Here is a 144,179-nt window from a genome sequence, read left to right as displayed (position 1 = left end):
TCCCTGTTCAGTGGGGAGTCTGCTCCTTCCTCTCCCTGTCCTTCTGCCCCCCTGCCCTGCTTGTGCTCTTTTTCTCTCTCTTTCAAATAAATAAATAAAATTTTAAAAAAATAAAATAAAATGAGGTTATGAGGTGAACTCTAATCCAGTATGACCCATGTACTTATAAGAAAAGATTAGGACACAGGCATACAGAGGGAAGAGCATGTGAAGACACAGGGAGAAAATGGTCATCTACAACTGAAGGTTCTTCAGAAGGAACCAACCCTGCCAACACCTGGATGCTTGGACTTCTGGCCCCCAGAAGAACTATGCAACAATATGTTTCTGTTGTTTAAGCCACACAGTCTGTGGTACTTGGTTATGGAGGCCTGAGCAAACTCATGTAGTAATCTAATCCAGAGAGCTACTATCCCATCACATTCACAGGTTCCATCCATAGCCAAGAGGCGGACAGGATACAAGGCGAGTACACCAGGCAGTGGGACCCTGGGGGGGGCACCTTAGAATTTGGCCTACCACACACGGCAATTCCCACCAGACCCTTCTACCAAGTCAGTTGGAAAAATTGGTTTAACTCTCTTGTTTATCGTATTTTAATGGGCTTTCCATCTGTTTATTGTTCATCTTTCAATCCCAATTCTAGTTGATCTGAGATGGGTCAGGAGGGAGGACTGAGCAAAGAGTGGAAGCAGAGGACTGAATTTCTAAGTAGAAGCAGCAGATATACTAGGGGAGGGGCACCTGGGTAGCTCAGTTGGTTAAGCATCTGACTCTTGATCTCAGCTCAAGTCCTGATCTCAGAGTTGTGAGCTCAAGGTCCATGTTGGGCTCCACACCACTGCTTTAAAAAAGAAAAGAAATACTGGGGGCAGGCGAAAGCATGGTGCCCTCAGCCTGTTCTACATCCAATTTTTTAAGACTTTATTTATTTATTCATAAGAAACACAGAGAGAAAGAGAGGCAGAGACAGAGGCAGAGGGAGAAGCAGGCTTCACGCAGGGAGCCTGATGTGGGACTCGATCCCGGGTCTCCAGGATCACACCCTGGGCCGAAGGCTGCACTAAACCGCTGAGCCACCCGGGCTGCCTGATACATCCAATTTTTAAGAAAGAAATGGAATGAAGAAATGTAAGTAGACTCCACTTCTCACAGCTCTTAAACATTTTCATTTTCAATTGTGAATATTTTTAAAGCAATAACACATCAGGCCATGAAATATATGCTTTTCTTTAAAACATGTATTTCGGGCAGCCCGGATGGCTCAGTGGTTTAGCGCCGCCTTCAGCCCAGGGCCTTATCCTGGAGGCCCAGGATCGAGTCCCATGTCAGGCTCCCTACATCGAGCCTGCTTCTCTCTCTCTCTCTCTCTCCATGTCTCATGAATAAATAAATAAGATCTTTAAAAAAATAAAACATGTATTTCTTTTGTTTTTTGGGTTTTTTTAAAAGATCTTATTTATTTATTCATGAGAGACAGAGAGAGAGGCAGAGACATAGGCAGAGGGAGAAGCAGGCTCCCTGCGGGGAGCCCAATGTGGGACTCAATCTCAGGACCCCAGGATCACGCCCTGAGCCAAAGGCAGAAGTTCAACCACTGAGCCACCCAGGTGCCCCTAAAACATGTCTTTCTATAGCTACATATAGCTGAGAAAAATCAGATTATTTCTACTGAAACTTTTTTCTGTTTTTGTATATGTTAACGGGCCAGAGGTAAATTTGATGACATTGCTGAAAATCGCAGAATCACACAGCAGAGCACTGGCAAGTATTCGTAGACCCAGGTGCCAGGCTGCCTCTTTACCAGTATTGTCTATGGGACATGTGTTAAGTGGGACTCTAGCTGAATGACTGCAATCGCTATGTTCTATGAAAGCTGGTTAAACAGGAAAACCCCATGTGCCATAGCCACAAAGAGCGTATCCAGCTGCACTGCTGCTTTGCCTGTATGCAGGCATAAAGCATGCCACCCCTGTGTTCCCGTGTTTATAAAGAACCATAGATGCAGTGGGGAGGGGTGGCAGTGGGGAGGGGTAGAGAAGGGATGTGTTAGGGCTTCAGAGCAGAGTGCTCTTTCCTGGGAACAGAAAGCCACAGATAGAGATGGGAAAAAAGACTTTGATGACAATCCAACTGTTTTGGTTTTCTTCCTGAGGCAGAACTGACAAAATTTGGTACAGAGGGACCATGTTGGTATCTTGCCACTTACTAGGAGCCCAGCCCTCATGCAGCTGTAAGGTCCTTCGGAGCAAAGCCCTGCACCAGGTCCTGCCCTGTCCTGACACTGACATTGGTTCCACGCTCCAAAGTGCATGACTCCCCTCCCTCTATTCATATCTATGTCTATATCCCTGTCCACATCCATCTCCATCCATATCTACATATGTGAACATAGTGCATACTGCCATTTTCATTTACCAAATCTGTTGAGCCCTGCAGCGAACACGTTGGGAGCCTCACCAGCATCAAACCCCTTCCTCAGTGGTGGTCACTGAGTGGCCTAAGTTAACCAAGTGAATGATTCGGGACTGGGCACTTGTCCAGGCATAAACGGACCAATGCTTGGCATTGCCTGGCCAAAGTGATTATTTCACAGGTGGGAAAGTAACCTGAGTTAGTTCAGAGTGAAGCCCAGGGGGTATGATCAGTGACAGGAAGACTATGTGTGGTGTAGATGAAACCCCAGAATGGCTGCAGCCATTTAGTCATCACAAGGCCAGAAAGCCTGAGGTTGTTGCCAACACACTGAGAAGGATGTGGAGAGAGAATCACAGATCAATGGGGCGGGAAGTCTACACTGTGCAAATGGATTGACCCCATCTCTTGCCTCTCCCATTGTTTAAGTCAGTTGGAACTGTGGTTTCTTACTTCCAGTTGGCCAAGAGCATTCTTACTAGTAAGTGCTAGGCACTGGGGATTCAGCGGTGACAGTGCTGAGCATACGGCATAGTGGAGGGAGGTAAACAAACAGGACAATTTCATCCAGTATTATGTGTTGTGAGAGGCCTTTCTGGAGAGGCAATATGAGAGTTGATACCCAAAGGGTAAGAAAGAGCTGGCCCTGGGAGGATCTGGGGGGGAGGGTCCCAGGCAAAGAGAACAGCCAGTGTAAAGCTGTGAGGTGGGAATGAGCATGGGCAAAACAGCAAGGTGTACAAGAAATGTAGTGGGAAGCTCTAAGTAGTGACAGGTAAAATATTTGGGGGCTGGGGAGTCATACTATGCATAGAGCAGATATGCCTGGGAAACTATTTCCAGTCTTCTCCATTGATTCCCTTACTTTTGAAACCAGATTCTCATAAATGCCTGTGCTGTTTTTTCCCCTCTCTTCAAAGACAACAGTTAAGAATTCCAAATAAGAGGAAGGCATCAGAGATGCAGCAGTGGCCAATTCTTAATATGTCTAACTCTAAGAGGACTGTCCCCCATACCAGTTTTCATGGAATTCCTTAACAGGGAAGCACGTCAAGGTGATGGTCAGGGGCCCAAGAAAGCTCTCCTGATTTTAAGCTGAGTTTTCAATACATAGCATTTTGTAGGACTCTACCTTTGCTTATTAAAGTACCTATTTCGGGCCTGCTTTGTACAAACATCTTCAAGTCTAGCATTAAAAACATACACTGACAGTTCCCAATTTCCAGCAGCAATTCTCAAAACTGGCTTTGTCAGATATGGCCTGGTACAGACATGTATTTCCAGGCCCCACCCCCAGAGGTTCTGACTCAGTAGGTTTGGGCAGTAAATCATAGAAGGTGATTCCAGTGGTTTCTGCAATGCCATTACAGGTGTCCTGAGTTCCCTGGACATCTTATAGTCTGCACTTTTGTATATAAATATGACTGTATATAATCTGTATATTTTGATACTGAGATGACTCCCATCTTTTTTAGAAGTGGATGTTATTTACTGAGAACTAGCTAGAGCCCTTAGAAGCACAGAAAGGAACTGGGAGTATAATCAAAAGGTGGTTTGGAGGACCATGGACAAAGGCCAACTGGCACAAGGAAGGGGTGGCCTGCTGGACAGGGCTAGGAAGTAACTACCTCCATATTTAATTGGTCACAAGTATTACTCCGTTAGCAGTATTCGAAGCCCATTCACTCCCAAAATAATTTCCTTTAAAAAGCCACAGGCCAGGGATCCCCGGGTGGCTTAGCGGTGTGCCTGCCTTCGGCCCAGGATGTGATCATGGAGTCCTGGGATCGAATCCCACATCAGGCTCCCTGTGTGGAGCCTCCTTCTCCCTCTGCTTCTCTGTGTGTGCGTGTGTGTGCATGTGTGTGTGTGTGTCTCATGAATAAATAAATAAAATCTTAAAAAAAAAGCCACAGGGTAAGATGCTGCTTTCTTACCACCCCCTGCCCTCCTCCCTGTTTCCTGCCACACCACTTCTGATGGGCCTACCAGATGGGGTATAACCAGGCCTTCCTGTCTCAGTACCCCTCAGGGCCCCCCCCACCAGTTTGAGCATCTCTGGTCTACAATTACTGCATAAAAGCTTGTCCTTGACAACTCCATTTTATATGGTATAAACAGAGGTAAACAACGTATTAAAAAAACAAAGATATTAATAAATTTACTATTCATTGAAATGAGGACACACCGAAGTGGCATTATGAACACTTTTTTAATGACAACAGATGGTAAATTCATACAAATTACAGGCTAGAATATAACGGATACAAAATCCATCCGGGTAACAGTTAGAAAAGTATCACTTACAAAAGTAAATCTGATTCAAGTGGCTAAAGAACTCAAGCCCCCCTTTTTGATAATTACACACAGCTTTCAAAATAGCGCATCTAAACCCTGCCCCTAGTCAGGGCACTATTCAAAGACTACAGCATACTCAATGACTCTACTGAGTTGAAGATTCTAACATCTTCAGTAAGGATGTCTGGAGACATCTCGTAACAGGTTCACTATGCAAAACTCAAACAAGAATATGTGAACGTTCTTTGCAAACTGTAAGGTGCTGTGCAGATGTTGTTAGCTATTGCTATCATTACTGTTCAGTGAGATTTCACTGAACTTGAGAAAAAGGAAGACTAGTCCGTGTAACTGACAAATATGGCTGATAGAACACCTTAAAAGGAATGCAGATACTACTCTCAAGTACGGGTAGTCAAGAAACAGGAAAGAAAGTGTGGCCAGGAGCAATGGTAGTTGAGGAATCCCAGACTATTTTCATCAATAGATAAAGGATTCAACTATTCATAAATTACATGTAATAGTTATGGTTAGATTCCCGAAGTCCCTGAAAATAATTTATTTTCTCAGGTGACCCTTTCCTTCCCTTCTGCAAAAAGAAAAAGGAAATCTTGCCAAGTTATCATCGTGTTGCTTCAGCCCAGCTCTTGCAAAACTTATCTTACATGTAAGAGTTTAGTCTGAACTAATTAAAGTTGTACTACTCTGTTGGAGGACACAGATCACTTGACTGCAGAGAAAATCTGCTGCTGACCTCAGACAAGTGACAAATTCTGTGCCACTGCTGAACCATTTATAAAGTGGACCCAACAATGGTCTACAACTCGATCATAAATAAAACAATAAACACGAACTTGTCTAGAGATGAGAAATACACACTAGATATTTAAATCCTGCATTTCATGTACCTTTGGCCAGCATCTTTGCCTGGGTACACCTTATTTAACTGTTTTTACTGGTCTCCTTGGGTGCTCTAGCTGTATTTATAAAATTTATCTGAAAACGGCGGATAAATATCAAGGCAATCAGTTGCCTCTTTTGACAAAGGGGATGAGATTTTTCTGATGAAAATAGTCGAATTATTATAATGTATATGTTCGATTTCCATCCTGTTTTAAAGATATTTAGGCTCCTTCAGTAACAACTCAAAGTTGAATTCTGCTGTTAGACGTAAAACAGTATCTATACACTTGAAGAGATAATGATATCAGATGCATTCTATAACACATTTAACTTTCTAGCACAATGGGGAAGAAAAAATTATATTCTGGGGGGCAAAATAGGAGACAAGGTGAGGAAGGTAGTGTCTTTATCAGTAGCCTGTGCTGACACTTCAAGTCACGCTTCCTAAATGAGGTTATTCTTGCAATCCATTTTCAAACAACAGTGAACATATTCCTAGCTTAGAACACGTATAAGGGCTCAATTGTAAGTTCCTTTCTATACATCCTGAAGTATGTACATTGAGCACAAGGAAATCAGTGAGACATCTTGAAAAATAAATCTAAGTGCCAAATACCGTACATCATCTCAAGAGCAGCAGAATAGTGCGTTAACAGTTAAAATTCCAGGAAAAATGAACTGGTTTGAAGACAAGCCCTATATTATAACAATCCTAAATATCAACCTTAGCATCCAATTCTAACTTTCAAACACTTGGGACTTTTTCCAAGAGGAAATTACAACTGCTTTTGCATGAATCTCTGTTTACTTGCAGAAAAACACCCAACCCATAATATTTTCTATTCAGCAAACGTCTGAAATCAAACAAAATAATCTACCGTTGGACATTCATATTTTACAAACAGCATGAGATCCGAAAAGTACAAAACCTTGGCATTACAGAAAAGCAATTAGGTGGAGAACAATTCTAAGTATGACAAGGCATCTAAAGGGATGACCATTTAGAAATTCACCACATAGTATCCCAGACTCAAACAAGGGTCTTCTACAATTTTATATTAAATTTGTTCAATTTTATACTCAAACTGTAGTCTTTAAGAAAACACTTTACATTTAGAGTAACTGCTTAAAGACATTTAAACTGTAGACAATATTCAACCATAAGCAAAAATAAATAGTCCTACAATAATCATCTTTCACTTTTTCTCAAAAATTAAACATAAAAGCCTACTTAGCCTTTATGCCTAACCATCTCCCTCTTCCTTTAGTCCAGTTGCACAACAAAAAAAGGTGAACAAACAAATCAGTAATGGCTAAAATAGCCAGGGCCGCTGTATTAAGAATTACCAGTAACAGGAAATTGGAACAATGAGATATCTATCTAGTAAGAAGAGTAAAGGTGGAATGTGCTTTTTCAAGAAATTGGCCAAAAAGCACTCATCCGGGGAACAAAAATGCAAATAGCCGTGAGGTAACAAAGGCAGAATTTGAACTAAAACCAAACGTTTGGTGTATTGAACTAGCATTAGGAAATGCACATGGGATGTCAAACAAAATAGTGCTTAACTCCAGGTGGCAACAACACAGGGAATTTAAATTCTCTTCCTGTTTCAATACACATTTTTCCAACTGTGTTTTTAGACTACATACAAGTAGTATCAAGTAGCTGTAAAGAACAGACTAAGGATGCTGAAGTAAAACCATAGGGTCTTTTTCTATCAGACAGGACCTCAAGAGGATGTAACTATAGATATCTGGGATATAACAGCTTTGATTAAAAAAAGACTTGACTAGCAATCCCAAGAATACTTACTGGATGATCAAAATAATCTTTCAGGATTGTTTATGCTTCATACATATGTGAAAATGGACACATTCAATTGTAAATTCCTATCACAGACATTATTAAAAAGGCGGGAAAATAAATTGAAAGGGAGCTGACAAAAACCCTGTGATTAAAGCATAACTTCATTGCTGAATGATAGAGCACAGGAGATCATTAAAAAGCCTAAAAGCACAGGGTAGCCTGCAAAAGCTGAGTGCCCAGGTAGCTATCTCTTTGCTTTGCTACCTAAGATACTTCAATAAACCAGTCCTTCGACATGAATAGGTGTGATTTGGCCTAGTCTTCCCATGAAATAATGTAATGAAAGATTCCTATGGACTAGGGATTACACTTTACGCAAAATTTCTCAGTGACATTCAGATGAAGTCCAAAATCCACAATTCAAGCAATTTTGCACAGGAATTTACAACCTAAAATCCAACAAACCAGGACTTTTGTGATAGTAAGGAAGAGTGTTTCAGCAAAAAATAGTTTAGATTTCTTTCCTTCACTGTGTGCATCTTCACATATCCAGAGAAGTAAGCCTTAAAACCAACCAAAAGAGAAAAATACTGTAAAACATTTCTGGTGGTGAGATAATCAAATTCTTCCCAGAACATGTAACTAAATTAACATACTTGTTAGTGACCAACTTAACTTTTCCAAATTCTCATTGGCAAATGAGGCTCATACAGTTAAAACTGATGATACAAATCATTGGATTAGAAGGACCAAAATTTACACTAGTCAAATGTGACTCCTTCAGATTGATTTTAACATGTTCTCAACTTTATTGAAATCATCAATATCCGAGACACATTTACCATTTTTAAAAATCAATTTAATGCTATCAAAAGGTGATGTTCAACTTAATCCTGTTTGCCTTCACGCCACTGTCGTGAGCCTTCATTCCAGGCCACATAAACAAAGAGGGCCAACACCACGTGGACGGCGACCACCGCAACAATAGCAGCATAAAAATAGCTGTCCCTATTGGACATCCCAAAGGCGCCTATCAAGAGAAAAAAAGTTTCCATTTTATTCCAAAATTTATCAAAGTGCAAAAAACAAAGCATACTAGTTTTTCTTAGCTACATATTTATTTAACATCAGGCAATTAAAAAGTAATACTTCGGGTGGTGATAAATCAAGAATTCATTTAAAGATCTGAACACCTTCTATGCCCAAAGAACATTATTCTGAGTGAAAACTATAATTATCACTTAAGGACTTTGACATAAAAAGGAGGACTTTATTTTCTTTTTCTAGTAATGTCTGCCACCAAAGGTACATTCCCCCAAATTCCTCCTCCCACGTCAGCCAGTAAAAGAAAGGACCTGCAAGCTATTTCACAGAAAACCATCAACAAATACACTGTCACGCTAAAATAACTCAGTGATGAACAAGTTAATTTCATGAAGGAAGATTCATTTGAACAACATGACTTTTGAGAAGCAAAACAGAAACAGATGGAAGAAGCAAATTAAGAATATCCAGCTTACAGATTAAAAGAGATCATAAAAACACAGAATCTTAAATATACTAAGAAGAAAAATGTCTTGTTTTTTCATCTAAGATTACCTTCAAAAACATAAGACTTAGTCGTGAAATATAACCCAATAGGTACAGTGATCATTAAAGCTGTGAAGAACAGGAGCGTCTTCAGGGTAGATGCTAATGAACTTTCATTTCTGGAATAAAGTAAACAAAGAGAAAATCAGAACCTGTACAACCATATCCAATTGTTTTTGTGTCCATAAACACTATAAATATCCACAGAGAAGATGCTGGAGACCCTGCCTCTGCCTTGGAAGCAGTGGCCAGAGGAAGAAGAGTAGAGTCAGGGACTCAAAACTGGAAGATCCTAAAGACCCAAAGAACACCCAAGAGACTATGATTCAGATCCAGTGTGAGAGGAAGTATCAAAGTATGAAAGTGGTTTGTAGTCTCCAAAGTGCTACGCAAGTGTACCCTCATTACAGAATTTATAATGGAGGTAGCAAAGGAGATGGACAGAAAACAATTAATGCATGTTCCTTCACAAAGCATCCTCTCAAGTGCTAGCTGGATACAGTACACACAAGGTATGAAAATCTCCAAAAAAAGCAGCCTAGAACAATTTGGATGCAGCTGAAGGAAATTTACTTTAATTTCTTTGAATTAAATAGCTATAAGTGCAACTTAGATGGTCTTCACGTAACATGGATGCATTAAAAATTTATGTCAAAACACCTTCTATTCAGTGAATTCTATTTGTCCAGAGATTATTTTAAAATCAAGGAAATATTCCAATGGAGAAAAGTTTTGCTTCAGAATACAATAAAACTATTCTGAAGAATGCAATCACACTTTTCAAATTACATAAAGGAAAACAAGGCTTATACTCTGCTACTTAAAAACATGAATACGAAGATTAACATAAAAAAAGAAAAAAAGTCTTCATGTTCTGTCTCCTAACTCTCCGAAACGAACTAGGGGTAGTGGAAGGGGAGGAGGGCGGGGGGGTGGTGAATGGGTGACAGGCACTGAGGGGGGCACTTGACAGGATGAGCACTGGATGTTATTCTGTATGTTGGCAAATTGAACACCAATAAAAAATAAATTTATTATTAAAAGAAAAGAAAAGAAAGAAAAGAAAAGAAAAGAAAAGAAAAGAAAAGAAAAGAAAAGAAAAGAAAAGAAAAGAAAAGAAAAGAAAAAAAGACGGACGCCTGGGTGGCTCAGTGGTGGAACATCTGCCTTCGGCTCAGGTCATGATCCCAGAGTCCAGGGATGGAGTCCCGCATCAGGCTCCCCGCAGGAAGCCTGCTTCTCCCTCTGCCTGTGTCTCTGCCTCTCTCTCTGGGTCTCTCATGAATAAATAAATAAAATCTTTTTAAAAAGATTAACATAAAAGCACAAACAAAATTGGATACAATAAAATGTCCATAATTAAAAAAATTCACAATTAATGTATATCAATATATGGGCCCATTAAAAAGAATCCTGACCATTACTCACAAACTATTCATGTGACAAATGAACAAGACAAACTATATCATATTATGTTTATCAGGGGTCTGCAAAATAAGGCCTAAGGGCCCAATGCCTATTTCTATAAATAAAGTTTAAATGGAACACAGACATACCCATTTGTTTATGTATCATCTAAGACAGCTTTGGAGCTACAAAGGACAAGCTGAGTAACAGTGCCAAACTGTATGGCCCTCAAGACCTAAAATATTTACTCCCTGGCCCTTTACAGAAAAACTTCACCAACCACTGACATATACCATTTCAATCATGTTAAAAGTGTGTGCATATAAAAAAGGACTCCAGATCAATATACAAAAATAACTTCCCCATTTTCAAAATGTTCTTTAATGCTGTTTCACTGACTTTTCAAAAAGTAAATCTACTCCAGCACTTGTCCCTTACATTGTCACAGATGAGCAGCCCTATGGAAAGTGAAGCAGTAGTAGGTTTCCAGAAACCCTGGACACATCTGTACCTCATACATACCACCACCTACATTCTAAAAGCAGTAAACCCTATAGTTTTAATCATTTAGCTTAAGGTCCTTTTCATCTCTTATATCTAACCATCCTCAGACTATCTTAACACACTTCACACTTTATGCTTATAGTCAACATTGGAGTTAATTTTGTTTCTGGCAATCCTCAGAGGCTATAATTTTTATCTGTATCTCTGGGAAGGAGACAGCCCAGCCTTCAAGGTCCCCCTCAAAAGAGCCTGTCCTCCAGGCACCTTTCCTGATCACTCGAACTGAAATGATTCACTGCTCTGGGACACAATCACACTTAGCTCATACCTGTTATTGCAGCACTTAATGTGCCAGCTTGTTTCTTATATAGTCCTGCACATTTCTCTGGAACCTTAGAAAATCCAGGCAAAGGGTTCTTACAACTGTGTAAATGATGAGCTAGGAAGTTTCTGGAAGCCCAGAAGGGAAGGGAACAGCTCAAGTTTATGGTTTACAAACAATGGTCTACAAACTTTTTTGACTTTGACCATCTAAGTTTTGAGCACAAACCCCATATAAAGGCATATTGATTTTTTTAAACAGATCATCTACACACAAAATACCAATACATCCCTTAAAAAAAGAAAACATATGCAAAAATAGATACTGAAAAGGATAATGCGAAAATAAACTCATGTAGAAGTTCTAGTATTTTCTTTCCATACTTCAGTGGATCATTTTTTAACATCCCACTACAGTGATCGCTGAGCTACACAATCCTCATCTGACCATACTTATGCTTCTTTAAACATTTCCTAGCAGTAAACGTTTGAGGAAATTTATTGTGTAATCTTCATGAAGAATATGAGTAGTTCTACAGTAGGGCTATAAAGATTCAATGTCAGTTACCTGACCACTTCTTTCATGAATCCCAACAAAAAACATGACTTTGTGGAGGTTTCTATGGTTGAGTCCAAGTATGCATTTTAGGTATGCAAAGTTAAGATATCTAACCTGATAAAGAAACAAAGCTTGAGATTGTAGAGAAAGAGTGTTAAAACATTCTTTCGTTCTTCAGATCATCTCTCTTGAGTATCTAATATCTGCCCTGGTTTTCAGAAAACATTGTTATTGAAAAGATAATACCATATAAAAATGTGTTAAGGCAAACAAAAGCATTTATAGTTCCACCACTCAAACATAATTTTTTCTTTTCTACATGTTAATTTCTAGCCCCACATGCTCTACGTCAGGCTTGGGCACATCTTAACAATTCATAGTTTATTTTCAACTTTTTTACTACCTTTACCTTAAGCTCCAAAACTCGTTTATTCTGGATTATGACCTCACAAGTATGGGACTATATATAAAGTATATAAAGCCTAAAAACTTCTGAAAACTACGTCAGGCTTGGGCACATCTTAACAATTCATAGTTTATTTTCAACTTTTTTACTACCTTTACCTTAAGCTCCAAAACTCGTTTATTCTGGATTATGACCTCACAAGTATGGGACTATATATAAAGTATATAAAGCCTAAAAACTTCTGAAAACTACGTCAGGCTTGGGCAGATCTTAACAATTCATAGTTTATTTTCAACTTTTTTACTACCTTTACCTTAAGCTCCAAAACTCGTTTATTCTGGATTATGACCTCACAAGTATGGGACTATATATAAAGTAAAGCCTAAAAACTTCTGAAAACTAGCAAACTTCCTCTAGTGTTTGCAGGACATTTTCTCTTTGGCTTCCAGCCACACCCCCACCATAGTTGGCAGTTCTGCTGGCATAAGCAAGCTTGGGTATGACAGGTGAATTATTCTAAAACAAAGCAACTGAGTGCCTGGGTGGCTCAGTGGGTTAAGCATCTACCTTAGGGCAGCTCAAGTCATGATCCCAGCATCAGGCTCCCTGCTTGGCGGAGAGTCTGCTTTTCCTTTTCTCTCCCTCTGCCCCTCCTCTGCCCCTCTGCTTGTGCTTGCCTGTGTGCTCTAATAAATAAATAAATATTTTAAAAAGAAATAAATACATAAAACAAAGCAACTGATGTTATTCAGTTGATTTCTTATATGTATCTCTCATGGGTGTTACACAGACTTGTTAGAAATAAACAAATAACTCAGAATGAACCTTACTGTTTCCCCACTCTTGAAACCACCTAGAGTTGACCCACTTCATAGGAACTTCTGCAGCAAGTGCTAGGCAGATACAGCTTACCACGTTTCCTTCTGTAGCAAGCAAGACTTTCATGTAAGTAGACTTCACTGTAAATTCCACTAGGAAACACTAGAATCAGTCTAGGAGGGCTACACTGTATTCTAAGTATACTTGACCAAAAAGACCCCAACAACTAGTCAACAGTAATTATAAAAAACCGCTACAGTGATATCATGAGAGAGAAAAGGGTCACGGGGCTCCAAAGATCAGTCTTTGGAATCAATGAGATTGGTCACACGCCAGCTTCAACACTTACTGTGTGATCTTGGGCAAGTCACTCAACCAGAGTAACTTCATCTTCTTTAAAAAAGGGGAGAGAGGGGAACTAAACACTTTCTTAGTTTGCTAACCCATGTAATAAAGAACCTAAGTTGAGTCTGGCATATAGTAGGTCAACATCGAATGGCAGCTAAATCCCTTCCCACCCTTTTGTCTACCGAGGTATCATTGGCTAGGCTAGTGGGCCACAATACCATTCTACTCAGCCACCTGCCCCCAAGTGAAGCAGTCTCAAACCAGGGCCAGCCCCTAACTCTCGTCCCTTCATTCGTTCATACAGCAAACATTTTAGCCCCGACGATGCAGGCCCCGTGGGGGGGCACGGAGATGGAGAAGGCCGGGTCGGGTTCCTGTCCTCAGGGAGCTCACCCTGCAGTGGGGAGAGATTGCAGAGAGCAGGATCGCAAAACAGACGACAGCGAAAGGAAGTGCTAGGACAGAAGCAGGAGCTGAAGGCCCGCCGACCTCTCCCCTACGACCCCGGCTCCCGGGTCCCGTGCGTGCAGACGCTACAGGCCCCAACCGGCTTCCCTGCTCCCCACCCCCCGACCCCCCGCAACCCGGCCACCGCAGGCCCGAGGGTCCAGACGTCACGCCCACCGCAGGCCCGCCCGCTCGGCTCGGGCCCTCCCTCACACTCCACTCCAGGCCGGGGCCAGGTGGCCTTGCGGTCAGGGCCGCTGCCGGGCCGGGGCGCCGCTCGGGGCTACCTGAAGTCGGGCGGCTGCAGCGCATTCAGCGCCGCTTTATCGAGGCGTTCCATGGTGCAGCCGCGCCCACAGCAGGGGCTGGGAGGCGGGCTGGGGTCGGGGACCGCACTCCGTCCGCTCGGCAGGCGACCGGTGGAGGCGTGCCACGCCGGAAGTGCCGGCTAGCGCCGGGCGGCGGGACGCAATGCGCAAGTGCGGCGCGCCAGGGTGACGTAGAGCGCGGGGCGCGGGCGCGCGCGCAGGCGCGGGCGCGGGCGCGGGCGCTCACGTGACTTACCGGCCGGGGCTCCGCGGCGTGCGCCCTGCCAGGAGCTGCCTGCGCTCGAGGAGCAGGCCGGGCGAGTAGCCCAGCCACTCCACGTTGAGCCGGGACTTGCCTCGCAGCATGGTCTTCCGCGGAGGGCGGCGGGGTTAGCGGCCCCCGAGCGCGCGTGAGCAGCTCGGTGCCCCTCGGGACAGCCGTCGCCGAGCTGCGGTTTCCAGGCCACCGGAGCAGAGGGGCCGCCACGAGGGACGGCCGGGCAGAGGACTGTGGTCCTGGGCAACCGAGCAGTTTCCAGACACAGACACACACACACACACACAAAGCGGTGCACGTTATTCCCCAGCCCTTGAGAAACGCCTCATTATTACCAACAGTGAAAGTCCAGCCGTGGGAAAGTGGGAGGAGTTAGTTTAACACTCACCCGAGTCCGCAAGCTAGTCAATGTCAGGGCTGAAAGAGCCCTTGCTGAGCGTGACTGTTCAGGCCTGACGACGCCGGTGACCCCAACTTCCACTTCAAGTTAAAAACATTTTGCAGCTGCTCAGCTGCCAATGAGACAACAGGGACTCAAATAGTAAGGGACAGATGGGCCTCCCGGGCCCGCGCAACCCGAGAGAAGTATAAACGAAAACAGCGCCGTAAGCCTGGGGTCAGCTTGACAAAATAAGGTTGCCACTGGCAGCTAATAAGAGGACAAGCCTTACATGGTCAACGCCTGGAAAGGGCCGCTGACCACACATCTATTTTCTGCACCACATGGATACAAAGACCACATGTGAAATCATAACTAAACACGGCCGCTTAGGACAGTGTTGGGCGCTCGGGGCTGGGAAGCAGGAAGCCTCGGTTTGAGTTCAAACTTGATTCCTCTCTGGGCCTCACCTACACCTTAGGGGGACAAGAATCGCCTAATTCCAGAACTGGGGCAAAATCAGAATTTAACTGTGGGGTTGGCAAACTGTGGCCAGCCGGCTGAATCCAGACAGCCTGCCTGCCCCCCTGGTGTCCTATAGCTCAGTGAGGAAAGAATGGGTTTTCCATTTTTAATGACTGAAAAAAATCAAAAGAAGACTAATATCTTGCCATACGGGACAATTATGTGAAATTCAAGTTTCGCTGTCCATAAATAGGATTTTATTGGAACTCAGCCACACGTATTTGTTTGGATCATCTACAGCTGCTTTCACAGTGCAACGGCAATGTTGTGTTAGTGGTGACAGAGACCGTGTAACCCACAAAGCCTAAAATGTTTACTATCTGGCCTTTTACAGGAGAAGTTTGCCATCCCTGCTCTAGCTCATCACCCAATAATGAGGTTCTTGAATCCCTAGGGATCCATAATTGTAGTAAGGGGGTTTCTGAGAATTATTTTCAATAAAAAAAAAAAACTAACGAACGTACTTACTCTTCATAGGGGATTAACAGTTACTTAGAACACGACCTTTCATTTTAGGCACTAATTGTATCACATCGATGAAGTAATCTTGGTTATCTCATGAGAAAATAGAGAAATTATTACTAAACTAACATAAGCCATAATACACTTGGCCAACTAAATCTTTTAAAACGTACAGAATGAACACAAGAGGAGGGAACTTGGCTTTGTGAGTTTGTATAACTCCAATGCCTAGAATAAGGGCCTGGTATATAGTAGGTGCTCAAAAAATATTAGTTACATAAATGAATTGGGTCCACAGGAGGACAAAGAGCAAAAAGGTTCTTGGTCGTGAAAAGACTGAGAACCACAGATATAGTAGTATTGCCTTGCTGGAGCTACCTTAATAATAAATTGCAAATTGAATTGTTATTGATGGAAGAGAGTCTGTGTTGTGTGAACGGAGGTCTCTTCGATCCCCCATAAAAGATTGACAGGAGGATGCACGCTCTAATAAAGACAGCCAGAAGGAAAGTAGCTAGCACAGAGCAGTTTTTAAGGACAGTACCCTCTCAAGGTGGGAAAGCAAGCAGGCCCAGAGGTGGCAACTGCACTGGGGCTAGGGGTGTCTTTTCTTTTTATATTTGCATAGGTTATGGGTCATCCCTGGAAGGGGTGTCTCCGACTGAGGTTGTGTCCCATCATCTAAGGGACTCCTCCTACCAGTTCAGGGCCGGGGTGGGGTGGGGGTGGGGGTTTGGTCCTATAATGTACTTGCTAGAATTGTCATGGCCATCTTCCCCCATGGGGTGCGGGGTTTGAAGCCACAATGTAAATATATTATAATGAAGCTATAGGTTACCCTGGGGTCAACGTTGAAGAGGAAAGCACATGGTCTCCGCCTGTGGCTCCTGGTCTGTCAGCCCGGGGGTGTTGGAAGCTGTAAAGCTAGGATGTTACAAGCCACAAAGTCAGGATGTTCTACCTCAGGCTTCTAATGTGTCATCTATTTATTACTGCCTCTGCCTCCAGCTCATGTCTAACTACTCTATCAGGATGGTTAAACAACAGAAATTTTTTTTTTAAGATTTTGTATTTATTTATTCGTGAGAGACACAGAGAGAAAGAGAGGCAGAGACACAGGCAGAGGGAGAAGCAGGCTCCATGCAGGGAGCCCGACGTGGGACTCGATCCTGGGACTCCAGGATAGCGCCCTGGGCCAAAGGCAGGCACCAAACCGCTGAGCCACCCAGGGATCCCCATAAACAACAGAAATTTTTTGTCACACAGTTCTGGAGGCTAGAAGCCTGAAATTGAGGTGTCGGCAGAGTTGGTTTCTTCTGGGGATAGTGAAGGAGATTGTGTTATGTGCCTCTCACTTAATTTCTGGTAGTTTGCAGGCAATCTTTGGTGACCCTTGACTTATAGAAGCATCCCCCGGATCTCTGCGTTTCTTTTTACACGGAATTCTCCCTGAGTCTGTATCTGTGTCCAAATATCTTCTTTTTATGAAGATTCCAGTCATATTCCATTAGGGGCCTACCAAGCTCCAGCCTGACCTCGACTCAACTAATCATATCCACCACCCAATTCCTAAATAAAGTCCAATTCTGAGATACTGGGGCTCAGGAGTTCCACAAAGGAATTGGGCTAGGGGCAGAGGAGACACAATTCAGCCCATATCAGTAGTCTAAACTTCTTGTACAGATGAAGAAACTGTGTTCTGGAGAGGGAAGGGACTTCTCAGAAGTCATACATTTATCTAGTGGGGCCTAGCTCAACTCCTGCCTCCAGACCAGCACTTTCACACTCTCATGTTAGCAGCCTGTGTGGCAGTTATGTGATAACTCCAACAAGAACCATTCATAAATGAGATTTGATGTGGGACAAAATGCCTAGTTACTCTCATTTACATATTAGTGTTTGGGGTTTTTTAGTAAACTAAAGCTGTCGTACCTCTTTTTGCTGCTGACTTCACACTCCACCATGTACTGTGAACTCACTGAGGTGTAGGTAGAACTTTTAGAATAAATTCAATCTGTAAGAGGAAAAAAAAGAAGAAATTAGCACTCTGGCCCCCAAACAAAGTCCTGCAACCTCCTACCTGCAGCAGCTGCTAAAGAACTGGAGGTCAGTGGAGCCCAAACAGCCGTTGCCATGGGAATGAAATGGCATGTCGGGGGCGTGGTTACGATGGAGGGAACCCTAAGGGGTGCCTCCTTTATTCCCTAAGAATCAGAAAATGATTCTTAAACAGCAAAAGCCCTGGTCAGGCCCTGTCAGTTCAGTTAAGAAAGCAGAGCTAAATATGGGGAGTGGCTTGCCCCAAACTCACTGGATTAGTGATGGGATTCAAGAATATAAAGTTCCTAACTGTCCGTTCAGTGTTTTGTCCATTGCACATACTGTCTTACACCTCTGTACTGTAAACCCAGTGACACGGCAACTGTACACCCAAAGTCGAGTTTGGCAATGCCCCCCAATTTGCTTTAGTGCCTCACACAGCAACCTCCCCCTCCCCGCCCGACACACCATAGTCCTCCTTTGGGTAGGCAGTGGTGGGGTTGGATGGGAATGGCCATACTTGAAACACCAACTGATCTTTCTGAAGCCAATCCTTGCACAGGTGTGGCATTTTAACAACTAAACCATGAAGAAAATAGAAATAAGCTCTATGATACAATCAATAAAAGTTGCCCTGAGACAAAGGGGAGGAGGATAAAGAGAGAGAGCAGGAGGGAGAGAGAGAAACTGTGGCTTCTTCATAATGTGGAGTGCAATGGTTTGTTGTTGTTGTTGTTATTCTCTAACACAAATTGGTAAAATATGCCCCCTGGTGAAATAACTTAGTTCCACTTGTAGAAAAAATAAATAAGCGGTTTGAGTTGGGGGTTATTTTAGTAAAAACCTCTTTTGTCAGGAACCCCTGGGCAATGAAATGCAAGTTTTGTTGTTTGCTTGTTTGTTGATGTCTCTTGCAGCAGAAAATTAACTACTTCATTTACCGAACACTTATTAATGAAATGCAAGTTATACTGTAGGATGATGATTTCCCTTTGCATCTGGCCTCTTTCCATTGTCATCTGCATCCACCTCTGGCCATAACCACTGCCCAAAAGCACGTGCCCCGTGCTTCAGTTTACAGAGTATATTCACAATCTCTAAATGTATATACCATCTCCGTTTAATAGGTGAAAAGGTGAGGTTGAGGGCAATTTTGAAGCTGGGTGACGGCCCTACAGCACCCCTCGTCTAACCAACTCTCAGGCTACCTCTCCCAACTCTATCATCTGCTGGAGAGCTAAGCTAGGACCTTAAAGCTAGCGAAGGGACGTGCCAGCGGAGCCAGGGGATGCTTGGGGTCCATGGAGGACGATTCTCACCTAGCTGGCCCCACAGGATCTGAAGTCCAGGAGCTGACAACTGTAGCACAGTAAACGGAGCCCTGGGTATCTTCTGGCAAAGGGAAAGTTGGCACCGGGGAACAGCGATACAGGTCCCACCACTTGCTAAGGGTGGTACCAGGTCAGCCAGGGTCTTGCGGCCCCTGGTTTGTTTCTACGAAGGGAAGTGCGGCCCACGAGGAGCGGCAGGGCGCCAGTTGCCAGCGCCAAGGTGAAGGGTCCCGGTGACACACCTACCACCGCAAAGGCCCCATGAGGACTGATGTGACAGGGCCACACCGAAGACAGACACATACAGTGCTCAACAAGGGCCAAGTCTAGAGAAGGTACTCGTGATCCTTTGGTTGAACGAAGAAGTCGGTGCCCAGCGTACGGAAACTGAGGCCGCGGCTCACCCAGACCCTGAGACGCGGCAACACTGCGCACTGCGTTCTTGTGAAACAGGGACCCGAGCCCAGCCTGAGCTGCGGTCCTAATATCCGTTGAATACAATTAATACATAATAGTTGAGCGAGAGAGCGAGAGAAGTGCGGGGGGCAACCCCAAGTTCTAGCCGGCTCACAATGCGCAAGAGCAGTTAAATGATGTTTGGGGTTAGCTTCGTCCTTGTTTTCCCCTTGTCCGTATTTTGTTTTACTGAGGTGGGTTTGAAGTGTACAAGATCATGATTGGTGTGGTCCGTTTTTTCTTTTTCATTTTCTATGAACGAGTTGAGCGAAGAGACATTCGAGGAAGGCAAAACGCAGTAGGAGCAGATAAATGGGATGCAGAAGAAGCCAGACTCAGAGGAGCTGGAGGTTTGGGCACCAGGCGAGAAACATGAAAAGGCAATAAAAGACAAAGCATGCCGGCCTGGCCACGCATAGCCAAGGCCTTCCTGGCTGAGCCGTGCCAGGCTGCTCTCCCCAAGCCTGTCCTGGGAAGAACACACCAACCACCTGCCAGGACGGGAGCACTGAGGGGGTGCGGCCGGCGCAGCCTGTGACCGGGCAGGAGTGTGGGTGTGTCGCGCGTGTGAGTTTGTGTGTTTGCTGGGGAAATAGTTTCCTCCCAACCCAGGACACCTCTCCACAAAGGTGTAAGAGAAAGCAAACAACTCTGTCGACTACTAAGCGAGAAACCAGAATGTGCAGCACGTCACAAGCAACCCACGGAAGGGATGGGAAAAGACGGAAATCTCAAATAGCTAAATGGATACAAGCCATTACATCTGAGAGGTTGAATACTTTGCAGTCAAGTGACAGCCAAAGGTAGGCTCATCTCCTCCCAGGAAACTGAGACCGGACATTCTTTTCCTTGATGATTACACTACAGGAGTTTGGCTCCCAGGCCCTTGAGGGAACTTTCTTGAGAGGCTGAGCCCTTAAAAAATTTACATACACTTGAAAAGGACAAAGGAAGCCTGAAAGAAAAGGAGGGAATGTCCTCTGTTATTTTTCCACAAGGAGAATTTAACCTCGTTCTTAATTTGCATTTGCCCTTATTATATTGTATTGCTAAAGACCAGGAAGCATGTGTGTGTGTGTGTGTGTGTGTGTCTCTGTGTTACATGCATGTGCACCCATAAATACATGTCTGAGAACCTGCCACCAAAACAAAGCTCTTTGCTGGCTCCTTTGGCTCCCAGGTCAGGGTCTGCACCCCCTCCCCATGACTCCACCATCCCCCGCCTTCCAGAGTGCTCTCTCCTCTCCCTATTCCCCTCAGCATACCCTCCAAACTCTTCTCCCTTGCCCCAACCTCACACAAACACTGGATGACTTTGTAGAACATCTAATACATGCTGATTGTGAAGCAGCTCCTGTAGCATCCCCACCTGAGGAGCCATTCCCCCATTTCTGCCACCTCGCAAGTGCCATCTGTCCTCTCAATATTTCCTATGGCATTTTGGGCCTACATGATAGTTTGTGATCTCTTCTATATCCTATGAATCTCCTTGGGGCTTCCAGTCTTTCCCCCTAGACCATAGATGAGGAGAGGAGGACATGGCTGCTGGTTTTTTCATGTCTGTACTGTCATCGCACAGGGCCCTGGTCATGTACCCTCAGTCAGCTGCACTAAGAATCCTGCTAGGGCCACTTCTCTGGCTTTTCCCCTCCCACCCTCCTTCTGTTTCTTGGCCTCCTAAACTCTGCCATGGATTTACAAGATCTGTTCCCAGAGTGATTCCCCTAAGAGGAAGTATAGAGCTGACCAAGTTTACTTAAAATGCATAAGGGCCAAGCTTGGTGCTTTCCCACCTTGCCTCCCACCCGCTAGGCTCTGAGCACCCCATTGTGTAAAGCCCTAGGAAATCTAGGTCCCCCCTGTGGTGGACAGGCGGGTACTTCTGGCCTGAGGAAACCAGAGTGGGTGAAAGAGGAGCCAGCTTCATGGAGAGTACCATCCAGGCAAGCCTGTCTGTGCGCCTTTGTCAACCGAGAAGGCGAAAGTTGACACCAAAAAAACAGCTGTTCTTCTGGAAATCTTGATTTGGAGAAATTGCGCACCCAGTCCTCTGATTCCAGGTCAGGCTGCAATCTGACTGCGAGAGAATAGTAGTTAAAAGATTTCCCCTAGAAAGTTCTGCGTCAAGAACAGCTGCCCGTCACCCACTTTCCTTGGGAGCATCACCTTGACATGGGTGCCATGTGTCCAGATGAAGCACTAGCATCAGCCTTTCCACGTGTCCCAGGGCCCAGCCAGGAAAGCCACTGTTCTCTACCCCCTTTTTCAAAAAGGCCCTTTAGCCCCACTAGACAAGGGGAGCCAACGAGGCCCCTGGGAATTAGTGGGGCAATGAAGGCTCACAGCATCACAGACAGTTGCCAGAATCACAAACTGCCAAGCAATTATCCAGCCTTTATTTCTCAGCTCCAGAAATCGATACTCAGTGCCTCCCGAGACAGCTGACTTGCTTTTCCAACCTCTGTAGTGGCAGAGGTCAGCCTGACTATCCCCCCCGTTCTGTGGACTCTGGCCTCTATGAACCTTGCCAACACTTGTTGGTGACCACATTTTACTGCTGGAACACATCCATCTATCAACTAGCCCCTCAAATCTTCTCTATGCAGGTGCTGCTGGATCTTCTCGGTACTGTCCCGGGTGGATTTTTAAGAGTCAAATGTGTGTTCCCACATTGGTCACTGTGGCACCTCACCTATGTGGCCACAAGGCAGACACACAAGGCCAGTGGAGGAAACAGCTGGGTTACCACTGGAAAGAACTAGACCTGGAGCCAAAGCCTGGAGGTGAATCTGGGTTCCTCCTCCACTTCCTAGCTGTGGGACCACACATGGGTCAGTGCCCCTTTCTGGGCATTAGTTTACCTTAACTGGAAATGGTTTGTTAGGAGAAGCTGATGACCTGATAAACTGCAAGGTCATGACTTGGCACAGGAGAAAGAGAGCTAGACTGAGGGTGACTCTGTCTGGGGCTCCCACATGCCCTAGAGCGAGCCTCTTACTTCCTCATCTGGTGGTGTCAGAACTAGATGTGGCTGGGACTGAATGGACCTCTGTGGCCCTTCTGGGATAAGTGAAGGAAAGTGGCAGTCGGAGAACTGTCTGTTTTTTTGAGAGCACATATTCCTTTCCAAGAACCAAGTCATTTCTTTATTCATTTTACAATCTTAGCACAACTCTCGGGTCATCTCCGTTCCACTGGCAACTCTGTGATCTGCTGCAAGAGAAAGATTTCGAGGATGAAATACAGGAAGCTGCTTCAAAGGAATGAGAGCAGAGAGTCAGTTTGGTGGACCGTAAGCTTGAGGAATGGCTTCAGGAGCAGGGTAGGTAGCCTGAGGAAGGGAAGTACAGGGGCAGCCCTGCCTTCAGATGTTTGAAGGGCTTTCACAGGGAACAGACGTGAAACTAGTAGTGAGTACAAAGCAGGAGGGCGTGGGGAACCAGGAATCCACGGCAAAGGCCACGGGAAGTTTGCTTCTTTTCATTCTAAAGAATCGCTTTCTACCTGCTGGCCTATTAGAGCGGCTGTACAAAGGCATCTGCCCCCTTGATGGGCTCTCACCCTGGGGTGGAGGTGGAGCTGGAGGGTGGATTGCTCGTAGGTGACTACTGCCTTCTTCCCCAAATCGGATGATTTTGTGTTCTCTGAGCCCGTGGTGAGATCAGGCATATTTTTTATAGCACCTAGTACAGATTTGTGTACACAGTTGGGCTTAGCCAAATGAGTGAATGTATCTTTCTTTCTTCATATAACAGGGAAGGCCTGTAATGGGGTGTTATCCTTGGCCCCTGACACTTGGATAATGATGGTGTCCCACAGTAAAACATTTTTGCATGTAAATATCACTTAAATCTGCACAGTGGTTGTCAAACAGTGAGGCCCTGAGAGAAGCCAGTGCACCAACCTGGAAACATTTTTATGATAATCATTTTCCTACAGAACTTGGAGCTTCAAAAGGAGGGCATTCAAATACCCCCCCTAGAATGTTGCAGCTGGAAGGAACTTTCAAGATCACAGAATCCAACCCTTTCATTTCCCAGATGGCACAGCCAAGGCATCGGCTGTGGGGGTGAGGGGAGGAGGATGCCTTTCCTGGCCTAAGGCCTGGCACATGGAAAGAACCTACCAGAGCCTTGCCGCCTGCCTGCTTGACAGTGGGCCAACCAAGGCAATGGCAGAGTGGGGTGAGAAAGCAGCCTTCTCTCTCTCTCCCAGGCAAGACAGCAGGGCTTAAACTAGACTCAGGGGCAGCTGGAGGTGACCCAGCAATATAGACAGGAGCGAGAAAAAAGCACCAGCCCACATCTCCCTCGGAAGTGACATGGAAGCTCAAGGAAAGACCGTCTCTGTAGAGGTGGTGCCAGCAAACCCCAAGCAGGTCCCTCTGTTCTGCAACTTGGGGAAGACCCTAGGCGTCCATTCCAGCTGACAAGTAGGGCCCACAGAGCCCAGCCTAGTCTCCACTCTGCATGGGGAGCACCCCAGCTGGGGATGCCATGTCCCGAATTTATAAACCTAACAGCCTTCAGGGATCCCTGAGCTTCCCATCACTTGGAATGCACTTCTCACTGATACCTTTTGAAATCCTGCTCATCCTTAATAGTTCATCTAAAAGGCCACCTCTTCTGAGAAGCATTTTTAAATGTCCAAGTATTAGTTTTTATTCCCAAGACTCTAGTCGTCCTCCTTATTCAACTCACCTCAGTGTGCTATGTATCAATCTGCTTTGGACCAGCGTTGGTGTGCTGGATCTCTCTCCCTTGCCTAGACCACCCTTCCCAGTGTTCACTTACTGAGCTCAGAGAACTTGCTTCGTGCATACTTGCCGCTCCTCTAGTCTCAGGCATTGTAGGCGCTCAGAGAGCCAGCTGAATGCACAGAGGAAAGGATGGCTGAAGAAGAGGCTGCTGTCTTAGCTGCACCCCCTTCACAGAGGAGCACTCTGCCTCTCACAAGGTCCAGAAGAAGGATGGAGCGAGGAGGGGAGGGAGTGAGAAAGAATGGAGGGATGAAGGGAGGGAGGGAGGGAGGGGGAACAGAGGGAGGAAGGATTGCTAAAAACAGAAAAAACACAAACTTTTATTGTCCTGAGAGGCTCCTAGGAAGAGAGACACACACCCAGGATGATGGTGTGGTGCTGCTGGTGGTGGAATAGTAGACCAGATTCCCCATATGAACGGAATGCGTCACAGTTCTGTTCATTGATTCAACCATTTGTTCACTTATGGAAAGCCTACTGTGGGCAAGGCGATGTTTCACTTGGTTTCTTGGTGGTATGCCCTAGTGCTTCGGGACACGCATGGGCTCACATATGAACTCTGTCATTTACTAGCTCTATGACCTTGAACGGGTACTTAGCTTCTCTGTGCCTCAATTTCTTTATCTGCAAAATGGGATCATAACAGTACCTTCCTTATAAGTTCCTGTGAAAATCCAGTGATTAAATTGACACCAAGTGCTTTATTTCTTTTTAAGATTTTTATTTATTTATTCATGAGAGACACAGAGAGAGAGAGGCAGAGACATAGGCAGAGGAAGAAGCAGGCTCCATGCAGGGAGCCCAATGTGGGACTCGATCCCTGGACTCCAGGAGCACCCCCTGGGCCAAAGGCAGGCTCTAAACCACTGAGCCACCCAGGATCCCGACACCAAGTGCTTTAAGCAGAGCAACCGCTATGTAAGCCTTGGCGATTGTTCTAGGCACCGTGAATATATACATCAGTGAACAAGACTGACAGAAATCTTTGCCCCCTTGAGCTTAAATCCAAGTGGAGGGAGATGGACGAGGAACGGCAACAACAAAAGACATCAATCACGTCAGGAGGTAATAAACGACATTTGGAAACAGAGCAGGTCAGGGAAACTGGGAGTAAGCAGATGGGGGTGGTGATTTTCGGTGCTACAGTCACTGTGGGCCTCACAGAGACCTGTTCGTCGACGGCTTCAACTTGAACCTGTGGCATGGGGTGGGAACAGGAAGAGATCTTTCGAGAGAACTCAGAGAGACCAGGTGCCTTGAGGGTGAGAGGCTGTTTGCTGTTGAGTTAGAGGAGGTGCAGAAGTCTGCAAGGAGCCAGGGCTTTGGTAAACACTTGTGGCCAAATTTGGCAGCTACTGGGCCTCTGCGGAGCACACCCAACCCTCGCAGCTGGCACAGAGGCAGCCCGGGGAGCCAAAGCCCTTCAGTGAGCTTAGCTAATGAGGGCCTGCAGTGCAAAGCTTGGCTCAGCCTTGCAGCTCCCTGGGACCTCATCACTGTTTCCCTAAGCTGGGTTTCCTCTTACCTGGGAAACCTGGTGGAACAGACTGGGAGTGCCCTGAATTTTTAATGATGCATGAAGTACAGAAGGTTTTGCTCTGGGTGATCCAGAGAGAGTCCTTTCTGCTTTCCTTGGGGGCAGTGACTCCAGAAAGAGCTAGAAGCTCAAAGTGTCCTCCGAGAGCAAGGTTTCCTGTGAGAAGCCTCTCAGCCTGTATCCCCCCCCCTCCATCACAACCCTAGTCACACAAAGGCCATAATCAAAAGCCCCTTTGCCAACCCCAAGCCCCCGCTTCACTTCTTGGCTCTCCAACTCCCCATCATTCTATCCCTCTGCTGCTTGTGGAGGCTCAGGGGGTTCATGTCCCTGCAGTTGGCTTATAAATTCCTCAGGATCATGAATGGGGTTTTAAAAAATATTTTATTTATTTATTCATGAGAGACACAGAGAGAGAGAGAGGCAGAGACACAGGCAGAGGGAGAAGCAGGCTCCCTGTGGGGATCCCGATGTGGGACTCAATCCCAGGACCCCGGGATCTCACCCTGAGCCGAAGGTAGACGCTCAAGCACTGAGCCACCCAGGTGTCCCGAGATCATGAATGTTTTTGAGGAGGTGACAAATTCTAGAAGCGTCACACCATAGGCTATATTTGACCATTTGTTCAATAAACGCTCATTGAGTACCTACTGAGTGCCATGCATCATTCTTGGTGCTTGGGAAACAACAGTGAAGAAAACAGACCAGAGTTCTTTCCTCACAGAGCTCATATTCTAGTGGGACAAAGAGGCAGTAAACATAGGACATTCATAAGACAATGTCACCACAATGAACAGCGCCATTAAGAAGAAAGGAAGGAGAGTAAGGGGAGCAAGAGTGATGGAGGCCTTTCCAGTCGTGGTAGACAGAGAAGGCTTCTCAGGCAGCGACATTTAAGCCCAAACTGAATGAAGTTATGGGCCAAGCCATGTCCCAAGCAAAAGAACAGGGAGGGAACAGCAAGTACAAGGGCCTTGAGACGAAGAAAAACATGCTAGTACAGTGCTATCAATTCACTGATACAGAGATTTAGGTCAAAAGAGAGAAAATGTCTTCCAAAATACACATCATCAGGAAATGAATGAAAGACATCCTCACACCCATGACTGACCACTATTAATGTTTCTTGAAGTTTCTTCCAGATATATTAACATATGTACACATGTATGTACTTGCACATATAAACACACACACTGTTTTTCCTAAACTGTTACTCTGCAAACTTTTTTGTCATTAGCCAGATGCAAGGATAATTTCCAATGTCCATAAACATGGATCTACATTGTCATTTTTTCCAACTTAACATTTGTACCAATTTGAAATATCTTTCTGTTTAGCGAGGTATAATTTACTTACAGTAGAATTGATCCTTTGTATATATACAGTTGTATGAATTTTTACGAACTCACACAGTTGTGTAGTATTCACCATCGAGAGAATGAATTTCTCTATTATCCCGAATATTCCTTTACTGTGCCTTTGTAGTCAAATTGCCTTCTCCCACCTGCAGGTGAGATCCCTGGCAAGCAGCGATCTGATTTCCGTCTCAATAGTTTTAATTTTTTTCAGAATATCATATAAATGGAATCATATACTATGAAGACTTTTGTGTCTAGCTTAGTTCACATAGAATGCTTTTTGAGAGTCATCCACGTTGCTGTATATCAGTAATTTATTATTTTTATATAATACACTCCATCGTATAGATATCCCACAATTTGTTTATCCATTCACTAGTGGAGAGACACTTGGGTTGCTTCCAGCTATTAAAACTATTAAAGCTAAAAAAAAAAAAAAAAAAAAAAAAAAAAAAAAAAAAAAAAAAAAAAAAAACTATTAAAGCTATTAAAAATAGCTTCCAGCTATTAAATAAAGCTATTATAAACATTCATGTACAGATTCTTTTTTAAGGTTTTATTTATTTATTCATAAAAGGCACACAAAGAGAGAGGCAGAGGAGAAGCAGGCTCCATGCAGGGAGCCTGATGCGGAACTCGATCCCAGGACCCCGGGATCATGACCTGAGCCAAAGGCAGATGCTCAACTACTGAGCCACCCAGGCTCCCCCAGATTCTCTTCTTAATGGGTATTTCTTTATTTCTCTTGGGTGTATACTTAGAAGTGGGATTGCTAGGTTGTATGGTAAAAGTGTGTTTAACTTCATAGGGAACTACCCAACTTTTGTCCAAATTGTCTGTACCATTTTGGATTTTCACCAGCAGAGTATGAGAGGTCTAGTTGCTCCACATGGTTATTTTTTAAAAAAATTTTGGCCACTCTAATAGGAGTATAGTGGTATCTCATTGTTGGTTTTTAAAAAATAGTTCTAAATTTTATTTTATTGAGTTTTTTTACTAAAATATAATTAACATACAATGTTATATTAGTTTCACATGGTACAATATAATGATTCACCATTTCTATGCATTACTCAGTGCTCATAATGACAAGTCTATCTTAATCCCCTTCCCCTATTTCACCCATTCCACCCCCCCCCCCACTTCCCCTCTGGCAACCACCAGTTTGTCTGTTGTTTTAATTCGCTTTTCCTCTAATGACTAATGATGTTGAGCGTCTTTCATGTGCTTATTTGCCATTCTTATTTCCTCTTTGGTGAAGTGTCAGTTCAAATCTTTGCCCATGTTGTAATTAGACTGTTTGCTTACTGCCGAGCTGTATTAATTTCCTCAGGCAGCTGTAACAAATTACCACACACTTAACAACTCAAAGCAACTGAAATAAATTCTCTCACAGATCTGGAAGCCAGAAGTCCAAACCGAGTCCTATGTGTGTCAAAGTATCAGTAGAGTTGGTTCCTTCTGGAGGCTCCAGGGGAGAATCTATTCTTGCCTCTTCCAGTTTCTGAAAGCTGCTGATAATCCATGATTTGTGGCCTTGTTGCTCTGATATGTGCCTCTGTGGTCCCATTGCCTTCTGCTTTTCTGCAGTCAAACCTCCCTCTGTCTCTTATCAGGACACTTGTGATGGCATTTAGGGTCCATGCAGATAGTCCGGGATGATCTCTCCATCTCAAGATCCTTAACTTCATCACATTAGCAAAGTCCTTTTTTTGTCATATAAAGTAACATTCATAGGCTCCAGGGGCTAGGACCTGAGTAACTTTGGGGGACAGTGTTCAGCCTACTACACAAGCTTAGAGAGTTCTTCAGATTTTGATTCACTGTCCTTTATTAGATAAGTGTTTTGCAAATAGTTTTTCCCTGCTTGTGGCTCATCTCTACATTTCTACATTTTCTTAACAGATCTCTTGAAAAACACAATGTTATCATTTTTATTTTGATGGAGTCCAATTGATAAATTTTATAAAAAAAAGTTTCTATTATGGCTTGTATTCTGTTTATTCTCATGAAATAATCTTTGCATAAGCCAAGGTCACAAAGATTTTCTCCTACATTTACTTCCAGAAATATTAGTTTTAGGTTTTACATTTAAGCCTTTGAACAATTTTGAGTTAGTTTTTGTAAATGGTGCAAGACACAGGTCCAAATTCATTACTTTGCATGTGAATGGTCAATTGTTCCAGCACCATTTGGTACAAAGACTATTCTTTCTCCTTTGAATTGCCCTTGTACCTTGTCAAAAACCAGTTGGCGGGGACGCCTGGGTGGCTCAGCAGTTGAGTGTCTGCCTTTGGCTCAGGGCATGATCTCAGAGTCCAGAGATCAAGTCCCACATCAGGCTCCCTGCAGGGAGCCTGCTTCTCCCTCTGCCTGTGTCTCTGCCTCTCTCTCTATGTCTCCCAGGAATAAATAAATAAAATAAAAATAAAATCTAAAAGAAAAACAGTGGGCTATGTTTATTTCTGAATTCTCTTCTGTTCAATGGAGCTACGTGTTGGGCCTTTCACCATACCACATTGTCTTGATTACCATAGGTTTATAATAAATCTTGAGATTTAATACTGTGAATGCTCCAACTCTGTTCTTTTTTAAAATCATACTTTTGCTATTTTTTGCTACTATGTAGAAATACGATTGCCTTTTTGTATATTGGCTTTGTATCCTGTTCCAGTAGCTTTTCTGTAGATTCCTTGGGATTCTCTACATACACAATCATATTGCCTGTGAGTATAGACAGCTTTATTTTCTCCATTCCAATCTGAAGCCTCCTATATCTTGTCCTTGTCCTTGTCTTACAAGGACATCTTGGCATCAGCCAAGGCCTTAGGTATGTTGAGTAAGAGTGATGAGAGTGCACAACCTATGCTCCCAATCTTACTGCAGGAGCATTTGGTTTTTCACTGTTAATTACGATGTTAGGAATGTTTTGTGTGGATGTTGTTGTTGTTGATGTCCTTTTTCAAGAAGAAAAAGTCCCTTGTATTCCTAGTTTGCTTGAGAGTTTTATTACAAATGGATGTATGATCATGTGATTTTGCTTCTTTAGACTGTTAATATGATGGATTACATTGATTTCTTTTTTGAACGTTGAACCACCTTTGCATTGCCAGAGTAAACATCACTTGATTTTTATATATTATTTGATCAACGTGCTAATGTTTGTTGATGATTTTCACATTCTATTCATGAAGGATATTGGCTTTTAGTTTACTTTAGTTTTTTTCTTATACTGTGTTGTCTGGATTTGGTGTCAGAGTAATGCTGGCATCATATAATAATTTAAGAAGTATCCTCTTGTCTTCCCTTTTCTGGAATAGTTTTTGTAGAATTGGTATTACATATTCCTTAAATGTTTGGTAGAAGGTGAAAGTGAATTCATGTAGCTTTAATTTGTGGAAATATTTGTACTCAATTCCCTTCACTTCATTTAGTAGAATAGAACTTCCAGTTTGTGTCCTTTCAACTTGTAATTCATTGAAGTTGATGTGAAGTTTCATTCACATTGAAGTGAAATTTAAGGGCACAGTGTGTGGTTTGTAGTCCCTTATTATCCTGTTAATGTCTATGGTATATTGTCATTGTTAATGGTTTCCTGGTATCACATTATATAAAGTAATATAATATATTTAGCCATTCTGTTATTGTTGAACTTTTAAATTACATTTGTATTTTCACCATTATAAATATGATAAAAACATATGTATATACATCTTTGTAGAGATGTCTGATTTATTTAGATAAATCCTACAAGCAGACTTTGTGTGTATTGCTCCATAAAAATTACCTCCAAACTCAGTGGCTTAAAATAACAAATATTTATTTATTTATTTATTTATTTACTTACTTACTTACTTATTTTAAAGATTTTATTTATTTATTTGAGACTGAGACAGAGAGAAAGAGAATGAGCAGGGGGAGGGGCAGAGGAAGAGAGAGAATCAGGCTCCCTGCTGAGCAGGGAGCCCTACAACAACACAAAGACATTGCGGGGCTCAATCCCAGGGTCCCGGGATCATGACCCCAGCGGAAGACAGACACTTAACCAACTGAGCCACCCAGGCACCCAAACAACATATATTTACTATCTCATAGTTTGTGTAGGTCTGGAATCTAGTTGTGTCTTGACTGGGTCCTCTGGTTCAGGGTCTCTGACACAGCTACAGTCAAGTGTTGGCTGCTGCTACAATCATCTCAAGGCTCAACTGGGGGGAAGAGGTGTTTCCCAGCTCTCTTACATGACTGTAGGCAAGATTTCATTCCTTCCAGGCCATTGGACACAAGACCTCAGCTCCTTACTGGCTGGCCATTGACCAGAGGCTGTGCTCAATTCCTTGCCACGTAAGCCTCCCTGTGGGGCAGTTCATAACATAGCAGAGGGAGTTCCTTCAAAGAAGCAAGGGACTAAGAGACCAAGAGATGGCCAACCTACTCTTGGAAGTATCCCATCACTCATGCTCAATTCAGACTTATTAGAAATAAGTCACCAGGTTTGGCCCACACTCAAGGAGAGGGGATTCTACAGGGCCACAGATACAAGTAGGTGAGGGTATTTAGGGGACATTTTAGAGGCTGCCTAGCAAGGAATATTGGTTTCAAGAGTTGTTTCATTGTTTCTTATAAAGAATTGTAATTATGGGTTCAATTCCAACTCTTCTTTTTCCTGTTCTTCAAATGAATACAAATGACTAGTTTTTACAGATATTTTAAAAGTAATGAGTAAATAACAAAATATTTATAATATATGTGGAGATAAAAAGAATAGTAATTCAGTGAACATACACATAACTACCACTTATTGTATTTTTAAAATGTATATCTCTTTCTCTCTCAGGACTAACCAATATTCGATTTTTTGGTTTTTGTTTATTATTCCCTTGATTTTATTTAAATAAACACTTATATTTATTTTAAGACAACATATTGCTTAGTTATGTTTGTTTTTAAACTTCGCACTGTACTGCATGTATTATTGTGATTTTGCTTTTTTTACCGAAAGAGATTCTCCTGAGATTCATCTATTTGGTTGCATCTAACTGCATTTTTTGTATCCACTATATAGGATCCTGTTGTTATGTATCTACTATAGTTTCTTAATGCTTCCTACTAGTACTGGATATTTGCTATAACCAACACGTGGTTATGAATATTCCTGTACAAGTGTATGTCTCCAGGTGCACATGTGCATGGCCTTCTCTTGAATAAAAACATTGCCATTCTAATGCACGTATGTTATGGACTGAATTGTGTTCCCCTGCCCACCCCTATGTTGATATCCTAATCCCCAGTATTCACAATGTGAATATTTGGAGATCAAGTCTTTAAAGAGGTAATTAAGGTAAAATGAGGTCATTAGGGTAGACCATAATCCAGCATTACTAGTGACCTTCTAAGTAGAGGAGATTAAGACACAGGCAACATCTAGGGGCAACCATGGAGGACACAGTGAGAAAGTGATCATCTGCAAAGCAAGGAGAGAGTCTTTAGGAGAAGCTAATACTGCCAGAAACTGGATCTTAAATTTCCAGCCTCCAGGACTGTGAAACAACAAATTTCTGTTGTTGAATCCACCGAGTCTGTGGTATTTTGTTACGGCAGCCTTAAGGAACCAGTGAAGTGTGGGTCTTTTGTTGTGATTGTAATTTGCAGTTATTGAGTTTGAGCATCTTTTCGTGTGTGCATGGATTATTTGGCTTCCTCCCCTTTGAAATGCCTAGTCATGTTATTTGCCCATTTGTTGTTGTTATTGTTGTTGGATCATTTGTCTTTTCCTTGTTAGTTTATCGACCATCTTTCTTTATGTATTATAGACTTGAATCACTTGGTGATGTATGTATTGTAATCTATGCCTTTTCCAATGTGTGGCTTCTCTTTTCACTCTTGGTTTTTGTTTGTTTTTTTTTTTTTTTTACCATCCTCACCAGTTTATGCTGGAATATCTTGTGTTTCATTTTTGTATTTTTAATACTTTATTTTTAAGAAGATTTCATTTATTTATTTGAGAGAGAGAGAGTGGGAGAGAGAGAGAGAACGAGAGGGATGGGGTGTAGAGGGAGAGCGAAAGGGAGAAGCAGACTCTCCACTGAGTAGGGAGCCTGATGCAGGGCTCCATCCCAAGACCTTGGGACCATGACCCGAGCCGAAGGCAGACACTTAACCAACTGAGCAATCCTGGCGCTGCTTATTTTTTTATTTTAATAATATGGTGACTACTTGTGAACCCACGGCCAATCCCAAAACTAGAACATGAGTGACTGACATTCTCCTATGGCCTCATCAGCCGTTCCATCCCTCTGCCATTCATTTCCTCAAAATAACAGTAGCTAACACTACGTGCCAGGGGTTGTTTTACACACTTTATAGGTACTCACTCTCTCAAACCAGACCATAATCCTATGAACCAGCTACATTTTACAGATGAGGCCACTAAAGCACAATGTTACCTGCCAGAGTCATGCCAGCATTTGATGACAAAGCCAACATTTGAACCTAGGCAGTCTATTTCTTAACCATCTTGCTATATTGCTGATTGTTAATCACTGTGCAAAATCTGGTGTATCTCATTTAACTGCCTTTTAAAATTGATATTACCTATTTGTGTATGTCTAAATAACATACTCTTTAGTTTTGTTGTTTTATTAACTTTATTAAAAAGGCAGCATGCCATATATTGTCTCTTGGAGTTATTTTGTTGAACAGAAGTTTTTTTTTGTCACATATTTTAAATTATCAGTCAATTCCCTTATTGCCTGTACTTTTTTGTATCTAATTTAAGAAATCTTTCCATACTCCAAGGTTTTAAAGATCTGGTCTTGTATTACCTTCTAAAAATCTATAACTTTGCCTTTCAATTCAGTGATTTTTAAAATTTTTATTTTGAAGTAATTTGAATTCATAACAATTGAAATAGTAAGGAGAGTTCCTGTACTCTTCACTCAGCTTCCCCCAAATGATGAGTTACCTAACCATAGTACAACAATAATCAAAACTAGGAAATTGACATTGGTGTGATATCATTAAGTAAATTACAGATCTTATTAGATTTCAACACTTTTTATGTGCAGACTTTTTAAATTTGGGGGTACATTTCTATGAAATTTTTACTCCGTGTATACATTTGTGTAACCACCTTCACAATCGGTCTACTCCCTTGAGTGACCTTCCCATCACCTCTAGACCCACTTCAACCAACCATTGATCTTCACCGTGACAGCTCTGTCATTTCGAGAATGTGATATAAATGCAATCATGGGCAGCCCCGGTGGCCCAGCAGTTTAGCGCCGCCTTCAGGCCAGGGCATAATCCTGGAGACCTGGGATCTAGTCCCATGTGGTCGGGCTCCCTGCATGGAGCCTACTTCTCCCTCTGCCTCTCTCTCTCCCTCTCTCTCTCCCTCTCTCTCTCTCTCTCTCTCTGGGTGTCTCTCATAAATAAATAAATAAATAAATAAATAAATAAATAAATAAATAAATAATATTTTTAAAAATGCAATCATACAGTATGTAACCTTTTAAGACTGGATTTTTTTACTCAGCATAAAGCCTTTGAAATCCACCTAAGTAGGTATGTGTATGAATAGTTTGTTCATTTTATTGAGTAGTATTCCATGGCATGGATATACCACATTTTCTTTATTCATTCACCCATTGAGTGACATTTGGGTTGTTTCCAGCTTTTGATTGCTACAAACAAAACTGCTATGAACATTCATGTGTAGGTGTATGTGTGAACATAAAGTTTCATTTTTCTGGAACAAATGGACAAATGTGGGATTGCTGGGTCAAATGGTAAGTGTATGTTTAGCTTTATAAGAAACTGCTGAAGTGTTCTCCAAAGTATTCATACCATTTTACATTCCCACCAGCACTGTAGGAGTGTTCTCACAATATTTTATTGATTTATTGTTATTTTGATTTTAGCCATTCCAGTGAGTGTGTACTGATGTTTCATTGTGGTTTTGTCTTGTGTTCTCCTAATGACTAATGATAGTAAGCATCTTTTCATGTGCTTATGTGCCATCTGTATTTCCTCTTTGGTCAAGTGTCAATTTGAGTCCCTTACCCAGTTGAATTGTTTGCTTTCTTACTGCTGAGTTTAGAGAATTCTTTATATATTCTGCATGTAAGTCTTTTGTCAGATTGGTATTGGTGTGTAAATTTTTTCTCCTTGTCTGTGGCTTCTTTTTATTCTCTTATCAGTGTCTTTCACAGAGCAAACTTTTTTTAGTTTTGAAGAAGTCTACTTTATCAATTTTTAACAGTTATGCTTTCGATGTCATGTCTAAGAATCCTAAGGCAAAATGATTTTCTCTTTTTTTGATAGAGTTTTATGCTTTACATTTAAACTTATTATTCATTTTGAGTTAATTTTTGAATAAAGTAGAGTCTGGTGGGGAGGAAAAGCAGTACCTCCTTATTTAGATAGGTCAGGATGGCCAATACAAGTCCATCTCTGAGTGTCTACAACACCTACTGGGGAGGAGTCATACATACCCATTAGTGTTCCTGGGTTGTGGACTGTTCTAGCACCTAGGTTATAAGGCAAAAAACAAACAAAAGAAAACAAAACAAAACTAACAATATCCAGAGAACTTACTCTTGGCCCATACATTGAATCCTGAGGTCCCTAGTCAGTTCTCTTCCTCTCAGTCTTCTGATAATTACATATTTTGTCCTGGGGTTTCAATTATAATTAGTGGGAGGAATAGGATGAAATGCATTTACTTCATCTGTTGTAGACCTGGAGACCTACATTTAAGTCACATGAAATTTATTTTTGTGTATGGTAAGAGATAGGGATCCAATTTCATGTTGTCAATATACATGATCAGTTGTTTCATTACCACTTTGCAAATAGTCCACTTCTTCTCTTTCAATGATCTGTAAAGACAGCTCTGATACTGAGAATGTCAGGTCCCTCACCTTGTTCTCCTTCTTTGGAAATGCTTCAATTTTTCTTGGCATTTGTTCTCTCTTTTATTTATTTTTTTTTTTGCATTTGTTCTCTTATATAAAGTTTTGAATCCACTTGTTAAGCACCGTGAAAATAACATGTTGCAATTTTTGTTAGAAATGCAATGGGGGGCGCCTGGGTGGTTCAGTCGTTAAGCATCCAACTCTTAATTTCAGCTCTGATATTGATCTCAGGGTTGTGAATTCAAGCGCTTGTTGGGCTCTGTGCCCAACTTAAAAAAGATAAATAAATGCATTGAATCTTGCAGATTAATTTGGAACTGAATGGCCATCTTTACGTGGTTGAGACTTCCAAACCATGACTACAGTATATTTCTTAATTGATTTAAACTTTCTTTAACGCACTTGCATATCTCTTGTTAAATTTATCCCTGATTACTTTACATTTTTGATGCTAGGAGACTCTGAAGAGCCCACTGAAAAATTACTGGTACCAATGAAAGAGTTTGGTAAAGTGATTGAGCACCGACTAAATATGCAAAAGGCAAAAGCTGGCAAATCTGGTTGAAAACATAATAGAAAAAGGCTTCCATTCACAATTGCAATATAAAATATATAAAATATCCAGGAATGAACCTAACCTGAGAGATATAGCTGGCAGTAAACACTTGCAACAAACATTATAGACCATGGCATGATATCCTTAACTTAAAACATTATCACTAGGCAACAAGAAAAATACCAGCCTTCCAGGAGGAAAGTGGGTGAAAGACTTGAATGGAATAATCACACAAGAAGTAATGTAAATGAATAGTAAATATTTTTAAAAGTTTGCCTCACTAGCAAAGAAAGAGATTAAAACAATGAGATATGTTCCACCCATAAGTCTGGGCAGTATTTCAAAGATTGTTTCTTTGCAATGTGACAGGGGAAGGGAAACATCTGCCTCCTATGGCACTGGTGGGAGTATAAATGCACATTCCTGTACATCGACTCTTCTACTTCTAGACATTTGTTCTAAGGAAGTCATCAGACTAGCATGTTTCACTTTCCTCACCTGCAAAATGGGGATAATAGTGCTTTCCTCACAGAATTGTTATGCATATTAATGAGAAAATCCCGTTAGGGATGCTAACCTGTGTGATTCTTTAAGGAAACTGGGAAGAGGTGTCCCCACTCTGTGGATAAACTGTGCCTTTTTCCAGGCAGATCTCCAGGACTTGGCAAGTGGACAGGACCTTTGTGCAAAAGAAAAAAGTGCCCCTTCCTCCAGATAGATGCAGTCACATGCCAGGGTACTTTGCCTTCAGAATGGAAAGTGAGCTTTGATTTAAGCACTTACTTTGCCCCCTAGCTGGCACCTATGTTCAGTGCACTTATATGGTGGCCTTGGATTCATGTGGGACCTTTTAGCAAAGGTCCTAGCGTTAAGTGAGAATTACATATCTTCTATGACTAGGTCCAAGGACACTCATAGAGTGATGTTTTAGTGGTGAAAAATTGAAACTCAAATGCCCAATACAGGAATAATTATGTTAATTTGGCACCTTCGTATAATGGTGCTGTTTTAATCCATGTATTTGAAGACTATTGAATAATGTTGGAAAACTCTCAATAAATATGAAGTTAAAGAAATCAAAATCCAAACTAGATAGTGATCCCAATTATATAAAAGTTCCAGGATATTTACATAAATACAGACCAAAACCTCTGCAATGGTTTGTACTGGTTGGGAGGTTTAGGACTAATTTTTCATATTTTACCCTTTCTCATGATTTTACAACTTGTCTGGAATGTGTACATTTTTTTCTGACAAGCAGAAAAAAAATCATTTAAGAGACCTCTTTTCTGCATGACCTGTCTTCCTGGTCTGTGGCCTTGGTCCTGAAGCTGCTGCCTGGGAGCAGGATGGGGGCTTGTCACCAGGCTCTGAGCCCTTCTGAACCTCACCAAGTTTAAGCAAGTTGCCTGTGGACCACCTGGGCCACTTTGTACATCCCCACATCAGAAGTACTGTGCTTTTGCAATGAACCCCAAGGAGACCTTGGCTGTGACTACTGACAACCAAGGAAAAGAAGATTGGGTGGAGCATTATCACCTATGTCTTGCTCTTGGTCTGCTTTGCAAAGTGTGCTGAGAAAAAAGTAGATCAGACCCGTTCATGCAACCATCTACCCCTAAGTGCCTATGAACAATAGTGGAATATCCTGTCTAGGAGATGAGGAGAGACATGTCTTGGGAAGAACAGATGATGGACTGGGGCAGCTGCCCAGGCTTGTTAGATTAATTCAGGGAGCAATTTCCCAATGATTGGTGGGTGGGTGGGAATAATGGCCCATTGCAAATGAGAGGATTGAAAACAGTTAAGGATGAGATCGTACCATTTCCTACAATATGGACGGACCTAGAGAGGGTATTATGCTAAGTGAAATATATCAGACTGGGAAAGACAAATGCCATCTGATTTCATTCATAAGTGGAATCCAGGAAAAAAAAAACCCCACAAATGAATAAACAAGCAGCAGATTCAGACCTATAGATACAGAGAATAAACTGATAGTTGCCAGAGGGGAGAGATGTGGTGGTGGGGTAGGCAAAATGGGTGTAGGGGTGACGGAGATACAGGCCTTCGATTATGGAATGAATAAGTCGTGGGAATAGGAAGCATAGCATAGGTGCGCCTGGGTGGCTTAGTTGGTTAAGCGTCTGCCTTGGCTTAGGGCATGATCCCGGGGTCCTGGGATGGAGCCCCGCTGAGCAGGGGGCCTGCTTATCCCTCTCCCAGTTAAGCCCCCCCTGCTTGTGCTCTCTCTCTCTGTGTCAGATAAATCAATAAAATCTTTTTAAAAAAGGCACAGCATAAGGAATATAGCCAATGATGTTGTAATCATGACGTATAGGGACAGAGAGATGGTAGTTACTACACTTGTGAGCATAGCATGATGTATAAACTTGTTGAATCTCTATGCTGTACACATGAAACTAATGTAACACCGTGTGTCAACTATACTCAAATAAAAAAGAAGAAAACAGAAACAGCTTCTCTATGGATCTAGCCATCAGGCAATAGAATAATGTGTTTTTGGAGAGAACATTCTGGAATCAGAGCAGCTGGTTTCAAATTGCCTCAGACTTGCTAGCTGTGTGATCTTGGGCAAGATACTTAGTTTCTCTGTGCCTCTGCATTCTTAGTTGTGAAATGAGCAGAATAATAGAGTCCACCTACCCCTAGAGTAGATACGAAAATGATATGCACCCTTGCTTATGGTAAAGCCTTTCCTGGGTAGGGCGGCAGTGGGTGGAGTCGACCTGCACTGGGGTGAAGTATCCTCTTCCTCCCCACCATCTATGGCCAGTTTCCAATGCTTTGATCCCAATGCTTCCAACCGGAAACCAAGCATGGGTTTCACATTGCACGTCTGAACTCTGGTGGCCCAGAGGTAGGTTCCTGAGTGTGGTAGGAAACCCAGCAGTCTGGAGATTCAAGCCCCAGGTCCCAGGTCCAAGTCTGCCACACACTTGATGGTGCTTTGGTAGTCACAGCTGCAATCTGCTCATCTCCCAAATGAGGATAATCATCCTGCCCTTCATCCCTCACAGGGCTGATGTGAGGATCAGATGAGATAATGGAAGGGAAATAATTTTGTAAAGGAGGGGTGATTAGTCTATGAAAAGCTTAGTGAATATTTTCGCATAAAATCTGCCTCAATTTTGTACTCAAAGGGTGTTCTTTTCTGTATCATCTCTCCTAGAGTGCTTATCTGGGTCTGAATCATTGTGATACCTAGTCACATGGATTTGCAATTATCTCCAGTTGATTCGCTTTCTTTCTTTAATTGAAAAAGTGTTTTTTTTTTTCCCGGAACCAGAGCTTTGTTGCATTTAGCCTTTATTTCTACCCTAAGTCTCTCTGTCCATAAAATAACTCAGAGTAGGGGCCTACATTTTCTGCCTTATCTTCTCTTCTACAGGAACCCATCTGGTAAAACAGGTGGAGGGTCTAATCCACATCTGTAATGGAGACACTGATCCCTGCCCTGTGGGCCTTCAGGTAGAGACGCTCTTTGCGCAGGGCTGCACTGCTGTCTGCCTGGGCAGCTATAGGGGTGAACTAAGATGCTGAGAAGTCAGGAAGACAGAGCTGTCAGAAGCAGGCATTGCAGCTACTCAACCAGAGTGTGGTGCTCTATGCACTTTCTCTAATTTGATTGAGTTGTCTTTGGGCCAGTGTTTTTGTTTTGTCCTTTACGTTGTACAGTTGAACTGTCATCTCCTTTCAAAAAATTACCATGGGGCACTTGGGTGGCTCAGTCGGTTAAGTGCTGGACTCTTGGTTTCGGCTCAGGTCATGATCTCAGTTCAGGGTTGTGAGGTCAAGCCCCATGTAGGGCTTCACATTCAGCAGGGAGTCACCTTGGGGATGCTCTCCCTTTCCCTCTGCCCCTTCCATTCTCTCTCTCTCTCTTACACACACACATATAAATAAATAAAATCTCTTTAAAAATTAGTATGGGCAGCTTCCTTTGAATATATTTTTCCTCAATGAAATCCTGGGGCCAACGGTAGATGCTTTCTTCCTGGGCTTCCTTTTCCAAAAGGGGCACTTACTTCATGGAGAAGTATGTCTGGCATCTTTCCCATGTAAGTAAGGCGGCTTTAAAAAACAGGAAGGTGGCCCCCTCCCAGGGATCACCTGAGTGATGTAGGACATGGCACAGATTCTTTGGGTGGGAATTTCCCACAATCTGAGAGCCCTCACCTAGGCAGGCACCTCTCCACAACGAGGGCGATGGCACGTGGGAGACAACTGTTTCTGGACTATTCATCTTCTGGGTGGGACTGTCACAAGCACAGAGCCCGTCCTCAAGCCACCACCTTCTGCTGCTAGGAGTCATCTGCAACTGTTTTAACAAGCTGGCTAGTGTTTTAAATTAAATGATTGTGTGGGATTCTGACTTGGCAGAAAGCAAACAAATAGAATGCTGCTCATTTTTTATGGGACTTGGTGTCTCAAACCTCAGGCATATTGAGAGGTCCCACCTGTTTGATGTAGCAACTTGGATATTTTATTTAACAAACACTTAGAGCACTCACTTTGAGCAGGGAATGTCCTGGGTGTTTTATAGCCATAAGACTCCCATTGTATCTGAGTAACCCTAATTGATGAGAGCTGAGTGGCTGCCCTGTCCACTGGGAAGCCTGGTGATATTTGTTTGGGTGATATCAATAATCTTATGAGAAAGCCTGAGGGTCAGGGTAGGGAAGTCATCAGTAGTAGATAGAACACCTGGAGTAGACTCCAGGCCCAATGGGGTATGCTGCTGTCCTGGGAGGTGCCAGGAGATGAGGCTGAAGAGCTGCCACAGGGAAGCCTCACCTTCCCAGCCACCAAGGTTTGCAGATGGTGGACACATCCATGTCCTGCAGAGTATGCCTACGAGAGGTGTCCAGTAAATGCTTGTGGCATATATGGGGGCATTAGCCGTTCTCCTAGGTATGGAGGAATAATAAAGGATAGAATTTTCAAACTGGAAGGGCCTGTGGAAACCATATAATCCACTCCTGCTGTTTACAAATGGGAAGACCAAGGCCTGGCACAGAAAGACACTTGCCCCTGGCTGCGCTGCAGGTTAGGGGCAGAACTCGGGGTGTCCTTACTCAATCCAGGACTCACTGTGGGAGCATGTGGTCCCCTTGGTTCTCTGACTGAGAACAGGGATGATGAGTGAGAAAAAGAGACAGTGCAAAACCCAGCCCTCTTGTAATTACAGCGAACATGCCATTTATCTTCCAAACTCATGTACTTTTTAGAACAGAAGGGAGAGCCGTTAATAATTACTGGGACAACAGCATAAATGGGTCTGTCCCTAGCAACCAGGACATATGTTCACCCTAATTAAAAATAATAAGATGATAGTAAAAAAGACCAAGAAGCACTACAAAGATGCTCCCTAAATTCCAACACTGGCTGAATGCTTTGCCTCCGCTAGCTCATTTAATCTTCCCCACATACCCACCAGATAAGTCTGCTCTGCACACTGAGGAAATTGAGGCTCCAAGATGTCAAGTCACTTGCTTCAGGTCACCTAGTGGTTACGGCTGAGTATGGACTGGAATCCAGGCCTCTTGCTGTTCACACCACCCTGGACTATCTCACATTTTGCTCATCCTTTTCACTCCTAAAACATTTCTACATGGCTTGGCATGGTGGAGGAGGGGTCAGAAGATCTGATGGGTGGTACAAATTCACTACCATGTGAGTCAGGTGTACAAATTTGTGCAAGTCCCTTTATCGCCATGGCACCCACTCCTAACCCCAGGATTCAATTTCCTTATCTGGGCCTCTCATTCAAGACTAAGGGCTGGACCCTGGTGATTGGTCCAGCTTTATTCCTATTGGCTCCCTGCTCTTCAGCTAGACGCAGCCCCAGTGCCGTCCCCTGACATTTTGCTTGGAGTCATATGCTGGCATGCCCTGCCCCAACTAACCCAGTGCAGAGCTCCTTTGAATTGGCCTCACCATGCCCACCCTTGGTCTTCCCCAGTAACAACAAGCTACCCCAGGGGCATCTGCCTCCACTCCTAAAGTGCAGCTTTATGAGATCCCAGAGGGACACTCACAGTGGTGGGTAGCTCTGTCTTCACTGAAGATCCTGAAGTGAAGCTCTCCAGATACAGTTGTAACTCCTCCACACGAGGCTTTCCCTGCTCTGGAGCTTGTAGTGGTACAACCAAGTCTAGACGTTAAGTAGGACTTGAAGGATAAAGCTGAAAGGTCTAATGCTTCAGTGTTACACTTGGGGCCAAAGCTGAAACACAAGCCTCTTGGAAACACAAAGTGTGCCCACTGTCCCAGGACCCAGGACAAACACTGGCCTCAAGATGGTGAGCCACATATCATTGTGCTCCTGCATGTTCTAAATCCAGCCAGACGAGAAGACAGAAAGAAAAATGCATATACACATACATAGGAAATAAGAAGGGAAACTCTGGAACATTCTGCCACAGAAAGGTGGTATAATTGTGTCTTTTTCTTACTTCTCCTTTTATGTTTACTGTTACATTTTTATGTGACTTGTGTCTATATGTTTTATGATGGAAAAGTGAGGTTTTTTTTTCCTTGAAATTGTCTTGGCAAATAGAAAAAAAAGGAAGGACATGAAAGATGTTAGCGAGTCAGAATCAGATTTGCTGAGTCTTCAGCTCACCTCTGTCTCCCACTCCCTGCTGGCCTTGGACTTGGCCTTTCCATTTTCTGGGTCTCCTTTTCCTCTCTGTAAAAGAAGGCAGGCAAATGGGGCCATCTTAAGGCAAACCTCCAGTGTTCATACCCAGAGGCAGGCTGTTTGGGTGTGGGTGGTGGGAGATTTCTAGGGGAGTTTTGTTTGCTTCTAGACCAGAGATTAAAAGGTGGTTTGTTTCGCTGCTCTAACTGTTGTTGTTATTCTGGGTTTTGTTTCTAGTTCTATTGTTGCTTTTTTCTATCAGTGTGACTAGAGTCCCAGCTTGAACCTCTGTTCTAACACAGGCTTCCCCTCTAAGCCTGGGCTTCTGGACTGAACAAAGCCACTGAAAGCCCAGAGTCCCTGGACCTCTTTTCTTTCATCATGGAGTAAGTGCTCTTTTCATCTGGATCTAATCAAACCCAGAAAACTCTCCAGAAATGAAGGTAGCTCCCAAGTAGAAAAGGTCCCAAATCCACACAAATGTGAACGAATGAGATCTTTTCCCACCTTCCCTCCTTTCTCCTTCTTTTATTTTCTGTTTTTTCAAGAAAACATTTTTATTATATTTCCATTATACAAGTAATACATACTCTTTGTAGAGCTATGAGGAAAGAATATTGGAGTATATCTGTCCCTGGTAACAATATACAGCTGTTGAAAGGCAGATGTTTTTGTTTTGAGTATAAAGTATATCTGTATGTGTTGACATGGAACAATGTCCATGTCATACATTGAGCGAAGAAAGAAAACCAAGTTACAGCACAGTGTATATAGTGTGATCCCATTTGTATTCAAATATACACGCACATGTTTATATGTGCATGCAAATGTATGGGAAAAACCTATGCCAACCAGTTCACAATGGTCTTCTCTGGGGGATGGAGTAGTAAAAGGGAAATCCTCTATATACTTCCATCTGGTTTGAACTTTTTAAAAGCTTGTATTATTCTTATAGTTTTTTTTTAATCTAAGGGAGTCAAGAAAAAGAAAGGCAACAAAAGCGCTACTACAGATATTTCTACGTTGAAATAAAAAGAAAATATCACTTATTGTGGGGAACATTGAGTAATGTAGAATTGCTGAATGTTGTATACCTGAAACTAACATAACATTGGGGTGGAGCCTTTTGGGTTTTCTTTTTTTTTTTTTGCCTTTTGGGTTTTCTATGTACAGTATCATGTCATCTGCAAAGAGGGAGAGTTTGACTTCTTCTTTGCCAATTTGAATGCTTTTTATTTCTTTTTGTTGCATGATTGCTGAGGCGAGGACTTCCAGCACTATGTTGAATAACAGTGGTGAGAGTGGACATCCCTCTCTTGTTCCTGATCTTAAGGGAAAGGTTCCCAGTGTTTCCCCATTGAGAATGATATTTGCTGTGGGCTTTTCGTAGATGGCTTTTAAGATGCTGAGGAATGTTCCCTCTATCCCTACATTCTAAAAAGTTTTGATCAGGAATGGATGCTGTATTTTGTCAAATGCTTTCTCTGCATCTATAGAGAGGATCATACGGTTCTTGTTTTTTCTCTTGCTGATATGATCAATCACATTGATTGCTTTGTGAGTGTTGAACCAGCCTTGCATCCCGGGGATAAATCCCACTTGGTCATGGTGAATAATCTTCTTAATGTATTGTTGGATCCTATTGGCTAGTATCTTGTTGAGAATTTTTGCATCCATGTTCATCAGGGATATTGGTCTATAATTCTAACATTGTATGTTAATTATACCTCAATAAAAAACATTATATGTTAATTATACCTCAATAAAAAACAATTAAATGGAAAAAAGAAAAATATCAAAAAAACAAAAGAAAAAATAGTCATGTATAATCCTTACTCTTCCTTCCTGGCCTTGAGGCAATCACTGTTATTTTGTTGCATAGCCCAACCTATTTTTTAAACATTTGATGCATATATTATCTTTATTTACATAAAGGGAATAAATTATACATACTATTTCCATTTAACCTGCTTTTCTCACCTAATATTATAGCATGAACATCTTTCCAGGTTGATGAAAATGCATCTCTTTGGATGCATGGGTGGCTCAGCGGTTGAGTGTCTGCCTTTGGCTCAGGGTGTGATCCCAGAGTCCTGGGACCGAGTCCCACATTGGGCTTCCTGCATGGAGCCTGCTTCTACCTATGTCTCTGCCTCTCTGTGTGTGTCTCTCACAGAATAAATAAATAAAATCTTTAACAATAATAAATAAATATATACATACATAAATAAAATCTTTAAAAAGAAAGAAGGAAACAAAGAAAGAAACAAAGAAAATGCATCTCTCTTATCATTTTAAATGGTTGTACACATATTTAGATTATTTCCTTTTTATGCCCCAATTTTTTGTATATTTTTATTGGAGTTCAATTTGCCAGCATATAGAATAACACCCAGTGCTCATCCCGTCAAGTGCCCCCCTCAGTGCCCGTCACCCAGTCACCCCATCCCCCCACCCACCTCCCCTTCCACTACCCCTTGTTCATTTCCCAGAGTTAGGAGTCTCTCATGGTTTGTCATCCTCTCTGGAAGTTCCCACTCATTTTCTCTCCTTTCCCCTTTATTCCCTTTCACTATTTTTTATATTCCCCATATAAGTGAAACCATATAATGATTGTCCTTCTCCAATTGACTTACGTCACTCAGCATAATTTTCTCCAGTTCTATCCACGTTGAAGCAAATGGTGGGTATTTGTCATATGCCCCTATTTAAAAAAAAAACAAAACACTATCAACATCTCTGGGCAGTTAAATCTTTGCCCATATCGAGCATTATGTCCTCAGGATAAATTCCTAAAAGTGAAACTGCTTGGTATAAAGATGTGTAATGTTTGTTAAGGATTTTAACCTATGACACCAACTTGTCTTCCAGAAAGGCCTTGCCAGTGCTCCCTCTACCAGCAGCATGTGGGCCCATCTGGTCTCCACATCATTCATTTCCTCCACAGGTTAGTCTCACTCTTTGAAATTTTTGTTCATTTGATAGCTAAAAAATATGTGATCTCTGTGTCTTTTTAATGATCATTCCCTTAATTACTACTAGGGATGGGCATTTCTGTTTTTTCTTTAAGTTTTATTTATCTACTTGAAAGATTGAGAGAGAGTGGGAGAGAGCACTTCAGTTGCGGGGGGAGGAGAGAGGGAGAGAATCTTCAAGCTGACTCCACACTAAGTGCAGAGCCCTATGCATGGTTTGATCTCCAGACCCATGAGATCATGACTTGAGCCAAAACCTAGAGTTGGAGGCTTAACCAAATGAGTCACCAATGCACCCCAAGGACTGGGCATTTTTTTTATAAATTTTTATTTATTTATGATAGTCACAGAGAGAGAGAGAGAGAGAGAGAGAGAGAGAGAGAGAGGCAGAGACACAGGCAGAGGGAGAAGCAGGCTCCACACACCGGGAGCCCGACGTGGGACTTGATCCCGGGTCTCCAGGATCACGCCCTGGGCCAAAGGCAGGCGCCAAACCGCTGCGCCACCCAGGGATCCCAGGACTGGGCATTTCTTGATGGTTCTCAGTCCTCTGTCTTTTGGTGAGTTGCTTGTTCATGTAGTGTTCCAATTATCCCACTGGGGTATTTCTCTTTTTCCTACTGATTTGTAAAAGCTCCTTATATATTAAAGATGTTAATCTTTGTCTCTCATATATGTCATTCTTCCAAGTATGTTATTTTGTTTTTTTAATTTAATTTATGGTGTTGGCGAGGGATGCCTGGGTAGCTCAGTGGTTGAGTACCTGCCTTTGGCTCAAGGTGTAATCCCGGGGCCCTGGGATCAATTCCCACATCGGGCTCCCCACAAGGAGCCTGCTTCTCCCTCTGCCTGTGTCTCTACCTCTCTCTCTGTCTCTGATGAGTAAATAATTTATGGTGTTTGTCAATCCACAGAAGCTTTTAATTTTTGAACTAAATTTATCAAAAATTTCCTTTCTAGTTTCTATCCAGAATACCCTTCCATTCCAAGTTTACAAAAATATTTACTGGTACTTTCTTCTAGTGTGACGTTAAATTCATTGATCTGTCTGAATGTTATGGGAATGCCGGGGGTGAGGTGGATTTATGTGTCCTTTTTTGAAATGGCTAACTATCCATCCCAATACTCACACTGGCTGTTTCTCCACTTCAGTTTGTGAGTACTATCTTTATCTCATCTACTGAACAACTCTTGCACAGGACTTGATCTCCTGTTTGTTTTATTTGGTCAAGACTAAAAGTTTGGAAGCAGCTCCTGGGTGACTCTGGAGCATTCCATGTCACAACAGCCATAAGTTTGTGCTCCACCAGGAGTGGAGAGGCAGCTACAGGAGACAGGCTCTGAGGGAACTGAATATACAGTCATATACTAAGAAATGACCTTCTCCAAATATAGCTCAGCCTGATGCACTTCCAAACCTCCAAAGTATCAACCACTGTCCAGCAATCCCCCCAAAACCCAAACTCAGATAAAAGCTCTCCCTGCTGCCTGGCGCCGTTGGCCTCTGGGTGGCACTGCAGAGCCGTTCTGTGCCTCCTGGAGGGTGCAGGATGGAGAACGCCTCTCCTGGGGGCTCTGGGGTACCCTGGTCCCTGTGGGGCTCTAGAAGCCTGGGAAGCGGGACCCAAGGAAAGGCTGCTGCTCCCTAAGGCCACCAGCTTGGTTTCACCGTTGTCTTTGGCATGGAACCACATGCTGCTTCTTCAAAAGGGCCGGCATGACTGACTCTCCAGGGGCAAGGCCATTACAGCCAAGGCTCTTTATAAATCACCTGGTTTTGCGTTACTTTACAAGGTCTTTCACAGCCAGGATATCCTTTAAGGAAGGCAGCTTCAAGCACAGTCATCTCTGCTTTCTGAATATCTAAAAAAATGGAAAAAGCCCTTGTGGGAACTTGAGCAAGTTCTTATCCCTCTCTGATGGACACTTTTCTTCAGTGTAGATAGCAATCTAGGGAGGAGAAGGCCAGAGCCTGACCGTCATGCCAGATGAGAAGAGTTCATAGCAGGCAAGCCAGCAGATTAGTGTTCACTTTGAAAGTGTTCTGGAAAGTCCCTATGTTGCAGCAGGGAATTATCATGAGGAGGCACAAGGGTGTATAACTCAGGAGCTGCTAGGGGGCTGTTAGACTTATCCAGGTAGGAGCAAGATAGCCTGCTGGCATTTGAGATGCACGTCAGAGGTAGTCCTTGGGATTATTGGTGGATGGAATTGGTAGGGTGAGTAAAAGAGGACAATCAAGGATGGGATGTAGATTTTGTCTTAAATATAGCCAAGGAATGACTGGGGAGGAGTGGATTTGGGGGTAAGAATAGGAAAACTTATGGTACTTCCTCTGTGCCAGGCATTGTTTGTTTCATGTACAGTAGTAAGTTTTATCCTCCTAACAACCCCATGAGGTAGGTCCCATTATGATCATATCTGCTTTACAGCTAAGAAATTAAGGCACAAAGAATGCTTTGGCAAGGTCATATGGTAAGTTAGCAGAGATGAGACACAAACTCAAGTGATCTACTCCAGAGTCATTATTTTAACTACCGTGCTATACTGCCTCTCCAGACTGATGTACCTAAGGATAGGGACTTAGGTTTGGGCCAGATTAAATCTGAGATGCCTGTTAAACATCCAAGTGAAGACTTCCGGAACACAGATTGATAATAGGCTTACCTGAAATGGTGGCTTCAATAGTTATGTATGGTTCCTCAGACATAAGCAGCCTCAGGAAATTTCCATGATGATGATGAGGATGATGAGGATGACGATATTGATGATGTTTGAAGGACACAGGACATACATAATAGGCTCAAAGATAATAGCTATCATCATCACTGGGATGTTCTACAGGTACCTCAAACACAACTTGTCCAAGTTATCCTCCTCAAAAAATAGGCTCCATCTCCTCTTCCTCCTTTAGCTGATCAAACTGGAAATGTGGAGTCAGCCTCTATTCTTCTGTTTCAGCTGTCACATCTAATTATCACCAAGTCCTGTCCCCGTGAACTTGAAAATGAATCCTGAATTCTTTTTTCTCCTCCTCTCTGTCCCCACTACCATTTCACCCAATAGATCCTCAACTCTTCTTGCCTATGTGATGGCCACAACCTGCTAACTGGTCTGTTAGCTCTCATCTTGGGTCACTAGTCCTCCTTCCACACATGGCCCGAGGTCTACATCTAAAACAGATATTCAGTCCTGTCACTGCTCTTCTGAAAATGCTTCAAGGCCTTCTCTAGCTGACACAACTCCTGCATTTCTTTAGGTCACAGCCCAGTGCATAGGCTACTTTCCACACATGTAGGTGATGACTTCCATGATCAGGAAAGCCCAGGGAATTGTGGGAACAGAGAGAAGTGTTACCTTCCCTAACCATGTATGAGAATGGAGAGGAACTGGGGAAGGCTTTCTGGAATAAGTGACATATAAGCTGAGCCTTGAGGAATCAGTGGGAGGCCAGCAAATAAAATAGAAGAAAGAAATTCCAAAATGTGAAAAAGCACAAGAGAAGGAGAAAACAAGCAAGTTCAGAGGGCCTGGTGCACAAAGGATCAGTGGTGTGAGACTGCGGAGGTCCACAGAACCAAGTTGTCCTCATCCCATAGCCCTTAGGGAGGAGTTTCAATTTTATCCTCAGGGCCACAGGAAGCCCACAGAAATTTCAGACAGTGGGAAGACCTGGACATATTTGTGCTTCTGGAAGTTTCATTCTAAAATGACATAATCCGGGGATCCCTGGGTGGTGCAGCGGTTTGGCGCCTGCCTTTGGCCCAGGGCGCGATCCTGGAGACCCAGGATCGAATCCCACGTAGGGCTCCCGGTGCATGGAGCCTGCTTCTCCCTCTGCCTGTGTCTCTGGCTCTGTCTCTGCCTGTGTCTCTGGCTCTGTCTCTCCTATCTCTCAAGAATAAATAAATAAAAATCTTTAAAAAAATAAAAAATAATAATAAAATGACATAATCCCTAGGAAGAAGAATTTGACAATATTTAACAGAATTGCATATTCCTTTCTCCTTTGAGCCAATAACCCTATATGTATGAGTCTTTCCCAAAGATACACCAACAAAAATATGAAATTGTCTATGCACAGGATCTTTATCCAGCAGTATTTGTAATAGCAAATGATTGCCAACAACCTAATGTCCATCATTAGGGGATTGGTTGAGTGAACTAAAGTCGCATCTAACTAAAGCTACACTGAAAAAAATGGAGGATACACAGCTATAGAATATATATAGCTAAGTAAAGAAAGCAAGGTGCGTGAGAATGTACATAGTATGCAACCATTTGTGTAAAGAAAATGGGGACTTGGAGATATAGATGTACGTATTAATGAAAGAATAAGTGAAAAAGCAGCAAAAGTGGTTGCCTGTAGGGAAAGAATGGGGAGAGGAGAGTGACAGAAGTTAAATTTCTCTAACTCTAACTTGTTTTATAGTTTTGGATTTAGAAGCATTTAATATTTCATATAACTTAAAAGGAAAATTAAATCAAAGAGAAAAATCAATCCCTTAAAATTGAAAACAAATTCAAGTAAATAAAGGTATCTGTATATCAAGTTGATGGCATAATCATACGAAGCAGAATATTTTGAAGATTTTGAAACACAGTATTTTGACTGCAAATCCCTGGTGGAATATATACTGAAGACAAATAAAGAGAAAGAAGTACTAAATTGCATTCAATCTTTTGTTAGTAGTTATGATGGCATTGTTATTTTAACACACACATATCAGAATAAAACAAATTGTATATATGTATACATATACACATTTTAGAAAAAGCCAAATAAGTTATAATTATTTTCAGCATAAAAGAGATATTATAAAATCAAAGGAGTTAAGTAAAATGTACTATAATATTTCTTGTGAGTTGAAATCATTAGTATGAAGTCTTCAGTTTTGCTTTCTAAGAGGTGCATATTTCCTAACCTTACCCATTGAAAAGTTTAGGTAATAGCGTAACCCAGTAGTAAAGAACATTGATGTCCAGCTTGTAATCTTTAAATACTATTTCCCATTGAAACCTGACAGAGCTCCTTGGAAAAATTGTTGGTTACAGATCTCTGGCAGAAAATATACAACAGGAGCTTGAAAACCTCTGATGGCTTTATCGAAGGTTACGGGAGTCAAATAAAAAAAAAAAACATAGGAGGATGGATATTCCCTTCTGATAATGCCAGAATAGGTTGTTGAAGACCAACTTTTCTGCTGATAACTAGAATAGTTGAACAAAATAGGGGGGGAAACTATTTTGAGACAATGGGGAACTACCAGTGCAGTGAGGACTTGAATAACCAAGATGTTGAAAAGAAGGAAGACATAGAGAGGTGAGCCTGACACTGGGCACCACTTTTCCCTTCAAGGCATTTGCTGTTTCCAAGACGTGGCTAAGAAACCAAGAAGCTGAGCAAGACTTCCATAGTCTTTTGGGATTGAAAGGTCAAACACAGGCAGTCAGGGCCCACCAAGGAGGATGAGTCTGGTAAACAGGCTCTAAATTTGTATCCCCAAAGGGATATTGGGTGAGGAGGTTTGGTCTGTGAGGTGGCAGAGATGATTTCAAGACATGACACACCTTTCTTAAAGCCAATGGGCTCCTCCCCCTGTTTTTCTGCCTCTCAGCTTTCTGACCCTTGGGCTATGTCTCCTTTGATGATTCTGTCCAAAGCCTCAGTGGTTCTTCTCCAGAGATCTTTTAGATCCATTTGCATACTGGGCACTTGTGTCCCAGGGCAAGTTCCCCTGGAGACAACTGCTGCACCACATCAGCGGAGGTTCTGTTGCTAAACCCCATCTCATCCACAATTCCTTGAGCAATTGGCTCTTTGGAAGCAGCTTCCCTTGTCCCTGATAAATCTCCTGTTAATTGATTCAAACAGCTCTTCTGTCCATCAATAATTTTTAGGATTTTGAGTATATTAGACCATGTAGTCACAAATCAGACAAGGATGTTTTTTTATAACTTAATCCAAGAAGATGATAAGCATGTTAATCATATAAATCACTTGCAGCACACTACAAGGACCTTTCTTCTAAATTTTTATTAGCCCAATATTAGGTTCTCTTTGGGTACCAGTTATTAATCTACTTAATTGTTCTGGCATAAAATAACTTACTTCCCTTTTATCTACATGGCTACTATGAGACACCTTGTTAAAATCTTACTGAAATCCAGATCCACTATATTTATCTCCCTGATGTACTAGCCTAATAACCTTGCCAGAGAAGGAAATGGAACATGTGAGGAATGATTTGCTATTGGCAGATCCATTCTGGGTCCTGCATACAATTTCTTCCTTTTCTAGTGGCTCTCAAATCAGTCATAAATAGTGCCCTTCAGACCTGGCCCTCAGTGTAGATGGTAAGCTACTTGATCTGTGGTTTAGAATCAGAAGACTGGGGAGGGGTAAGAGGTATTACAGTACGTACAGTCTGTTCTCCACAGGTCCTCATTTATAAGACTCTCCATGTTCTGGGGTAGCATCTTTTACGACTGAACCCATAACTGAACCCATTTAGAGAATGCACAATACCCTCTCAACATTGACTTTCTGACTGCCCACTCCTTTGGAGTCAGTCCCATAGACATGTTTGGCTCCTCAGCTCTTGTCTTCCCTCACCCCATGTTTCTGTATTTCCCCACCAGTCCTCCATTCATGTCAGAGCATGACCATGTTATGAAGATTGGCTAAAGGTCATGTTCATTATAATGATTTATTTAGGTCACTTACTATCTGTGCTTATAATAAGTGGCTTCAGTAACCACTCATCAATCATTGACTACATACCACATTAACTTTGTATCATGTAATTACAGTAGCAAAATCTACATATGAATGGTCAATCTTTAGAGTTTGGTGATAGTTTAAGATTTATGCATAAAGTAGATGATTGGACAAACCAGGTTCTCAAACATTTTTGACTCCAGTTGTGGTAGCCACCTCCAAAATGGCCTCTGATAAGCCTTGTCTGCTGATACTCATACCATCCCTGTATAGTCTCTTCCAACATTATAACAGTGTTAGTCTGTATCACCAGCCAAATATGGTCAAAGTGATGGTATGTGATTCTTAAGGCAAGGTCATTTCTGCCTTGCTTTCTTGGGTTGCTTCCTCCAGGGAAGCCAGCACCACATTGCAAGAGCACTCAAGCAACCCAACAGAGAGGGCCACACAGTGTGAAACAAACCTCAACCAATAACCAGGACCATCTTTTTAGCCATGTGAATGAGCCATCTTGAAGTAAACCCTCCAGTTCCTGACTGACATCTTTTTTTTAAGATTTTAAAATTTATTTATTTATGAGAGACACACAGAGAGAGGCAGAGAAATAGGCAGAGGGAGAAGCAGGCTCCCCGCGGGAGGCCTGATGTGGGACTCAATCGCAGGACCCTGGGATCACGCCTTGAGCCAAAGACAGACTCTCAACCATTGAGCCACCCAGGCATCCCTCTGACTGATATCTTGACTGCCATCTTATGAAGGACTCTGACCCAGAACCATCTAACTACATTGCTCCTGAATTCCTGACCCTCAAAAATGGTAAGATAACAAATGCTTATTGTCTTAAGAAAGTAAGTTTTGAAGCAATTGTTGTGCAGCAATAGATACTGACATAGTAGCTCACAGTAAGAAATAAATTGTATATCATGACCCAATGTGCACATACCTACATATGTAAAAGTATAATAAACTTTATGAAATGGAATAAGATCAATCTGATATTTTCACTTTATTTTAATTTTTCGAAGTTGCTGCTCATGGCCCACTGAATCAATTTTATGATCTGTTAATGGGTCATCATACAAAGTTTAAAAAGCACTGCAGTAGGTGACATTATTCCTCTGCTTCTGAAATCCTATGGTTTCATGTGGTATGGATACATGGTCATAACACGAACAAAATACAACATTGACTCCAACGAACAAAACATGTAGGAGAGTCAGTGGGAAGAGAGGGTAGGTACAGAGGGTGCTTGCCACTCGGAGGCTGTTGTAATTCTCTTTTGTGCTTCCCATTGTCTCAATCCTTTGGACCTCTGTGTTGGTTTTAGATCCTTTCCTGTGGAATAACTTGGATTTCTCATATAGATATGTCCTTCCTGCTTGGATGTGTAATTCTACATCTGCACCATTTGGAGAGATGTCAGTCATCTACTGTATTTTGTCTTGTCCTTGGCTTTTTCTGAGCATTTGTCAGGCAATGATAGCCTGCATTCATACTCCCTGCAATCAATTCGGGGGAATTCCTTGAATGATTCAAGATTCTCCTTCCCCTGCGCTACCTTAAAGGAAAACATTATCAATGAATTCCTAAGATAATTTCCCATACTATGGCATAAGAGCACTGTAGCCTGCATACACGGAATCAAAATAGGAGCCCATTATTGACATCCAATGGAAATATTGATTGTCATAATGAGAGACAGACAGAGTGGAGAGGGAGGAAAGGGAGGAAGGAGGAAAAAAGCAAGGGGAAAAGGAGGAAGGGAAGGAAGAAAGGAAAGAAGGAACAAGGGGAATGAGGGAACGAGAAAAGATACAAGCAAATCAATTTGCTATAGAACAGCATCTGCCATCTGGGACATAAGAACAGGCATATTTTAAAATTTGTGCTATAACCAGGTGGAACCGTACAGCTGCTAGGAACCACAGAGTGACAAAGCTGGAGGAGATATGCCTAGTTTACAGATGGAACACCTATGGTACAACTCTCCAGTTTTCACTAACAGTTACATGCTCCCTCTAGAAGAACTTGTGGGCAGGAATTTAGCAGCATGCTCAGGAGATTGGTGAGGGGTTGGGCCTCAAGGGACATTTAATCCTAAAGCCGGAACCCAATCTTCAAATTTCCTGATCCTGGGGGATGAACTGCCAACTTGACTCTTACTTGCTCCCATCTTCAACCAAATAAAAAGGACACAAACAAGAACAAAATATTAGAAATAAGAGGCCCAACAAGCAAGATCCCAAATGATCTAAGATCTAAGCAACACAAGAATCCCCCATTTGTCTAATCACTCCCAGAAGCCCTGTTTCTTTCTTTTTTTTTTTAATTAATTTTTATTGGTGTTCAATTTACCAACATACAGAAAAACACCCAGTGCTCATCCCATCAAGTGTCCACCTCAGTGCCCGTCACCCATTCCCCTCCAACACCCGCCCTCCTCCCCCCTTCCACCACCCCTAGTTCGTTTCCCCGAGTTAGGAGTCTATGTTCTGTCTCCCTTCCTGATATTTCCCAACATTTCTTCTCCCTTCCTTTATATTCCCTTTCACTATTATTTATATTCCCCAAATGAATGAGAACATACACTGCTTGTCCTTCTCCGATTGACTTATTTCACTCAGCATAATACCTTCCAGTTCCATCCACGTTGAAGCAAATGGTGGGTATTTGTCATTTCTAATTGCTGAGTAATATTCCATTGTATACATAAACCACATCTTCTTTATCCATTCATCTTTCGATGGACACCGAGGCTCCTTCCACAGTTTGGCTATTGTGAGAAGCCCTGTTTCAATTTGTGTCTGGACCAAAAAAAGAAAAGCAACTAATAATCATTGCACAAATTATCGTGTTTAAATAAGGAGATTTGGGGGCACCTGGGTGGCTCAGTCAGTTTAGCACCCGACTCTTGATTTTGGCTCAGGTCATGTACTCAAGATCCTGAGATTGAGCTCCTCCTCAGGCTCTGTGCTGAGCGTGGAGTCTGCTTGAGATTCTCAATCTCTCTCTCTCTCTCTCTCTCTCTCTCTCTCTCCTCCCAAAAAAATTAAATAAGGAGTTTTTCACAATTACATAATAGATCGTTAGAAAGTAATGTATCCATATACTTGTGCAGTCACAGGTAAACAGAAGGTCACACCCTATAGATGTTCACCTAAGGTTCCTACCATGTGGCTACCCAGTCAGGACTTGAGCTTTTCAATGGCAAGGAGCTCACTACTCCCTGGAGTAGCTAAGCAGCTAACTCTATCTAGCCTTTGAGGGTAGTTAATAACACGGACAGAAACAAGTTCATTTGTTGCATGTTCATCTGGTAGTGGAAGTTCCAGTCTCTTCCTCTTGGAAGAAATGCCACGAGTTTTCTTGGTTTCTGCAGCTCACTTGTATGTGCAATGGCAATGTACCCTCAAAGCATTGTCAGTCTGTCTCATGAACCAATGTGCCAGCAACCAGTTCCAGGCTGGTCTCAAAATAGTAGATTGCTTCATTGAATTCAAACAGTCAAAAAAATATTTGCAACTGGTTTATGCATGTACTGTTAGGATTAATGGTCTATCATTGTAACTGAGACCATACCCATCACTGAAAAAGACAGAGCTGCTTTGGTACTCAGTTCAACAGGTGGCAGACAATTGTGGTTACCACTCACGTCATCTTTTATTTTATACACAAGGTTCATTAAAATACTATGCAACTTCCATGTTTATTTCTTCCAAAATGGGACCTTCACATCTGCCAGGGCTAATGAGTGCTTTTCAGCAGTAGTATTGCACAGTCATTCAGTTATTCCAGGGTCCCTGATGTGAATCAGTTACATGCGGGTTCTCAGTAAGGACCAGCCTTTCTAGTCATCTTGATACCATGGGGATATTGACTGTGCAGTCCATGGTTGAACATGAGGCTTCCCATGATGTCCCCAGACCATAGGATTACTTCATATGATCTGGTTCATTTCAGTATGGCCCCAGACATCGCAGTACCATTCTATGATTTTCTGCAGTTTTTGGATGTCCAGATATGGAGAAAGTTATTAGGAGTGGGGTATTTACTAAGGAATGAAACAGAACGTTAAAAAGGAAGATCTGAAGATGCATAACCAAACCTGGGTCCTCATTATATGCTGTGAAGTTTTCCTGGTTCCATGTACTTGTCTTTAACTTAAATGGTTTCTCTTTCCTTTCACCAAGTCTAAATTAAATCACACCCTTATTTGAAGGTTCAACTCATAAGCCGCTTCCTCTTTGAAGTTTCAATTGTGTTATTAAAAAGGTTTAGTAAAGGGTTTCCTCTAGTGACTGAAAACTCCTTCAGTAAGGCTCAACTGTGAGCACATGAGCTTGAGGTGCTTAAGGGACATATGAGTTAGGCGACCAGAAGACAGCTGAGTGTGTGGATCTGGATTCTCATTGCATTGAAACTAAAGATCTGAGAATCAGCAGCATGTAAATGAGAGTTGAAATCATGAGAGTAGGTGAGAGAGATTGCTCAGAGAGACCAAGAAGAGAAGTAGGTGTCGTGTAAAATTTGTTTTCACAGTGCAAAAAAAGTCTGTTGACTAGCTCTGAATGACATGAGAATTGAGTGAGTAGAAACTCAGGCAGCTGCACCCCAGGTCTTGAACGATTCTAATAATGACAACACGAACTTGTGTATCCTATGTATTGGGCAGTCTGCTAAAGATTTTGCACGCATATCTCAGTGAATTTTCTCCAACCATGGTCTAGGGTACATACTAACATCCCCACTTGATGGATGAAGAAACCAAAACACATGGATAAAGCAACATACCCAGGAAGGTCACACTGCCAGTGAGGGGTGAAGCTGGGATGTGAGCTCAGGCCTGTGGGACTCAGAAGTCCAATCTCTTTCTTAATAGCTTGCACCATAGTGCTTCTCATTATGTTAGTTGCCAGTTGCCATTTTCTTGCTAATTATATTCTTTTTCATCTGATCTAGACAGTATCTGTCACTGAGTCCATCTCAGAGATGAGACAATGACAAGAAAACAAGAAATGCTACTTGACAGATGAGTAACGCAGACAGAAGTCCCATTCTCAACATTCTCCCTGTAACAAGGCTTCAACCCCCTCCCTCCTCGACCAAGACTCATCTCCAGGCTCGCTAGCCCCCACGCATGGACCACTGTGGAGAGGCAGCTCTCAGTGTCTCTCATTTCTCACAGTTTGGCTGTCTCCTACATGTAGATGACAACAGGAGATAAAGTGAAAAATAGAGTGGCACTGAAGTGACCAATAGGGGCTTTCTCAGATCAAGTACACCCTTTCATTTCCTCAAGTCTTTGCTGAATTTGGGGGGAAAGGTGTATTTTGATATACCAAGAAAAAAAAACTGAAAAATCTTATGGGCTACAGACTTCTTATATTCCCCCAGTAGGAACGAGCCTCTGCCTTCTCTGGGTTCCTAGAACACATCATTCATTTGTGTCCCTATTTTTTTAAGATTTTATTTTATTTATTCATGAGAGACACAGAGAGAGAGAGAGAGGTAGAGACACAAGCAAAGGGAGAAGCAGGCTCCATGCGGGGAGCCCAACATGGGACTCGATCCCGGGTCTCCAGGATCACACCCTGGGCTGAAGGCAGGCGCTAAACCGCTGAGCCACCCAGGGATCCCCATTTGTGTCCCTATCAATGGCTCTTCTCACTGTCTTCCATGAATCCCAGTTATCTGTGTCTCGGGTGGTCTCCCTTAATAGATTATGAGCCCCAAGAGGGAAGAACTCTGCCTTACTAACCTTGGCAGCTCCCACAGAAGCTATTGCTGTGCCCTGTATGTGGTGGATAGAGGGAGGCACTCACTAATCAATGCTTGTTGAAGTGGGGAACATGTGGTTGATGACTGTGATGCTTGCTCTTCCTCAGAGCAATCAATGGAACACCTATCCTGACTCGTGGGGACCACGATCCCCATCTCTTCTCGACCCTTCCTCTGCTCTTCACTGGTTCCTTTTGCTTTCCTCAGTCACAGCATTACCACATGTTGGCACTGTCTATTTACTTGTCTATCCTGTAGACTAAAAGAAAATTAAGAGTAGGGACCCTGCCTGAGGGGGTCCCTCTGTGCCCCTGGTACCTCGAACAGAGTGCCTAATGAGTGTGTGATAAATGAGTGAACCAAAGGAAGGAAGGAGCGAGGGAGAGAGGGAAAGGAAGACGGAGAGATGGAAGCAGAAAGGGAAGAAAGGAGGGGAAAAAAGAGGACATGAGGATTTTTAAGTCTTTTGGAAGCTAAGAAAATAAACTAGTGTGGATGGGAGGAGGGAGAAGTGACGAATTCTTCTGCAAGAAAACATGCTCCAGAGCTTTGTAAGAAAATAAAAGAATGCTAGTTTACAAGAAGTGACTGAATCCTTGATTTAACAGCAAAAATCATCCAGCGTGATATGCTGCTCCATTTATGTAACACCTAGGATCCAACTTTGTCTAACTTAAGGTCTCCGATTTGATGAGACACTTTCAGTCAGACTCCCTGGAATTGATCTAGGGTGTGTGGTGGCACATCTCTTATCACATACCTAAAACATACTGCCACTTAGCAGTAAGTCAATTGCTGCTTTTAGGAATGCGAAGTGTTAAGCATAGTGTTGATGATTTGGAAATATGTAACGAATGGTTGATGGGCAGAATTTGCTCCAAGAAAGAACATGTCAAGTCCCAAACCTAAAGAAAGGTGGCAATGGGGAAAAATACCTAAGAAGTCATTAAAAAAAAAAAATCAATGAGATAGCAGAAGAATCTGTTCACTTGGAGGCATGTATGTTTCATTTTCCCTGCAATCAGATAGACTGGGACCTGAGGAGGATCCTGACCAAGATAGGCCCTTTATTTTTTTTAATAATAAATTTATTTTTTATTGGTGTTCAATTTGCCAACATACAGAATAACACCCAGTGCTCATCCCGTCAAGTGCCCCCCTCAGTGCCCGTCACCCATTCACTCCCACCCCCTGCCCTCCTCCCCTTCCACCACCCCTAGATCGTTTCCCAGAGTTAGGAGTCTTTCATGTTCTGTCTCCCTTTCTGATATTTCCCACCCATTTCTTCTCCCTTCCCTTCTATTCCCTTTCACTATTTATATTCCCCAAATGAATGAGACCATATAATGTTTGTCCTTCTCCGATTGACTCATTTCACTCAGCATAATACCCTCCAGTTCCATCCACATTGAAGCAAATGGTGGGTATTTGTCGTTTCTAATGGCTGAGGAATATTCCATTGTATACATAGACCACATCTTCTTTATCCATTCAGGATAGGCCCTTTATTAATGAAAAGTCAAATAAAAGAAAATGAGCTTTTAATGAAGCAGTCCTCATTTTGGTTAGACATAAGGGAAAACTTTCTCACCTCCAGGAACAATAAAAAGATCCTCTAAAGAGGTCATGAATTGTTTGGCTCTGAATGTCTTCCAAACAGAAAGAGACCTTCACACATTCTGGTAGTTTAGCCTGTCACTTTCCTGGAGTAAATGTTGCACTGGGCAGGGGGTGGCGGGGGTGCAGACAGTTTAATATAGGGAGAGTACACTCCACTGGAGGTCAGTAATGCCAGAGTTTAGGGCAAAATCACCTGTTTACAATCCACATATCCTTAACCAAATCCTCTCATTATGCTGAATGTTTGTTTATCCAGTGTGAAAATGAAGACAATACGTCACAGGTTTGCAGCAAAGATCAAGTAAGAGGCTATGTACGTAGTGCTTTGTAAACTGTAGAGCAACGTATGTGTTTTCATTATTATTTTGAATTCTAGGGGTTAAAATAATAATCACCACCCTTATCTCAAACTCACAAGGCGGGCAGCTAAAGCAGTCTTTCCAGGCTAAAAGTAAAGTCCAAACACGCACATATGTACACGCACGCGCGCGTGCACACACACATACACACACACACGCACATTATCTACATCTTCTCCTCCTAGATCTTCTATTCTCTAAATTTCTTAATGATGCATTCATATTCCCCATATCTTTATATTCTCCCTCATTAAGGTTGATTTTCTTATGTAGTTTGTGATTTTTCTTTTACAGTGAGGCCATATTTAGTGAAGATTATTTATTATGTTGGAGGACACTATGTCCTGGTTTGTGACTCACTGCAGACTGGCTAGGTGCTTTTGTTTGCTGGAAATCTCAGGGGTTTCAATGGTTCTAGACCAAATTTTATAATAATACCTTTACTGTTCGTTCCTGTTCCGTGAGAGCAGTGTATATTCTGACCCTAGATCCATGAGGAATGTGAAATTTGGAGCTTTGGATTTTTCATAAGGGACATTTTTTTCTCATCCAAAGCTTGGAGAGACATTAAGCTTCTTCTCACTCCTTCCTGGGATGTTCACATTTTTTCTAGTCTGTAAAGAAGAGGAATACTTCCAGGGCCCTGGGCTTCACACAAAGGGCTCAGTCCTAACCCCCAGCCCAATGTGGGCATGTCTTCTTGCACATGTGTCTTCTCTATGCCTGGGACCCAATAGCCAGCCCCTGGGTCCTATATCAGGTTCAAATTCCCTAAAGACCAGGATTAGCTCATCCTTACTGTGATGGCTTTGATATTTCTTTATTTGGGGGCTTCCTAGAGAATTCTGTGGGGTTTTTTTTTGGAGTTTGGCAATATATTTTTGTTATATTTTTGAGAATGTCTTTTAAAAAGCAGAAACAATAGTATAATAAAGACTGGGATATCATATCTTAGATTTAAAAGTGAGGAGTTTTGCCACGTTTACTTCATCTATTAGGTCTCTTAACTATTTCAAAAGAATTTGCAGCCATCATGGTGTCTGGCTCCCAATTACTTTAGTTTGGTGCCTCCTAACTATAAAGATAGTGTCATACATAATCACGGTATCATTAACGTACTTAAGAAAATCAACCTATTATCAAATACCATTCGTTTTTCAGAAATGGTTTCCAAACTACATTTTATAGCTGCTTTTGAAAAAAAATCAGGATCCAATAAAATATCACACATTGCACTTTTTGTTATGTCTTTTTATTGCTTTAATCTGGAACCATCCCTATGACACTGAGTTTTGGAAGAAATCAGACTGGTTGTGTTGTAAATTGTCCAATATTCTGCTTTGTATGATGATTTCCTTGTGATTGTTTATCTTAATCCTCTGTCCATATTTTCCATAAATTGAAAGTCGGGTTTAATGACTTGATTTTTTGCAGTGTATTTCATAGGGGATGCTGTGTCGATCTTTTTATACAACATTAGGAGGCGCATATGCTCTGATCGTCCCATTATTAGGGATTTGGTTTAAGGTGACGACAGCCTGATCACCCTATCTTGCACCTTGTGGCACAAATGTAATCTGTGAGGTGTTGACTATATATTAAAAGCAGATTGGGGTTGTGTTTGAGCCATGCTTCCCCGAATTTGTGAGAAGAGGAGGTATCCAAGGAGCTCAGTACTCCATGCTGGTGAGATTCTGACTTGGGTGGGCACAGGGCTAGGCTTCTGGAGAATGTGGGGCCCAATCCCGGCTGAAGGAGTCCACGGTGCCAGTGGACAGACGACACAAGGACACAGAGATATTTCTGATCCCTGCTTCTCTAACTGGAATGGCTCACCTCCCTCCTTATAGAGAAAACCAAAGTGCAGCTCTTTTGGAAGAAGCTTGCCTTTACTCGCTCAGTTCAGGCAAAGCTTTCCTGAGGCCCTTCTGTGTGGGGGGACTGTGGCTGGCCCTGGGAATAGGGATTTGAACAAAGCATGCCCCTTGCCCTCTCAGGGCTTGAGGTCTAATTGGAGAGACAGACACATAAACAGACAATTGCAGTCCAGCATGCTGAGCGCTGGGCCAGAGGAGTAAACAATGTGCTGTGGGAGGTCAGGGAGAGCAATTATCGAAGCCCCCTCTCCCCTTGGAGGAGCTGCCAGGCCCCAAGGCCCCACCACTCCAGGTGGGAGCAAGCACTCCTCTTTTGAATGCCCCTAACACTTTCTCTGGGCCCCCCTTGTTCTACTCAGCATTAAGTATGTTTTACTACTGTAACTCTCAGCTCCTTACATTGAAAGATGGCTAACAATCAACAGGGTTTCCCATGGAACCTCACACTCTTTCCCATACACTCAGTAACACTTTCTTGGACTTCGCTGCGGCCTGGATGCCCCCAGCCCTGGGAGGGTAGCCCATAGAACACCCCCACGATATTCCAAAGGGCAGCCAAAAAGTGCATCCACTTTGGGGTGACCACCTTGCCTCATTGCTTCAGGTCAAAGTGGCTGTGAACAGAGCTCCTCCAGTGGTTTTGTTGTTTGCATTTCAGCCTCCTTGAATAGCCCTCACTGTAGAGGCTCCAGCCTTTACCCCCAAACCTCCAGAGCAATCCAATCCATTTCTGATTAAGAATTAAACATTTTCTGCTTCAGCCAGGCTCTGCTAATCCAGGGCAGTGTTTAGTTTATTGCCTTTCAGACTTCATGGTTTTCTGACTGAGTGGGCAGACATGTCCATTCACTGTGGGGAATTTCCTGGAATTAGCAGTACAGTAAAGAAAAACCTTGGCATAAAGGCATTAAGGCAACTACAGCTAAAAAATAAATTTTAGCCATGGTATAAAAGCAAATGGTTAATCCCAGTTTGCAATTAATTTCAGCTTCTAATCAATTCCTTCTGTGAGTAAAGCACATGAGAAACATGATCTCCAAACGATTAATTCATAGCAAAAGGTCACTTCTTTGAGGTATGAGCAGTGTCTGGAATCTTTCCCTCCTTACAGGTCTCGACAGGGCTAACTTGAGCACGTTCTCTTCCGGCTACTTGCCCTGCTTTCCTGCCCGGGTCTCAACTTTAATCAGGGAATCACAATTTATTATTTATTCTTCACACAGAAGAAAAAGGAGTATAAATATATGAGTCTGGTATCATCCATAGATCAATTAGGGGGAAAAAAAACAACAACAGATTTTACGAAGCTGTGTCGTCTTCCTACAGTCTGTGCCAACATCAACACACTCAAATGTTTATTTAATAATAAAATGGGCACTTCTAGGAGAACCACTCATGGCTAACTAGAAAGGTAGCACTCAAGCAATCATGTTCTGTGCCAATTCAAGAATAAAATAGATGAAGAAAATGCTCTGGTAGCACAGAGAGAGCAAAAGGTGGAGAAGGAAGAGTGGCCTTTAAAGCAGAGAAGTGCAGAAACCACGTGGCCAGAGTGCCCCCTTTCCACACGGATGGCCACCCCTCAAAGTGGAGCAATCTTTGGACCATTTTCAGGACTCCATCTGGGGATAATGGCTGTACTTTTGAAGGCCACCTGGCTGTGCCTGCTGTGGAGGCTACTTTTGCACCAGCGCAGCCATGCTGGGTGCCAGGTTGCCAGTGGAAACCAAGAAGTTTGAGGTGGTTCCTGCGCATGACTCAGGCCCGGGTGCTCTTTAATGAATGGCTGAGCCCGACGCTCATGATCCATTGTCCAGCCCTTCAGGCTGTTCACATTTGGAACCATTACTGCCCACCACAAAAGAGCATTCTTAGAATGTCCCACTGTCCTTTTTTGAATGCCATTAATGCCCCCCATCCCCATCTCCACCACCAAACAGAAAAATGGAAAAATATTCCAACTTTTAGGATAGCTTTTGTTTTGGTGGATGATGTATGGATGGTTTTTGTTTGCTTTGTTTTGTTCTGCAGGGGAGAGGGGAACAGAAATCATGTACTGTCTATCTATGCTTTGCTGTGAGAGAGAAACATCCTTCCTGTTGATGTCAGACAATGGGGAAAAACCCATGAATTTCCATTTTGCTGTTCGCCTGAAGTACCTCATGAGTTTTCAAGAAGCCTTCAGTTGAGGACCCAAGAGAAGCTGACAAACACTAGTTCTGAAGCAGGAATGTGCCCTGTCCCTATGACAGTGGCCTGCAGGGTCACTGTCTGAGAATGGAGGATGCAGAGGGGATGAGGACACATGGATAGATCAGAGACTGTTTGCTCAAATTGACATTTCCCTTAGACCTCATGCAGGAGAGACTTACCCAGTGCCTTACTGCAACCCTGTTGTAGAGCTAGAATTGGGCCTCAGCCCTACACATTCCTGGTTCAGTGTTCTCCCTGCCACCACTGCCAACCTTCTCTTTCAATATGGGATCAGTTCTGGTCAGATGCAAACTTACCCTTCTTCATCCACATTCTGCATGCCCCCCAAAGAAAACCTGCACCCATCTTAAACATCCTGAAATGGGAGGAGAGTGGTGCATTTCTCATAGACACCTTTACACCTTTGTTTATTTTTAAAGATTTTATTTATTTATTCATGAGAAACACACACACAGAGAGAGAGAGAGAGAGAGAGAGAGAGAGAGAGAGAGGCAGAGGGAGAAGCAGGCTCCATGCAGGGAGCCTGACGTGGGACTTGATCCCGGGTCTCAGGATCACACCCCAGGCTAAAGGTGGTGCTAAACCGCTAAGCCACCAGGGCTTCCCTCATAGACACCTTTAAAAAAATCTCCCATTAATTTTCAATACAGCTATTTCCATAGTCTATAGCAGGAGAGAATTCTTTGTAGGCAAACTTTAAAGTTTGCACAGAGGCATGGTGAAAACTTGGCCCTCAGCAATCTGAGACCACCAGTATGAAGACCAAGGCTGTTAGACGATACAAAAAGTGACATTTGCAAAAAAAAAAAAAAAAAAAAAAAAAAAAAAAAAAAGTGACATTTGCGAATAACCCAGGTTACTTTTAACTTTTTCTCCTGAAGAGTGGTTTCTCCTGAAGAGTGAACATAATTGCTATGTCTTAGCAACAGTGAACTCTGAAAGGATGGATGAGCGAGAAGGGGAGAGAACATTCTAGTCTATTTTAGAATAACTGAGGTGAAGAAGCTGTCATTCCAAATGCTAAAACCCTAAGAGTGATATGGCCCAAATGGCAACTGGTGACCCAGAGTTCAGGTGATAGGAATTACCCAGAGGACTTGTGAAAATAGCAGCTCTCTGAGCATACCATCAGCGACTTGGATTCAGTAGAGCTTAGGGTTTGCTCAGTTATCTGTACTTTTGTGCATGTGCTCCTGGGGATTCTGACATGCAGCCAGTTTGGGAAATAACAGACTGGTCTATCAGCCTCCCCCCAACTCTGCCACTTGGGTCAGAGGTGGAGGCCAAGGAAGAAGAATGGATCCTGGGACAGAGATATGCTGAGTCTACAGGATAGGCGTGTTCAGAATTTTGGGAGCTGCTTTCTCCGGAAAATTAAGAGCAGAAACATGCTCTCAGAAGAGTCCCAGTCTCCTCCAGATGATGCTCAGTGCATGTGCAAAGAGCTTCGAAGGCCACTGGAAGAGGAAACATGGATTCGTGTTGACAGAGGAAAATACAGAAGCAGCCATAGGGCCATAGGATGCCAGAAATTTGGAAAGCGAGGCCCAGAGTAGGAGACAGGCTTGATTCCAAGTCACATGGACAGCATGAATGAGCCACAAATATTGATCAAGTATTGTAGGAGAGAAGCGAAGGCAGAGACAAGAATCAGACCAACCCTAACCATCAGGGTACTCCCAGACTGCTAGAGGAGATGGCTGGAACACAAGGTTAGACAATGCCTGAGGATTGATACAGATACAGGGGTAGGGAATCCACTGAAGCAAGTGATTGCTTTGCCCTGGCAGGAAACTCTGGAGCTAGTCCTCATGGGAGACACCTTCTTCCCATATTGTAATGTAGATATCCTAGCCACTAAAGTCCCAAGCAACAGAGCTAAGCTTAAGCCCCTAAACTCTACAAAAGAGGTGGTACAGAGGTGCAGAGACTGGAGGTGATTTGCCAAAGGTCAAACAGCCAGCAGGTGATGGAGCCAGGACTTGATCCCATATATTCTCCCTCCTAGGTGGTCTGGTACTCATACCTCTTTCCCACAGGGGTTCTGGAGTCAAGAAAAGGAAACCATGCTGAGAACTCTGCTGAGACTTACAGATCAAGATGAAAGAGTTGTGTCTCCTTCTATTAAGTAAGTTGTTGCCTTAACCAAGGAAATATTCACAGACGCCCTGGAAGCAGGGAGGACAAGGTGTCGCTCTGGGCACAGTGGCTACTGGTGCAATCCGCCAGCTGAGTTGCTATACTCCCCTCTGCATTGAGTGTGTCAGAGGCAGTTCCTTCTGATCGTTTCCTCTCTAACTGGGTGTGCTTTATTTTCAATTGACCAGAGAATGAAAAGCAAGACAGGCAGAAAACATCTGCTTCCAGGGGATCTGTTGCTGTTTGCAGTGGAGGATGAGATACTTGCAGAAATACTAACCAGTTGTCTGATTATGTCTAAATCACAACAGTTTATTCCACTGCTCACTTGTGTGAATTTTTCCTGAGAATATCCATGTTCCTTTCCCACCTTCTGAACATAGGGGCAATAATGGTACTATAACGGCAAATACTCACATAGCACTTACCAATGACCAGGCATTGTACTAACCACTTCGCAAATACTAACTCATCAAATTCTCCCACAACCCTATGGGGTGGGTACAAGTATAAGTGCCATTTTACACATTATAAAACAGAGGCAGAGAGAGGGTAAGTTTCCTGGCTAAGATCAAACAGCTAGAATGTAGTGGAGTTGAGATTTGAACCCAGACAGTTTGGGTCCAGAATCTGTGCCCTTAATCACTATAAGGAGAGCCTCTCCAGATAGAAAAGAAAAGAGGATGAAAATTTAGAAGAGAACCCTTCCCTTGCAAACAGGTACTGACACAACCCTAAGACAAAGTTCTTAAAACTCTGACTACAAGTTTATATGCTGGATGGAAGGGGAAAAAAAACCAAACCTGACATCTTATTTGATTGATCTTCATTTTAAATGTGGAACATGAAGAGCCTGGTGCCGTACCTGGCATAGCAGAGCCTTTCATTAGTATTTGCTAAGTAGATATTAGATGAATAAATAAATAGATGAACATATGGATGAATTTTCCTCTGAGTTTACATGTGAAAAATGCATTGTCTGCACCCTCTGTCTTTGATAACTCAAAACTCAAAACTTATTTGGATCATGGGAAGAGTTTCCACAAGCCTGAATGAATACTTGGGTATAAGCTCCACAGCTGTCTCTTATGAGCTATAGATTTTATTTTATTTATTTATTTTTGAGCTATAGATTTTAGAGAAGTCATTCAAGTCATTCAATTTCCTTACTTTCCTCTTCTAGGAAATGGATATGATAAGCTCTGCCTGTCAGAATGCCTGGATAGATAAGGTAATTTATTTGAAACCACTTTATAGATAGCCAAATGCTATCCAAGTATAAGAATTAGTTAGGAACCCCCTGCCCCCTCCCCTGGGCCCCATCAAAGACCAGTCACATTGTTTTTTCCTCCACATAACTAGGAGCTACTGAAGCAGCTTCATCCACATCAAATTGTGGTAGAGACCAGGCTTCCTCCCAGTGGCATAGCTCCAGGGGGCATTGTCCATACAGAGTGGTCAGTGATGGACAGTTGACATAGTGATTTCCTAGTGGTGGCTTTAGCCTCTGATGGTCCTGATGGCCCTGTGAGTTGAGCCAGTAGCCAGGCCAGGTATGCCATGACCCTGATTTCAAAAAAGAGAACTGAAGGTCATAGATGAGAAATGACTTGGACAAGGTCATGAAGCTGGTAATAAGTGGTAAGTGTGGGAGGTGAATGTGGAAACCAGGTGCCACTTTCTACTTACCCCAGGGCTCTCTGGATTTGTGAAAGTGAATACACCCTCTACATGCAAAAGCCCATGGAAAGGGGACTATCAAGACAGCTTTGAAGGATACATTTCATGGTTTTATTATATGGAAAATATTGACAGAATCTTGATTCTCTCACATCTGTGTTAATTGACGTAATTTATAGGAGTTTGTATAAGAAAACCTTATTCCTCTTTTTAGTGAACAGATGTCACTAACTTCAATGCGGAAAGAACACTCATAAAAAATCAGCCACAAGAAAACATCTATTTATTTGAAAAGAGATAAATCAAGCTCAGATAACTGGACAAATAGTTATAAACCATCTCCAGGAATTAGCTCCAGAGAGATGCACATGTGTGTGGTGTGCATATGGATTGTGTGTGAAGGTCGGAGTGTGGAGAGGGCCACTGGAGTCATGCTCTTCAGGCCTCAGTCTCTCTTTCTCTACCAGAGGAAAGGTCTATTCTTTGGTCTTAGGTTTCTTAGGTAGCAAGGTTAATGGAGTCCTGGGATTGAGACTTGTAGGGGCTGGTTGTTCATTGCAAGTAATTTGTCCAGAAACTAGAGTTAGGGAGTGGAGTGAGATCAGCAATTTCTAGTGTAGGAGATACTGAAACTCACAACTTTGTTTAAATTCAGCTTGGTTTTGACCTGTGCAAAGCAGTTTCATTAATGGAGAGGTAAAAAGACTAAGTTGTAGAAGTGTCTTCAGAAGTCACTTGGTCTAATCCTTCATTTTATAAAAAAAAAAAAAAAAAAAAAAAAAGAAAAGAAAAGAAAAGAAAAGAAACCAGAGCCCAGAGAGGAAAGAGTTGTGGTCAGGGTCACACACCTTGGTAATGATCCAGCTGAGACTAGAACCTAAATATACAGACTCTCAAACCCAGGATCTTTGTACCACATGTATCCCCTAATTTAGAAGGAATAGAAGTGCAAATGCAGAGGTGAATGCCCTGCTCTCCAATAAAGCACTCCTTTAGTTATGAATGGAGGAACAATTGTTTTTCCAGAAGATTGTAAAGCTATCTGAAAAGCATTTGGCATGATTCACATCCATTAGAGCCAACATGACTGACATGACAGCTGCAGTGTGATAAGACTCATGCTGCAGACCAGTACTAGGAAGGGCTTGAAGGGCTTAAAGTTGGAGGGACAAATGGAAACTGCCTGTTTTCCCATCTGCCTTTTCCTTCCTTCCTCTCTTTCTTCTGTTCTTCCTTCCATCTCCCACAAAGATTTCTTGGTGCTTGCTCTGTGCCAGGAGCCATGGCATGGCTGAAGAACACTTACCTGGGGGTCAGTCTCCTTCAACTAATTCCCCAGGACAAAGTCTGCTGAATATTGAAGAGGTGGCTAACATCAGTCAAATTCTAAGGAACTGATTTATAGAATCTCAGAGATAAAGACCAATGGAAGGAAGGAAAATCCATTGATGTGCACCTAAAAGCCAATTGTCTTGCCATATCATGGCCCACCAAGCAGCATTCTTGGTACTCCTTAGGATTTTAAACACTTGGAAAGAATGGGTCCCCCTGCCCCGCTCCAGCTTTGCCCTACCTTACTCCCAAGTCTCAAGCCCAGGTCCAGTGGAGAGCAAGCTCTGCTTCCTGTCTGAGCTGTTACGGCTGAATTTTATATCCAGAGCTGTGGCCCTGTCTTAGGATGTGGTTGGTTCCTCTAAAACAAGAGCCAAGCCATCCTTTTGCCCAGCTGTCTTCCATGGCCTGAGTCCTTCTTTCAAAGCCGACATAATGAGTGAGCCCCCTTCTATTTGCTGACAAGTTGACCAAATGCATTTTGTTTAGTGAGCCCAGTGTGAATCCTACTTTGATTTTCCTAAACTCTAATTCCAGTTACCAACTACAAGACTGGTGAGCCCTCCATATTGTATTAGCTACCTGGCTATTTAGTTTTGTTTTCAACGTCTTCTAAAACATCAGGGTAGATATTTCAAGTAACAAATCTCAAATATTAATCTGTTCTTTCTCTCCCCATCAGCCCTTTCCCCAGATCTTGGCTTCAAACCTGTTTTTTTTTTTTAATTTAATTCTAGTATAGTTAACATCAAACATAATTGTTAAAGAAAATCTGGTCAGTTTGTCCTGAGACTCTGAACTTGCCTGTTCCTAAATTGTCATGCTTACCTGGGATCTGTTTTTCAGTGTGAATGGCTTGATGTTCTCCTGGCACCATGCTCCACCTTTCTGTTTCTGGAGCTGGCCCCCAAGCCCAGCCCACTCATGGATAAGGCTTGTCTTCATTCCTCTTTTCTGGGGCCTCATAATCCAGTAAATTCCACTCGCCCTGGTTGGGGCGTCATCAGAAGGCATGACAGTGCTTCACACTGCTATACCCAGTGAGCAGTTACAATTCCATTCTCAGGAAGGACAAAGACTTAAATGAGGTTAAGGAGGGTGGGAGCCACCAACAACTCAATCGGTATGTTTTCTTCTGCTAGTGTAATTTTAATCACATGCTGTGTTTCTTCAGTGCCCAGCCAACCCTGCTCATTAGACAAATTGCTTTTTATTAAAAAAAAATGATCATTTACTTAGGAGACTACAATGGCATTAAGGAAGTCATTGGAGCCGAGAAAGCAATTGTGTGCATTGTGTAAAGGATGTATGTATGCCCATCACCACAAATGTTATCAGCTTCACATTTTATTTTTATTTTCTGCAGTTTTATACCTTTATTTGACAATCAGCGATTAGTTCTCATCCACATTAACAGTCTGTAGATTTTTGAAAGTGGTGACAGGTATGTAGGTAACCAGCGTGTAGAGCTTGTCTGGTGAATCTTCATCCTCGTTACTTTTCTGGACAACTGCACACAGATATGGCATGGAACATTCCTTATTCCTTTGGCTCAGACAGCTTTGTTGAGCCTGGTATCAATGCACACATCTGGAGTTCCCATCTCCTTCATGGCAAATTTCCGGATCTCTTTGAGTGCCCTAAGGGCACGCTTCTTAAAACCTACTCCATGGATAGGTTTGTGAATGTTGATGGTGTATTTTCTGGTCACTACCTCCTTGATGGCGGGACGGCCCTTCTTCTCACCACCCTTCTTTGCAGGAGCCAGGCCCTGCAAGGCCCTGGCCCTAGTTGGAAAGGAAGTCAGCTTCACATTTCAAAGACATCTCTAGATGTCTTAGGAGACTCATCAGCTCTTCCGTGTATAGGATACACTTATGCCTCCAATCAATTTTGCCTGTGTTCTAAAACCAGGGGATGAAAAAATCCTCTAACTGTAGCCCTAAAGTCTTGTTTTGGCACCATGTGGCTTAATAATATTGAGCTGCATGGAGGCTAAAGTAGCTTTCTATTGCTAGAACTTTCAAGAGGTCAAATCTCTTTAGAAAATATTCAAATAGTATAAGTTGAAAAATTTTGACAAAGAGCTAGGATTTCACCTGAGTCTAAGGTAGTTTTTGCCAAAAGCCTGGGGGACGTACCTGTATACATGCACATTTCACTCAAATTGTCCCATTTGTCTATCTCTCAAGGTTGGATTTAATGTATATGTCATAATTAAATAGGGTTTTGGTCCTTGTATTTAATAGTTTGAAAATCCAAATTTTAATTTCAGCTGGGACTTGGGTATCACAAAGGAAAAAGGAAAGATTGATGAGTATTGAGAGTACCATATGCAGGCAAGATTCATAATCTGATATTCTACTCCCTTTAGCTGTTTCTGAGGAGAGATTGACCTCTGCCTTTGAGTTATAGGTTGGGGAAAGCCCATGGTTTTAACTGAGGAAGACCTACACTGCCTATGGTTCCTTTCTACATTCAGGGCTTATGGCCTCAGGGTGAGGGATGGAGGCCTTTGGAGGATAACAGATTTAAGTAATTTTTGACCAAGTAGGTCCAGGACTAGGATGAGGTGAAGGAGGCCCTCATCCTTGGGTGCAGAATTTAAGATGGGGCCCAAAACCTCAGTAATCAAGATAGAATAATATTTTAATGCAATATATTGAAGTCCAAATTAGTGCAAAGAAATTCATGGTGAACAATGCATCAAATTCTGAAATAGCCAGTCTTGCACTTGCACACTCATGCCTTGTTCATCTCAGCCAATCAAACTCCATTTACATTCAGGGGCAGAGTTTCCTAATTTGAAGTTTTTAAAATTTTGCATTACAGTGTTATTTATCCTGACACACCCTTAAAAGTCCTTAAAAGTTGTGCCTCACTCACCTTACCTTAGTCCCAGCCCAGCAACCAAGCAGACAATTTTTTTATACTGCTCTTTGCCATTGGATGGTTAAATTTTATGTTGGTTATTTCTGAAATGCTATGTTAGATTGGGTTAGGTTAGGTTACGATAGTTAAAGCAACAAGTCTCGAGAGTTTAAAAGGAACTGAAAGAGCCTTTTCAAATAACCACTGCAGTTGCAGTTTACATTTTCTTTATGACAAAGTGTGGCAGAAACCCTGAAGACAAGTACAACGTATGTAGCTCTCTAGGTGCATTTTTAACCATTTAAACTATTTCATGGCTGTATGTTTATCAAAGCAATTCTAATTGAGATATTATTAGAAAAAAACCTCTAAATGTCAAATTTCAAGTAAGTGAGGGAGTCAGCTCATTCCTTGATTCACTCAACTAGGCCGATCAAAACAGACAGAAGCCCCTGCTATGGAAAGTGGTGGTCCAGGTCATACTGTTCCAGCTAGAGCTCAAGCCACACCAGTGACTCATGGTTCATAGCTCCTCAGACAGCAGTGGGGCCATGCACAGCTTCCCAAGCCCTTCCCTTTGAAGGAATGTCACCATAGGGCACTGAGAAGAGCATGGGCCTTCCAAGACCTAGGTGTCCCCCACACACCACACTGTTGTATAGCTCCAAGACCTTACTAATGCTGTTCCTTCTTTCTGAAATTCTTTCCTTCTGGCTTCTTCTGGTTTCTTCTATTAGTCATTTTCATCTCAGCTTGAGCTGCAGGTAAAGACGATAGAATAGCCATGTACATCAAATTTCACTCCCTTTCAAAAGCACAGTAAAGGCTTAAACATGTAAATTTGGGACACCTGGGTAGCTCAGTGATTGAGTGTCTGCCTTTGGCTCAGGGTATGATCCTAGTCTGGGGATCAAGTCCTGCATCAGGCTCCCTGTGAGGAGCCTGCTTCTTCCTCTGCCTATGTCTCTGCCTCTCTCTGTGTCTTTCATGAATGAATAAATAAAATCTTAAAAAAAACACATGTAAATTCACAATGACAGGAAGAATGACAAGGGAGATAAGCATAGCAACATTTGAGAAGCTGAAAGATGGACCAGCACTAACTGATTTCCTACACCCAAGGAAGCTGAACACAGGTAGGCAATGGGAGACAGCTGAGAGCCAATCCACCTTATATCACAGAATTTTGAATAGGCTCAAGAATAGGCAGCCTCAGCTACCTCTGGAACTGTCATGTGGAGAAGTGATAGTCTGGAGAGGGTTAAACAGAGGATCTCTGAACTAGGTGATAGCAGGAACAGTTGAGGACAGTAGTGGCTACCCAAAACAGGGGATTCTGTGAATGTATGCAATCCCAGTCCTGAAAGCAAAGACCCCTACCACCTTTGCTCCTCTTGGTTCCCAGAACACTGGCACCTAAACCCTTATCTTCTCAGGCAGAGGACTGGAAAAAGTAGGATTGGTTGGAGTGTGGTACGTATAAAAGGGGAGGGTGGGTGTGGCCTTTACTCTCTGTGAAGTGAGTTGGCATTAAATCAATCAGGGCGATATCATGAGAGGAAGAGAGAAAAGATGTGTATGTTAAGTTCAGTGGCATTAAGCACATTCACACTGTTGTGCAGTCATCACCACCAGCCATCTCCAGAACTCTTCTCATCTTCCTTAACTGAAATCTGGCCACACTAAACACTTACTGCTCAATCCTCCTTTCCCCAGACCCTGACAACTTTCTGTCTCCATGAATTCGACTCCTCTAGGTATTCATGTAAGTGGAACCATATAGTATTTGTCTTTTTATGTCTGACTTCTTCACTGAGTATAATGTTTTCAAGGTTCACCCATATTGTAACATATGTCAGCATTTCCTTTCTTTTAAAGGCTAGATAATATTCCTTTGTATGGATAGACCACATTTGCTTGTCCATTCATCTGTCAATGGATAGTTGGGTTGTATCCACCTTCCAGATATTTTTTTACGATTTTATTTACTTATCATGAGGGACACACAGAGAGAGGCAGAGACATAGGCAGAGGAAGAAGCAGGCTCCCTGCAGGGTCCTGGGATGGCCCAGGACCTGGGGATCACACCCTGAGCCAAAGGCAGACACTCAGCCCAACCGCTGAGCCACCCAGGCATCCCTACCACTTCCAGCTATTGTGAACGATGCTGCTTTGATCATGGCTGTGAAAAACATAAAAGTATTCCTTTGTCATGTAGCATTTACACACTGTGATTCCAAGGAAGCCTTAATTATAGCAACAACAACAAAAAGACAAGTCTTTTGGAATCTCCATGTAGTCCCAGCATTGCCAAAGATGCAGGAGGCAGCTAGGACGCCAAGGACCTGGTGTTGACTTTTAGCTCCTCCCCTGTGAGTGTACTTTCAGTTCTGTTGCATACCTTTCTAAGTTTCAATTTCCTGTTCTGTAAACTGGGTCCCTCTGCCACCCACTCAGAGGTGCTGAGGTCTCATGGGCTAATACCTGCAAAGCCTTATAAATCCACTGTGACATTCATATGGATGTTACTACTGCCTAAGGGAGGTACCAAAGGAGCCGAGGACAAGAGTAGAGCTGCTGGGAGTGAGTATGGGCAGGTGAGGCCTTAGAAAGAACTGTGGGACTCTTTCTGGGAGAAGGAGCCTGGGGCACAGGGATTTTAGAGGCCTGGGATACAAATTAAGGAAGTTGTGTGCATTGAAATGTCAAAAGCAATCAATTATCTTAATTGCTCCATAGCTAGCTTGTTCCTTTATTTCTTAAATAAAATAACCTGATAAATATGCACTTATGATAATTGGGACCAAAATCCAATAGTATACAGAGGATAAATGGAATTAGGGGCCTCACAGAAGGCGCTCTTGCATGACATGGGATGTTTCCCTTTTAGGGCAGAGACTCAGGAAATAAGGGCTTTGCAGCTGAGCTGCCTTTGCCTGTGGTCGGTTGCAGGATGCTGTCATCTAGGAGATGGCCCCTCTCCTTGATGAAGGGTGTGGAGTCAAAGCTATGTGTCTGGAGGGAGTAGGATGCATACTTGGCCATGTCTTGCACTCTTTTCTCTTTTCTTTCTTTCGATTAAAAAAATCAGCTGCTCCTTTACTGCCTAAAGACCGTTGGAAGTTTTGGAAACTGAAATAGGTAAATGAAGCCCAGTTCTCTCATTTCCTTCCCTGGCAGAGAAAGGAAGGGTGTTGGCAGAGGCTCTTTATTTCTTGCAAGCAGCCGCCCAGCCCGTTCCTGGCTATACGCTCTCAGTGTGATGATGCCAGCTTCACCAGGTGCCACATGCAGCCTGGGCTCATGGGCCATGTGCCCATGTTCATCACTAGCCTCTGGCTTTCTTGGTGAATTTGGGCAAGTGCTTCCTTCTCAGAGCCTCACTTTCTCTATCTCCCTGGAGGTAGGGGAGCCCCTGCGCTCACACCTGCTGCAACAGCCTCTCATCCTAAGGGGTCTGCAACCTGTTTTCTCCTGTCCTCCTATTTATAATAACCCTGAGGAGTAGGCATGACTATCCCATTTGAAGAGAGGGAAAAGAGAGCTTGGAGGTGTTAGGTCAAAGACAGTGTCACCCAAAGGCCTTGTGGCTGCACTGGGACTGGACCACAGAGCTCTGGTCCTCCCCTCCTGGCTTGGGTTCCTCTTGCCTCACTGTGCCCCTTCCCTGAAGTAGAACATGACAGATAAGGACTGTTGAGGCAGAGCTATAGTGCATGTGTGTTTAAAGAAAAATAAGAAAAGACCTTGTTTTCCTTTCCTCTGCAAAGCCTTCTGTCCAATATGTTAAGTTTCCTTATAGACTCCAAGAATGAATATTCACTCAATGGAAAATGGTCCTGCCTTCTCACATTTACCTTAGATGTGACATCTCTGTGGCCTGCATCTCTGAACCAAGCTTTTCCTTTCCCTGTGAATTAGTGAAAGATTCAAGTCTGCAATCAGTGCTTCCCTCCCCTAGTACACAGAGGAGACACTTGGAAGCGCTGCCACAGGCCTCTACTCAGACTAGCTTCTCATGTCCCCAAGTGTTCTGTGTGGTCCGGTGCCCACAATTATCCCTAAGACAGGGAGGTCAGAGCAGTCCTGATGCTTCTAGGATATGCCTCCCGGGCTCCGTCAGTACCTGGAGGCATTGTGCTTTCTGTCTGAGGGACATACATCATCACCAGAACCTTAATTCCATCCTAGTCTAGGAGAGCTCAAGGTTGGACCAGGGTTAATTCGGCCTCAATGTGTGCATGAGTGGGGAGTTACAGTGGGGTATGTAAAGAGAGAGGGATCCCTCACTGTGCTGTGCTGTGATGAGTGGTTAATTACTTGGTGCATGTACAGCCCTACTCAAGGTCAATTCATTTTGAGATAAATGAGTGTGCAGAGAAGGGCTTCCACCCTAGAAGGTGGACTTTTGTCTAGTCCATAGTCCAGCCATTACATGATTATGGGGAAGCCATGTTACTGGCCTCAGTTTGTCCACCTGTAAAAATGGGGGCAGGTAGTATCCTAACCACCTCATGGATAGTTAAGGATGGTTTAACAATCTACTGATCTAGTGGGTGTGAACTCACTTTGCAACTCCCAGACCTGATTCCAATGTATAGCTTTTCTCTTGGCACCTTGTGTGGTGGCTTGAACTTATCATTCTTGGATTCAATGACAAGGAACTGATTCTCCCAACTCAGGGCCACCCTTCTTTTCAGGTGCCAAGCAGGTTGTTCAATGCCCTATCACTGCTGTGCCTCAATGCTTCAAGAGACTGCCTTAGAGCCCATCTCTTTTGCTTTAGATTCTTGATCTTTCTTTATTGCTTACAAAACTCTAAAGATACCTAATTGTTATTTATCCACTTGTTTTTATATTAAATACACTCTCTGGCACTATTGTCAATCCTTGGGGGCCCTAACATGTCTGTTTCCGAGTCTTCCTCCTGTCTATTTCTAAATGTTAACATCTCTTAGCCCATCTTCTCCCTCCCTTCCCCTCCTTGCTCTTTGCTTATTTGTTTCCTTTTCTTTAGGGATTTTTGCTTCCTCTATGTAATGATTTCCTTTCATCTTTTCTAGTATATTATTTCTCATCACCCTTTCTAAAATACTTATAATGATTACCTTTATTCTAATTCTTTTCTTGTTAGGGGAAAAGAGACAAAATATTTTTCTCGTACGTTTGATAGGTGGGTGTTTTTCATACCATTTTTATGAACTTTTATTTTTCATGAGTTGGACACATGAGTTCCATATTTCCATACAGTTTTAAAGGTGCATTTCTAATTGCCTTGTACTTTCCCTGGTAACTAAAAGCCATAGACTTTAAACTAGAAATTTATGAATGGCACTAGCTCAGGCTCCAACAACAAATCAAGCTTCTCAAATTAGTTTGAAATATGACCTGTTTTGGCATACAGTTGCAGAATGTATGGGTTGCTTTTTCTCTTGTTTTATTTTTTAAATAGTTAAAGTAACAAATGCTCATTATAGAGCACTTGAAAAACATGGAAGGATGAGACCAAAAACATCTCTAGTTTCACCTATCAAAGTAACCATAGTTATTAATACTTTGCATTTCACTTGTGGGTCACTATTTAAAAGAATCCATAACAAATCCACAGGACTGTAAGCTTGGTGGTATAAAAATCATATCTTATTCATCTAAAATACTTCATGGTACAAAAAGAGGACTTCATAAATGTCTGCTGAATAGTAAAGCTTATTTTTTTGCAGCTGGGTTTGTAGCTCATGGTGACTGCTCCTGGTATCTTGCACATGTTCACGTTAAGTTCATATAGAGTACCATGTGGGACAGAGTAAAGCACTCTGATAAGGATGATTTCAGAGAGGCCACCCTACCCTCTGCTGCGTGGGCTGGAAGAGCATCAGGGTAGCCCCTTCTCTGTGTTCCTCTTTTCACAGCTCACATCAGTGAAAGGCAATCATGACTGTTTGTCTTTGAAAATAGTGAAGCTGTAAAAGTTGGGATTTTTGTCTGTCTTAGTCACTGCTACCCCCAGTACTTGGTGGGACATACTAGGCAATTCATAAAGATTTGTTGACTGATAGAATAAATAAATGAATGAGCAAATGAGAAAATAACACTCCTTGAAATTAAGGAGCTTGCATTGTGGTCAGGAGGATAAGATCAGTTCCTAGATAAACCACAAGGCAAGCTCCTATCTCTTCTCAGTGCTCTTTTAGAATGGTCTGTGAAATAGGCTGTGCAGGCCCCTGCTTTCTTTCCCTAAAACGGAGCTGAGGAAGCTGAAGTTCAGAGATATAACAACACTGATGGCTCTCAGAAAAGGAACTAGTCTGGTTTCTCTGACTCCCGATTCAATGTACTTTCTACAACACCTCACTGACCACCTTCCAGTTCAGCCAAGTTTTCCTGAATCTACAACTTTTTGACACAAGTGTGTTTGGTTAGAGGCTAGCATTTGGATGTGATGTCAGACACCTGTTTGTGGATGACCTTATCAGCTGGCCCTGGACTACGACTACCTCAAAGAGGATGAACATAGGATCCTTGAGCAGATTAGGCAGTTTGGGATCCTATCTTCATGACTTTCAGTCCACTCTGAGGGGAGCCTCTAGTGAACTGGAAATAGTGTTGTTCTTCCTTCTAGGAGTTACTTCAAATATCTGATGAGGGGATAGGTGGATGTATAAATGAATGAACAAAAAATGCATAGGATTTGGAGACTAATTGGATGAATAAAGAGCTATAAACCAAAGACCAACTCTGGGCCTCTGGCCTGGGTAACCGAAGTGAGGTGTCATTAACCATGATAGGAAAAATGAAGACTCAGACATTGGCTGAGTTGAGGCTGGAAAGATCTGCAAGGGCCTACTTGGGGAAGGCGATGTTAACATAAGCAGAATTAAAACATGAAAGGCCCTGAAAGTCAGGTTATAGAGAACTGTGAAGAGTTTTCAACAGGAGAGTGATATTATATTGCATTTTGGAATGTTCAGTTTGACAACTATATTAAAGTAGGATCTGCAGAGCAAGTGCTGAAGTGAAGAGGATGGAGGAGTAAAAGATGATCCCCAAGTTTCTTGCTTGAGCACCTGAATGGCTGGTGGACTTATTCATGGATATTGGGAACACAAGAAGAAAGGCAGATTGAAAGGGGGAAATGTTTATTTGAGAGAGAGACAGGGAGGAGAGGGAGAGAGAGAATGAGCAGGGAGGAGATGGAGAAGCAAGCTCCCTGCTGAGCTGGGAGCCCAATGTGAGGCTCCATCCCAAGACCCTTTGATCATGACTGAGCCACAATTGGGATTTCATAAAGATAAAAAGCTCCTGCACAGCAAAGGAAACAGTCAACAAAACTAAAAAGAGACCTACGGAATGGGAGAAGATATTTGCAAATGACATATCAGATAAAGGGCTAGTATCCAAGATCTATATAGAACTTATCAAACTCAACACTCAAAAAACAAATAATCCAGTCAAAAAATGAGCAGAAGACATGAATAGATATTTCTCCAAAGAAGACATATGAATGGCCAACAGACAGATGAAAAAATGCTCAACATCATTGGGCATCAGAGAAAAACAAATCAAAACCACAATGAGATACCACCTCACACCAGTCAGAGTGGCTAAAATTCTCCAACAAATGTTGGTCTCTTGGTGGGAATGCAAGGTGGTACAGCCACTCTGGAAAACAGTATGGAGGTTCCTCAAGAAGTTAAAATTAGAGCTACTCTATGACCCAGCAATTTCACTACTAAGGATTTACCCCAAAGATATAAATGTAGTGATCCGATGGGACATCTGCACCCCAATGTTCATAGCAGCAATGTCCACAGTAGCCAAACTGTGGAAAGAGCCGAGATGTCCAACAGATGAATGGATAAAGGAGATGTGGTGTGAATGGAATATTACTCAGCCATCAGAAAGGATGAGTACTTACCATTTACATCAATGTGGATGGAACTGAAGGGTATTGTGCTGACTGAATAAGTCAATCAGAGGAAGACAATTATCATATGGTTTCACTCATATGTGGAATATAAGAAATAGCACAGAAGATCACTGGGGAAGGGAGGGAAAACGGAATAGGAAGTCATCAGAGAAGGAGACAAACCATGAGAGGGTCTTAACTATAGGAAACAAACTGAGGGTGGCTGGAGGGGTGGTGGGTGTGGGGATGGGGTAAATGGGTGATGGGCATTAAGGAGGGCACGTGGTGGGATGAGCACTGGATGTTATACATAACTGATGAATTATTGAACACTACATCTGAAATTAATGATGTACCATCTGTTGGCTACTTGAATTTAAATTTTAAAAAGGAGAGGGGAAAATGTTGAGTTCAATTTGGGACATGTTGAGTCTAGGAAGTCTATGCTATATCCAAGCAGAGATTCTAGGAAGTGATGGGATCTATAGGTCTGGATCTCAAGATGGAGGTTTTGAATGGAGTTTTATATAGATTCAGTGTATAGTTAGAGTCATTGATGCCGTGCAATGCTAGTTCTCCCATAATCAAGGAAAAAAGAGTCAACAGCACCCCAGAAGACAAATATTTGGAAAGAAGTGTAAGGACTTCTAAAAGAGACTGATAAGAAGTTGGAGGAAAACCAGGAATATGGTTTTATGAAGACAAAGGAAGAAAGAGTTGTTTCAAGAATAAGGAAGTTGTCAAGAACATTAAATGCCACAAAAATTAAAGCCTGCAATGTGTCCATTTGACTTTTTTAGTTGGGAACTATAAATGAGAGTTACGTTAGCAGAATAATAAGGGACAGCCTTGTTACAATGGGTTGGAAAGTGAATAATGGAAACACACAATTAGATAATATAATTTAAAATATGCCATTTATAGTAGCAACAGAAATTATAAGGTGCTTAGATAATAAGTCTATGAGAGTATATGCAAGATACTTAGATAAAATTGTTGTAGATAAAATTCTACAATATTGTTTAAAGAACCATAAAAGATGACCTAAGTAATGGGGAAAAAGATACACTAGGTTCATGGATGTAAAACTCAATATCATAAAGATGACAATTCTCCAGATTACTCTATATATTCAATGCACTTTCAATTTTTTTATGGTACATGAGGAGCTAATTTTAAAAATTCATACAGAAGAGCAAAGGGCCCAAAATAAACAACAAAATGCTGAAGAATAAAATAAGGTGGGAGATTTTCCTACCAGATATCAAGGCTTATTATAAGTTTACGTGATAATGTGATATTAGGGATAGACAGATCAATGAGACCATATAATGAGCTCAAATACAAATCCACACATGTATGAAAACTTGATATACAATAGAGATAGAGCTACAAGTCATTGGAAAAATGAATAACTATTTAATAAATGATATTGGGAAAATTGATTAAGCACATTAAAGCTAATGCGAGTATAAATGTATATATCTGTACCTCAAACCAAGTGCAAAAATAAATCTTGGTGAACTAGAGTCATAAATATGAAAAGCAAATTTTAAATTTTTATGAGAAAATATAGGTGAATATCATTAGTGGCCTCAAATTTAGGAACAGATTCCCAATCAAATAAAAAAACATAAACCACAAAAGAAATGATTGATCATTTTTTACCATCTTAAAAATATGATAAACTATCTACTCAACTAAAGGCATCATAAACAGAATAAAAAGCCACAGGAGGAAGAAAATATGTATTATGTATATATAACTTGTAAATATCAATATCCAGAATTAATAAAGAACTCATAATATCAATAAGAAAATGATAAATAACTGAAAAAGGATAATGAATATTAACAGGAATTTACCAATAGTAGAAACTTAATGGCTACTGAACTTATAGAAATATGGCCAACCTTACTAGTAATCCAAGAAATACAAAGTATCTCAAAGAGATGGAGAAACAGAAATTCTCATAAACAGCTGGTAAGAGCAGAAACTAGTACCACCTAGGAAGGCAATGCAGCAATAGCTGGTAGAGTTGAAAACAAACACATTGCAATTCCAGGTCTAAGAAAGAAATATCCTAGAAAAACACTTGTTCACAGTGCTCAAGACGTGTACATAAATTTTCATTGCAATGTTTCATGGCAAAATATTGGAAAGAAGAAACAGAGGAATGGATCAATACATTGAGACGTATTCATAAAACAATTAAAATGAATGAACAATAGGCTACATGTGTCAACATGAAAAATCACAAGAACAAACACTGACTGAAGAACATGACCTTTGCAAAGGCTAGAGTATATTGCCATTTACATAAAGTTTAAAAACACACAACAGAATATTATATATAGTTTATAGATATATAATATTATGGTAAAATTAGAAAAACATACATGGGAACAGCGAAAAAAGATAGATCTTAATTTTCACACCACAAAAGGAAATAATAGTTATAGTTGTGTGATATGATACAGGTGCTAACTATCTACAATGGCAACCATAATACAACATAGTAATGTATCATATCAAAATATTGTACACCTTTTTAAAAAATTTTTTTAAAGTTTTTTTAATAATAAATTTTTTATTGGTGTTCAATTTGCCAACATACAGAATAACACCCAGGGCTCATCCCGTCAAGTGCCCCCCTCAGTGCCCGTCACCCAGTCACCCCCACCCCTCGCCCTCCTCCACTTCCACCACCCCTAGTTCGTTTCCCAGAGTTAGGAGTCTCTCATGTTCTGTCTCCCTTTCTGATATTTCCCACACATTTCTTCTCCCTTCCCTTATATTCCCTTTCACTATTATTTATATTCCCCAAATGAATGAGAAGATATAATGTTTGTCCTTCTCCGATTGACTCATTTCACTCAGCATAATACCCTCCAGTTCCATCCACGTTGAAGCAAATAGTGGGTATTTGTCGTTTCTAATGGCTGAGGAATATTCCATCGTATACATAGACCACATCTTCTTTATCCATCATCTTTCAATGGACACCGAGGCTCCTTACACAGTTTGGCTATTGTGGACATTGCTGCTAGAAACATCGGGGTGCAGGTGTCCCGGCATTTCACTGCATCTGTATCTTTGGGGTAAATCCCCAACAGTGCAATTGCTGGGTCGTAGGGCAGGTCTATTTTTAACTCTTTGAGGAACCTCCACACAGTTTTCCAGAGTGTCTGCACCAGTTCACATTCCCACCAACAGGGCAAGAGGGTTCCCTTTTCTCCGCATCCTCTCCAACATTTGTGGTTTCCTGCCTTGTTAATGTTCCCCATTCTCACTGGTGTGAGGTGGTATCTCACTGTGGTTTTGATTTGTATTTCCCTGATGGCCAGTGATGCAGAGCATTTTCTCATGTGCTTGTTGGCCATGTCTATGTCTTCCTCTGTGAGATTTCTGTTCATGTCTTTTGCCCATTTCATGATTGGATTGTTTGTTTCTTTGGTGTTGAGTTTAATAAGTTCTTTATAGATCTTGGAAACTAGCCCTTTATCTGATAGGTCATTTGCAAATATCTTCTCCCATCTGTAGGTTGTCTTTGAGTTTTGTTGACTGTATCCTTTGCTGTGCAAAAGCTTCTTATCTTGATGAAGTCCCAATAGTTCATTTTTGCTTTTCTTTCTCTTGCCTTCATGGATATATCTTGTAAGAAGTTACTGTGGCCGAGTTCAAAAAGGGTGTTGTTGCCTATGTTCTCCTCTAGGATTTTTATTTTTATTTTTTATTGTTTTTTTTTTATAAATTTATCTTTTTATTGAATATTGTACACCTTCAATTTACACAATGCTATGAAACACATTTCAATTTAAACAAGTAAGTTTGTGGTTAACTCTTGAGAGAGAGAAGAATTGGGATGAAGAGTGGATTCCTAGGGCTTCAACTAGATCTTCAATATTTTGTGTCTTAAAAAAGGATCTGAAGCAAACTTGTTAAAATCTTTAGGATCTGAAAAAGCCAAGTGGTGGACACATGGATATTTTCAGTGTATTTTTCCACATTTTTCTCCATACCTAAAATATTGTATAATTTTTAAAAGGTTAATAAAGTTGAGCTGTGGGAGATAATTTAGGAAATAATCAGGAATGAAAAATAGGAGAATTTAGACTTCATTCTGTAGGAAATGAGAGGTCATGGAAGGTTTCTGAACAAAGGGGTGCTCAGATCAGAGTTGTGCTTTAGAAAGAGTCCCATGAGAAGAGGCTACTGCAATGGTCTAGATAGAAGATGATAAAGGCCCGAGCATGAACAGAGCCATTGAGATTAGAGAGGATGATGAATTTGGGAGACACTGCAGAGATATAAGAAATGGGATTTGGCTTCCACCTTAGACCTAAGAGAGTCTGCCAAAACTTTTTATATCTTAAAAACCTTAGCAGAAAGTGAGGGAGAAAACATTGTCATAAATTATGGAACCAAGCCCTGGGTCTCTGGTAGTTGCAGTAATAAAAAGGGATATTTATTGAACAGCTCAGTTTTAGTCTGGCAATTTATTATACAGAAGCAGGAAGAAGAAAAACACATGCTTCCTTTGCTGCACAGGTAAGAGGGCCTGCAAACAGCCTAAGAACACAGCAAACTACCCATCCTCTCCTGAGTAAGTTTCCAGGCTGAGCACACCCAGAAATCAGTTCCATGAAAGGAGGAACACCTGAAAGTAAACACTGGCCAAAATAACCGGTTCTTCTTGCTAATTACCTACCCAAGGCATGACATTGGTTGTAGTTTGTTTTTTCAGATGTTTTGGATTTCAGTATTTCAAAATTACTAGGTTTTTGTACTAGTCCAAATTAGACTCAGCCTAGAAGACAGTGCAGCTGCTTTCTAGGGCCAGTGCCACATGGCATGATTTGTAAGCATTCTTCTACAATTTTGCGACAGGCTGGGGTTTTATGAATACTTTTGTGACCAAGCATCAGATTAGCTTATTTGAAATGACCTTGTTTTTATTTGCCAGGTTTTCCTGATTCCTGTTTTTACAACACCACCAATACCATTGTCCTGATGGAGATGGCAAAGCCTATAGATATGCTATGTTTTCTCCTAGGTCATAGAGTGAGTTAATGGCTATACCAGAACTGGGTATCCCAACTCCCTATCCAATCCTCAGTTCACCAAGCACAGTATCTCCACCTTATGTCTTTCATCATAACTCTTCAAGGGAGAACAACGAAGTATTCCAATGTAGGGTATGACTTATCTAATAACAAGTCATCAATTAAACAGTGACAGGAAGTGATGACAGGGCAACAGGGGCCCTGTAGCCAAGCAGTTCTCCTGGTGATGGACTCAGGCAGGTAGGAGACACAAAGGAGGTCTGGAAATAACATTGTCTCCCCTGGGAAGGACCTTCAAGGAATATCTGAAACAGATTCAACTGCAATTAAAATTCAAAGTGGCATTTTTTATTTCTGTATTCATTCCTTCCTTCTTCTGACAACTCAGTGACGGTTTCGTAGGCACTTGTAGGAAGTAACTATTATTTGACTTGAAATGTGCTGTCCTTGGAAGATGTACATTTGAATCACTTCTTTCGCCACATCTATTGATAAATTGCAATTATTTTATGTATTTGACTGGTTACTTGCTTTTGTGCATCTCCTCATTGCCCTCCTCACCCCACTTGCACTATATATACCCTTGGCTGTAAGCTTCACAGAGATAGGTACTGTGATCTGTCTTGTCTGCCACTGCAGCCTCAGAACGTGAAACAGTTCTGGTACATGATAAGTGCTCATTATATAATGTAAATAAATGATGGAAATGATCCCCCCAAAATTTTTTAAAACATTTTATGGGGCACCTGGGAGGTTCAGTTGATTAATTGTCCAACTCTTGATTTTGGCTCAGGTCATGATCTCAGGGCAGTGGGACTGACTCCACACCAGGCTCTATGCTCAGCAGGGAGTCAGTTTGTCCCTCTCCTTCTGCTCCTTCTCCCTGCCCCCCATCTCTAAAATAAATACATAAGATCTTTAAAAATTATCTAATCCTGTATATTTTTTTAAAAAATAAAATAAAAATCTTTTATCTTTAAGCAAAACACTGACTAATGTTCAGTATGAACCAAGAGAAGTCACAGAAGGCCCACTGAGATTTAACCTTTTTGAGTACCTATGCTGAAATCAAATGGGTTCTGCTAAAATTGAAGAACAGTATTTTACAGATGAGTTTTATTTTTTTTATTTATAAATTAATTTTTATTGGTGTTCAATTTACCAACATACAAAAAACACCCAGTGCTCATCCCGTCAAGTGTCTGCCTCAGTGCCCGTCACCCATTCCCCCCCACCCCCCGCCCTCCTCCCCTTCCACCACCCCTAGTTCATTTCCCAGAGTTAGGAGTCTTTATGTTCTGTGTCCCTTAAATCTCAGCTTCCATTTTCTATTAGCGGTAGCCATCTTACAGAAGGTTCAAAAGTTTAGGCAGGACATTGGGGAAAAACACTGAGATGGGCAGAAGAAATTCAAAGAGGGGTCTGTAAGAGAGAAAAGGAAACAACAAAACCTCTTGGCAACATGCTAGAAGATAAGGGGATAGAAACTTATCATTCTACAGTGTGATGGTGATATAAACTGGAGACTCTGACACCCACAAGTGGGGCCCTGGCTTTTTGAGAGCATATCTAAGGGTCAGTTTTCTTCAGAGTGCCTTAGCCCTAGAATATGGGGCACTGCTGAAATTCTCCCAGCCAGTTTCACCAGATCACCTTTCCAGCCACCTCCATGTGAGCGGGGAAGGTGGAGAACAAAGGTGATGGCTTAGTAATAATGGCTACAAACAACAACAGAGTAACAGCACATGAGCACATACACCCACACACCAAACTCTCCTTGAACACCCACTAAGGTAGGAGAGGATTGAGAGGCAGTTACTTAGTTAATTAGTATTATGGTGGTTAAACTCATCAGCCAACTCATTCAATTATGCATGCATTCATTCACTCCAGCTATATACTGAACACTGAAGACGCTGAGATAGATTAAATCCATGTATTAACTCTCTCTATAGATGGGGAGTGGGAAAACCTTTAGGAAAAAATAAAGTAATATGATATGATTGAGATTTTTAGAAAGTTGGGAGAAAAAGTTCTAAAAATGGAGAGAACAATTATTTATACAGAGAAGGTAATAATTGATCAAGACCTTGAAAGATGAACAGGAGGTAAACAGGAAGGGAGTAAAGGACAATGTAATCACAGGCACTAGTATGAGCAAAGACATAGAAGGATGAAAATAACTAGGGATGGGGCATCTGGGTGACTCAGTGGTTGAAAGTCTGACTTGGGCTCAGGTTGTGATCCTGGGGTCCTGGGATTGAGTCCCACATCGGGCTCCCCGCAGGGAGCCTGCTTCTCCCTCTGCCTATGTCTCTCTCTCTCTCTCTCTCTCTCTCTCTCTCTCTCTCTGCATCTCTTGTGAATAAATAAATAAATAAAATCTTTTAAAAAATATCTTAAAAAAAGAAAATAACTAGACACAATGTCATTCAGGGAAGGGAGTAGCCAGCATGATCAAAACATGTTGTTTGTAGGGGAGAGTCACGGGAGGAAACTAGAATAGTGATGGGAGTAAGACTAGAACATTTGGGTAGGAGAGATCAAATTAGGAAGAACTTTGAATAGAGGGTAAAAATTTTGAAATTTGTTCTGGAGGAAAATGGAGGAGCCATCAAAGCTTTAAGGTATTCATATTCTAAGAATACCCTGGTATTATGAAATTGGTGATGGTTGGTGGGTAGTCAATATGCAGAAGAGCATGGGGATGGAAGACCAGTGAGGAGCACTACAGCAATACAAGAGAGAGGTAACGAAGCTGGGACAAAGTGCTAGGGAGGACAGAGAGAAGACGCAAGTCCAGGCCATCTTTAGAAGGTAGCACTGGAAGCATTTGGTAAAAGGTTAGATGTAGAGAGTGAGAGAAAGTTGGACTTAAGGTTCTGGTTTGGCAGGTTAGATACTGTCTAATTCTGTTTGGATTTCAAATACCCAGTTCAGTGCCAAGCACTGTGTAGGTCCTTACTAAATATTTGTTTAATGGGTGAATGAGTTAACACATAATGGTGAACTTTGCTACAACAATTCAAGAGTGGAAGAGACGAAAGTCAGATTGCATGAATGAAGAGATGAGGGGGAGCTGAAGAGGTGAAACTCATTCCTGCTGCCTCTGTATTGCTCTGTGGTTTCTTTTCTTTTTTAAGATTGTTTTTATTTATTTATTTATTTGTTTGTTTATTTATTTATTTATTGGAGAGAGAGAGAGAGAGATTGCGTGCACAAGTGGTGGGGGAGGGAGAGGCAGGCTCTCCACTGAGCAGGGACCCCAAAGCAGAGCTCAATCCCGGGACTCTGAGCTGAAAGCAAACATTTAACTGCGTTACCCAGGCGCCCCTGCGCTGTGGTTTCTATAAGAAACCTTACATAGGACTGATTCTTTTACATTTGCATATAGGCAGATTTGCAGGTCAACTTTGCTTCCTCCTCTTCTCTAAAATATGCTTGGTCCTCTTGTCCACTTCAGCTGCTGACACACTCACACATTTCTGAAGTTCAGTATTTGAGATCATTTCCCCCAGTAGCCTGATTCTTCTGTCTTTTACATTTTTAAAATTGAGATAAAATTGACATACAGCACTATACTCATTTCGAATGTACAACCAAACCACTTGATATTATATATATTAGAATATGATCACCATAAGTCTAGTTAACATCTATCACCTTGCATAGGTACAAACATTTTTTTCTCGTGATGAGACCTTTTAAGATCTACTTTTTTTTTTAGCAGCTTTCAAATATGCATCATAGTTTTATTAACTATAGCCACCATGCTATATGTTACATTACTTGGACTTATTTGTGTTTTTTTAAAAGAATTATCTATTTATTTTAGACACAGAGAAAGTGAGAGTGCAAGTGGGAAGTGGGAGAGAGAGAATCCCAAGCAGACTCCCCACAGGGTGCAAGAGCCTAATGCAGAGCTCTATCCCACAACCCTGAGATCATGACCTGAGTCCAAATCAAGAGTCTGATGCTTAACTGACTGAACCATTCAGGCACTCCAGGCCCATTTGTTTTACAACTGGAAGTTTGTACTTTCTGACCAACTTCACCCATTTCACCCACTGCCACCACCACCACCACCCTGCCCTGGAACCACCAGTCTTTTATCATTTTAATTCTCTTTAATAAGCTCTTTCTTTTCACTGAGGACTTACACCCTTTCTATTGCATAAACTTCATCCACTGGCTCCAAAGCCTCTGAGAGCCTCTGTATCAAGTATCTTTCTGGTGATCCTCTTTTGGAGGAAGTCTTGCTTCTTTTGTTGGACAAATTCAAATTATTACCCAGTAATTGGATCTGCAAGAGATTTCACAGAGTATTTCTGCTTTGTACTGGTGCTAATTCCATGGAACTACTTTCAGGTTCATTAATTGCCAACTCCCTTTTTTTTACCTCAATTCTCTTTCCCATCTCATTGTATGATCCTTCATGATTTTCCATTTCTTTTTTTTTTTAAGTTTGTATTTATTTATCCATGAGATACAGAGAGAGAGAGAGAGAGAGAGAGAGAGAGACAGAGACAGAGACAGAGACAAAGACACAAGCAGAGAGAGAAGCAGGCTCCATGCAGGGACTCGATTCCAGGTCTCCAGGATCACGCCCTGGACTGAAGGCGGCGCTAAACCGCTGAGTCACCAGGGCTGCCCTGATTTTCTAGTTCTATATCCTCATTCTTCCTCTCCAGTCTGTCAAGTTCCCCACCACATCTTTACTGAGTGTTGATGTCAGTCCTTGACTGGATGAGCTCTTCTCAGCCATAGAATTGAGACTTTCATTCTTAAAGTCTGACCTTATTCAGTCCCTGAACCATAGAGCCAAGCCTGGTAACAGGGATAGGAGCTTTAACCATCTACCCACCCTACCCTCCACAGCAAGTGGAATCTGGGACTAGTCTTATTGACCTGTTCACTTGGTCCCTAGGCCACCCATCTACCTGGGTAAAAAACTTCATTTACTCTCACCAACACAACTACTGTTTCAGGTCCTGCTTCCACAGTAAAAATCAGCATCTCACACAACAGTGGCCCTACATCATCACTTTTACCTACCTTTTTAAATAGTCCCTTTAGAGTGTTCAAAATCACGGGCAGCCAGGGTGGCTCAGTGGGTTGGTGCCGCCTTCAGCCCAGGGCGTGATCCTGGAGACCTGAAATCGAGTCCCACATCAGGCTCCCTGCATGGAGCCTGCTTCTCCCTCTGCCTGTGTCTCTGCCTTTCTCTCTTTCTCTCTGTCTCTCTGGGTCTCTCATAAATAAATAAAATCTTTAAAAAAAAGAAACAAAAGAAAATCACAAGCCAGGGAAGATTATGCTCACAAGTATGTGAAAGTCATGAAATATACAAAACAAATCAACTCTTCCTCTAAGTCTGGATTTTATCTTTTTAAATGATATGAAAAAAATAGAACAATTTTCCTAATGAGGTCATTTTTGATACTTAATCAACCTTCATGAAGAATGATAAAATGATAAAATGTTAAATCTTATTTCACTATACCCATTTGCTTAATCAAATTCACCTAGACTGGCCTGTGAATCTTCAGGGCCACAGTTTGCCATAACCATCATTCCCAAGTTCCCAGAAAATGTCCACATTTGACAGGAGACTGATATTGCCCAGGATTTGGTGTGGGTGTGAGTATTTGAGCCGCACTGATTGAACTCCTGCCAGAGTTTGTATGTATATATATTCCCAGAAAAGGCTATTCCAGACCCAGGGCTGGTTTCGATCACTAACAGATCTGAGTTTTTCATGGCAAGCAGGGTGTGTATATGTGTGGGTGTGGGTGCAGTGCAGGTGGGGAAGAGGAGGTGCTGGTGGTGGTAGTAGTGATATTTTCTCATTAATTCAACTGATTAATAGCTATAATGTAAGTGAACCTTTGGCTTTCACAATTTTTGTTTGTTTTAAACAGAAACAAAAGTGTACCTTTACTTTACCTTTCTCTTCCACTAAGGTATTGTCACACTTTTAGCATCTAGATGTAAATAAGTGATATAAGGTTCCAAAAGAAAAAGATAGAGAATTAGACTTGGATTGGGAGTTGGAAGGCTTAAGTTGTCATTTCACTGAGACCTTGGGAAAGTCACTTCACCTCTGTATACCTCAGTTTCCATGTGTATAAAATTAGGGTGTCAGACTAAATGATCCTTAAGAGCTCTTCCAGATAATAAGATATATATATATATACATATATATAGATATGTATATATATGTATATACATATATGTATATATGTATATATATACATATAGATATATATACATATATACATGTATATATATACATATATGTATATATACATATAGATATATATACATATATACATATAGATATATACATATCTATACATATATATACATATATACATGTATATATACATATATGTATATATATGTATATATATACATATCTATACATATATATATATATATATATGAGTGAGTGGAATATACAACCTAGCTTCTTTTTCAAAGATGGTATTGTTTACATATGGGATAATCCACTTTTGAGAACAGGTGCAATAATAAAATCTATAAATCCAAGATGTCTCCAGAAACATTGTGTTGATGAAAGTTGAATCTCTTGGAAAGAGAGAGGGGGAGAGAGAGAGAGAGAGAGAGAGAGAGAGAGAGAGAGAGAGAGGAAGAAGAAGAAGAAGAAAGAAGAAGAAAGAAAGAAAGAAAGAAAGAAAGAAAGAAAGAAAGAAAGAAAAAAGAAAGAATTTCTGTGTCTGTGAGCTGAACTGAGGACCTCAGTGTTCAATTTTATTCCATTCTCCCCTTTATTTTCATTGCCCCTGGAGTTATCTAAGAAAATGAGATCCAGAGCTACCACCTTCCAAAGAGTACTCATTGACTAGGTGCATTCTCCCCCTAATTCATCTGGGCTTTTCATCATCGCTATATGCCCTGCTCTCCACCATAGCAGTCATGAGAAGGTGCATGGTAATGGATACATTGTTTTGTAAAGTGCACACCAGAGGGGCACCTAGATGGCTCAGTGGTTGGGCATCTGCCTTTGGCTCAGGTCATGGTCCTAGGGTCCTGGGGTCCTGGGATGGAGTCTCGAGTCGGGCTCCCCATGGGGAGCCTGCTTCTCCCTCTGCCTGTGTCTCTGCCTCTGTGTGTGTGTGTGTGTCTCTCATAAATAAATACAATTTTTTTTAATCTTTAAAAAAAATAAAGTGCACACCACAGAAAGGTACTTTGCTCAGCTCAGTCTACATGGAAAATCTTATAACAACAGAATAGAGCCAGGGATTTGAATTCATAGGATTTGCAGAACTGGTCAAGCCATTCTATCCTACTACCTCAGACTCCATTTAATTTGAAAAATAGGGATGATAATATGTATCTCAGAGGTATTATTTCATAGGGGGAGATAATATGTGTAAAAACACTGTATAATCTCTACAAACCAACAGAGAAATATTGATTATCCTCAGAACTTTATCCCTGAGAATGACATTTCAGATGATCTGCTGGGGCCTCATTTAATAGAGAAGGAAACTGAGGCCCAGAGAGGGCAAGGAACTTGTATAGGATAATCGTCACAAGAAGTGCTTTTGCTTTCTTCCTTCAACACAGATGATGATCATGGAGTGGAGGAAGGACAGTCTGGGGTAAATATGTCTTTGGCCTTGTCTTCCCCAGATGCAGTCTCTGGCAGAGCAGAGGGGTGTAGGCAAATGTTGACAGCTTTGAACATTTAGGTGGAATTATCACTGGAAACTCTCCCCTCACAGGACAGAGAAGGAGAGACAGTCAGAGTTACAGATAAACAAAAGCTTGGCAAAGAGCTCTATTGCATAAATAAAAATACTGAAGGGACACTAGAGTACCAAGAGTATCCCTTCCTCTTCATAGCTGAGGTTATCCTATGATATATTATACCTTCAAATCCAGAGGACAAATCTAGCATTCCAAAAGTCTGCCTCATTCATTCAGCATTCAACAAATGCTTGCTGCATGCTCACTGTGTTGGGTACTGTGCCAGGTGCTAGGGAGGGGACGGAGGTAAAAATAAATATTTGGAGTGCAAGTGGGCAAGCAGCTAAAACTATATATGAACAAAAGTGCCTATGGGAGTACAAAGGAGAGAGGGACCAGACTACAGCACTATTAGCCAAGAAAAGCTCCATAGAGGAGGTGCTATTTGACCTGGGCTTTAGATTGGGACTCCTTCAGTAGAGAAGGCAGGGACTGATAATAAGTGGTCATGGATCCTACCTCATTTATTCCTACACATTAGGCATCTTTGTTACCTCCAGATAAGAGATGAGGGAAGGGGAATTCATAGAGATTAGGTAACTTGACTCAACTACTTCAAGTAGAAGGCAGAGCCAGGATTTGAACCTAGATATATTTGATTCCAATGCCTGTTATCATAACTACTACTAGCCCATATTGGGAATTTGGTCATAAGGTCCAAAAGCACAGAGGTCTGAAAGAACCAGGATGATTTGTTCCAGAAATAAGAAGTCTCCCACTGGTGGTGGGTGAGGGGACAAGGCTGGACTTAATTCTATAATTAGTGGAGAAGCAATGCATGTTTATATAGAAGAGGTTATATGATCAGATTGTGTTTGTTTTGTTATTTGTTTAGCAACACCACTCTGGATGCTACATGCAGAATAGATTGTAAGGGGTTGAGAGGAAAGTGGAAGTACAGGCAGGATAGGGTGCTTTGGACTAAAGGTAGTAACAGTAGAGAAATAGAGAAATTAATAGAGAGGGCACTCAGAAGATAGAATCAATAAGAGTTGATAATACATTATATGTGGGTGTTGGAAAAAGAGGCATCTAGGATGACTTCCAGGTTTCTGGTTTGGGTGATTAGCAGAAGATGTAATTATTTAGGACCAGAAATACAAAAGAGGATTTAGGGAAAAGACATGCTGAGTTTGGAGAACATTTGGATAAAGATTACCAGGTGGCAGTTGGGGTTATAAGGTCATACATGCAGTTAGTAACTGAAGCCACAGAAATGATTGAGCTTGCCTTGTAGAATCTAGTCTGGATAAAGAAGAGAGTTCAGGGCAGAAGAACCCTGCGAAACATTGGTATTTAAGAGTTGAGCAGAGGAAAAGAAGCCTGCAAAGCAGGCACTTTCCATGAGAATTCATCCATCACTACCTCCATACCCTATGGCAGGAGCATGGCATACATCCTGAGATCAACAGTAGAGAACCACTGAGTGTTACAGTAAACCACAGATGAGTATATAAAGGAACTATAGGGCCAGTAAAGTCCCCCCATCCCACATACCTATCCCCAGATATACTGCAAATGATGTAGATATTGTTACCAAAATATATTTTATGTTCATCCAATAGTGTTTACATTGGTGACCCACCAGGAAAAGTTTGATTAAAACTTTTTATTAAACATCTGATTTAAAAGTTTAATTCCTTCTGTTGACTCAGATGGTCTTTTGGCTCTCCCCAGTATTGTCTCCATAAAATTCCAAGAGTCTATCTTAGCAAACTGGAAAATAAAAAGTGATTTCATGTAATGTATCGGAGAAGCCATTTGCCTTCATCAATTTTCTACATTTTGGAAGTCAGTATAAATTAATCTTTTAAAAATTACCAGTTAAATTTGGAAGCACATTGACTATTCACTATGTAACACTCTCCCCCATTCTAACAAAAATCTTCTTTTCAGGAAAAAAAATGAATTCAATGTAGAAGGTAAGCAAGCCAAAAGAATCAATGTTGGAGTTGCACTCACATATTGCCGAAGGGGGTGGATTTGGGGTTTGTCATTCTTTCAGACAACTAGCTCTGTTGCAGGACAAATCAATGTTGAGCCACTCTTAGTCATCATTGATCAATTGTTCCATGATCAATTTAGATTTGTTCTCCTGAGAGTTTCTAAATAAATTTAGCTAAAAGGGAACTTGCTGCCTGTCTGTATTAGCTTTTGCAGAACAATCTTTGTCCCTCTCTCTGTGACATGGTGTTGATATATGACAATAACCAGAGACTTGCTTATTTTGAAATCAGAAACTCTAGAGACTAGCTTTTAATTTCAGCACCTTTGTTATGATAAACTCATTTCAACAGAAACTTTCTTGGCCATGTCAAACTTTTCATCACCTCCAGGAGAAGACTTTTTTTCCTTTTAGCCCATTGAGGGGAGGGAGTCAGGGCAACACATAACAGACCTGGGGCTATGTGCTCATCATCAATTCCACTTTTCCAGATCTTGACTGATGTTGAGTCAACTACTGAGCCTATAAGCCTATGTTGGGTCAGTGAGGTCAAGGTTCAGGCATGGTTCTTGCCTCCATGGGGGCTCTCTGTATGTGAACTGCAGACTGTCTCCCTCCCTCAGTCTTGTGTGTATGTGTGTGTGTGTTTGTGTGTGTAGGTATGTATGTATGTTGCAAAAGAAAATGAGAAAAGATGAGGATATGACAGATGAATCAGCCAAATCCAGTCCTTGACTTTTAAATTGTCGTCTCAAGGACTTTCTACTCCGGCTTTGCCCCTATGCACTAGTTGGATTTCCATTCAGCTGTGGTGGAAGTGACTTGATGCTCTCTCAGAGCATGTAGGTTTGGCAGGACAGCAAAGTAAGAGGAGCACCCAGGAAGTGGATGGAAGGCTGAGTTGAGCTACCTACTTGTTAGTTCCACTTTCAAGGTGAGAGTAAGGGTCTCCTTTTCATTCTACTCTCTGAGAGGAACCTCCTACTTGCATTCTATAACTTCCAGTGGTGCCCTGATGTGTGAATATTTGCCCTATTGTGGTTTACATAGTTTTTGACTAGTCCACCAATAACTTAATATAGTATCTCCATGGACAAATGTCTTCAGAGTTCTAAATATGGGATGTACAAATAAGCTTTCAGTGCACAGCCTATTTATTAGTAATTTGGTAATGACTGAATGTTACTCAGATACTTTTAATTAGGAAAAAATGCTCTTTTTTGGTCTACCTCTTGAAGCTGTGAGCAATTAAAAAGCAGGGCATTTATTACCTCAGAACGTGGTAAGAGAGAAAAGTATATATAGATGAGCTTTGACTACTGTATGTATGACATAAAAACAATGCCAAACACATAAAGAGTGCATCTTGAGTCTCAGGCTCTGTTGTGGATGCTTTACATGTATTAACTTATTTAGTCTTTGTAAAAAACCTTGTAAGAAAGATACTATTATTATCCTAATTTTAGAGATGAATAAATGTAACACATAGTGGCTAAGCAACTTGCTTAAAATTATAGCTACTAGGTGGCCAAGCTGGGATTCAAATCCAGCATGCCTGGTTCCAACTTGGCATTACTACACCTCAGTTTTCTGCCTCGAAATCTTTGCTCATACTGCTCCTTATTCCTTTAATGCTTTCCCCCCATTTGTCAGAATTTCTCCCATCCCTTAAAGTCAAGGGATGCTACCTCTTTCATGTGACTTTCCAGATCCTCCTCATTGGCATCAGCCTCCTTTTCTGCCCTCCTAGGGTTTTTCAAGCTTCTCTCATGGCACTTTTCATAGTTTACCTTTGATTCATGCTATTTACAAACTTTTTATCAAGTGTGCTAACCACCTTCTCTCATAAGCCATAGTGACTTTCAGAAGAAGGCTGGGCTTTTCTCACCTTTATATATCCTCTATAAGTGCCCAGTAGAGTGTCTTGCACAAAGTAGGTGAATAAGACATGGTCCCTCCCTTCAAACAATTTACAATCGCCAACTTAAACACATCGTTCCTGTTCAAGAAAAACTGAGACCCAATGTACACAGTGCATAATAACATTGGCCATTTGAGGGACCAGTTATATATCTTGGAACCCTTATGATGGTCTTTTCCTGGGTAGTCCCTGGGATAGAGGATAAACTGGTGTGACTTAGTAATCATAGCAACCGTAGAATACTTAATGAAAGTCTTTCTGGATTTGAGCTAGAATCTGCCTTTCTCTCACCTCTGGGACCTTATTCCTCATTCCTCCTTCTGCTCCTTAAAATCAAACCACAACAAATATGTCTTTTTCAGTCAATTATTTGTCAGAGTGATCCTGATAAACTCTTCAGTGCATGACGCAAATGACTCAGACAACTGTACTTCGTCATCACACTTACCACATTGGATTACACTTTTAGCTATTTGATGGATTACCTAGCAAATGGCCTCAAGGAGCTAGAAATAATTCATTCTTACTTTTATGTAGAGATATTGTCAAAGGGAGAGCACTGGCTTGTTAAATGCCTAAATGGTAAGATAACATCTGTCTACTCATAGTGCAGAACTGTAGCCACCAACTTCTTAGACTCCATGGATCTTTGTGTGAGCACTGTCTTCTTCTTTTCATACTACACAGTGTCCTGGTAGCACATGCTTCTTGCCCATCTTCCTTTGGAGTTTCCCATGATGGGCCAGCCCATACTTCAGGGATATGGGGCAGTTGGTGGCCTTGAGGCTCTGGGCAGGCTCAGTTTGCTACCAAGAAAGCTGTCCTGCTTCCCTGGAACCTCTAGACCTCATACACCTATATCTTCCAACTCTGCCCCCATGAAACACAGAGGGACTTATGCAGGTCTGGCCTGCTGACCAGCCCTGGGATTCCAGAGCTCCCTAAGGCACAGCCAGCTCCCAGTGTGCCCCAAGATTATAAATGGATCAATTGATTTACAGATCTTTGGTAATTTTTCTGAATATTGATGAAGTCTTAAGTGTTAGAATAATGACTCCACCTCTAAGATTAAGGCCTACGAAGGAAATGTCCAACTTTAAACTTTGAATAAAAAGTTTTAAAAGCTGTTCATCTGTACATTTTATGTACTCAATGTAAGAGTTATCTTAACAGATGTCCTAAATTCCACTGATTCCTTTTTATTTGCAGCTCTAATTTGTGTCTGAGGCAAAAGATGAAGATTGAATCAGGAAAGTGGGTCTATTGAATGAGGTATTATCAAAGAGAGATTTGAATCCAGTTTCAAATGTGACTTTCACTCTTGACTGTTTAGTCTTGGGCAAGTCACTTAACCTCTCTGAGCCTCAGTTATATCATGTGAAAAATCAGGACAATAATCTCTGCTTGTCTACATCAGGGCTGGACTGAGGATGCTGTGAAACAAAATATGTGAGGATTCTGACTTGTTTCCCTTGAGAAATATCTGGAATAACACAGGGGCTGCTTTCTGGGGCTGCCAGTGAGTTATGGCTGAGCAGTAGAATGATGTCTGGGTCCCAATTCCCCCAACCCACTCCTGAAGAGAATAGTTGCTATGAGGTGGAGGGAAAAAGGGCCTTGGCATCTTCAGACCCTCTTTCTTCATGGTCATTTAAACAGAAAGTGTGTGTTTGTGTCTGTCTTCCTGAGTGGTACCTTTATCCTTAAAACTAGGCTTGCCTGAATGGCATGTGGCAGGAGTCACTAACTTATCATCCAGCCATCTGTAATTCCTAATGTCCATCCTAAGGGGTTGGGGCAGGTAGGAGAAGGTGGCAGACAAGCATATATTTCTATGGGGTTTTACTTGTGTGAGGAAACAGCAATCTGTTTGATAGTTTCTGTTCTGTTTGAACTGTTTTGTTGGAATTCACTAGTCTTCCAGTCACATCTTCTCATATTCTTTCATTCTCTGCCTTCAATCATTTCCTCTCTATCTTGTGGTGGATTGATTAGCCCATTAGCAGTCTCAGACTCTGTTCTGTCCCTGCCTCTCAAGAGTCCCCTTCAGTTTTCTACCATTCGAAGCACATTACATATGGCAATTGGCAACACTCTCTAAATTTAATGAGGTTTCTGGACAATTCCAGAACATCTCCCCTCTTCAAAGTATGTGCTGCCCAATAACAACTCAAGTATAAATTCTAATGCGTTGATTTTCATGCTTCTCCTGAAATAATATCACTAATTACTTTTTGTGACTGTTGGAGACCTTCAACTAGAGGTCGAATTAAAACACTGGTAACAAATATCCATGAGTCATGTAAAAAAGTCCAAAATTAAGTGTTCATTTTGCATACAAAAACAATTTTATTAACATTTCTTTGATCAATACATCTGATATTGTCAAAAGAGTTGTGTTAAGGGAAAATTGTTTATAGAATTATATCATATTATATTTCATTTATATTATATCCCATTGTCTAACACTACAAAAAAATAAGTGTTCCTGATGGGAAAGAAACAATTTATTCTCAAGAGTACATTTTAGAATATAACAAGATTTTTTAAAGATTATGTATTAAATAGATTTACTAACTTTATTAGCAATAAGTTCTATAATAACACTGGGGGAAATGTGCTAAATATTATGACCTCATTCTGTGAATCACTGATGGGTATTTGAGATGGATTTTTCCTCCCTCAAACAGGCCCCTAAGTGAGCTATTCAGAATGTTTTCTGGTTCATCTGGGAAATCTCCTAGGGCTTCTGGAGTGTTAAACAAGATGCTTTTAACAAGGATTTAGAAACCAAACTTGAACCAGAATGTGTTTTTAGAATGGATGTAATTTGGATGCCAAAATGATCCCTTAAATTAGAACATTCACTCGCTTATAATATTAAATGAATGATTAAATACACTTTAAAACAAGAGCACCTCCATCGGGCAAGGAGGATAGAAAGTAGGACAGGTTTGAGGCAACAAAAGTAATTATCAACAGACTCACGGTCTTACAGTCCTATTACTTTATGACAAAAATAGATAAAGAGTCCCCAAGGGATGGATCAGTGATCCTGAGAGAGTCATTAATTACTTCTGAGTCCTCCTCTTGGTGAAAAGTGGCTTTCTTAACTTATTGTCACAGGGGACATCTTTGAATCAATCATCATAGAATGTTGGCATTGGAAGGGCCTTCAAAGCCAGACAACATATCATGAGCATCAATGTGCCAAGACTTGCGCTAAATGCTGGAAAAGTAAAAGCTCAATGAAGCATAGGCCTATCCTCAAGAACCTCTCTATCTAGTTTGACTTCCTAGTTCTGAACATGGAAAACTGATCCACAGAGTAGAAGAGGTTTATCCAAGGTTATCCACTACTTAGAAGCAAGAGTTTCCATTGAACTAGGGTTCAGATGGTCTATTTCCCTCATCATGTTGTTGCCTTACAGCACTGTCTTATGAGATGTTACCTTTATTCTGGGATTTGTCTTTGTGGAAGGATCAAAATAGCTTGAAAACACCAGAAAAAGTTTTGAACCACTCTTTGTCCTTAACCGCATATTGGGCTGCAACATCAGTGAGGAAAAGGAAGACCTTCTGTCTACATCACCCGTCACCCTTTTGGAAGCTGTGGGTTCAAGAAACTCTGAGAGGGAGAGCCGTCCAAAAGCAACAGAAGACAGGGGAGGGCATGTGTCTCTTTTCACGGTCCCATGTCATTTTCTGTAGTTATTTCTGGCTAACCCTTGGAGATGGAAATAAGGAATTTGAGAAGTTCAAGAATTTTTCTTGAGAGAGCATTAAATGTGCCCAAATAGGGATGCCAGGGTGGCTCAGCGGTTGAGTGTTTGCCTTCAGCTCAGGGCATGATTCCAGTCCAGGGATCGAGTCCCACGTCAGGGTCCCTGTGAAGAACCTTCTTCTTTCTCTGCCTGTATCTCTGCCTCTCTCTGTGTGTCTCTCATGAATAAATAAATAAAATATATTTTTTAAATGTGCCCGAATAAGTTCACTGGTAGGATCTCTGAAGAGCAGAGAGGGAGTCCTCCCATACAGCCTCCTCCTCAGAGAGACCCAAAATGGTGAGAGGCATGGAGGAAGGCACAAGAAGCTGTTGGGGAGATGCCAGATAGAACCAACACTGGGGAGGAGATAAACCCAAAATATCAATAGAATCATCACCATATAGTAACATACAGGAAAAGAGTGGGAAAGAGGTGAAGGAATTGTTTTCCATAAGGCAAAAAGAATAACAGATTTCAAGCTTTGCCACCCCAAAACATGGGTTAATGATTAGGATGAGATGTTTTTAGGAGGAGTTAGAAAAATTAGACCTGTTTGACGATCCAAGAGCTACATTTTGCTCTCTCCAGTTGGTTTGTTTGCCTTCTGCTTAGGAAGTCTCTTAACTCTGCAGAGCTAAGAGGGCCAGAAGAGGCTTCATGGATAAAGGCTGCTGGCAGCTGGCCCCTATAGTGGCTAGCATTTATTGAGTGCTTATCATGTGTTTTACATGCATTATCTCTTATCATCCCTACCTTGATCTTTTACAGGAAGGACTTGAACACAGAGAGGTTTTCTTGCCTCCAAAGCCTATCCTTTTGACTACGATGCTCTACCAACCTGGACAAGAGTCCAGGGAGCAAGTAAGGAAGCCCTCAGGTTTTCCTCTTAGTCACTATCTGGTCTGGTTCCCTGGGCTAGGAAAGGAGTTCCAGGAGACAGAACAGGACAGAACCTCTGGGCAGGAAAAAAGAACTGCATTAGGTGGTTCTCCATGGAAAACCCAGAACAGCAAGAAAGGTACAAGAGACATCAGGGCCTTATTACTTTGTTTTATGCAAAGTTAATAGTGGAAGCCAAGTCACTAGATTTAAAAGTGGAACACAACAAAAGTTGGAATGTTTCTTCCTAAGTGGTTGGACAGTAAGTATAGTGCAGCATTAGTGAGCATTGGATATGCCAAATTGAACAAAGATTAAAGATGCTGATTCTGGGGCAGCCCGGGTGGCTCAGTGGTTTAGTACCGCCTTTGGCCCAGGTCGTGATCCTGGAGACCCGGGATCAAGTCCCATGTCGGGGTCCCTGTATGGAGCCTGCTTCTCCTTCTGCCTGTCTCTCTCTCTCTCTCTCTCTCTCTCTCTGTCTCTCAGGAATAAATAAATAAAATATTTTTTTTAAAAAAGATGCTGATTCTGGACATGAGTTGCAGAGCCCTTAAGAAAAATATCAGTGAGGGTGACAAAATATGAGAGACACCTAACTCTGGGAAATGATCAAGGGGTAGTGGAAGGGGAGGTGGAAGGGGGGTTGGGGTGACTGAGTGATGGGCACTGAGGGGGGCACTCGGTGGGATGAGTACTGGGTATTTTGCTAAATGTTGGCAAATTGAACTCCAATAAAAAATTTTTTTAAAAAAGAAAAACTGGGTGAGCAAGTGGCCAGCTAAATCCCCAAAGATTCTATTATTAAAATAAAAATTTAGGTAAAAGAAAAAAAGAAAGAAAAATACCTACTCAAACCAAGATGATGGATTCCTTGTCACAAATGTAGGACCACATTGGACAGAATTTTTTGAAGTAGTACAGTAGAAAAGCACCAAACTTGGAGTCAAGAGACCAGGGTTCTTGTTTCAACTTTACTTCTCAGTTGTTCTGTGACCTTTGGCGAGGCTGTTACCATCTCTGGCTCTTAGTTACCTCCTCTATAAAGTGGTCTATTGGACAGTTTCTGAGGGTCTTTTCTGTTTGAACAGAATCTGGGAGCCAGTGATTCCAAGAGAAATGTCCAGAATCACAGAGAAAGAGATAGTTCTGGCTGAGAAGCTGATGAAGGTGGCTGAGGAAATAGAATAATGCATGGAGGTCTCTTCCTGCCAATCTTGTCCTGGGTATGAGCAATGGTGCCCTTCATGATGAAGACCCTGCACAGATGACAGAGCCCAGGAGCCAGCAGGAAGTATTCTCATTCCAAGAATTGGCTCCTTATGCACAGTCAACAGTACTGGTGTAGGTTTAAGCACTTTCTGAAGCCATCTGTACTTCACATGGAACCCCGTCTGCTGGAAAAGATTTTCAGTCCAAACAGAGCCCTCCTCCTAGCATACAAACTGGAGTTCAAAGTCCTGCTCCAGATGAGAAAGCCCAACTCTGAAGGCAAGGTTGAAATCTTCATCATGGGGAGGCGCAGGTACCGGAAGGGTGCCAAAAGACTTATTTGCACTTTGGCCACAAAGCCCCCAAAGGAAACAGTGTGGAGGCACAATGATGCTCAGCCTGGAAACCATGAAGTCTTTCGAAAGAGAGAAAGTACATTCCAGTGCTTTCTTCTCCACTGCAGTGATAAGCAGCCTGGATGAAGCCATGCAGTCACTGGAAATAGGTCAGGAGACTGTCCAGGAAGCTGTTACCAAAACAGTGTAATTTTTGTAATTAAGACCTCAGTGCAGGGGGGTTGGTCTGTGTCAGGAGCCTTACCCTCAGAGGCCCAATCTGAACTCTGCCTTTGTTCCTGTGGCTAAGGGGAAACCAGTATTTTCAGTGGTCTATCCACCTTTCTCCTGCATAGATAGTTGTTTAAAGATTCAAATGTGAGTTACAATTAAAAAACAACTTTAAAAAACATAGATATGAATATATATTAGTATTGTCAAGAAAGGCAATCTTGCTTTTTGCATGCTCCAAGATGGGAAAAAGCTAAGAATCAACAAATGGTTGGTTCTGCTTTTTCATAGTGTTTTATATTAGGTGGGTATGGCTAGGATCTTTAATGTTCCAGGGAGCTTTTGTAGGTAAGGAAGATCTTTACTACTGTTTATTCTATCATTAATACTTATTTTGAAAAAAAAAGTTTCATTGATATTAAACAAACTTTATAAACTCCCCCAAAAAAGAATAATGGAGGTTGTGACATTGAAGCAAGGTGTCTGGGAGCACATTTGGGGACTGCATTAGTTCAGGTCCTCTGGGAAACAGATATTGAGGTGGAGTTAGGAGTATTGCTCCTGTGAAAGATAGAGGGAGTAAGAGACAATTTGGGCAGAAAGAACTTTCAGAGGGCAATGCAGAGCCCACCTCTAAGAAAGGAACTGAGCAAGGAGAACCACAAACTCTTGGCCAACCCAACACAGTGCTTCAGAGCCAAGACTAACCATTTTTTGTGTGTTTGCTTGTTGAGTATTTTATTTAAATTCAATTTGCCAACATATAGTATAACTCCCAGTGCTCATCTCATCATGTGCCCTCCATAATGCCCGTCACCCAGTTACCCCATCCCCCCACCACCTCCCCTTCTGCAACCCTTTGTTTATCTCCCAGAGTTAAGAGTTTCTTATGATTTTGGCTAAGACTAACCATTAAAGAAGTCCCACATTGGGCAGAAATGGCCAAACCCTACTGACCTTACTGTGTGCAGTCACTGCCTGGCAGCTGCCCAGGAAGAACATGGCCTTGGTAAATCAGCTATAAGCTCCCTGTACGCCTTTCAGCTTAAAGGCACATTCTTCTATGAAGGGAGATCCAGGGGACACAAAGATAGTGGAACTTGCCAAAAGACAGAAAGGACAAGTGAGTGAAGTATCTAGATTTCAGTTACCACTTTCCTATGGAACTTCACTGAACCAAGATATTCTTTTAGATCCAGGTCTTGATTAGTTCTAAACTATTTGAATTATACAGATTCAGTTCAATAGAAATAATATTAGGCATTGGAAGTCCAAATATAACAGGTGGTCTTTGGGGAGCTGGGAAACAAGAAGCAACACCAAATCCTTTCTTTGATACATAGAAATCTTCACTATTGGAATGTGACATGGGTAGGGTATCAACCTCTTCATTAGCAGAGTCTTTTCATCTCATTAATACTCAGGTGACTTTTACCAAATGTCAAGTCTTTCACAAAATAAACACACTGTAACAGTACAACATGGCTACAGGAATGCCTAAAATGATCAAGATAACTGCATCTTTAATATCCTTGAGATATTCGGATGGATTCTGTTTAGCCACAGGCTATATTAAAAACAGCTTAAAGGGATCCCTGGGTGGCGCAGCGGTTGTTTGGCGCCTGCCTTTGGCCCGGGGCGCGATCCTGGAGACCCGGGATCGAATCCCACGTCAGGCTCCCGGTGCATGGAGCCTGCTTCTCCCTCTGCCTGTGTCTCTGCCTCTCTCTCTCTCTCTGTGACTATCATAAATAAATAAAAAAAAATAAAAAATAAAAAAAAATAAAATAAAAACAGCTTAAAAACAGCTTCCTTACATGGGGACCTGTGAAATCATTCAATGAGCATCCAATGATCTGATATTGGAAAGGGTTAGCAGTATTGATTTAGTACTCCCTGAGAAACCAACTTTCAAAATATCAAATGAGACACTTTTTTCTAAAAGATTTTCATCAATTGTAACTTTATGGTTTAGGCATTCCTTTGTCCTTAAAATGAAAGCAAAGGTGGAGCAATAAGATGAAGGGAGAGGCACACACAGCAAAAGCTCATCAAGTGTTAGGTATTGCTGTTGTTGTTATACTTTGAATTGTGGGTGTGTCCACAGTGGCCTTGGAAGACTTCCTCCATGTTTAATACCTGGGCAATGATAATAGTGTCAGTAGTGCTAGCAGTGGTGACAACAACACTAATAATAGTATCAAAATGCTTCCACTTGCATTGTGTTCCACAACTAACACTAAACCTATGAGGTAGCCAGGGCAAGACACTATATCCCTGTTTTATGGATAAGAAAACTGAGGAAACGAACTAGGGGTGGTGGAAGGGGAGGAGGGCGGGGGGTGGAGGTGAAAGGGTGATGGGCACTGAGGGGGGCACTTGACAGGATGAGCACTGGGTGTTATTCTGTACGTTGGTAAATTGAACACCAATAAAAAATAAATTTATTATTAGAAAAACACAGGAGGTATTATGAGTATTAATGAGCACACAGGTTAGTGGAGAAACTTCCCCCTCATGGCTCCATTAACCAATCTGCCTGTTTTCTCCATTTTTTAGTAAGCAGGAAAAAAATTAGTTTGCAGGGATGATTGTCAAGAGAATACAATAAAAGAGCAAATTACTTTCTCTTCTTGTGTGCCAGAAATGAGAAACACCTTGCCCTGGCCTGGGCTCTAGAGGGCCATTATGTGGTCTATTTCTTTTTGTCAACTATCATAATGACAATGTGAGAAGACAGATTATACTGCCTCTCACCTCCTACCCTTGGATTGGCCTAAACCATGGCATCAACCATTTCTTGAATCAAATATTTTATCACTATAGACATGTTCTAAGCCTCAAAATATGTTCTTTGCAAATTGTGTGGACTGAATTACTGTATATAGAGAGACACAGGAAGATTTTCATGTTTTCTTTCAATGTTTCCACCATGGGAAAACCAGTAAAATTTTGTACATCTCACTGTAATTACAAAATACCTCTGTTTAGCTACAAAATGCATTACTTTTCCTATCGATCACTTCAGGATTCCAACTCATTTGCTCAGCCAGCCAGAGAATTCCGTACTTGGAAAAAGTGCACTTCTAAACATCTTTCTTTTTTTTTTATCTTTTGATACTATGAAGCAACTGTCCATATTTCCCTTTTTAGCAATGACCACAAGGAAACTCAAGCTCAAATTGTAGTCTTGATACTGGTAGTAAAATAAATGACCTACGTTCACTAGCAACAGGTAAGATCTGCATTTGAAATCTAATTTTACCCTTGGTGTTGCACGATTTTTAAATCTCGTTTGATTTCATTTTTACTCTTGTTATCATATGTAATTCTATAAGCTTCCACGAATCGTACTAAAATAAAATCCAAACTTTCTTATAGCCAGAAAGAGCAACCTCTCTCTCATTTTGCCCAATTGCTGCTCTAAATACATCTGCCATCACTCTTCTCCCAGTTCACATTGGCCTTCTGCTGTTCCTTGCACTCACCAAGCACTTTCTTTTCTCAGCGCTTTTGCACTTGCTGTTCCCTCTTCCTGCTATGCTCTTCCCCTCCAAGCCTCACCCTTTCTTTTCCCTCTGATCCAGTGTCACCTGTCCAGATGGGTTACTCCTGGCCGGCTACCATGTATAAAGCAGTATCCTCGATTCCCTATGCCTCCTATCTTGCTTTACTTATTTACTTTATTTTAGAACATTTATCATTATAGAACATTATAGAACATTTTATACCAGCAGCCTGTGGGAGAGTGGTTATGAACACAGATTTGGGAACCAGACTGGATTCATATTCCAACTTGACCACTTCCTAGTTATGTGTCCTTGCCTAAATTTTTTCACCTGTCTGTGCTCAGTTTCTATGTCTATAAATGAAGAGCATATAAAATAGTGCAAATAGCAACGGCTAAGTGTTTCATTTGTAGATAAATAAATAATTACTCTTTATCATCTAAAAAAAAAAAAGAAAAAGAAAACTGAGGTAAACAAAGTTGAAGGACTCACCTGAGGCTACAAAGCTGTGCCACGGGCTTTGGATTTTGAATCCAGTGCTCTTTTCAAAATACCTTGTTGTCATCCCAGCGAGAGGGAGAACCTGCATGTGTCTCATCTACAAGACAAATATGCTTTCCTATCAAAGTCCAACTCCTTTGCTCACTAACAGAGTATAATGCTTTTAAAAGCAAGAAATAGCCCCTGTGCTTCCTTAAGGACATCAAATTGGTCGCTGATAGCAACAAAAAATGAATATGATTTACAAATCCCATGTACCTGCAACAGATGCAAATTAAATTTGTAAAAAGATATAATTATATACTAATATCCTTTGCAGCAATAAGAGAGAATACCAGTAACAAATTCTAGAAAGCATATAGGTGAGGAAGGACTTTCTCAGCTGGAAGATATGTAAAACAGCAGGACCCTTCTGGAAAAATATATGGGCAGACATTGTGAAGATCACAGAACCTCAGGGATGCCTGGGTGGCTCAGTGGTTGAGCGTCTGCCTTTGGCTTAGGGCATGATCCTGGAGTCCTGGGATTGAGTCCCGCGTTGGGCCCCCTGCAAGAAGCCTGTTTCGCCCTCTGCCTGTGTCTCTGCCTCTCTCTCTGTGTGTGTCTCTCATGAATAAATAAATAAGATCTTAAAAAAAAATCACAGAACCCCATTGCCATTTTCCTCTAGAAAAATAAAGCAAATAATATTAAGAATTAAATTGACTTCAGCAGCTAAAAATTTTATTGAAGCAACTTTAAAAGTAATGAGGGGACATCCTTTTTTGTATGGCTTAATAAAGTCTTTTTTTTTTTTTTAAAGAGAGGGGGAGAGGCAGAAGGGGCAGAGAGAGAAAGAGAGAGAGAGTCTTAAGCAGTTTCCACACCCAGCATAGAGCACAACACAGGGCTTGATCTCACGACTCTGAGAACATGACTTGAGCCAAAATTTAGAGTCAGATGCTCAACTGACTGAGCCACTCAAGTGCCCCTGTTTTTTTTTTTTAACTTTTTAAAACTTTTTTAAAATAAATTTATTTTTTATTGGTGTTCAATTTGCCAACATATAGAATAACACCCAGTGCTCATCCCGTCAAGTGCCCTCCTCAGTGCCCGTCACCCAGTCTCCCCCACCCCCCGCCCACCTCCCCTTCCACTACCCCTAGTTCGTTTCCCAGAGTTAGGAGTCTCTCATGTTCTGTCTCCCTATCTGATATTTCCCACTTATTTTTCTCCTTTCCCCTTTATTCCCTTTCACTATTTTTTATATTCCCCAAATGAATGAGAAGATATAATGTTTGTCCTTCTCCGATTGACTTATTTCCCTCAGCATAATACCCTCCAGTTCCATTCACGTCGAAGCAAATGTTGGGTATTTGTCATTTCTAATGGCTGAGGAATATTCCATCGTATACACAGACCACAGCTTCTTTATCCATTCATCTTTCGGTGGACACTTTTTAAAACTTTTTTGAAAAGATATATTTATTTATTCATAGGAGACACAGAGACATAGGCAGAGGGAGAAGCAGGCTCCCTGTGGGGAACCCAATGCGGAACTCAGTCCCAGGACCCCTGGGATCACGATCAGAGCCAAAGGCAGATGCTCAACCACTGAGCCAATCAGGCGTCCTGCCCCTGTTTTTAATAACCATGGAAAAATGTACTTCAAAGTTCAAATATATGAAACTGCACCAATTTGCAGACTCTCGCATACAATGGGAAGGAAGATGAGTGCTCAGAGAAACAAGAGGTTCACAATTTACCTCTCAAAGGCATAAGACGTAAAATAAATAAAAAGTTATAAAATAAAACTTTTATTTCTCAAGATGTAAAAAAATAAATCAGAAAAACTTTTGATAGCAAAATGAGAAAATAGGGTGATCAAGTACTTTAGAATCAGAATGAAAGAGAAAGGCTAAGACGAAAATGGTAGAATAGTGCTAAAATAATGCTGAGGGAGTGAGAAATAATTACACTGTGGGCCTCAGTTGACAAGGCCATCCTCAGTTAAGAAGTGTGTATGGTCTAGAAGTTTTAATAAAGAATAAAAGATTAACAATGGGCTTTGGCAGAACCTGAAGGGAACCCATAGCAATCACTCATAACAGTAGCTACAGCCATCTTCTGACACTCTGTTCCTCAATCTCTCAGTCACTAATACTTTATTTCCTCCAGTCAAGCACTGGAAGATATATAGATATATATAGAAGACATTGAGATATATAAGTATATATAGGTGCATAAGTATTAAGAGGTACATAGTTATATAAAGATATAGAAGTATATATTAAGGATATAGATATGCTCTTCAACTACCGTAATCACACTTGCAAACAAGAATGGAAATGACAGGGACAGCCAAGCTGGGCTAAAGGCCCTTAATAATAATCCCAGATCTCCCTTACTCAAGCAGACTATGTATGCTGGGCTTCAGCTGGGTCTTTTACATTCACCTTCTCATTTAATTCTCACTGAGGTCTTATAAGGTGAGCATATCTTCACTCTTGTCTTTCAAATAAACTGAGATTCAAAGTGATTAAGTACCCTGCCCTAGGTTCTATAGCTTGCAAATGGAAGAGTGGGATTTGAACCTAGTGCTCTCTGATTTCTGAGTCAGTGCTCAAAAGCAGAGCATAGTGCTATTCCAGCCCCAATCTCCCCAACAGATGTAGAAAAGTAGCCACCGCCACTACTCTTTCTTCTCCTTAGACCAACCTAAGTGTGGAAAACCCTACTTTTCTTAGCTTAATTAGAGCAAGGTAGATATTCTTAGAGAGAAATTTTTACTAGGAGACTCAGAGGAAAAAATAAATTCAAAAGAATAGATATGAAGGCATTCATGGCTATTCAATAGCTAGAGTGCAATAAAAAGAAACGTGATGTGATAAGCACTGGGTGTTACACGCAACTGATGAGGTATTGAACTCAACATCTGAAATTGATGATATACTATATGTTGGCTAATTGAATTTAAATAATAAAAAAGAAACAAATTGGGTCCTTACCCCACCCTATACAGAATAAAAAATAGCTCCAGATGGATTTAATACTCTGATGTCCAAAAGAAAACTACGGATTTTAGATGAAAATAAAGGGAAATGCTGTTGTGACCTCAGTATAAAGGAAAAGTTTCTTTTTTTAAAAATTTTAAAAATTATTTATGATAGTCAGAGAGAGAGAGAGAAAGAGAGAGAGAGAGAGAGGCAGAGACACAGGCAGAGGGAGAAGCAGGCTCCATGCACCCAGAGCCCGATGTGGGATTCGATCCCGGGTCTCCAGGATCGCACCCTGCGCCAAAGGCAGGCGCCAAACCGCTGCACCACCCAGGGATCCCGAGAGGAAAAATTTCTTAAACGAGACACCAAAAAAGCACTAACCATGGAAAAAAAGATTGATTAAAAAAAATTTTAAAAATTAAAAAAAAGAAAGAAAAGATTGATAAATTTGACTACACTAACCTGAACAGTAACACAATTTCTCAGAAATTGCTGGTGTATATAGGTTTACCACTTTGAAAAAGAATTTGGTATTTACAGGCAAAGTGCAAAATTTGCATGCCCAAGACTCAAAAGAGCAATTCTTGCACATGTGCTCATAAAGACATGTATAAGAATATTCACAGCAGCACTGTTTGTAAAGGCAAAAAAAAAAATTGGAAACAATCCAAATTCTCGGCAACAGAAGAAAAGATAAATAATTATTCAGAGATTGAAATATTCTTTAACAGTGAAAAATAATGAGCTTCAGTTACAAAGCAATATAGATGAATATAATATAAAGTTGAGTAATAAAAAGCAAGTCCCAGAACACTATTTGATGCCGATATCTTCATTAAAATGCAATAAGCCAAACTAAACAATGTATTGTTTAGAAGTACATATATATGGAATTAAACTATTTAAAAAGCAAAATAAATAATTTAAAAAGCATGGAGTTGATAAACAGAAAATCCAGAATAGTGGTTTTCTCTTAAAGGGGGGTGGGAAGGCAAGGTGATAGGATGGGAGCAGATCATATAGGTAGATGTAAATTCTTGGTAATTCTTGGCTAATTTTTAGGTTGGGTGTTGGAGTCACAAATATTTACTATATATAATTAATAAACAAACAAACAAATAAAAATAAATAAATAAATAAATAAATGCTGCAATATCTAAGGATGATGAAGCATCATAAATGGAAATGTATGATTAACACAATTAATACAATTTGTGTACTGGAGGCCCATAAAGAAAAAAGAAAGGTCAACATTTTGAGTACTGATTTCTGATCTAACCAAAATACAATCAGAATATAGTTGTTTTTTTAATCCATCATGTTTCCAGTAATACATCCCTTCGTGAGTAATATCAAACTAGATCAACTTTCTGCAGTTAGAAATTGTTGACATTGTTCCAAGAAGTAATCACATTTCTGCCTAGAAGGGGAAGGTTGATGGATAGCAGCCCTGACAGATGTGCTGAGGACACTGTGCTATGACTACCTGGGTAATGGTTTGACATTTAATTAGAGGATTAAAAAGCATCTTTCTCTCCTTCACTATGCAGAACATACTGAGGAGAAAAGGGAATGGAAAGAGAAATTAGATATACAAAATATGCGGTTTAATCTATTAGAGTAATGCTTCATTTATCCACCAGCATTGCTGGAAATGAGGTATTCCTCAGACATGAACTTTGCACATAACTTAATATAGCCCCTTTTAAACCCAGAAACACTTTAAAAATCATTTTAATCATTTTTGATGAAATCCTGCAAGATGGCTTACACATTTTCCTGTTATCCAAAGAGAATAATATTCAAAGTCCCACTTTCTGCAGTGCCAAAGGTTCATCATTCTAAAATAAAATTATTGCATTGGGCAGTACACAGGGCAGTGGTCAGGACTCCATGTTCTCAATAGTCCCAATCTAGTCTTTGAGTTTTTGTGTTAGCTTTGTGTAGATTTTCTGTAAGTTTTCTCCTAACTAGTCTGTTAACCACCCCAACTCTCAGCATGCTTGCCTCCTCAAGCAACACATTCTTTTCAATGTGGGAAAATAGAGAAGCAAGCCTCAAGACTCGCTCATTCATTTACTTATTTATTAAACATTTATTGGGATGCCTGGGTGGCTCAGCGGTTGAGCATCTGCCTTCAGCTCAGGGTGTGATCCCGAGGTCTGAGATCAAGTTCCGCATTGGGCTCCTCATGCAGAGCCTGCTTCTCCCTCTGCCTGTGTCTCTGCCTCTCTCTCTCTCTCTCTCTCTCTCATGAATAAACAAAATAAAATCTTTTTTTTTTAAAAAAAAGCATTTATCAAATGGCCAATATGTGAAAAGTGGGGACCACAGAGAGAATCAGACACTGTTCCCATTCTTGAGGTACTTCTGATCTAATGGTAGAAAAGAGTTGTGTACACATGTATAAGCAAAGTAATACACGCTGTTAGAGCAGTACAGAAAGTGTGTCATGGATATTCTGAGGAGGAAAAAAAAGCACTTATGGCTAGAGTATCAGAAAATACTAGTTGGAGGAGGAAACATTTGAGCTGTGTCTTGAAAATGATATGGTTGGAAACATGAAGATGGAAAGAAGTGCATTTCAGGTAGAAAGAGAACTATAAGCAAAATGCCAAGACCTAATACATGATAGGTCCTCAATAAATATTTGTTTAAAAATTGAATATAGGCCTGTAGGCAATAAGTTTTAGAGTGTATTGAAAGAAATGCAAGGAATTCATTCTAGTTAGAGTATAAAGAAGAGGTAAAATCAGAAAGGAAAGTTGGGCTAGACTATGGACGTCCTTGAATGACAGACTGAAGAATTAAGGCTCTTCTTCTTAGGAAATAAAAATTGAAGATTTTGAGCAAGGGATTAGTAATCAAAATTGTTATTTTAAGATGATTGTCATTGAAATCTTAACAATGAACATGGCAGCAAGAATTGAGAGGAGAGAGATTAGGGAAGTAGAATTGACAGATGTCCACCAATTGTATGGAAGGAACAGGTATAGAGATAGCATTTGACCTTGAGGCTTCATGCTGATATGGCTATAACAAAAATAGAGATGTCAATATGGGGCAAGTGTGTGGGAGGAGGTTTAAGAGAAAGCAGATGAATGAGTTTCATTTCAGGTACATTGAATTTGAGAGTGAAGGTGAACACTTGGGTGGCATTCTCTGCCCAGCAGGCATTTGGAGCTCCTTACCAAAAAGATTTAGGAATGAATATCACAGATAATAATTGAAGCCAAGTGAAATTATCAAAAGAGAGAAAACAAGAGTACTAAGAACAGAATACTGGGGGTGGGGGATCTATATTTAGGGTATGGAAGGAGGAGGAGCCAACAATGAGTCCAGAGAAAGTACTATTAACTTTTTAGAACTGTGTATAAAGTCCAGAGAATCCTCAATCTACAAATAGAATGTAGGCCCTAGAGTTTATGAATATTGTGACAACTCTTTCCACTATGATAGACTGTTTTTAAAATTTGTTCCTGGATCTCACACGTATTTTCACATTCTCATTATCAAAGTTACTACCAAGTACTTTCACTTTAAGAAGGGAGAAAGTGTTGCTCTGAGTTTTCCTTGTCTATTTGTCCAAAGCAAGCAAAGGAAAAGAGCTGTGGAGACACTGACAATGTCAGTGATAGCAATGGAATTGGTGACGGCATTGACATTAGTGACAAGAGTGGTGACAAGAACTCAGTAATGGCACAATGTCCAGTTATTCATGCGTGCACACATCAATGCAACAAGCCTACGCTAAGAAGCTGCTATGTCCCACTATTCCAATGATGGAAGTTGAGAAATGAACAAGACAAACAAAGTCCCTGCTGCTATGGAACTGCCATTAGAGTTGGAGTAGGCAGCCCCAAGACACACAAAGATAATCAAAGAAGATAATTTCACATGATTATAAGGGCTATGCAGTATGCAAAAACAGGATAATAAAACTAGAATTGACTGGGTGGTCAGAAAAGGCTTCTCTGCAGAGAAGATATTTGACTCAACAGCTGAATGACAGGAGGGCACAAGTTAGGCAAAGATTAGTGGAAAAATTGCTCCAAGCAGAGGGTACAGCATATTTAGAGGTAAAAAATAAGCTTGGCATATTCGAGGACTGGCAAAGCCAGTGAGTCTGGCATGTGATGAGAGTGACAGGATATGAGGATACAAAGGCCAGATCATGAGGGGCTTTATGGGCCAGGGAAGTTAGTACAGAGTTTGATCTCAGCTATGAGACCCATTTGAAAGGTTTTAAGCCGAAAATGATGTAATCATGATGTTATAAAAGGTTTTATTTTTAACTCAGTTATACTAAGTCTTTGCTTTCAGAGAGCAATACCAGGCAAAGAAACAGCCAAGAAGATCATCAAGGATAGGAATAATAGGAGAGAGTTAAGAGAATCTTAACTGGGGTTACAGAGGGATCTCCTTGAGGTTCAATATTCTTCTGGAAGCACTTGACTCCCTGCCCATGAATGACAAAAAGATCACGTTTGTGTGAAGGTTCTCAAGCCCAGTCACTAAGAAGTCTCTGTCCTTGGGTAATTGGACATGATGTGATTGTTAAATTGACAGGAGGAAAGCAACCGGGTGTACTTTTGTGTGAAAGTGCCCCACTATGCTGTGTGTTTGAGGGTAGAAATCCTGATTCATTTGCAAATTCTCATTGCCTATCTTAGAGCAGAAGCTCAATAAATGTTTTTTTAATGGATGACTAAATAAATGTTGAGTAAAATACAGATTTGGGAACCTGAGGCAAAAGTGGTTAGGGAGGTATTTGTGTTCCTGTTCCACAGTGTAGAATGGGAAATAGTTTCCCAGCCAATGGCTACATTCCCCCATCATCCCTTGCATCTAGATGCCTTTTTTTTTTTTTTTTTTTGACAATGGGATGTGAACAAGTCATATGTGTCACTCCCAGGTCAAGGTAGTTGAAACATTGGGTGTGCTATCCTTTACATTCTTCTTCCCCTTCCAGTTTTACTTCCCTCAGAATATTTAAGATGACAGCATCATTAAATGGAAGGATCTTAGAATTTCTGAGTCCTGATTTGAAAAAGAGCTACTCAGACAAGCCACTCTATCAGAAACATTTGCATTTCACTTTGAGCATCTAGAAAAAAATTTCGATCACTTTAAGTTACTGACATATGAAGATATATTTGTATTTGCAACATTAACCTGGTCTATTCCAATACCCCATAGGTAGCTAAACCACAGGACTGAACAGGAATGTTCATGGAGAGTATGAGTAAAGTATCTAGCCCTGGGGAACACCAATGTTATTACTTCTCCTATTTGAAAAGAGCCTGTGGCCCACATAAGGCCAACATTCTTCATGAAGGGCATGAAGAGCTGAAGAGATCTAGCCTCTGTCTTTCAAGGAGCCAAGAAAACAGGCCAAGAACTACTATGATTTCTTTGAGGAGAAAGGGGAGTAAGTCTTGCCACAGCAAAAGCAAGTGTTGGGTTTACAAATTGCTGCCAGGAAGATGTGTCAATTCCTGGCTCCAGGAATAAGCAGCAATTGAGATTTGGTTTTGGCTTTTGCCTTTACAGTCCTATTAATTAAGTGAAGTTTGAGGTACTTATGTACCAGAACATTTTATCTTGCTCCTTGTAACTCATGTTTTATGTGGTCCTGGGCACAATCATATTTAATATAAACCCTATTAAATTGCAGCAGCCAAATGAATTTAAATATGCCACCAGTCTGTTTATTCCCATTTTTCAGTTGATTATATCATACACTATAAATTCGTGTAAGGGGAACCCATCGGTCCCTGAGACCTAGTCACTGTTTTTGAAGAAATTGTAAAACTGTAGCAACTGACGAAATTTGGACTGGTCAAAATTAAGGGAAAAAAGCCAGTATCCACAAAGCCAAGTTTTTAAAAATTACTTTTGTTGCTGTTGTTATTATTTTTCCTATAGATACCATTGTGGTGCCTCCCATTTTCTCCCAAACATAGAACTTAATAAGGACTTTTATAAAGTGCCAGTTGGGTTTTCACAGTTCTCAGGATATAAGAAATTAGACATTTTTCTAGTTAAACTGATATAATATGGTTGTAACACCAAGTCAAAACAGACTTGATAGAAGAGCCAGTCATTGGGATAGGGACCTCAGTTAACCTGTGAGGGGACCCTACTGAAAGCAGAGGGCACATCAGTGAGTCACTCATGAGCATATTTCTCTTCTGCAAAAGTTCTCTTGAACCTGCTGCCCCCACCCTCATCCTGAGGCTCACTTGAGTTTCCAGTCCTGAGGATGTGGAGAGAATCATGAACAGAGTGGGTTGAGCCACTCTCACAAAGTCCCAGGTAGAAACAACATTTTTGAGGTGACACACACTGAGTTGAAAAAGGAGGTTGAGGGCCTTATTTTCCATCTCTTTCTGCTCTCCTACCTTTCAGAAATATCATATTTTATCTTGTCTGGTTTAATCTGGTCTACTTGGTCTGATCTCAACTCATCTTACTTATACATGTTGTAATGCATGCATTCTTTTAACAGTATCTCTTGAGTGACCACTCTGCATAAGGCCATCTGCTGGATGAATATTTGAGAGGATACTGACAGAGCACAGGGTCCTGAGATCAGGTTGCCTTTGAGTTGTTCACCATCTTTGAAAGAAGAAAGAAAGAAAAGACTACTACTAAACCCACTGGAGGAAGAGGAAGGATGCCATGGACCAACAGAAAAGAATACTCGTTCCATGGTGAAAGTCTGGGAAAGAAGAGAAATCTTAGAGCAGAAAAGGAGACAGACAAGAGGAAGCAGTGACATCCAGGCAGGAGATAGAATGCTGAAAATATTGGGAAATTGTGAAGTCATCTGTCTCTATTAGAACTGCAAGGAGCTCAGTAAGGCCAGATAATTGATCAGGTCACAGAGAGAGAGAGAGAGAAGGAGTAGAAGATGAAGATGAATACGGAGAAGGGAGCATTCTGTGTAGTGCATTAGAAGTAAAGAATGAGGTGTTGATCTTCATGCTGTAGGCAGTGGGCCCATTGAAAGGTGTTAAGCTGGAGGAATGACTTGTACAGAGTCACACATCTCATGACCAAAAAACAGAGACTCAAATGTAACCCAACACTGCTGACTTCGAGTGCTGGCAACTTCACTGCTTCACAACATGTCCTTCTTCCAATCCTGTTTCAGCCTGGTTTCTAACACTAGGGCTCCATCATCTATATATAATCCTAATTCTGGCATCTTCAGCTCATCTTCTTGGCTTCATGCTCAGATTTCCCATAAGGGCTGTGTCTCAGACTTGACTTCCTGGCTTGACATCAGAATCTTACTGTTTAGGCTAGGATACTGGGCTCTGTCTAGCTCTGGTCCATTGACCATCCACTGGCTCCACCTGAATGTGTCAGGAAAAATAGGTTAAAGGTCAAAGCAGTACAACTGAAGTAAGATTTCTCAGAGTTTGTTTACAATGATGGGATTTCTGGGGCAACTACACTGTAGTGTTTAGCAACAGAGGGAGCTTTGGAGTAGCAGAAGCTTACGGAATTAAAAAAAAAAAAAACTCTGATAGTGAATGTACCACAGTGCAGGCTCTCAAATTCAGAAATACTTCCAGGTGACTCTGAAGCCAGTAGCTCCAGGACTGCACTTTGTGAAACACTGAACTAGAGCATAGGGTGTTTGTGAGAAGGGAATGCTCATTCGGGCCAGAGAAGGCAATGCCAAGTCACCGGGAGTCTTCAAGGGCAGGCTCACTAATCTGAACCTTGGACTTTCTGCTCTAGGTGATTGATGGGAAGCCATAGGAGGCTGTGTGACCCAGGGGAGAGCCAGCACCAGAACCTGGATCTGGTGAGAGCATCTGTTTGGACAAAGAGGGGAGGAGGAACAAGTGTGGGGCCGGGGAGTCCAGCAAGGACACTGGTGCAAGAGTCCCAGGGAGGGAGTGGTGATGATGAGTGAAGGCCTGGACTGGGACACTCCATCCAAATGCATTCCTGCTGGAGACATGTGGAAAGGAGAGAGTTGTTTCCAAAAACCTGGGCCAGGAAGGAAGAAAAGAAGTTGCTCTTTCCCCAGTGGCATGTGGAATTTTGCTGATGATTTATTGGAATTCTTCCCAAAGCTGGAATTACCCAAATAACTCATTGAAGCCATTCGGAAGGGATCTGATACTACAGTTTGCTTTAAGAAGTCAACTCTGCAGAGATGTACGTGGAGGTAATTTGTTGTAGTTGGAAAGACAAAGAGATTTTCCAAAATCTTATTCTTGGAAGCAGAATATATTAGTGCTGAGCAGCACCTTAAAACTCACTTAGATCAGTTTTCTAGTTGACAACTAGGAAAATGAATTGCTGTCCCACTGAACCTTCAACTAAATACTTAGAATATCTAACCCAGTGGTCTTTAGACTGTAGGATACGTTCAAATCATCTAAGGTAACTGTGAAAAATGCCAACTACTGCTAGTCCTCTTCCAAGATTCTGAATTTATATAGGTGGGGAGGAGGCCTTGGACGTACATTTCCAAATCAGTTTCTCCCAGGCAACTCTTATGCAGGTGGTCAAAATCCATAGAATCGTTGCCATATAGAACTTATTCCTCACACACACCACACAACCTTGGTCTTTGTCTTTTCAAGGCTTTGTGTTAAGCACTCTGAGGAGTTTCCAGGGGAAGAGGCTGAGTCCCTATCCTCAAATTGTTCCCAGTCTCCAAGGCAAACTGCCTAAGCACAAAACTGGATTTCAAGGGAGAGAATGACAAACATCCTAAAATGGGCAGAAAAATAATACCAGGATGGTTCAAGCAAGGGAAAGAGCTTATTTACTAATCCAATGAGACTAGTTGCAGAGGTGATGTGAAGGTAGGCAAATAAATAACAAGACTATGTCTAAGTACAGAACATAAAGACTCCTAACTCGGGGAAACGAACTAGGGGTGGTGGAAGGGGAGGAGGGCGGGTGTTGGAGGGGAATGGGTGACGGGCACTGAGGTGGTCACTTGACGGGATGAGCACTGGGTGTTTTTCTGTATGTTGGTAAATTAAACACCAATAAAAGTTAATTAAAAAAAAAATAAAATAAAAGAAACTTAAAAAAAAAAAAAAGACTATGTCTAAGTAGTGTCTTTCACAGGCATCCTTTGAAAAACACCAACTTGTGTCAGAGAGCTCATTAAATAAGGAAGAACAAGAATGGCCCCCTGGGGAACTTGAAGAGTAAATCTGTGTGGTAGTGGTTTCTTCCATAGCATTTTAACACTAGGCTTTGATAATTCTTTTCGACTCAGCTGGCAGTAATAACAGAGGTCACCCAGACATACTTCCTTCCATCACAGCTATGGCAACTGAAGCCTGAAAGGTGAAAACACTTAACCAGGTCACTTGGGATGTGGAGCCAGTGCCAAAGCCCTTTCCAAATTCCTATATGCCAGGAAGGAAGGGGCTTGGATGATTCTTGTTCCTGCTAGCCCCTGGCTCTCCACCACCTTCTAATTGCTCCATTCAAGATGCTAAAAACCTACTCAGTGTACTCAAAATGGACTTCTTAGTAATTTCTCTTTGTGCTTTCTTAGTGATGATAACCATACTAGCTAACAGTTTTGATCACTTACTGTGTGACAGGAATTGCTCTGATTTATCTGCAAAACCTTATTAATACCTCTGCTTTAGAGATGCGGAAACTGAGATACAGAGAAGCTAATGAAATGGCCAATTTGTACAGCTATTAAGTGGCAGAAGGGATAATCAGATCACTGGGCAGAGCAACTCTAGAGTCCATGTCTCTACCTGCCATGCTGTACTACCCCATGTAACTATTCTGGGACTCAAGTCTGTCACCCCTACCAAACCATGAGCTCTGTAGGTCCATAGGGACAGGAACCATGTCTACCTAGGTTACTGCTATATCCCTAGTACTGGATACAAAGCAATGATTTAATAAATATTTGTTGAATGAATGAATAAATAGCATTGGCTAAGCTGACAGTGATAAAAATCATTCTGTATTGTTTTAAAAATATATTTATTTATTTATTTATTTATTTATTTATTTATTTATTTATTTATGAAACACACACAGAGAGAGGGAGAGAGAGGCAGAGAGGCAGAGACAGAGGGAGAAGCAGGCTCCATGCTGGAAGCCTGATGTGGGACCAGATCCTGGCCCTGGGCGGAAGGCAGGCACTCAATCACTGAGGCACCCAGGCGTCCCCATTCTGTATTGTCTTTAGAACCATTCTTGTTTCCACCAATAACTCCTATAACCTTTGTTATGGCTCTGCCCCTTTCTGGACCTCAGTCTTACCATCTGCAGAATGAAGGTGGTGCTCTGTAAGGGACCTGTCATATGTGACAGTCTAGAAACCTTCCCCATTACTAAATTCAAGCCTCTAGGGAGGGGCAGGCCAAACCCAAGGCCTGACCTTGTCCCTGGCCGGAAACCCTGCCTGTTAGGCTCCACATCTTGATGCTGTATTCAAAAGTATGAGATAATAAGGTGGAGGAAAGGGAAGAAGTTAAATATTTGGGAGTCAGGGAGATGAAGAGATTCTTGGGCAGTTTAAGACTGAGATGGAGAGGACCAAGAGAAAGTTTGCTGGTAATTAGCAAAAGGGATCTATCCTTAGAGGCATTTCTAGCCAGAGAATAAATGTATCAAGCAGACTATCCATGTGGTAATCGAACACCCTGTTTATTGATAATGCTTCCAGGGTAGATTTAACAAAAAGGACAACAAACAAACAAATATGCTTGTTATGAAAATGCAAGACATTTAGAACTCTAAGACCAAAGATCAACAATTCCATATCTCAGCCGATAAGCCAAGCTGCCTTCACAGCTTGTTCTGGGGGTAACCCAGCCATTAAATGGATGTAAAACTTTCTGAATTTTGGGTGGCCCAGACCAGAGGGAGTGCTGACATGATCTTCCTAGCTCTTTAAAGAAGAGAGAAAAGTGAAGGAGCTCAGATTTTGAAAGCAAACTGTCTGCCCCCTCACCTTACAGATGAGGAAACTGAGATTCTGAAAAGTGAAGCAACTTGCTCCGTATCACACAGCTCCTAAGTAGTATGTCCCAGAATCAAAGCAGGGCCTGTGTGACTAGAAGCCCCCCTCTCCTGGCTCCAGCATGCTCTTCTGCTTAAACCCTCTTTGGCTAATCCTTAATGGCTAATTAGTTGTCCCATCATTAAAAAGAATGAGAGAAAAGCAAAGGAATGGGGCTCCCATGACCTGTTGACCTCGTTGTGTCATTAAAAGGAGATGGCTTTGACTCAAAACATGGTGGATTTCTTCTATAAGAGTCTCATATTATCCAGCATCCTCTCACTTCTGAGATGTGCCCCTCCCCTCTACCCCCCACATGGAAATACTTTATTACTTACATTTTTCTGTTCTGGGAAAATGAGTTAATATTAGTAAAGTTCTTAGAAGAGTGCCTGGCATATGTAAGTACTATTAGAATGTTTGTTAAATGAATAAAATAGAGTAAATGTAATTATCATTGAAGCATTTTTAGACAAAGAAAAATTTATAAATAGGACAATGAAAATCACATAAGTAAAATTTTGATGTAGATGCAGGCTTTTATCATGGATAAATAAAATTTTCACAAAAATGAAAGATTATTTTATGTGTATTGTTATTGTAACCTGATTTTCTCCTGTAGTAATATGCTGAGTGCATTATTTAATATTAGTACATTGAGATTTTTATCATCATTGTAATACATCTATAATATTTTTTTATATTGGTGCATGAATAATTTAGTTTACTAAACTCTACTAATGGATATTTCAAGTTTTTCTTATATGTTGTTTTTTGTAAACAAGGCTCTTGCATCCTTGTCTGATTCACACAGTCCTCCAGATTGCCCTGCAGAGGATTTGCAAGAATCTATACTCACATCAGCAATACACTTTTCTGATTAATAGTTTGATTGAACATCTTTTCAAATTTTTATTAATTTTGGTAACTTTTCCATTCATGCTCTTTGCTCATGTTTCTGTTGAGTTGTTTATGTTTTTTTATAGATTTTTAAGGCTTTTAAAATATTAAAACTATTAAGTCTTTTTTTTGTCATGTATGTTGCAAGTTTGTTTGCAAGTTGTTGTTTCTGCATGCTGTGCAGAAGTTTTAGAACTGTGTGTAATAGAATCTCTCAATCTTTTACTTTATGGCTTCTGTCTTTAAAATCATTCTAGAAAATTTTGCCTTCTGCACTTCGAGAGTATAAAAATATTCACCTATATGAATATGATTAAATAAAATAAATAAATATGATTATTTTTTTAAATAACCATTTGATTATTAAATAAAATCAAATAAAATATGATTTTATTTTTCACATTTAAGTCTCTGGCCAACCTGTAATTTGCTCTGGTGTATTTCCGGGGGGTTTAAGCCAGTCCTTCAAACCCTGGCATTAAACTTCTAACATACTCATTTCTTGAATGAGTACAAATGAGGATTTCTGTATGTCTGAAGGAAAAGTGCAATACAGACATTGACCAGCATCTTAGCCTACCTTCCAAAAACATGTAGTACTTTTTCCAGAATGGCATACAAAATGCTACTAGTGATTGTAGAGCCTGCTCACCCCTCTTTATACATAGTTTCATCAACTTGAAGACTTTGTTTTCTGACTTTGCTGAGTATTCCATTTGAAGATACTGTGCCTTTTTATTAAGGAAAAATATTCTAGGGTGGGAGAGTGGTAGAGGAGAGAGAGAAAGAGGGCAGGACAAATAATATGGGTAAGGAGAATCTATTAAAAATAGGATATGGGAGTACGGAGGAAGAAGGAAATGAGTGACAAGGGACAGAGCTCTTTAAAATCTACCTTGGGAGAATGAAAGCCAGAGTAAATAAAGAAAAATAGCAATTGGCAAAAGCAGTGGTATAGAGATGGTGAAAAGTACTAACCCAGAAGTTGGGAACCTGGGACTCTGATCCCAGCTGTTTCACCATGGAACTTAAACAAGTGCGCTCCATTTTCTAGGCCTTGATTTCTCCCTCTCTAATGTATGAGTGTGGGAGGACTTTAGGTGAAGGGGGATGGATTACACTCAATTCAGTGAACATTTATTGAATGGCAATTAGGAGCTAGATACAATTCTAAGTACTTAGCTAACTCTAATGTCTTCCAGCTCAGCTGGAGTAGATAAGAAACCCTAAAACTTTCAGAAGCTGGGCCTTCTGGAACTTTCTAGCACGAAGATTGGTTCAGGAAGATAGCGAAGAGGTAACTGGAGCAGATGTGAGGAGGAACTTAAGTGGGATGAGAAAGAAGCAAACAGCTGGATTAAGGACTGCAGAGTCATATAAAACACATAGGAAATAGAGTTTGAGGAGCTGCCAGCCACTTATCACTGGCAGGCCTTCCCTCTGTCTGTTTTGAAATCTACATAATGACCTTCCAACAGGCTAGGTGTTTTGTGCTCTGCTCCCAAAAGAGGATTTCATCACTTATTCACTCATTCATTGATGAAGTAAACACTGAGGCAGCATGTGCAAGGCACTGTCTGCCTTTTGTTCTTTTTCTTTGAGCTTCAGCAGGGGAACCCTGAATATTTGCTTGCTTTAGTTTTTTTCTTCACATTTTTATTTTCATTCTAGTCAGTCAACAGGCAGTGCAATAGTGGTTTCAGGAGTAGAATTCAGCGAGTCATCACTTACATACAACAACCAGTGCTCATCATAACAAGTGTCCTCCTCAATACTGATCACCCATTTAGCCCATCCCCCACCTACTTTCCATCAACCCTCAGTTTCTTCTCTACTGTTAAGAGTCTCTTATAGTAAAAAAAAAAAAAAAAAAGAGTCTCTTATAGTTTGTGTCCCTCTCTCTCTTTTTTCCCCTTCCCATATGTTCATCTGTTTTGTCTCTTAAGTTTGACATATGAGTGAAATGATATGCTATTTGTCTTTATGTGACTAATTTATTCCGCTTATCATAATACACTCTAGCTCCATCGACATCATTGCAAATGGCAAGGTTTCATTCTTTTGATGGCTGAGTAATATATACATATATATATATATACATACATACATACATACATACCACCTCTTCTTTATCCATTCATCAATCAATGGACATTTGGGCTCTTTCCATAGTTTGGCTATTGTTGATAATACTGCTATAAACGTTGGAGTACAAGTACCCCTTCAAATCTATATTTTTGTATCCTTTGGGTAAATACCTAGTAGTGCAATTGCTGGGTCATAGGGTAGCTCTAATTTTTACTTTTTGAGGAACCTCCATACTGTTTTCCAGAGTGGCTGCACAATTTTACAATTCCACCAACAGTATAAGAGGGTTCTTCTTTTTCCACATCCTCACCAACACCTGTCGTTTCCTGTGTTGATAATTTCAGCCATTCTGACAGGTGTGAGATGGTATCTCATTGTGATTTTGATTTGTATACCCTGATGATGCGAGATGTTGAGCATCTTTTCATGTATCTGTCAGTTATCTGAATATCTTCTTTGGAAAACTGCTATTCATGTCTTCTGTCCATTTCTTAACTGCTTTATTTTTGGGGGAGGTTTGAGCTTGATATCTGCTTGCTTTATTTTTTAAGTTTTTATTTATTCATGAGAGAGACAGAGAGAGAGAGGATATCTGCTTGCTTTATTTTTTAAGTTTTTATTTATTCATGAGAGAGACAGAGAGAGAGAGAGAGAGAGAGAGAGAGAGGCAGAGATACAGGCAGAGGGAGAAGCAGGCTCCATGCAGGGAGCCCAATGTGGACTCAATCCCAGGTCTCCAGGATCAGGCCCTGGACTGAAGGTGGCACTAAACTGCTGAGCCACCGGGGCTGCCCTATCTACTTGCTTTAAATACTATATTGCCTCTTTGTCTACCAGAGCTGCTCCTTGTGGACAAAGTATGCATTCTCAAAGTCACTTCCAGGTGTGAGTCACATTCCTACAAATCTTGGTGACTCCTATGACATTATATTTCCCTTTTTGTGTTTAAATATCAGTGCTAATGCCTTCATGTCCCATGCTCCATTGGTATACTGACACCTGAGACCATATGTTTTGTTCTCTAGTCCCTTTATAGTTATGTTCTCCTAAGAATTACTGGGCATCTTTGAGGTTGTTTTTCTTTTTCTCTGCCATTTTCAAAGTCCTCCAAGGCACCCATATTTATGGAACAATTTGAACATTCCATCTTTTTTAAAAAGATTTTTAAAATTTATTCATTTGAGAGAGACAGAGTGAGAACACAAGCAAAGTGAAGGGTCAGAGGGAGAAGAAGAAGTAGACTCCTCACTCAGCAAGGTGCCTGATGCCAGGGCTCAATTTCAGGATCCCAGCATCATGACCTAAGCCAAAGGCAGTCACTTTACTGACTGAGCCACCCAGGTGCCCCTTGAGCATTCCATCTTTATCCCTGGTTACTTTTTTATTTAGACGTTTATAGGCAGCGCAGCCACTATGTGCAAAGCACTGTCCTAAGTACAGCAAATATGGCAATGGGAAGACTCACAAGGTCTCTGCCTTCATGGAATTCCATTCTAGTGGGTGAAACTGATAGTCAACATGTAATTGAGTAATATCAATTTATTACCACTTTAATACATTGTCATGAAGTAGGATGAAGCTATGTCTAAGTATTCAAATATCTAACCACAGTAGAGAAACAAAATTATACTTTCATACCATCAATACATTCCCTATCTGTTTCTCTTCTTATAAGCTTGGAGATGTAATAAAAAACAGCACCCATGTCCCTAGTCCTTCAAATTAAGCTCAAATTGTACTCTGCTCTCTAAAGTTCTTATGATGTTGTGGCAATTAAATGCCATCTAGAAGAAAATTGGTTCAGAAGCAATGAAGGCCTCTGTTCAAATTTTAGCCAGACCTTTCCCAGGAACTCTCCAGAAAGATTGTCTTCACGGGTTTGGCCTCCCTTCCTTCCACTGATATGTGCACTTACCCTGTCTGCCATGACTCAGTCTCCCCTCCGCTCTGCGTCCTGTTCTGAGCCCTTATGGTGGTCTCACTTCCCATTGCCTCCCATCCCATCATCTTCTCAGATACACAGACCCCTTTGCCCCTTACCCTTGGCCCCCTTTAAATGCAGCTGCTCTCCCAAGGCCTTCATACTTCCAAACTTTGTTCTGCTCCCAAGAGTTACAAGCCAGAAGAGCAACCTCTCCCCTCTCCCAGAGGCTTCCCTCCTCCCTTCCTCCATTAGTACTTCTCTCTCTAGCTGAGGTCCTAAGCACAGACTTTTCTATTAGCACAGGGAGGCTACCTACAAGGTCCTGGCTCCTGTCCTTTCCATGTTCTTGTCATTCCAACCCTTGGTTCTGAGAAATCCCCCTTGGTCCCCATCCACACTCCTGGAAGCTTCTTTGTGTCCTTCTGATACCTAACATTGTCTGGCACTGTCTGAAAAAGCTACCTTGTCATCCAAATTGCGTCCATTATAAATTCAGTTGACAGAGTCTAGGCGGGGTCCTCACAGCTTCTCAATAATCCTTCATTACCTGCATTCTCACTTTGGAACCACCTTGCCCACAGTAATTGTTCCTCATCCTTCAAGCACCTTCTCACTCCTATCATGGAAACCAAAACAAGGTGTCTACAAAGAAAAAAACCCCAGAGGATAGTGGTAGTCACTGTCACATGGAGGTTAACAAAATAGGCATGAAAGAGTGCTTTGAATTTTGTGCCATGGGAGTCATTGGTGATGTCGTCTAGAACAACCCCATGGGGTAATGGGGGTTGAAATTTGATTGCACAAGGCTGAGGAGTTGGAGGTGAGGCAGTAGAAAACGTGACTGTAGGTAACTATTTTGAAAAGTTTGTGAACAGGGAGGTTGTTAAAAGGAGTTTGAAGTTTAAGGGAAGGAGTTTTAAGATAGGACAGTCTTGAGCATATTTAAATGCTGTTTGGAAGGAGTTGGTAGATAGAAAAGATGGAAAATACAGCAGTACAAAGATAATTCAGTGAGTATATCCTTGAGGACTGGGATCCAGGAAACAGGTCTCAGGATTGGATTAGACAGGAGAAGGGACACCTTCCATTGGAAGTTGAGGAGAGGAAGTGTGTACACATGCTTGGCATAGTGGCTGGAAATTCTCAGTTGGTAGCATCAATTTTCTCTGTGAGGCAGGAGACCAGGTCATCTAAAGTGAAAGGGAAGTAGAGAGGAGTGAATGAAGGCTTGTAAAAGGTGGATGTTTAAAGAAATAATTATGAAGAATGGAAGAGCAAAGCACATTAGAACAGTAGGCCCCGGTGAGGTTAGTGAATATATCTATCCATCTCTGTATGATGTGAGTTTTTTCCCTAGTATTACTCAGCTGCTTAAAGGCTGTCTAGGGATGCCTGGGTGGCTCAGCGGTTGAGCATCTCCCTTCAGCTCAGGGCGTGATCCCAGGGTCCAGGATCGAGTCCTGCATCAGGCTCCCTTGCAAGGAGCCTACTTCTCCCTCTGCCTATGTCTGCCTCTCTCTCTCTGTCTCTCATGAATAAATAAATAAATAATTTTTAAAAAATTAAAAAAATAAAGGCAGTCTAAGAGGAGGCTTATAGTTGGATTCATGCAAGACTAGAATTTTTCAATGTGTTGCTGCAGGTGGATAATGAGTGTGGGGGTTGAGAAGGCTGGTAAAGTCAAGGCTGTCCCTAGGATGTTCAGGGCACCAAGCAAATGTTCTCTGTGTGCCCTATAAACAAATTAATTTGTTGCCTACAGTTTAACACAATAGAGAGAAAGGAGAGATTTCCCTGTTTGTTTCTTGCCCCATCAGTGTGTGTAAGGGTTCATGTAGGATTCAGGCCCCATGTCTTCCTGTTTAGGTCCAGGAACTGCGTTTTCATGTTCCTTATTGTCCAATGAACTGTGCACAGATATTTTCATATCTCCCCATGGAGAGGAAAAGGAAGTATTGGTGTTGTTACTCACATGCCCTGGCTTTTCAAAACCTGCTGCTGTTAGAGAAACCTAGATCTTGGCTCTGCAGGCCCCTGACACCACGAACTTCATGCTGGCTATACCATTACTTGGGACACTGTCATTATCCATTGGGCCACGTGTGGGCACTGGCTACCAACTGACTGTCAGACATTGTTACTGTGCTTCGTTGATGATGACCCCAAATGCAAGCCTTCCCCAAAGTATGCAGGAACATGTGAATGACAAGTTGTTTTCTGATCATATTCAATGGACTGTTTGGCATTTTATAGCATGAATGTAGAACAGCACATCTTCCCACCATGTCCTCTCTTGAGCTCCCCAGGATGTCATCACTGCGTTTCTAAAATGGGTTCTCTTTCCATGTTGACTTCACCCTTGCATTCCATACACTGCCACCAGAAGGAAGGAGGGGTGAGGGGCCCACTGGCAAAGCATGAAAATGAAGAGTGGTCCCTTTCATGTAAGAAAAGTCTATCTTCTGACAGGGTTTAAGACCAACCAGGGAGAGCACATTATCATATTGTTTGGGATGAGTGAGAACATTAATTGGAAAATTTTGTTGGTGGTGCAGAGCAATGGTCTCAAAAGTCCTCAGAGGAGACAGGCAGAGCCCTTTCCATAAGACAGCTTGACAAATGATGCAAAGCCTACAGGATGGGTACAGCGATGCTCTGAGTGTCAGCAATGGTTGGTGGGGTGGGTGGAGGAGACATGCAGGATAAATGACACTTGCCACCACTTTCCTCTGCCATTGGGTGTTGACGGCAGAAAGTGGCACCAAGGTCTGAAAGTGCACATATGGCACAAACCCAAGAGTCAGTGGTACGCCATCAGGGGCCCAGAGCCCTGAACCCATGCTATGTCCATTGTGAGTGAGTGTTACACCAGATCACCCTATTAACACTGTTATGGCTGCCTAATCTTGTCCACTGCTATGAAAGTAACGCCACAGTGTGAAGTCAGTGTGAAGCATCTTCACATCAGGCCTCCTTTCTAGAATGAAGGCCCAACCCTGTAGGCATGCTCTTTGTGGCATCTTGTCAACACCATGTGTGGGTCAGAGTGCCCTCAAGAGAAGGAATGGTGATTAAGGCCCATGAGGGTCTTGATTCAGGTTCAGGGCACTCTGCCTAGATAGCAGTGCTGGCCCTGACTAGTCCCTGGCTTGGGAAGAAGACTTAGAAAACATTGTGAAGGTGCTCCAAAGCATGAGGCTTTCTGGAGCATGGAACCAGAGCAGGGCCCCACTTGCCATGAACTAGAACAATGCTGGATGAATTGATGGAACATGCAGGGGCTACATTAGGGGAGGAGGAATGAAGACATGAGGAGAGAGCCAATGGATAAGAAAACTGAAGCGTCATTGGTTGGAAGTACTGAGATAGTTGAATAACTGATATACTATGGATTCATGAGCAGGAAGTTGAAGGTCAGGTAGTAAGCCACATGAATTTAATTTCAAAGGTGGAGCAAATGGGAGTGAAGTACCTTCCAGTGTCATCATGGCCATGATGGGGTAGATGAGGAACTGGAGACAAGGAGATCAGGAATATGAGGCCTGGGTGCCAAGTGGGCCATTCTCACAGATGCTAAGGGCACTCTAGATTATGACAATTTTGGGGAAGGAAAGACTTCAAGGAAGGGGCCAGAACTGTTAGGATATGAGAGGAGGTGCTGAGGAGACCAGAAGGCTTCTAAGTCCCATAGCTCCAGGTAAGTGGCTCTAAGGAGAAAATAGCATCTTCCATCCACTCATTTTACAAGCACTTATGAAGTACCTAAGGTATAATATATAAACAAAGCATTATCCTTTCTCTCTCATTTGATTTTGTGCTTGTTAAGTGCAGGGAGCTAATTAAATGTTTGTTGAATGACTAAATCAATGTCAGGCACACTATTGGTGCTGGCAATTAAAACAAATGAATAAGATGCAAGCCTTAGCATAAGGAGAGCATATTCCCCTACATTATGTCTTTGGGAGCCTACCGATCATTCTGAGCTATAGACAGGAAGGGATTATTATCTAAATCTTGCATATAAAAAATAGGCTCAGGAGCGTGAAGCGACTTGCACAAGGCCACAAGAGTTCATAAGCATCAGAGGCAGGATTCCAAGTTTTTCTCTCTTCCTGCCATTTACCTAATTGGTCTCACCGTGTCACCCTATAAAACACCCCTTTTTCAATGCCAGGAACATCACACTTTTGGGAGGTCTGTCTGGATTCAGGCTCCCTCTCCTCTTTTCCTTTTTAAAGCACTTCCCTTGAACACTCCTCACAGTCACTTTACCCAGTAAACAAATGAGTACAGCAAGGTCCATTTAAAAGTAACTTCAGCATCCATTCAGAAGTCTAGAAAACACGTAGTAAAACTATTCTGAACTCCCTTTTTGAGTTTCATTTTTCCTAGCGGTCTTCCTACTAAATCGCTAGTAGCTACACATAGTGCATTTAGCAAAGTGCTGCCCACAGAACAGGCATTGAAGCACAGGCTTTGGAGGTTGCGAAGCAACGTATGGTATTTAAAAAAAAATTGCACGTCCATAGGAAAGTTTGCCTTTCACTGAACCAAGTGTTTCCTCTTGCATTCTCCTGGACCTGCTTTCAAACTCTGTTCTTTGTTGCTTTACAAAAAGATTGTTTCTTCATTAGCCTTTAAACTGCGCTGATAATAGACTCTGGAATTCCTTAAGGGCTGTGTGGTGGGGAGGGGAATGAGGCGGGTGGGCCATTGAACTATCAGCATCTTACTAGGCCATCTCATTCTTGTTCTGTGTTTTCCAATAATTAATATCCTATAAAAGCAAATGATAGTTCCTGTTCAGTTTCGGTACAAAATCCCTCAAATGTGCAGTTGTCAGTCCAAATAGATTAATTCTTTTCCTAAGCCTCAGAGTTATACTCCAGTGTCAATTCCCAAGTGGATTTACAAAGAATTCTCCAAGGACTATGGGAGTTTATTTGAATAAGCAGAGTCTTGACACTCTTTAAGAAAGCACTCAGCTGGCCTGCTGCAATGGCCTCCTAACTGGACTACTCCTCTCCATTCTTGGCCCTCCCCTGCCGCGGCAGCCACTAGGTGTACCCTGCCTGAGCTACTTCCCCAAGGGTAACTTTTGAAGGCTCCCCGTGGCCCTGTAAGTTTTAACCTGGCACACAGGGCTTTCCCCAAACTGATTTGCATCTACTTTTCCACCTTGCCTCACACCATATCCTGTCATATACAAAACCACTATCTTACCTCATGGGTCTAGTCTGACTCTCTGAGAGAGTCAAGCCTGAATTTCCTGATGTCTGACTAGAAGGACCCCAGACTTTGACTGAGGAATGATCCAATCCATTGCTTGTACCTCAGCAATGGACTGATTTCTCTTGCTCTCCCTTCTGACTGATAGTCATTTGAGGGAAGCTTGGCATTTTTCAGAGAAGGATGCTAACCAGGAAAGTCAGAGAAAATTAATGCAGACACGAGACACAAATCTAAGAACAGAGAAACAGTGGAATTCACAGAAGGCGCTGTCCAATCCTAACCCTAGTGACTTGACCTCAGTCCTCTTGTCAAGAAGAGCTTATGAGGGAACACAACCTCCTATGCCCCTTTCTTTGGGTTGCATGCTGGAGGACAGGCAGTAGACCAAAATACTTGAGCATGCACCTTGAACAGATTAAGGTCTGATGGGATCTTCAGTCTTCTCTGAACTTGCCTTAAGATGTGCTCTTCAAATATGTTTCTGACTCCAGATTATCCTTCACTTCCATTCTACAAGCACCAGATTCTATAAGCTTCTTCTCCATATCAAGACCCAGGGAGAGGAAGATTTTTCTCTAGCTGATTAACCAAAGCTTTCCTTAGTGAAAGGGATAGATGAGTCCTTTGTTGACGTCCTGCTGACTGGGGGAGCCACTAGTATTTAATAGAAAATTAAGGGGTCAGTGTGTGTGTGTGTGTGTGTGTGTGTGTGTGTGTGTGTGTAATTACCTTGCCTTTCTACCAGACTCTTAGCTGGCATTTTGGGCTTGCTGTGCAGTCTCCATTGTAGGCCCCTGAGTGGTCCCCAGGGATACTGTCCTTGGCTTTTGGATTGGTCCACAGCCTGGGAGTCCAGGCCTGCTGGTCTGGTGTGTATACAGAATATACAGTACCACACCATTGCCCATAACCTCTAAGGCACTCCTGGAAGGGAAGTGCACACACCTTGGTGATTTAATGGTGCAACATCCATTTTCATGACTGGGAGACATTTGATTTTGAAAGGTGGAAGTTAGGAAGTGTTTTTCTTTTTCTTCTTTGCTTTTTCCTAACTATGTTCTGGAAAGTTAACATTATTTGATTAGGGATTAAGTGAGTTCTCATCCAGATAATTAGCACTTGCTTCAGCAAGTCTTTACCTTGCTTCATTCCATCTCAAGATTTGAATTCAAATAACTTAAACAACAGATATTTTTCTCCCAAGTATTTTTTGAAAGATTTTATTTATTTATCCATGAGAGACACACACAGAGAGAGGCAGAGACCTAGGCAGAGGAAGAAGCAGGTTCCCTGCGGGGAGCCCAATGTGGGACTTGATCCCAAGACTCCGGGATCATGCCCTGAGCCAAAGGCAGATGCTCAATCACTGAACCACCAGGCACCCTGATATTTTTTCTTTCTTTCTTTCTTTCTTTCTTTCTTTCTTTCTTTCTTTCTTTCTTTCCTTTCTTTCTTTCTTTCTTTCTTTCTTTCTTTTTCTTTCTTTCTTTCTTTCTTTCTTTCTTTCTCTTTCTTTCTTTCTCTTTCTTTCTTTCTTTTCCTTTCTTTCTTTTTCTTTCTTTCTTTCTTTCTTTTTCTTTCTTTCTTTCTTTCTTTCTTTCTTCTTTCTTTCTTTCTTTCTTCTGTTTCTTTAAGGCTTTTACTTAAAATATGTTACTCTTTACTCCACCATAGGAATTCTCTCACATAATTGCAAAGAGGCAGAGTGGACAGAATGGAGCTGTTACTATTCTCTAGGACTTCATGTGTTCAAATTTCTTCTCTATAAGATGCTTCAGAACAGGTGGAAAAGATCCATTTCATTGTGTAACATTAGGTATATGCCACAGGGCACATGTTTATGGAATCTCTTCTTCTTACATAGAAAGGTAGTTCCTCTCTAAGAAGTATATTTAATAATGAAAATTACATTACAAACCTGAAAATAGGAAAAATAGTAACTCTGGATTTCAGAAGCAAGAACTAGTAAGACTATCAGACTCATCTAACCTAAAGCCCTCATTTTACAGAAAAGGGAAACTGAGGCTCCAAGGGCACCCTTTTTATCCAATATTATACAACTAGTTGGTGGCTAAACCAGGCCTCATAAAATCTAGGATAATCTCATCTGCTGAAAATGTGAACTGAAGTACTTACCAATGAAATGATATGGTGCCTAGGGTTGGCTTCAGAGCCATCTAAGGCAAAGGGAAGGGGGGGTGCAAAAAGTGAGGCGAGGGTAGAGATGAAACAAGTTTGGCATGCACACTTATCATTAAGGCTGGGTGATGGGTACATGCATAATCATTATGTTGTTCTTTCTATTTATGTACACGTTGGAAGTCTTCCACAATAAAATGTTTTTTAAATGATGGGTGATTTCACTCCACTGGGAAGCTCTGTACTGTACTCTCCGTAGTGTCTTCTAAGCAGTAAGCACTCAAGCATTGGATGTTGGTGGCTGGGCTGGTGAAGGATACAAAAGACAAATATATCATGGAGATTACAGACTGCTAGACAACTCTCTCCTATGAAGCAGAGATAATGTTGTTGCACAATAGTCAGTGACTATTAATTTAGACATTGTGCATCAGCTCTGAAGTAAAATAACACCATCTTTCCCCCATTAGTAGCCATAGTAGGCAATGCAATGGACCCTCCAAAGATGTCTGTCTCTAATCCCTGGAACCTGAAAGTCTATGGTGACAGATCCCTTCTGAAGGGCTTCAGTGAGTTATTTGAATATTATTTAGGCTTTGGGGAGAATTCTAATAAATCATCAGCAAAATTCCACATGCCACTGGGGAAAGAGTAACTTCTCTTCCTTCCTGGCCCAGGTTTTTGGAAACAACTCTCTCCTTTCCACGTGTCTCCAGCAGGAATGCATTTGGATGGAGTGCCCCAGGCCAGGCCCTCACTCATCACCACTCCCTCCCTGGGACTCTTGAACCAGTGCCTTGCTGGGCTCCCTGGCCCCACACTGGCTCCTCCTCTCCTCATTGTCAAGGTAGATGCTCCCACCAGAGCCAAGTTCTGATAGTGGTTCTCTCCTGAGTCACTCAGCCTCTCATAGCTGCCCATCAACCACTTAAAGCAGAATGTATATCACTAGGAAAAACGAAAAGCCATATGAGAGGTATGAAGAAGAGTTATGGAAATTCAGAGGATGTGGAGTGTTTACAGTTGTTGAGGGATGGGGAAAAACTCTCAGGGAGAACTTTCTTGAGGAGGAGTCAGTGGAGCTACACTTTGAGGATGAATGAAGTTGGAACAGATAGGGAGGAAATGGGGAAGAGGAAGCATCCTTTCATTTATAAAGCCTTCAGTAAGAGATTCCCCCTAAATAACTAGCTCCTTTATTATATTAAAAATATAACAAGATAAACACGGCAAAATCTTGTTAATTTTGAAGCTGGGTGATAAGCATATGGAGTTCATTATATTATTCTCTTTATTTTTATGCATGCCTGAAGATTTTCATATGAAAATTAGTTTGTATGTGTATATGTGTATGTGTGTATTTCAGAATGATCAAAAATTTTGTTAATCCTCTCTAATACAGCAGAAGAGCTTGTAGATCAAAAACTATTTGGGTATTGGAACTGGAGGGTATTATGCTGTGTGAAATAAGTCAATCGGAGAAGGACAAACATTATATGGTCTCTTTCATTTGGGGAATATAAAAAATAGTGAAAGGGAATAAAGGGGAAAGGAGAAAAAATGAGTGGGAAATATCAGAAAGGGAGACAGAACATGAGAGACTCCTAACTCTGGGAAACGAACAAGGCGTGGTGGAAAGGGAGGTGGGCAGGGGTGGAGGTGACTGGGTGATGGGCACTGAGGGGGGCACTTGATGGGATGAGCACTGGGTGTTATGCTATATCTTGGCAAATTGAATTCCAATAAAAAACAAATATCAGAAAGGGAGACAGAACATAAAGACTCCTAACTCTAGGAAACGAACTAGGGGTGGTGGAAGGGGAGGAGGGTGGGGGGTGGGGGTGAATGGGTGACGGGCACTGAGGGGGGCACTTGACGGGATGAGCACTGGGTGTTATTCTGTATGTTGGTAAATTGAACACCAATAAAAAATAAATTTATTAAAAAAATAAAAAAAATAAAAAAACAAACAAAAGAAAACTATTTGGGTATTAAAAGCAAAATATTTTTCACTTTGTCTGCTAAAAGTAAAACATTTTCTTCTAGTAAGTCAGGAGCAAATGTGTCCTCAGAAGAGATATAGTACAAACACCAGCTCCTTAAGTTGAAAGTGTTGAGGCACTAAGTCCATAGGGAATTTGAGGATGTGACAGAAAGGAACTATTGGCATCCAACATCTTGGGCCTTAGACACTAGTTTCCATACTATTGTATGCTTGGCCTCCTTTGGATGTTTCTAATTTTCATAATGGCTTCTACTTTGGTTGTTTTTCAACCAGAGGACCATAATATTTCATTGATTAATTCTAAAGACATTTGGAAAGTCTTAAGGGGGAAATTTGCCTTAACTCTGTGGCATTGATGCCTCGTTTTCTGCTTATTTCCATGAAATCTACATCCATTAAGTAGAATGAGGATAAAGAAAGACAAGAGTTTGACTTTGTAATCTAGAAATTGAGTTTTTATATTGACATAACCACAGAAATACATTTTTTTCTTACAGTAGTGGTATAATTGTATGTATATATACATATAATTATATATAATTAAAAGTTTTATTGATACAAATGATGTGTAGCACAGAACCTACAAATAAAATATACAATGCTGTTTTTTGTACATTGTATACGCTCAATTGATTCTCCTAGAAAACTTGATTTTTGCCAAGCTCTTGTATCCATAGCCAACCTATGACTATAATTTTAGTCAAGTACAAATTGACAAAAGTAATTGCATCCCAATCTGCTAACACTTTTCCCAATAAGTTTGTTGACATTAAATTTGATTTATGATTAAAAACATATTTCACTGTTGTACTAATTACATTCATTAAACTGCAACATCTTTCAGTTCTGCATTATATATGGCAGAAATTCACTTTTTTATCACTGATAGGACTTTTTGCTGAATCAGATGATAGTTTCCAAATATTGGAAAAATACTTCTTTAATTTTTGAGCTATTCACAAAATATAATGTCTATGGACCAAACACATTTTTAGGTTTCATTGTATTATTAATATTTTCACCATCACTTCCTTCAGTCTTGACGATAGTCCTGATTTATTGTGTTTTCTGATTCCCAAGATGTAAATACTGTTGTTATGGCTGATTTCAGACTACCAGCAAGATATTGCTGAACATGAAGTCAGGAAAAGATGCACCGTGGCATACTACCGTAGAGCGCTTCCATCATACAGAAACAATAGAAATAAATAATATCAAGACCATACATAGTAACAAAACAGGCAGTTTTGAATTTAGAATATCCACTCTCTTTGCTTTTAATATAATTTACTTATAGTTTTATATAGTTGAATTTTTAATAATGACAGTATTTTTTTAAATAATGACTGTATTTAATAACCAACTCACACATGCCTGAAAATTTAACAGTTAACTCTCATGAGTGGGTATGAGCTGGCTCCAGCACACCAATTTCTTATAGTCATGTAAACTTCATTTCTAGGAAGTCAGAATTCTAGGTGGATGACCTTACCTCTTTTTAATAATTAAAAAGTACAAATATATGCAAAAGTAGATATAGAATAGTATAATGAACCTCCATGTACCTACCATTCAGTTTTGACAACCACCAATATTTTGCCAAACTTATTTCATCTATCCTCTCTCTCTTATATTTTAAAGCAAATATCATCTTTTGGGTCACAGTGTAGCACAGAGTAGCAAGAGAACGTGACCCACTGATTGAGGACAAGACAGGTGTTTGTAAGGTTAACAGCTACAGATGCAGGTGGTGGCTGTTGAAATGGATGGGGATTTGTGGCCAGTGGCTAAGAGCAGCAAGAGAAGATGAAATCTAGGTGACTATTTGACCCCAAATGCAAGATGAAGTACTTGGATGTCTTAGCAGGGGGGAAGTGGTCTCAGAATTAAGGCATCCTAGAGAGGGTATTCCTTGGGAAAGCTGGCAGATGGGTTTCAGTGCTTAGTAGGACCTCAGTGCTCATCTTTTTTTTTTTAAGATTTTACTTATTTATTCATGAGAGACACACAGAGAGAGACAGAGACATAGGTAGAGGGAGAAGCAGGCTCCTCACAGAGAGCCCAATGTGGGACTTGATCTTCAGACTCTGGGATCACACCCTGAGCCAAAGGCAGATGCTCAACCACTGAGCCACCCAGGAGCCCGTCTCAAGAAGGTTGAACCAAACATAATATAGATCACTCCCAAAAGAAGCAGTGTTAGAAACTAATATATGCCCCCAAAGCAGCTATTCTCAGACTTGAGTGTACAGAAAAATCACCTGAGAAACTTCCTAATGCAGATTCCTGGGATGCACCTCAGGGAGTCTTCCTCCATAGGTTTGGAGGGGACTCAGGAGTCTGCACTTTGAACCACTGACCCTGGTCATTCTGGGTCAGGTGATCCCAAGTACCCTTTGAGAAAATTTGCTCTAAATCTCAAAAGAGTGGAGGCCTTCCTTCCTTGTAATTACCACCTCCCCCTTAGCATACAATTGATTTTTCAATTCTTCCTGTAACATGACTGGAAAAAGTGTCGCCTTTCACTTGACATGACTGATAAGAGAATGAATCTGACGTACTTCATAAACTGAGAAGCTGAAAGAAAACTAAACATTACTGAGCATGTATTTTGTCCCAGGCACGGTGCATGGTGTTTTGCATAAATTAATCCCCAAGATAAGAACTTATTATTCAGAAGCAGCTGTGGGAAGTGTTAGAGGCTCACATTTATTGAGCGCTTCTTCTGTGTCAGTACGAAACAAACATTAACTCCATTTCTCCCATAACCTCTTAAATAGATACTATTATTATTATCATTATGCCAGTTTTACAAATAAGAAAACCACTCATCTGAGCTCCCATAAGGAGTAAGTGGTAGAGCTGGGATTAAACACCGGCATTATAGCTCCAGAGACCACCAAGGTCTCCAAAGAGTGGCTTCTATACACAGGTCTCTGGATTTGTCCAGACTACATTTTTTTTATTGTGGTAAATAGACATAGAAGTTACCAGCTTAACTATTTTTAAGTAAACAGTTTGGTGCCATTAAGTGCAATCATACTGCTGTGCAATCATCCCTATCATCCACCTTCAGAAGTCTTTTATCTTCCCAAACTGAAACTCTAAAGGTATTGTGGAGACTCATTTTGACTATTGGGTAAGATGGACCTCTCTCCAGTTGCTTTCAGCCCATCCCTGCAGGGTAGTTACAGTGGAAATCCACTTTCACCTCCTGTATTTCTCCTTATTTGGGGACAATGTGTGGTTTGCTTAAATCACATTTCCCTTTCTTATTTATGTTGCTTTTTGAGCTCACAATGCTGCTTTCCCCTCCCTAATTCACCTTCACCTTCACAATCGCACATCTTGAAACCCTCATCTCACAGGTCCTAGAAAATGCTAACTGCGTGAGAAACCCAGCTTCCCCTTCTAGCTCCCCTCCCACAGCCCCTTGTGAAGAGCCCCCAGCCTCTGGCCTCCCCCAACAATACACTGTCCTCTTTGTATTCAGCCTTGTCCTTATAGTGAAGTGACATCCCTTTTCTCTCCTCCCAGGGCCCCAGCGGCTACCTCTCTGGCCTTCTGCATTCTTAGTCCACTTGTTGTACAAGTCCCTATGCTAAGTTGTGATTTGTGTTTGTGTCATTTTAATGAGTCCTTCAAGGCTTCCTTTGAACTCCCTGCACCTCCCTCCCTCCTCTCAGCTCTTTTGATTTGCCCTACCCCAGGCTGGGGGCAACCTCCCTTATGCTGATTCTGTCTGGGCTGGGTCTGCTAAACTTATTCTCTCTGTTTGTCCCCTTCCATGGATCCCAGAAGCCCTCCTCCCTACCTCTACCACCCCCTACATCCTAACCTTTCTTGCTCAGTGGATTCCTGCAAATTGGTCTCCTCCTGAGGAGGCGAGACCCCTGTCTTTGGCCCAGCTATCACTTACTGAGATCCCTCTGTCGCTCTCAGCTCCTTTACCGGTTGAATTCAGTTTCTCTCCCACTGAAACTTGTAATGTAACTTCCTCTTTGTTCACCTTCCCCTTCTCAGAGATGCCTGGGCCACTCTGCTTTTCCTTTTCTCCTTTCCCTCTGGCACTCAAGGCTGCCCTTGTGGTCCTGCCTCTCTTCCAAGACAAAGCTTATGCCCCAAATCCTTTTGCCAATAGCACAGCTGAGACACCAAAGCTCCTTGTCCCACCAGTGATTTCTTCAGCACTCATGTCTTGTCTTTGGGTCTCCTCAACACCTGCACTGAAAAGAATTTCCAAACCAAAATTGGAGTGATGACCACTTTATTCTCACTTAGGTCTTGCAATTATGAGGTGTCCTCAAAGCGAGAGAGACTCAATCCCCCTGAAGTCTCATAATGTGTTCCGTGTGTATGTTCTCGGAAATAAATCCCCAAAAGCAGCAGTGCTCCTTCCCCAGACTCAACCCTTGCCTGTTTCTTTCTTTTTTTTCAAAAACAAATTTATTTATAAAATATATGAAAAGATGTGACAAAAAAAAATAAGGCTAGAAAACCCCCATAATCTTCTACATCTCAACATCACTTACCAGCCAATAAGCAAGTGTAATTCGACTCCTGTTTTTTTTATTGGGGTTCAATTTGCCAACATATAGCATAACACCCAGTGCTCATCCCATCAAGGGCCCCCCTCAGTGCCCAGCACCCAGCACCCCCCGCCCACCTCCCTTTCTACCACCCCTTGCCTGTCTCAAGCTGGACAGCCCCTACCTGCCCCTCTGGGTCTGGGTCATGCTTGCACAGTCAGTCTAGCTCTCCGTGCTATCTGCTTCTTGTCCTGTAACTGTGAATGTGTCTACAACAGCCCCCTGATCAGGTCAGTGTTTCATTCCTGCAGAAAATGAACAGATTCCCTGGCTATGGCCTGCCAAGTGGGATCATCCTGCCGCCACTCTGGCCCCTTTTCTCCTGATATGGTTTCTACCACAAATCAAATTTCTCTGCTCAGTGAAGCTCCCAGCAAACCTCTTACTCCTCAGGATGTGAATTACTGTTAATCGCTCTCATGGGTCAGTTGCAATCAAATTAATCAGCAAGGTCCCCAACAAATTGTCTCTGGCTGAGCAGCTCCCCTTGTCCTCCCATTGAATCTTCCCCTGCAGGGGTCTCTTGCTTGTCTTGCCCACCCCAGGGAAACAGGAGAGCTGCTTCTCACTTGCCCTTGCCTTTCCCTCCTCTTGACGCCTTTAGTCAGGCAATATCACCCTCCTTTCCTTTTGCACTTCATCCTCAAAATTCTTCACATTGCCCTCCCTTCCATGTGCCCCAGCTCTTGGGGTTATCTTTTGTCTTAATTCTTCTAAGGGTCCTTGCTGGCAGCTGGTTCCCACGTGGGTTTTGCAACAGAGTTTCTTTCTGCAGCAGGATTTATTCCTACCCTGTCTGTCGTCCTCTTCCAGCTCTGGGTGGCAGGCCGAGCTGCTCACTGTCCTTGTCACAATGGCCATGCCATCTCCCGGCATCCCCTGCTGTACTCACCTTTTACTTGGAACTGATGCTTGCCCTAGCCATCCAATGTCCCTTTAGGTAAATAGGGCAGGAATCGGGTAGCATCTCAATTTTGCATTTGAGAAAGGTGAATCCCAGAGAGATTTCATGATTGGCCCCAATTCCCTTGGTGAGTCGGAGTCAGGGGCATGACTGTGACTCCGGCTTCCTGGCTCATAACTGGGTATTTCTGTCCAGTAGATGCTGCCATGGTGCATTATCCAAATAGCTTCTGACTTAGACCAACCATCTGTGAATGACCCTCATTTCCCGGACCAGGCCGGCCACGGAGGAGCTGAGGGTCTGGTTACAGTTAAGAGTCTCTAAATGACTTAAGCTTTTAATAACAGACCTACTGCAGGTAATTGTGTGTTAGCGAAGTACCCCATTCATGCTCCGTGCCCTTTTCATAGGAATTTCTGGGAGCAGAAGAGGGGCCTTGGGGCATGATAGTCCCCCTCACCATTCTTTCCATCCACATTATTGGTTTATCAGCCTTTCCTTCCTTTGCAAAGATTTGTTGGCCTTCTGTTCAAAATATCCTTATTTTTCCCCCTCTTTCCCTCTCTCTATCTCTCTTAAGAGATAGATAACCTTAACCCTGTCATCAATTTGTCATATGACCCCGAGATAATCATTCCATCTCCCTGTCCCTGGTCTGCATATCACATCCCTCATTAAGAAAATAATATCATCTATTTTACTTGGACAGGTCCAAACAGCAGACCAGAGGCTTGATGAAAAAGCAAACCTAGATATTTATCCAAAGGATACAAAAATACAGATTTGAAGGGATACATCACGCCCCCTCCCCGATGTTTATAGCAGCATTATCAACAATAGCCAAACTATGGAGAAAGCCTAAATGTCCATCGACTGGTGAATGAATAAAGAAGATGTGGTATATATATAACGGAATATTACTCGGCCATCCAAAAGAATGAAACTTTGCCATTTGCAATGATGTGGATGGAGCTCAGTGAAATGAGTCAGAGAAAGATAAAAACCATATGATCTCACTCATATGTGGAATTTAAGAAGGAAAACAGATGAACATATAAAAAGAAACAGGGAAACAAACCATAAGAAATTCTTCATGAGGGGCGCCTGGGTGGCCCAGTCAGTTAAGCATCTGCCTTCAGCTCAGGTCATGATCTCAGGGTCCTGGGATCGAGTCCCTCATCAGGCTCCCTACACAGCTTCTCCCTCTCCCTCTGCCCCTCACCTCACCTGTGCGCGCTCTCTCTCTCTCTCCTGCACTCTCTCTCTCTCAAATAAATAAAATCTTTAAAAGAAAATGGTAATGATAGAGAACAAATTAAGGGTTGATGGAGAGAATTGGGTGGGTGACTGGCTAGATGGGTGATGTGTATTAAAAGAGGGCACTTGTGATGGCCACTGATTGTTGTATGTAAGTAATGAATCACTGAATTCTACTCTAGAAACCAATATTATACTATATGTTGACTAACCGGAATTTAAATTAAAAAAAAAGAAAGGCAAACCTAGAAGGATTGAGAGGATAATCCACATCTTCTCAAAGAACACACAAATGAATGAATGGAATGACATACCTGGTTCCTGGAGAGAAAGACTTAATATTACCAAGATGCAGATATTTTGAAATTAATATAAAAATGTGATTCCAATCAAAGGATCAGTGATGATTTTTTGGACTTTACAAATTGATTCTGAATTTCTTCTGAGAGATTTAATATAGTTATAAATTAGATATTTTTGACAAAGAAGAACAATAAAGGAAGACATATGTACTAGATATCAAAATCTATTATAAAGTCTCAGTAATTAAAACAGCATGATTCCAGCATAGAAATATGTGCTGGATCAATGAAACAGAGTGAGCATTCTAGAAACAAACATATATCTATGTATGAATGTAATATATGATAAGATTGACATTTCAAATTACTGGGGAAAGTAAGGTTTATTCAGCAAATAAAGTGCAGTGATCATTACCTATTTGGGAACAAATATAGGGTCCTGTTTCATTAAAAAATATTCAGGTAAGTTAACAATTAATATGAAAAAAACATGGAGTTTGAGGAGAAAATACAAAATAATATTTTCTTACCCTGAAGTAAAATGTTCATACCCAGAAGCCATAAGTTGAAATATTGAAAATATGACTATATAAACAATTGAAAATGACTATGTCTACAGTAAAATACATATAAACAAAGCTAAAGGACAAGCAATAGACTAGGAAAAATATTTGCAACACATCTAGCAAAGGCAAAGAATTTCTACAAACAACTCAATAAAAAATTGATAAAGAATACCAAGATGTCAGGATGCCTGGGTGGCTCAGTGGTTGAGCATCTGCCTTTGGCTTAGGACATGATCCTGGGATCGAGTCCCACATCAGGCTCCCTGT

At 41.5% G+C, this 144,179-nt stretch overlaps 1 protein-coding gene and 1 pseudogene across 2 annotated transcripts; both read right to left on the bottom strand.

Annotated features, from left to right (window-relative positions):
* Window positions 1–4,608: 4,608 nt before the first annotated feature.
* On the bottom strand, window positions 4,609–14,989 carry VMA21 (vacuolar ATPase assembly factor VMA21). Of its 2 annotated transcripts, XM_041741713.1 has the most exons (4): window positions 14,795–14,989; window positions 14,386–14,645; window positions 9,020–9,129; window positions 4,609–8,450 (listed from the first exon to the last, which is right to left on the bottom strand). In XM_041741713.1, the coding sequence occupies exons 2-4, from the start codon at window positions 14,493–14,495 to the stop codon at window positions 8,308–8,310; spliced, it is 363 nt and encodes a 120-aa protein (XP_041597647.1). In that variant the 5' UTR covers window positions 14,496–14,645; window positions 14,795–14,989; the 3' UTR covers window positions 4,609–8,307. The 2 variants fall into 2 exon arrangements, with proteins under 2 accessions (XP_041597647.1, XP_041597648.1); XM_041741714.1 differs by lacking the exons at window positions 14,386–14,645; window positions 14,795–14,989 and adding an exon at window positions 14,109–14,284.
* Window positions 14,990–71,447: 56,458 nt separating this feature from the next.
* LOC121482705 lies at window positions 71,448–141,759 on the bottom strand (annotated as a pseudogene).
* Window positions 141,760–144,179: the final 2,420 nt, after the last annotated feature.

Source organism: Vulpes lagopus, chromosome X, assembly GCF_018345385.1.
Source record: "Vulpes lagopus strain Blue_001 chromosome X, ASM1834538v1, whole genome shotgun sequence".
Taxonomy (NCBI): Eukaryota; Metazoa; Chordata; class Mammalia; order Carnivora; family Canidae; genus Vulpes; species Vulpes lagopus.
The sequence above is the reverse complement of the archived record's forward strand: the minus strand, read 5'-3'. Positions and strand labels throughout refer to the sequence as shown.

Bases quoted from the DNA above. Each gene is read 5' to 3' on its own strand.
- VMA21 (XM_041741713.1), bottom strand. From the start codon at position 14,495: ATGCTGCGAGGCAAGTCCCGGCTCAACGTGGAGTGGCTGGGCTACTCG. The intron at 9,130-14,385 runs GTAAGTCACGTG...ACTTTATTCCAG, and splicing joins ACGCCGCGGAGCCCCGGCCG to AAATGAAAGTTCATTAGCAT. The intron at 8,451-9,019 runs GTAATCTTAGAT...TTCTCTTGATAG, and splicing joins TAAGTCTTATGTTTTTGAAG to GCGCCTTTGGGATGTCCAAT.